Source organism: Panicum virgatum, chromosome 3K, assembly GCF_016808335.1.
Source record: "Panicum virgatum strain AP13 chromosome 3K, P.virgatum_v5, whole genome shotgun sequence".
Classification (NCBI taxonomy): Eukaryota; Viridiplantae; Streptophyta; class Magnoliopsida; order Poales; family Poaceae; genus Panicum; species Panicum virgatum.
The window spans coordinates 28,451,295-28,591,612 of NC_053138.1; the positions used below are offsets into that span (position 1 = coordinate 28,451,295).

General features: G+C 46.8%; 9 protein-coding genes, 1 long non-coding RNA gene, 1 other non-coding gene and 1 pseudogene across 20 annotated transcripts; 7 read left to right on the forward strand and 5 right to left on the reverse strand.

Moving 5' to 3' along the window:
• Nucleotides 1-4,059: 4,059 nt before the first annotated feature.
• Nucleotides 4,060-17,321, reverse strand: LOC120698827 (probable transmembrane GTPase FZO-like, chloroplastic). Of its 3 annotated transcripts, XM_039982574.1 has the most exons (11): nt 16,776-17,315; nt 15,609-16,168; nt 15,418-15,486; nt 14,706-14,903; nt 13,931-14,062; nt 13,423-13,509; nt 12,859-13,302; nt 9,830-9,997; nt 8,140-8,370; nt 4,655-4,770; nt 4,060-4,539 (listed from the first exon to the last, which is right to left on the reverse strand). In XM_039982574.1, the coding sequence occupies exons 1-11, from the start codon at nt 17,242-17,244 to the stop codon at nt 4,257-4,259; spliced, it is 2,757 nt and encodes a 918-aa protein (XP_039838508.1). In that variant the 5' UTR covers nt 17,245-17,315; the 3' UTR covers nt 4,060-4,256. The 3 variants fall into 3 exon arrangements, with proteins under 3 accessions (XP_039838508.1, XP_039838509.1, XP_039838510.1); XM_039982575.1 differs by lacking the exon at nt 8,140-8,370 and having other exon boundaries at nt 16,776-17,317; XM_039982576.1 differs by lacking the exons at nt 8,140-8,370; nt 9,830-9,997 and having other exon boundaries at nt 16,776-17,321.
• Nucleotides 17,322-42,167: 24,846 nt separating this feature from the next.
• On the reverse strand, nt 42,168-45,626 carry LOC120700800. Its single transcript, XM_039985023.1, has 3 exons — nt 45,245-45,626; nt 42,565-43,413; nt 42,168-42,451 (listed from the first exon to the last, which is right to left on the reverse strand). Exons 1-3 carry the CDS (start codon nt 45,267-45,269, stop codon nt 42,396-42,398), a joined length of 930 nt encoding a protein of 309 aa, XP_039840957.1. The 5' UTR covers nt 45,270-45,626; the 3' UTR covers nt 42,168-42,395.
• Nucleotides 45,627-49,212: 3,586 nt separating this feature from the next.
• Nucleotides 49,213-55,406, forward strand: LOC120698828 (phospholipase A1-Igamma1, chloroplastic-like). Of its 2 annotated transcripts, none has more exons than XM_039982578.1 (2): nt 49,213-50,715; nt 53,281-54,892. In XM_039982578.1, exons 1-2 carry the CDS (start codon nt 49,313-49,315, stop codon nt 53,309-53,311), a joined length of 1,434 nt encoding a protein of 477 aa, XP_039838512.1. In that variant the 5' UTR covers nt 49,213-49,312; the 3' UTR covers nt 53,312-54,892. The 2 variants fall into 2 exon arrangements, with proteins under 2 accessions (XP_039838512.1, XP_039838511.1); XM_039982577.1 differs by lacking the exon at nt 53,281-54,892 and adding an exon at nt 54,899-55,406 and having other exon boundaries at nt 49,235-50,715.
• An 8,362-nt stretch (nt 55,407-63,768) lies between these two features.
• Nucleotides 63,769-63,874, forward strand: LOC120701720. Its single transcript, XR_005686275.1, has one exon. It is a non-coding gene; the product is annotated as a small nucleolar RNA R71 (small nucleolar RNA).
• A 4,960-nt stretch (nt 63,875-68,834) lies between these two features.
• On the forward strand, nt 68,835-72,175 carry LOC120698830 (pre-mRNA-splicing factor ATP-dependent RNA helicase DEAH1-like). The gene has a single exon (XM_039982579.1). The coding sequence runs from the start codon at nt 68,835-68,837 to the stop codon at nt 72,066-72,068; it is 3,234 nt and encodes a 1,077-aa protein (XP_039838513.1). The 3' UTR covers nt 72,069-72,175.
• Nucleotides 72,176-72,228: 53 nt separating this feature from the next.
• On the reverse strand, nt 72,229-75,948 carry LOC120698831 (cyclin-dependent kinase C-2-like). Its single transcript, XM_039982580.1, has 12 exons — nt 75,680-75,948; nt 75,487-75,568; nt 75,308-75,398; nt 75,191-75,220; nt 74,997-75,109; nt 74,832-74,904; nt 74,618-74,738; nt 74,401-74,518; nt 73,440-73,579; nt 73,292-73,349; nt 73,086-73,156; nt 72,229-72,983 (listed from the first exon to the last, which is right to left on the reverse strand). Exons 1-12 carry the CDS (start codon nt 75,787-75,789, stop codon nt 72,452-72,454), a joined length of 1,539 nt encoding a protein of 512 aa, XP_039838514.1. The 5' UTR covers nt 75,790-75,948; the 3' UTR covers nt 72,229-72,451.
• Nucleotides 75,949-76,456: 508 nt separating this feature from the next.
• Nucleotides 76,457-81,010, reverse strand: LOC120698832 (E3 ubiquitin-protein ligase RLIM-like). 2 transcript variants are annotated; one of them, XM_039982581.1, is made up of 6 exons: nt 80,517-81,010; nt 79,081-79,938; nt 78,812-79,006; nt 78,570-78,727; nt 77,709-77,819; nt 76,457-76,845 (listed from the first exon to the last, which is right to left on the reverse strand). In XM_039982581.1, the coding sequence occupies exons 1-6, from the start codon at nt 80,727-80,729 to the stop codon at nt 76,779-76,781; spliced, it is 1,602 nt and encodes a 533-aa protein (XP_039838515.1). In that variant the 5' UTR covers nt 80,730-81,010; the 3' UTR covers nt 76,457-76,778. The 2 variants fall into 2 exon arrangements, 1 of the variants encoding a protein (XP_039838515.1); XR_005685031.1 differs by lacking the exons at nt 76,457-76,845; nt 77,709-77,819 and adding an exon at nt 77,851-78,275 and having other exon boundaries at nt 78,462-78,727; nt 80,517-80,980.
• Nucleotides 81,011-85,211: 4,201 nt separating this feature from the next.
• LOC120698835 (carbon catabolite repressor protein 4 homolog 4-like) lies at nt 85,212-90,182 on the forward strand. Of its 2 annotated transcripts, XM_039982588.1 has the most exons (11): nt 85,244-85,368; nt 85,436-85,447; nt 85,539-85,624; nt 85,740-85,789; nt 85,895-85,944; nt 86,675-86,744; nt 87,568-87,689; nt 88,215-88,321; nt 88,905-89,055; nt 89,204-89,351; nt 89,717-90,182. In XM_039982588.1, exons 3-11 carry the CDS (start codon nt 85,555-85,557, stop codon nt 90,005-90,007), a joined length of 1,059 nt encoding a protein of 352 aa, XP_039838522.1. In that variant the 5' UTR covers nt 85,244-85,368; nt 85,436-85,447; nt 85,539-85,554; the 3' UTR covers nt 90,008-90,182. The 2 variants fall into 2 exon arrangements, with proteins under 2 accessions (XP_039838521.1, XP_039838522.1); XM_039982587.1 differs by having other exon boundaries at nt 85,212-85,447.
• A 591-nt stretch (nt 90,183-90,773) lies between these two features.
• Nucleotides 90,774-94,394, reverse strand: LOC120698833 (probable folate-biopterin transporter 7). 5 transcript variants are annotated; one of them, XR_005685032.1, is made up of 3 exons: nt 93,813-94,394; nt 91,442-92,597; nt 90,774-91,061 (listed from the first exon to the last, which is right to left on the reverse strand). XR_005685032.1 is itself a non-coding variant. In XM_039982583.1 (3 exons), exons 1-3 carry the CDS (start codon nt 94,087-94,089, stop codon nt 91,175-91,177), a joined length of 1,320 nt encoding a protein of 439 aa, XP_039838517.1. In that variant the 5' UTR covers nt 94,090-94,394; the 3' UTR covers nt 90,774-91,174. The 5 variants fall into 5 exon arrangements, 4 of the variants coding, with proteins under 4 accessions (XP_039838517.1, XP_039838516.1, XP_039838518.1 ...); XM_039982583.1 differs by having other exon boundaries at nt 90,774-91,390; nt 91,771-92,597; XM_039982585.1 differs by lacking the exon at nt 90,774-91,061 and having other exon boundaries at nt 92,109-92,292; nt 92,427-92,597.
• Nucleotides 94,395-98,515: 4,121 nt separating this feature from the next.
• On the forward strand, nt 98,516-100,969 carry LOC120698836 (sm-like protein LSM5). The gene is made up of 4 exons (XM_039982589.1): nt 98,516-98,758; nt 98,918-99,041; nt 100,459-100,531; nt 100,626-100,969. The coding sequence occupies exons 1-4, from the start codon at nt 98,713-98,715 to the stop codon at nt 100,656-100,658; spliced, it is 276 nt and encodes a 91-aa protein (XP_039838523.1). The 5' UTR covers nt 98,516-98,712; the 3' UTR covers nt 100,659-100,969.
• A 543-nt stretch (nt 100,970-101,512) lies between these two features.
• Nucleotides 101,513-107,842, forward strand: LOC120701381 (annotated as a pseudogene).
• A 10,069-nt stretch (nt 107,843-117,911) lies between these two features.
• LOC120701382 lies at nt 117,912-119,019 on the forward strand. The gene is made up of 2 exons (XR_005686072.1): nt 117,912-118,045; nt 118,479-119,019. It is a non-coding gene; the product is annotated as an uncharacterized LOC120701382 (long non-coding RNA).
• The last annotated feature ends 21,299 nt before the right edge of the window (nt 119,020-140,318 follow it).

Sequence of the window (140,318 nt, forward strand, 5' to 3'; positions counted from 1 at the left end):
GTCATTGAGATACGACGGACCAAAGTTAAAGATACTGCAGAAACGATCCGCTCTTTATAAGTAGGTATATATAGAACAATCCTTATTTGTTGGGTGCTAATTTGCTAGAGTGATGCTACAATAATCATCTGCTAATTAATCTATAATTTGCTATAGTGATGCTACAGTAATCATCTGCTAATTATAAATTAATTATTCTCATTAGATTCGTGTCGCAGTTTAGCCTCAGGGTTCTGCAATTAGTTTTACAATAAATTTTTAATATAATTAAATAGCAAGATTCTCTTTTATGTGACAGGGACTAAAATTTAATCCGTGGAACCAAACACCACCGAAGTGGCTGCGTGCTGCGGCTGATTGGCTGCACGCAGTCCTCCCTGACGTGCAATTGGGCGGTGAAAGAGCCAGTCACTGACGATGACGACGATGAGCAGAGCAGAGCAGACTAGTGCTTAAGAATTCCGGTGCAAAAACGACCGTAGTTTGTTGAAGCTGTAAGCTAGTCAAAAACAATAAGCTATAAGCTAGTATGCTATATAGGCCAAGCTAATCTTTCTAGGCCAGGCTCACAGCCTCCGCACGAAACACCTGTGAGCTCTGAAGATCATGATGCGTCTGTTACGCTGTCGCTCCATCTACGACCACCGATCAGGCCATAATCAGAGGGTGCCATGCATGCTTAAAGTTGCGGCGTACAGGGCGCCAAACAGAGGCGGCGTTCGCTAGCTTGCAGCATCCGGATTCCGGCTGGACCGATCGATCGCCACGACAGATGCTGGAGATGGGGTCTTCTGACGGCGTTGCTAACGGCGTCGATGTTCAATTTGGATGAAGGATGTAACTGAAGCGGAGGAGAATCATAGTTTGAGGACTAAATTGGTTTGAATAAAAGTACATGGACGAATTTGACCCTTTATCAAGAGTTTAGGGACGATTTTACCTATTTTGCCATTTTAATATACTCACATTTCAACCGTTGCAACAACGTTCTATGCTAGTTTCTATCTCTATCTCTTCTCTACTACTAAAAAGAGGCTAAGGAGGACTCTTTTTTGGTTCGTCCTCCCCCTTTAAAATTTCTCATATAACTTAACTATACTATTCAAAACATTATTTCTATAATTGTGAATTTACTATGATACCCTTGATTGAAAAAAATAACTGCAAAACAGAAATTACCATGAATTTTTAATACTCTTATTTTTAGAGGTATTGGGAGGTGTTACGGCACATATGGGCCCATCGAACATAGACACATCTAACGTCTCCCGACACGTCCTCATTGATGACTCCCAACGCCTACCTTCATTTGGGCCCACAAATTATAGACACATGAAATACCTCCAACGCCTCCTCAAGCATTGTAAAATTTCTCATATAACTTAACTATACTATTCAAAACATTATTTTTATAATTGTGAATTTACTATGATACCCTTGATTGAAAAAAATAACTACGAAAAAGAAATTACCATGAATTTTTAATACTCTTAATTTTAGATGTATTGGGAGGTGTTACGGCACATATGGGTCTACCGACCATAGACACATCTAAAGTCTCCTCATTGATGTCTCCCAACGGCTACCCTCATTTAGACCCATAAATCATAGACACATGAAATGTCTCCCAATGCCTCCTCAAGCATTGTAAAATTTCTCATACTTTGAACTAATTAAAAGTCTCCGCTTGCTGGAAATGTCACAGCAAAAGGAGATGTCTTCACTGCTTGCACAAATGGTTCTATGCATTTATTTATTGATCCATGGTATTTGAAAATCTAGCATTGGCGAGTATGCGGAAATAAATTTTTGCTATGATATTTCATTGTTCATGGAATTTTTCAATGGTACTAGTTTCAATGCCTTGAAAAATCAACTGCTTGTTAAATTAGTGCTACAAAAAAATTAGATAAGAATAAGCTCAGTCTACTTATAAATAATTTTATTCATCATCTACGCACCATTCTACGATGGTATCTATCCATAAATCTACCTGTGACTTGGTAGTGAAAGGAAGAATAAACAGATTGTCAAAAGGCACTATACTATTATTATTGTAATCAGCTCCCCAATGAGAGGAGAGTTGCAAGAATTTGCAAGGTTTTGGCTATTGTATTTAAGTTCATGGAGATATTTTTTTATATGCTACTACAATGGTCCCAGATATCCCTTGCAAAACTAGTTCACCCTCCATTGTGCTGGGTGTCCTAAGCTCGACTTCTGTTTAGTGCTTTCATTAAAAGCAGAGTGATCCTTCCCTCAAAAGAAAGATTCCAGTCCCTTTTATGGGCCACTACTTTTGCTACCGGTGGCAATAATTATTTTATTTCACTCACGTATTTGCAAGCAATGGCATTTTACACGAAGTTATCGAAAAAATCAGTTATTCGTTTGTCCACCATACCGCATGTACTAATTTAATTTGTTAATCGCGCTGTGCTAGAAAAATCTGGATAGAGAAAAAGTTCAGTTTGACATCTGTTTCCCCATGAGGTCACTCTCATCCAACATACATGCCCAATTGTCCAGGTATCTATCTGAACATGTACGCAAGACATGGTAATGGAAGGAAGAATAATCATAGTGTCAAAGGGCACAACACTATTGTCATCAGGCCTCCAATGAGAGGGGAAGATTCCGAGAATTTGCAAGGATTTGACTATCCTACCTGCTTGTACTCGGCACTTCAGCAGCAATGCACTAACCGAAAGGCCAGATGCTCAGGTGCGACCGTGCAAGAAACTAATTAACTTACAGCAGAAGCAGCTTAGAACAAATAGTCCTACTCTTTATTTCGTACCCCTAAGAAATTTCTGCGCGCGAAAAGCTTGATTCGGAACGTCACCTGGACTTGAATGGATACATTTGGGGATATACAACTGGGAGAGAACCTTCTTCCTGTGCCCTCTTGTATGAAAAAAAATGATTATTAGCAAGATTTTGGTGATGCAGAATACCAAAATGTACATGAATGAATTCATTTGGGGACATACAACTGGAACAGAACCTTCCTCCGATGCCCCTCTTGCAGGAAAAATATGGATATTAGCAAAAGTGCGTAAGCAATCGTACAAAGGTCACCCCAAGAAAATTATGAAAAGCATTCATCAAATTGCATTTTAGTCTAATTGGTTAAGCACTATGATGCATTGTTTAATAGGAAGAAATCAACCTGAAATCAGCGTATCATGGTACTGAAAGTCCACGGTTGTTAAAGAAAGAATAGTTTAAATTGCACAAGTTTGCTTGGGACCTGCCCAGCTCAAGAGATACGAAAGGGGACTACTTTTACGAGGATGTCCTTTAAACATGGTGAGTGAATGTGTTTACCTTTGTTTTGTCTTCCAACATCTTATATGTACATCTGAATTCCTGAAACTTTGTGGCAGTCACACTTTGCTCTTGAGGAGCTCGAAGATGAACGTGATGGAAGTGTCAAAACATGTTTAGTAGTTATTAGCAGCATGGAAAATAATTTGCCTTGGGTCGGCTTGTTTGAAACTGATGATAAACATCGTCCAGAAGATGATGAATGAGCAGACCCTAATTGTGTTGAATGGTCTTTCTGGCGACGGGGGACAACCGCAGTTGGCCATTTTGGTTTCAGAAGCTTTTGAAGACTACGGCAGGTACAGATCACAGCAAAGATTTGCATGGAAACAATTGGTCGCATCTGTTGGACTGACTAGATTATTCAAAACCACAAGATGTTCAAGAACAATATTCCAATAACGCACTGGAAAAGCTACAAGATTGATGGCTATCCATAGAGCAAAAGAAAAATACAAACCAGACATACAAAACTGGTTAGATATTCTCCTCTTGCACATTTCTTCGTTCTTTGTTTTCCTGTAAATCTATAATTATGGACTCCTTTCGCACTTTACATTATGAATATATAACTGCAGGATCCTTTCCAGTTTCCACTGTTCCTGTCCCCGCTAAAAAATTGAAAATCTTTTTTTTTCTTTTCTACTTGGACCAGAAAAGGGAGTGTTTCATAAGTTCTAAAATTGTAGGAGTAGGGCCACTAATGAACATTTGCGATGGCCTTCTCAGTTCTCAGGGCGACTAGTTATCACTTCAGTTTGTTGCTTGTTCTGGATTTACAACATATACTACAGATCACCATATACCACATAGGCACTAGCTACTATGTTAACATCACAGTACAGTATGAATCAACAAAAAATTGATTAGTATATCCATCCAAAGAATTAATTGCAAATAAATAATGTAGAAACAAAAGTGAAACCTCATGATCCATGAAAATTTTGGATTTCAACTTTCAAAGTTTGGAGCTCACGCTCAACAGATGACAATTCACCCTGAACGCCCTGCAACCAATCTACTTTTTGCTGACATGCTTCCTGGTACGGTTTGCTGATAACCTCAACAAAGCGGACTAGGTTATTAGCACTCTGTGAGATATCCTTTTGGATAGCTTCATCAACTTTCCGAGACAGTTCATCAGCGGCCTTGTTAACCTTTTCTATTGCCTGCTTCCGTCGACCAGGGAAACTTGATAAAACAAAAAATCTGAAAAGGGTAATCAGTCCTTGGATCAATATCCATATGGTTACACATCATTCTTCCCATTTCATTTTCAATGAACTTATTAAAGAATAAATTCCAAACATCAATCAAGAATTACCCGCCAGCTGAGCAAAGTGCAAGAGCAAGAAGATCTTCAAGCGTATTTGACAAAACAGATGTCAAAAGAGAAGCTGACAATCCAGCAACGCCTAGCCCTCCAAATGTTCCAAAAGCCTGCATGTGCAATAGCTAAGCTCAGAAATAAACAAAATAATGACGAACGACAAATGGATAACGAAGTGACCTGAAGTCTTGCAATGCACTCAAATATAGACAAAGCTTATGAGTTGGTGGGTATCCAGTGAAACCTAAAATGCTTTTAAAAACCTGAATGCTGAACATATTCTTATGTATATTCTTTTTCAAATTTGTTGCAGAAAATAGGCATGATTGTACAATAGTTGTTTTTCATTCTTGGAACGTCTTTTAGAGTTCTTCACATCTGTTTGTGACAGCTCACTCAGAAAACTCTTATTCCATGTGAAAATTAAGTACAAAGGGACACTTTGCCATCTCTTCTTGATAATCCTTAAATTTATAATCTCCATAATCCGTGCACATAGTCAAAATAGGACATAGTTTAGAATGGGATGAACAGGAAGTAGCTTTTCATAAAATTAGATATATTCATATAGTTCCTAGCAAAAAAAATTTAATCATATAGTTCAGATTAGTTAAGAGCAAAGTACATTATGCTCGCAAACTATTACTTTGCAGGTGCAACCACTCTGGTAGGTGGTGGTAACACGACTCATGATTTTTTTTCCATTTTCCATGTGCAGATAATCTTTAAAGGGATGTTTGATCTTCAAAAATTTCAAACATAATTAATTCATTGCCCAAGCTGTACCAGCATGAAGTTTTTTCTCGTGAGAATCATGCTACCGACTGTCAGTTTTATTTTATTTTATTGGTTTTATATCTATGCTGAAACTAACTGCAGATTTCAGATTTCACTAGGGCTTTCCTGTGGTTTGGCATGCTTTCCTAGCATTTGCAATTTATGTTAGAGTATATTTGGTAGTTTAGATATTGTATCCGGACTGCCATACATATCCGGTGGGGTTGCCTTGCACCCCAAGGCCTCAATGCAATACAATCCATCAATTACACCAATTCTATCCTTCGTACATGGTATCACGAGATTAGGGCTTGAGATCCTAGGCTATCTTCCGCTGCCCTAACCCTAGCGCCGCCGGCGCCCCTCCTGCCTCCTAGCGCGCCCCCGGGGAGGTCCCTCATGACCTCCGCCGGGGGCAACGCCCTCCATCGCGGCGGATCGAGTTAATCCGCCGCCGTCCTCGCGTCTAGCAGCAGCAGATCGTGACGTACCTCGCCACCGCCGCCATGAAAGCTGTCGTCGACGACCCCGATCTGCGCTGCCGTGGTGGCAGCCGCAGTCTCCTCCGGCGTCCGTGCCCCACCCCGTGCTGCCGTGGTGGCAGCAGGGGCCCCGACACAGCGCGTCGACCTCGTCGCCGGCGGCATGCATGACGGCGCTGCCCCTTCACCGCCGCCTCTCCCCGCGCGGGCTCCAGCCACCGCAAGGGAGGGAGCCGCCTGGCTTCAACCGCCCTCCGCGGCCCATCCCAGTGGGGAGCCGCCAGGCGCAGGACCTCCGGCGCCGCCCCAGGGAGCCGCGGCCCCTCCCGGTGGGGAGCCGTCCGCGCAGGACCTCCGCCGCAGCCGCATGGAGCTCCGGCCCCTCCCGACAGGGAGCCGCCCGGCGCAGGAACCTCCAACGCCGCCGCAGGGAGCTAGCCGCCCGCCTCCCTCATCGCCGTCCCTCTCTCTCACTCTGTTTCTTCCGCTCCAGATGCGGTCGTTGACCGTGACGGGAGAGAAGGAAAAAGAGGAGATTGAGAGGATTGCGCCACGCGCACCCAGAGGTGCTACACGAGCTGCTGCTGATTTATTTTTTTGGCAATTTCTCTGTTTTTTACTTGAGCACTGCTCGAGATTGAGTCGCCCACCGCCCGTTGACCGCACACCTCTACTTCGACATCAGCATCGACTCCACCGGCCTCTTCTTCGTCTTCGACTGTGCGGCATAGCGACATGGACGGTGCCCTAGGGGACGCCCATCTGTGCCGCCCACCTCGTCGCCTCGTCCGCACGTCGATCTTCGCCGGCTCGTCGTCGCCTCCACCGATCGGGACGCCTCCACCGACTTCGCCCATCGTCGTCTCGCCTCACGCATACTCGGTCTGATCAGCCGACGTGCGCGATCCACCTGGCTCCCGTGACGTCCGTCAATGTATTGCGCGCCTCTTCCCCGAGTATGGAGGGTGGTCGCTGCTTCGCCTCTTCGGGCAACAGCGGTACCGTCCGTGGTGTTCCTCGTCGTTGCATCTTCACCGCCGCCGACTACGTCCTCGACTTCGTCCACGCCGGTTACTTTGACCGCATCTTCGACATCGTCTACGACTACGTCAGTGCGCGCCTTGCGCGCACATGGTCTTCACCGAGCTGTTCGAGTTCTTCGTCGCCTTCTTGGAGCTCCGCCGCCGCATCCTCCGGATCATCAGGCCTTGCGCCAGATCGTCCAGGGTTACCTCGTCGCTTCGTCCAGCACCACCTCGTCGCCATCGTCGCCGTCCACTTCTACCCCTTCGTCTACTCCAGCAACTGCGGGCTGCATCGGCATCTTCTTCCTCGCCGTTCTTCTGCGCCTGCGACCGTCGTGGAGGCCTTCTCTGCTGGTCCCTCAGACAACGGCGTCTTGGTGGTGCACTCTCCCTCGCACGTCTGGTCTTGGCAACACCGGTGCGTGCCATCGTCCCCGATGCATTCGCAGGTCTGGCAAACCCGGAGATGTGTCGCTCGATGGCGTGTCTGCGTCGACTGCGGCATCGACTCTCTCTTCGACTGCCTCGACGCGTCGCCGTCTTCGTCTCCGGCGTCGTCTCCATTACGCCTCCACCATGGCGCTTCCTCGTGCGCCCGCGGCTTCCTGTGCGGCTCCTTACCATCGGCGACCTCGACAGCTCACCATCGACCATGTACCCTACGCACGACTTCCTCGACCACAGCTACTCGCTCCAGTTCGGTTTCTTCGACATCGGCACAAAGAGCTACCATCCGCATGAGTTTCTCGCCGGTTCTCTCTAGTCACAGCATCCGCATTGCGCCGACGCTACAACTGCGGGGGGATGTCAGTCCGTCGGTTCCTACCTTTGGCTTCTCCTCCAGTCTCACCATCTGCAGTGCTCCCGCTGTGACTGCGGGGGGATGTTAGAGCATATTTGGTTGTTTAGATATTGTATCCGGACTGCCATACATATCCGGTGGGGTTGCCTTGCACCCCAAGTCTTGTACTCTTATATATACCGGCCGAGGCCTCAATGCAATACAATCCATCAATTACACCAATTCTATCCTTCGTACAATTTAGTATCTATGCTGAAACTTCAGTGTTTGTTCCCCATAAGTCTCAGAAGTGTGCTGCACTTCTTGTAATTAGAGCCAAACAATAGGGGAGCCAAAGCATATATTTCTGAGACATATAAATTGACATAAGGGGAAAGTCCATAATAGGCATACCACTTCTCGGATTTCTTCTTCAAAAATCTTAGCAGTAGAACTGGCGTTGAAGCCATCCAGTGCCTTTACAGTGAGTTTCTCCCCTTCATTAATAAGTCCATTTGGATCTAGCAGGACCCTTTCTTCCTGAGCAACCAATGCAGCCCATCTTTTGTGGAAACATTCCAAATACAAATTTGCTTCACGCGTATTGCTAGAACTGAGCCATGTCGAATATTCACCTAGTATATTCTAACAAAAGAAAAGGACTTTTGATGATAACATGAATATATATAAGCACAACAACGCAAATAATTCAAATATGAAGTGAATTTCAGATAACTAACAATTATGTGGTATAAATGCAAAATTACCCCCATTAGGACCCATTTTGGAAAACTTACATGTTTTGCCCAAATTATCACAAAACTACGCTTTTTTAGTTAAAGCTGTTAGCTTGGGCATCGATTGTCATCCTATGCCCAAATGCAAGACACCAGTTAGCTTCAATGATAAATGAGCTCTACGGGAGTACCAGCCTTAAGTGTAGGTCCATGATGTCAGTTAACATCAAACTAACGCCGTTATTGAAAAAGTATACCTTGTGATAATATAAACCATAAAAGCATAGTTCCACAATGGTAGCAGTTAACAAAAAAGAGGGCACTGTCATTTGACAAATAGTAAAATTGACAACGCTGTAAAATGTGTAAATTAAATTAAGCGAATTGGCCTTTCGACAAAAATTAAAAGAACTAGCACAACCTAGCATGATTTGCTTACACCGTTTAGGTTTGATGTGCGGTGCCTATGCGATTGATTATCATATACACAAAAATCCAGTTCTACTAAATGAACATTTAGAAGATGGAAATGGGTAATCCCTCCATTCCAAAACATAGGTCGTTTTAAGAACTTTGATAAAGTTTGTAGAAAAATACATTAAAAAACAACTCGACCGGTGGGGGAAAGACCACCCCCACTGCATTGCACTAAGAAGAAACCTCAACCAAGCCGACCTAGAAAACCCCCAAACCTCGGCTTCACCCTATAGGGCCGCACCGTAACCTAGGCCGAGTGGCCGACCATGACCCACTGGGTTAGCGACCCCTGCAACCACATGTGACACATGCCAATGCCCTGCCACTATTTTTCAGGTTGCCAGCAAGGTTTTTTTTTTTGCCACCAGGATTTGAACCCTGGTTGGTGTCTTCCTCAACTGGGAAGCTTACCACTACACTACAGGAATATTGGCGAAAAATACATTAACATCTACAATACCAAATAAATGCACTAATAAAGACATTTCGTGGTGGATTTAACAAGAATGATTAGATGCTGTAGATGTTGGTGCATTTTTTCTATAAAATTCATCAAAGTTAGAGAAGTTTGACTTAGGGAAAAACTAAAACGACCTACATTTTGGAAGGAAGGAGTAGTATGCAGACTGCCTGGACAATGATACTAGAACATTTGATGTTTCTGGAGGCAACCAGCAAATTGCAGAATTGGTCAAACAAGTCAGCGCGCAAATGTCTAGTTTTACAAGGTTTGATATTAATGCAGAAGTTAAAAATGCACAAATCAGTGTACGATGATTTCCATGTGTAGTTTTCAGCACATTTATGCATTCAAGCATGAATCATATGTTTCCAAGTATACGTTGATACGAATATGACAAGACTATGAGTCAGTATAACATTAAACATACCACGGCATCATCAAATGCTGGAGTCAGAATATCATTCTGAACAAATGACGTGGCTCTGGGGGAACTGCCTGTTTTTCCTTTAACCGTGTACGTAAAAATAAGGTCAATGTTTGACAATTGAAGGATAGATTCCATAAGTGTTACTGCTCGACCTTTTGCTCTCTCAATCTACACGAGAAAAAAAAATATAAGCATGCTAGCAATATCCAGGAATAAAGAAATGTTAAGCATACTGCACTCAAAGGTCTGACCAAATGTCAACTCTAGGCAAGCAGTAGATAAATTTACGATAAGTTAAAGTATATTTAACATCATGTGTGTTGGTGTACATGTGAGTCCATGTATAGAGGCTCATCTAGAGGCTCATGTATAGGATCTATATATCCCACCCTTCTAGGGTTTGGAGGAATACAAGTCATTATTATCTCTATCATGGTGGCGTCGTTCGGCGCCGACACCGGCGCCGCAGCAGTACGCTCAGCCAGTGCAGGTGTACCGACGTCGGTCGGCGCTGACACCAGCGCCGCCTCCTGCTCCGGATGCTCCTGCGACGCCTACACCGGAGCCGCCGCCGCCTCCTCCGGCTCCCTCTCGAGCCGAGCCGGAGGTGTATCACCCGCCAGTCATCCACCGGGATCCTCGGCATATCCATCCCACGGTGACTCGGCGGATGGCGTCTCAGGCCGCGACTCTCTCCGCCACCGAGGGAGAGCTGCAGGTCTCTCCGGTACCCTCCTCTGTCCGCGATGCCTTGGCGGATCCTCACTGGCGTCGCGCGATGGAAGAGGAGTACGCGGCTCTTCTTGCCAACCAGACGTGGGACCTCATGCCGCGTCCGTCTGGTTGCAATGTGGTGACTGGCAAGTGGATCTGGACGCATAAGCGTCGGGCTGATGGCACACTGGAGCGCTACAAGGCTCGCTGGGTTCTCCGGGGGTTCACTCAGCGGCCTGGTGTGGACTATGATGAGATCTTCAGTCCAGTCGTGAAGCCCGCTACGGTGCGCACGGTCCTCTCGCTTCGCTTGCGCTCTCGCGCTCTTGGCCTGTGCACCAGCTGGACGTGAAGAATGCGTTTCTTCACGGCACTCTGTCAGAGACTGTCTACTGCTCTCAGCCAGCGGGATTTGTGGACTCGAGTCGTCCGGATATGGTGTGCCGGCTCAACAAGTCTCTCTATGGTCTGAATCAGGCTCCTCGGACTTGGTACTCTCGATTTGTCACGTTCTTGCTGACATTGAGGTTCAGCGAGGCCAAGTCTGACACGTCTCTCTTCATCTACCGCCGTGGGGATGAGACTGCATATCTGCTGCTCTATGTCGATGACATTGTGCTCAGTTGCTCACAGCCTCCAGTCAGCAGTTGCTTCAAAGTGTCATCTCCTCTCTGAAGCAGGAGTTTGCTATGACGGATCTGGGTCAGCTCCACTTCTTGGGCGTCACTGTTGAGCCCCGCCCGTCTGGTCTTCTCCTTCACCAGCGGCAGTACGCACTCGATATTCTGGAGCGGGCTGGGATGACTGATTGCAAGCCCTGCTCCACTCCTGTCGACACTCAGGCGAAGTTGTCTGCTGATCTGGGTGATCCGGTGGCTGATCCGGTGGCTGATCCTACCGGAGTCTGGCTGGCGTCTTGCAGTACCTCACCATCACCAGGCTGGACCTCACCTATGCTATTCAGCAGGTCTGTCTCCATATGCATGATCCCCGGGAGTCACACCTTGCTGCGCTGAAGCGTCTCCTCCGCTACGTCCGTGGCACTGTGGACCTCGGCCTGGTGCTTCACCGCTCATCCTCTGCTGAGCTGGTGGTCTACACCGACGCTGACTGGGCCGGCTGCCCGGACACTCGTCGCTCCACTTCCGGCTACGCCGTCTTCCTGGGCGGCAACCTGGTCTCCTGGTCGTCCATGCGGCAGCCGGTTGTCTCCCGCTCCAGTGCTGAGGCGGAGTACCGGGCTGTCGCTAACGGCGTGGCGGAGGCGTCCTGGCTACGACAGCTCTTGGCGGAGCTCCACAGCCCGCTCGCCAAGAGCACGCTCGTCTACTGCCACAATGTCAGCGCCGTGTATCTCTTCACCAACCCCGTCCAGCATCAGCGGACGAAGCATGTGGAGATCAACCTACACTTCGTGCGCGACAGAGTCGCCATCGGCGATGTTCGGGTACTCCATGTCCCGACTACCTACCAATTTGCTGACATCTTCACCAAGGGATTGCCCTCCTCGACCTTTTCGGAGTTTCGCTCCAGCCTCAACGTAGCCGGTGGCTAGTTGTGGCTGCGGGGGGGGGGGGGGGGGTATTTGCACTTTGTACTCTATTTGTACTGTCTTCTTGTCCAGTCTTGAACACCGCTGCGCCGGTAGTTCAGACTGCGGGGGGTGTTGGCTTTCTTGTTGTCCAGTCTTGAACACTGCTGCGCCGGTAGTTCACACTGCGGGGGGGGGGGGGTGTTGGTGTATATGTGAGCCCATGTATAGAGGCCCATGTATAGGATCTATATATATCCCACCCTTCTAGGGTTTGGAGGAATACAAGCCATTATTCTCTCCATCAATGTGAACTAAGGAGGAAATGAGATGGAGAAAATGACTGAGTTATCCTCTTAAATGCACCTGAAATTGGACAGTGGGGGTCCTATCTGTGTTCATTATAAAAGGGAAAACACACCTGCAACCCTTTAAATTGTCCTGCCATGTCATCTAGATCCTTACACATGTGGCACTGTTCAGGGTGCCCTCGTGGCACTGTGTAAAGGATCTATATTTGCATTTTTAGAGTTCAAGTACCTGGATGATATTGTGGTACAAGTCAAGAGCCCTAGTGCATTTAACTCTACTTATGAATGATGTTGAGGCAAGGAAATATAAGTACAGACTACAGAGCAGGGAAATCATCATTAGGTTTCATTTGGCCAATATTTTTGCAGCAAAGGCAGGAGGAAACATGCCTTGTATTTCTGCAAATGAGGGAGTATATCAAACTGTAACTTAACTAAGATACAAAATAACTGGTAATCTTTGAAACACTTACAAGATATGAAATCTGCTTCTGCCAAGAATTGCTATCAGCCTCAAGCTTAGCAGCATAATTATTTGCACCAGAAACTAGATCCTTGATGGATGTTAAGTCATCAACAGCTTTTTCATATTCTAGTTTCACAAGTCTTTGACATGATATTAGCAAACGATCAGCAATGCCTATTGGTGTTTCAAGTTTCAACCGGACCCTTTCCTTTCCATTTTCTGTTGAACTATCTAAGAAGCTCAGTAAGTAATCCTCAAGTTCACAGAACTTGCTGCTTCTCCATATAGGATCACTAAACATAGCTTCCATCAAATGCTTGCCACCACTGTTTTTGGAATATGAAAGCTTGGCTTCCAGAGCGAAGCGTGAAGATACAGGGAACAGTGTTACATTCTCTGTGTTAAGCAATTTCTTCGCATTTTCCTTGACAAATGCAGTAGCTGCTTCAAGCTACAAATATCAGATCGAGAAGCAAAACAATAAATTAGAAACAAGCAAACAACCAATAGGAACGAAATTATCTTGCTGGGATTTTGAATGGTACAGAAATGGTATCATATCATACCATACCTCACTGTTGTTCCGATAGAGGTCCAATTTGTTTAGAACAAATACAACTTTCTTTTTCCACTGCTGAATATACTGAAGAAATCCAACCTAAAAGTTATGAGAAACCACATTTAGCCCTATTAGAAAACAGGAAAAACGATACACCCTCCAAAGACAAATCAAAAGTCTTCAAAACTCTAGACTCTAAAGGCTTGACATAAAATATGCTATTCAGCAAGGAATCCATGCCAAAAAGGCCTTTTGTTCATTTGTTTAATAGTTATACCAAAATCCACTCCTAAACTGCCCTTCAAACTGGCCCTGACTGGAAATCCAAAATTTTGAAATGTTCTTGCTTATCAATTGAAGTTCAAATTCAACAATGTCATGCATATGACAATCGTAACAATCCACTCTTTAGATGGAATCAATAGTTCAATACTGTATCATTTGTCTTTCATGTGCTGATAAAAACCACAATATTAAAGGGGTCAACATTTTCCATAATAAGATTAAAATAAAGGCTTACCTCACTTTCAGTTAATGGTCTATCCGAAGATAGTACAAAGAGTATTAAATCAGCTCGCGGCACATATTCTTCAGTAAGTCGTTGTTGCCTCTGAAGAATAACATTGGTCCCAGGCGTATCGACTAGATTCATCTATTAATTAGTAAATATGAAGCATCTTATGAGAAGTGAAATGAAGTGAACCAAGAAAATGCACTGCTGAGTTGCCCTGTTACTGAGACAATAATGATTGCAACTACAGAAAGTAAAAGAAATAAGGTGGAACAAGACTATCACTAATTTCATGGCACCTTCATTTTCATAAAATAAATGCTGACTAATGGGCTAATAGCCAAACAGTCAGGAAGCAAACAGACAGTGTCATAAAATGCTTTCATGGAATCAATACAAATTTGAGTTCTATTCAGAAAGCAGACTTAATGGGTGAAAACAGAAATTATACCCATCTACGTAGCATATTTAATTCAGTGCAATCAAGTGACGGAAAAAAAGGCATTCATCCCCGAGGAAAGGAAGGAAATCAACATGATATGAAGTAATGAAACTGAGGTAAGGCATTCATTATTCAATATGTTAAGTTCAACATATAGAATACTCATTTAACTTATCGTATTGAACAATGAAACTGAATACATACATCCCTGAGGTAAGGAAGGAATATCAACATGACAGTCTGTAACATTTAATACTTATTGAATAAATGAAACTGTATGCATACATCTCTTAGACTAGGAAAGAATATCAACATGACAGTCACCAATAATTCAATACTTACTTCCTTTAAAATAGGAACAGACAAATAGCACATGAATTGACCATCTGGGTGCCTTTCACATCTTTCAAAGCTGTCAGAATCAATCTCAGAATATGATAGTAGCATGATTTCATTTGTCGTAGGTACAACTCCTTCCTGTAGATACTGCCTTCCAAGTAGAGCATTTATAAAAGTAGATTTTCCTGAGTTAAATTCACCCTGAGACAAATCGCAGGAGGATCCACTCAGAATGAGTTCTAAAAGAGTTATTGAACAAATAAAATGAGTTGCAGAATGTGGAAAATATATGACATAATGAAGAAAAAGCAGTCAAATTATTTCCTGGTGACTAAGAAAATACTCTAGCTATCAGGTTTGTACCAAATAATTACGTGAGGAAAATGAATATGACCAAATGTTTGTACAACTGTAGAACAGAAACCGTGCTCCTACTACTGGTTAGCTTACAGTTTCATAGGGACCAAAGCCATAGTTTAACTTGGAAATTAACTAGCATTATGTTTGTTTATGCATATACATAACTTGAAAATTAACTAGCATTCAACATGTGGACACATATGCAGATAATATTTAAACTAAATGACGTGCAGAAGCATATTTTCTAGTAAAAGGGATGTATTAGAGCACAATAATACCAGAAATGAAGTTTCTCCACTCATAGAAAAGTGACTAGGGAAATAATAATTCAATACTTAATTAAACCCAAAATTACCACAATAACCAACAAAAATGGCTCACTCAGACGAGAAGTAGCATCAACTAGAAGGTCAACTTCCTCCATCTGCGACCAAATATCAGCAATTACATTCAAGTCAAAGATATGGTAGAGGTGTTGATATGAAGTACAGTTGATTTTATTACAGGGAATCTTCAACTACCAAATGTGTAACATTAGATGATCACCATTGGTGCTGCCTTGCGTATAACAGCAACAGCTTCACTCAAAATAGGCTTCTCCCTCTCTATCAACTGCATGACTTTTTCATCCAATTTTGTAAATCCAGCAACTTTGGTCTTCTCACGAGTTAGGACTGTTGCACTATTTGCATTTCCCAATGTGCTAGCAGAAGGGCTACTGGCTTGTGGGACTTCCTCAATGACATCCACTTTTGAGAAATCCCTTTCTATAAGATCATCAGTGAGGTGTTGGATACCAGCCAAGGATGTAACAACTCCAGATACACCAGATTGGATCAACCTGGACGTGATGTCAGAATAAGTTGATCCACTGTGCACATTTAACGTCAAGAAAATCGGAATCTTCACCTGTTGACCAACACCACCATTCATAACATCAGCAAAATCTTCACTGCCAGTATTTACAATCAGAAAATCAGCCCCTTCAGAACTTGAAGCGCTTATTGCAGAGTTTGCTGAGCTTATCGTTCTAGCAACGATAGGGAGATATATGGAGTCAGCATTTGATTTCATCATCATACTCCTTGCAACAATAGCAGGAATACCTGCATCGACATAAACAAAGGACCACGTTAAAAATACATAATCTACTCTCAATGTTACAAAATGTAAGACCAATCTTGTCCTAAGTCAAACTTTCCTAACGTTGACCAGTTTTATGGAAAAATATATTAATATCTTCAATACCAAATAAATACACTTTCAAGATATCTTTCATAGTGGTTTTAATTAGATTAATTTGATGATGTAGATATTGGTACATATTTCTACAAACTTAGTCCAAGTTAGAAAAGTTTGACTTAAGATAAAACTAAAACGTCTTGCATTTTGGAAGGTAGTGAGAATAGCAAGTTAGCATGATTTCCTGATAAACTAGAAAGTGAAGCACATATTACTAGTCTGCCACAGAGAACATATCTGATTTAGTATTTGTAGAAAGGACGAAAGGAACTCTAGCAAAGTTGGTAGCTGGTACAGCACACTACAGAAGTGATAGCCTGATAGGTGCCCAGGACCGATCAGCAATGAAGCATAAACCCGGTTGTTGCAAAATGTAAGTTCGAGGACAGTATACTCCGCATTCTCAGTAACCGCAACCTACCCAAACAAGCCAGTACAAACCGGAAGCTGAGGAGAATTTCAGTCACCAACCGTCGTCCGCGAGCACGACGCCGCTCGCCCCGACCGCGGAGGCGACGTCGACGCGCTCCGCGATCAGCAGGTACGCGCGGTCCCCGACGGCGGCCCTGAGCGCGACCGCGGCCTCGTACGCGCGCCCGCCGCCCTCCTCCCCGGCCTCGAGCACGATGATCCCCACGCCCCGGGCCACGGCGGCCGCCACCTCATCCCCGGACCGCAGCGCCTCCTCGGCGCCGACACGGAGGACGAGCGCGGGCACCTGGATCTCCGGCCGCTTGAAGCCGCCGGGGAACAGCGTCCGCGACGGCTCCTTCGCGCCGCCCCCGCCCCCGCCACTGCCGCCGGAGATGCCCCCGCCGCCGCCGCCTCCAGCGGCGACGGCGCTGGCGCGGACCGCGCGGCGGCGGGAGGGGAGGAAGGAGCGGAAGGGGGCGGCCGGGCGCGGGAGGAGGAGGCGGGTGGCGGTGGAAGCGGCGGACATGGGGAGAGCGAGAGCGAGGGAGCGCGCTCGCGTCGCGTGTGGACAGTGGAGCGCGCGGGGGGAGCGAAGCGAGGTGGTGGGGGTGGGAAGCGGGAGGCGGAGCCGTGGAGGTTCTCGCGGATTTGGTTGGACAGGGCGCCGCGACTGGGATTCGCTGTTTGCGGGCGTTTTCGTCCAGCTCGGCGTTTCTGATAATTTTCAACGAACGGTGTTTCTGATAATTCGCAGTAAAAGAAAATATAAAGTATATTCTGTTATCACATCAACAATATTTTTCTCTCACACCAAATAAACATAAGTGATCAACTATTAGCCAGGCAGCATTACTTTTCTCTTACGGCAAATCAGCACCAGCCTCCAGCCACAGCCCGTCGAACAGAGTGATAGTCATGTGTCCACTGCACTGCTAGGGTCTGGCTAAGCTGAAATTAGTTTTTTTTTGTTTTGCAAAATAACAGAAATTATTTGATTTAAATGAGCTAATTGGATAGTTAAAAATGATTTTTAATTCGACACTAGATGATTCTTTTGTATCCATCTAATTAAGGGGTGGTTTAATTTGAAGGACTAAATTTTAGTCTATGTCACATAAAAAAGAATTTTAATATTTAGAAATATTAAATAAAGATTAATTATAAAACTAACTGTAGAACTCTGGGGCTAAACTGCGAGACAAATCCAATGAGATATATTAATTCATGTTTAGCGAGCGGTTACTGTAGCATCAATGTATCAAATTATAGATTAATTAGGCTCATTCGATTCGTCTCGCGAATTAGCACTTAGCTGTCAAAAAAAATTATAAATAGATTTTATTTGATACTCCAAAATAGTAAAAAAAAATTGATGTGACAGAGACCCGAAGGTCTATGGAAACAAACAAGGCCTAAAATTAAACTATTAGCTAATTAATGATTAGCTGGTAGGTCCAAACATACTCTCACTTTTCAACAATATTTTAATCCATCTTCAAACACAACGCATTTAGCACGTTTTTACTGGTGGAGCCTAGTACGGTGGTGAGGGGCACCAACGAAGGGACGGAAGGTGACACTGCCACACTGGCACCGAATATTTTTATTGCAGTGCAGCCAAATAAATTTGACCTAGTCTGACCCTTACCGGAAAAAAAAAGCTTTAAGATGGTAACTGTTCACGAGTAGTATTAGTGAGTATGAAAAAACTAAAATGAACCAGTAAAAGATAATGATTAGCGATGTAAAAGTGCCGAATAGGACCATTGACATGTAGCAAATCCGATGTGAAAAATAATAAATAAAATGCTGGTACTAGAACCACTTTTCAGTTCGTTATGGTAAAGAGCATTTTTCTTTCGCCATTTATAAAACCTTAGGTAGAGTTTAGAAATTTACATTGGTTAAAACTCAAAAGTGGTAACAAGCCAAGCAAACTATTCTCGCACGTGTATAGTGGGAGAGCAAAAGATTACTCTTGGTTTGGGTCTATGCCAAGTCGAGAACAAGTGAGGTCGCGGAAAGTGCCAGTTCCGTGACGAAGACTCTAGCAAAAGCAATGAACCACCACTCAAGCACCCGGGTGTGCGTTGACCTCCGGTTGCTACCTCGCGGCCGGTCGTCACCAGGCACCAGCACAGCACAAAACTGGGTCTCGCGCGTTCAGGCTCGGCACTCCCCACCAGACGGCAGACGCCCTCCCTCAGCAGACCCGCGCCCGCCCGGCCGGCTCCCGATGGCGCCCCTCTCCTGCCGCGACCTCCCCGCTCGGCTCCCGACGCTCCCCCGCCGTGCCACCGCCCACGCACAGCTCTCCTTCCCGCGCGGCGCTCCGGCCCCTCGGCGGCCACTTCTCACCTCCACGGCAAGCACGAGCGCGAGCACGCCGCTGCATCTCATCCCTCTGGCGGCCACGAGGGACGAGGAGGACGCCTCCCTCGTCGGCCACCTCTTGACCTCAGCGCTCGCCACGGGCCGCCCCTGCGCCGGCCACCGGCGGCCCCAGTGTTGGGGACGTCACCTTCGGCCATCAACCGAAGGCCCGCGGACCGTCGGAGTCTGAGGACGTACTATTCACCAAGCGAAGGGTCGAAGTCGTCGGGTGAAGACATCCGGCGAAGCCAAACGAAGAGCCAAAACAGTCAGATGAAAGACATCTGGCGAAGCCAAGCGAAGAGCCAAAGTAGTCAGGCGAAGACATCTGGCGAAGCTAAGCGAAGAGCAGAAGGCGTCAGACGAAGATACCTGGGGAAGCCTTACGGAGAGGCGAAGCCCTCGGGTGGAGACCTGAGGGTTTCGATGACGGCAGCGCTTCCGAAGGCGGTGGAGACCGGGCTGGCGATTGGTGACGCACAAGGCTGGGCCCAGGAGACAGAGAGCCTAGCTGTGATCCACTATGTGATGTAAAAATACCATCTTGTCTCTAGAATATTCTGGGAATATAGTTGTTGGAGGGTATTACGGTATAAATTACGGGGACTGGTAGGTGAACCGCCATCTATAAATACTCGACCGCTGTACATTGATGGGATACATTAAATGGAGAGAGAGAATTATGCTTGATTGTGCGAAGCCTTTGTGTTTGTTTCTGAGTTGTTTCACTTCGTCCGGTGCGCATATTCCCTATTGTTGTGCTCGTCCATTCCGAAGGCACTCTCCACCAACAGTTTGGCGCCCACCTGTCGGTTCGATACACCACATGGCGGCGACGAAGAAGAAGGGAACCACCGGAACCACTTCGGAGGATACCACGACGACGACGACAACTTCGCAGGACGAAGCGGCGGCGATGCAGGCCAACGGGGCTAACAGCGACGGTGTCTCCGTCGACACCATTGCAGACGGCCAGCTTGAAGTCAACCTCCTCGACCTCGGTGTCTCAGTCGAAGACATGACGGCGATGCGACGTATCGACTCCCGCATCGAAGAGGCACGAAGGGCTCAACAGCAGGCCTTGGAAGCAGAGCCTTCGGAGCGACAGATGATAACAAGAGCGAAGGAGAAGGAAATCATGCTCACCGAAGCAGAACGTCAAGAGCAGTACAACAAACTGAGAGAGGAGGAACTTCGCTGCAAGGGACTGCAAGAGAAGCTACGTGCACAACAGCTGCTGCTTCAGAAAATGCAAGCACCACCACCACCACCAGCGAAGGAGACGACTGCAACCAACCCGCGGCAACATGAGCCACCAAGGGTTCGCCCAAGGATCATACCGATCGAAGAGATCTCTGATCGTTCCGACTTGAAAGGCGAAGAGCACTACCGAATAAGTTATCAGTGAAGAACACCATTATCCGAAGAATTAGAGGAAATACAATGGCCCCATCGCCTCAACCCGGCAGTGTTGCCCCAGTTCGACGGCGAATCGGACCCCGAAGAATTCCTCCTCAAGTACGAATCCACAATAGAAGCAGCAGGGGGAGGCACTGCGTGCAAGGTGAAGGCACTTGTCCTCGCGCTGCGAGGCTTGGCCCAGAGATGGTATGCAAACATACCCTCCGGAAGCATTCTATCATGGAATCAGCTTCGCTCTCAGTTGCTCCCAAGTTTTCTAGCCGTCAGGCCAGACGAAGTCACGTCCTTCGACTTCCACAACTTGAAACAAGAAAGCATGACCCTACAAGAGTACCTTTAGAGCCTGATAAAGCTTCGTACAAGAGGACCAGAAGTTGCTGATCAGAGCATCATTGACTCAGTGGTCAAAGGGATTAGTCTAGGCCCTTGTGGAGAATACTGATTCCGGTGGAGGCCGAAGATAGTCACCAAGCTGTTTGAAATAATGCAAAAATATTGCGTATCCGACCGCGCGAAGAGGCAAAGACTCAAAGAGATGAATGAGCAGAGGAAGTCACGAAATAGTGAAAGGTCGCACTCGAAGCCATGGCACTCCGATCAGTCGAGGCAGCAGAAAACTGTCAACAATGTCTCCGAAGAGGAGTCACGAGATTCCAGGAATCACAAGAGCAGGAGTGACAGAGATCATCGCGAAGACACGTCCAGTCGCGAAGACAGGTCTAGCGTGATGACTGGTCTATTCGCGAAGACAGATACAACAGCGAAGACCGTCACCACAAAGGCCGAAGAGAAAAAAAACACCATTCTGTTACTTCCATGGCAAAGATCAAGGCCATTGAACCAATGAATGCCCCATCGCCATCGAAAGGAAAGCGGAGCTCGAGCGCCAGAATGCCCTGACAGCAAAACCAGTCAACTACACCTCCCAACAACCGCAGCAAGTTTCACACCTACCTAACACCCTAGACCCCAACACCAAATTGGCCAGTATCGTACCCAGTCTACAACTACAACCCATCATACACACCTCCCATGCCACTGCCTTCGCAGCAATCCATGCCACCACCTTCGCACCAGCCGATGCCGATGCTACCCGCTCCGCAGTACGCCAACATATGGTCAAGAAGCTCCACGCCCTTACCACCACCACCAAAGCTAGAACCCGAACAGATACCAGAAAGAGCAAGTGACACACCCTCCGGCAACATGGTTAACATCATCAACGCCATCTCCGGAGGATCCAACGAATCAGTGCATGAGACGAAGAGGCAGCGCAAAGAATACTTTAGAACTGTCTCTCATGTGAGCGAAGGCAAATGCTTCCGTACCCCGTGGTCGCATGTCCCAATATCCTTCGCACAGGCAGATCTTCGGCTGCAACATTACCCTCACAATGACCCCGTCATCATCAGGGCAAACATTGGCAAAAATTCAGTACACTTCGCAGGAAATGATGTAGGGAGGATCTTAGTCGACAACGGTAGCTCCGCAGACATTTTGGTATGGCAGTGCTTCGTCAAGATGGAGTTCACAGAGAGAGCCTTGCAGAAATCACAGTATCCTCTTCTTGGCTTCAGAGGCAAGAGAATCGAAGCCCTAGGCAAGATAGAGCTCAATGTCACATTCGGCAAAGGGGCTACACAGAGAACAGAAGCAATAACCTTCGATGTGGTGGACATCAATTACCCCTACAAAGCCATCTTCGGCCGCAACACACTAGTGAAGTTCGTGGCAGTAATTCATGAACCATACTTGTGTATGAAGATGCCTTCGACAGGAGGAGTCGTCACTGTCTACGGCAATCAAGAAGAAACACGCAGATGCGAAGACAATGCGTACAGCGCAAACAAGATGGTGCATGCCATTGAAGCACCCGAAGAGGATGACGAAGCAGTTGCTACCGATGATGTGCAGAGAAACCAGAGAAATGAAGGGGTGTCGCCAGCGGAGCACACAAAGAAGGTACCGCTGTGCGAAGACGTGCCCGACCGTATGGTCGTTATCGGCAAGGAGCTTGAGGAGGCTGAAGAGGCAAGACTTGTACAGTTTTTGCAGAATAATCAAGATGTCTTCGCGTGGTCTTCGTCGGATTTGCGAGGAGTCAGTAGAGAAGTAATTGAACACACGCTCACAGTGAACCCGAAGGCAAGACCAATAAAACAGGGTCAGCGATCAATGTCCGAAGAAAGACAGAAAGCGGCGCTGGCCGAGGTCCAGAAACTGCTAGATGCGGGGGTCATTCGCGAAGTGCAATACCCAGAGTGGCTGGCAAATATTGTTATGGTACCAAAGAAGAATGAGAAGTGGCGAATGTGCATTGATTTTATGAACCTCAACAAGACTTGTCCGAAGGATGAACATCCTTTGCCTCGCATCGACACATTGGTTGACGCGGCGGCTGGCTCAGAAATGTTGAGCATGTTCGATTGTTTCTCCGGCTATCATCAGATTTTCATGAACAAGGTGGACGAAGAGAAAACCAGCTTCACCACTTGTTGGTGATATGCCCAAGAGGCAATCATAACAATATGGATTAAAGGCCCACATGGATATTGATCCATAAGTGATTAGGGTTACTAATGGGCCTACATGGTCGATGGCCCATTAGCGCGCTCTATATATATGAGGGAAGGGGGCTAGGGGCGATACACCCCTTTTGCTGCGCCCAAACCCTAGCCGCCCTCCCTCCTGGCCGCCGCTCTCCTCCAGCCTTGCGTGTGGTGCTAGCACATCGGCGCAAGGCGTTCCTTCTCCCGCACGTGTGGACTCCGTGGAGGCGTTGCGGCTGTTGCAGTGCTGATCGGCAAGGAGGAGACGATCCGTTCGTGACGTGATCGACTACTTCCTCTTCATAGACGTGCGCCTACGTTGGACAAGTCTACTCCAACGCATCTTTTGCTGCACTGCGCGTCGAGGGGTAACGCTCCATGATCATCTGCTTACATGAGATCCTTATCGCTAGCGTAGCGTTTCCTTACAGTGGTACCAGAGCGATCATGTTTAGCTTTTGGTCTGGATGTGCATATATAGATATGCTTGTTTAGGGTTTTGCAATCTGTTCATATGAGATGTATAGATTGATGCAGGGTGTGGGATTGGTACGAGTTGATTGCATCACGATGATTGTAGATTGGTTCGTGTTCTTTCTCTATTATGCGCACGAATTGCCCATACCGGCTGGAATCACCATCTAGGCTAACTGTGCAAACGAGAAGAGATTGAGCCGACATATCTGACTCGTGTGGTGCGGTCTTCTCCGATGTACCTATCGCGATAGTCAATGTGATTGACTAGTGAAAATAAGGGACATTGTGAATGGCCCAGATCGGTTTGATTGGATCAATCCGATGAGATTTTCATAGCGATTCTATAGATGTGATCTATGTTTTCCCGAAGAGCTTTCAGGGCACTGCCCTGAGACCCGCGGGGGGCGACCCCCCCCCCTCGACCCCCCGCCCGCCGTTGCAGTCTGTTGATAGCGGTTTATCATACCCCTACGGTAGAATATATACGTTCTACGCTTAACTTATTTTTCCAGGGTGTGATGTGAATGGTATGGCCTCAATATCATGTGATGATCTGTGTGTAATGATTTTTGTGACCTGCGTGTCACCGTTACAACAACCGGATTGAGGTTGTCCCGTCATTGTATAACGGCCTGCGTGTCGACATGTGATGCTTTATTCCCTCATGTAATTTATTTTACTAGTGCTATTAGATGTAATAGCTTAGTACTTATTCTTGGAGGCTTCAAGCATGAATGGCGATGACGATCACCACAAGACAGGATGGATGACAACAGAGGTCACCATAGAGATGGAGCCCATTGTGATGCAAAAGGCCATAATATTCATAATATAATATGATTATATACCTGTGATGTTTATTTTCTTGTCATACTGTTCTTTCATGTTTTTCATATGAGCGATATGTTTTTTATCATGATAGAATAGCTTCCCTCAGTAAAGTTGAGAACTTTCATATTCTTTTACCAATAGCTGCACCTATTAAAATTTTGATCGTTGTGTGGTAGGTTTACCAAAGTAGAGTACCTTCAACCATCATCATGAATAGGGTGAGTGTCGGACACTCACTAGCATAGTATTGATTTTCTCAATAAAGTTGTCAAAATAGTTTTTGGGCTTTAGGATATGGAGTTGGAGCCGGGGCATTGGATGCCACCCAACAAACAAGAGTCATATAGAGATATGATTAGCAAGGCGTTGTTTACCTATGTCACTAGTTTTCTAGCAGTGAAGCCAAAGCTCACTAGAATTTTAGTGAATATGGATCTTGGTCCCCTATATGTCATTCGAGGGAAGGCGATGTTGTAGTGGGAGTCTTTTATTTTTAATAGAAGAATTACATGAACTTAGTGCTTAAACCTTGCTTTACTTTAATGTTGTAGATCATGTCTGCCAGTAATAATTCTGCTTTCAATTTGCGATCTGTTCTTGAGAAAGAAAAGTTGAATGTAACCAACTTTATTGATTGGTACCGCAACCTGAGAATTGTTCTCAGGCAAAAGATAAAGGAGTATGTTCTTGAGCAGCCATACCCCAACGATCTCCCTGATAATGCCAGTAATGCTGATCGCACTGCTTATGAGAAGCATTGCGATGATTCAGTCAACGTGAACTGTCTCATGCTTGCTACCATGTCACCTGATCTGTAGAAGCAGTATGAGCATACGGATGGTTACAATATGATTGGAGAGTTGCGTGGAATGTTTGAGAACCAAGCTAGGGTTGAGAGGTACAACATCTCAAAATCCTTGTTCTCGTGCAAGCTAGCAGAAGGTAGCCCGGCCAGTCCTCATGTGATCAAAATGATTGGTTACATTGAGACTTTGGGCAGACTTGGCTCTGAGCTCTATGATGATCTTGCTGTTGACGTCATTCTCCAGTCGCTCCCGCCGAGCTACGAGCCCTTCATTATGAATTTTCAAATGAATGGTATGGAGAAATCGTTGTCTGAATTGCATGGCATGCTTAAAACCGCAGAAGAAAGCATCAAGAAAAGTACCAATCATGTGATGGTGGTACAAAAGGTGAACAAAAAGAGGAAGCGTTGGACGCCTCCCAAGGGCAAGGGCAAGGAAAAGGTTTCCAAAGATCCCCAGGGCTCTAAGACTAAGGCCAAATCTGGCCCTTCTCCTAATGATGAATGCTTCCACTGCAAGGGCAAGGGACACTGGTCAAGAAACTGCAAGAAATACTTGGAGGATCTGAAAAAAAGAGAAGGGAAGTGAGACTTCCGCTTCAGGTATGAATGTTATAAACATTACAGAAATTAATATTGCTATGTCTTCTAGTGAATCATGGGTATTTGATACTGGGTCGATGATTCACACTTGCAAATCGTTGCAGGGCCTTCAAAGGACTAGAAGATTTGCAAGAGGCGAGTTGGATGTTCGTGTCGGCAGTGGAGCAAAGGTTGCAGTCATGGCGGCAGGCACTTATCACTTGTCGTTACCCACAGGCTTAGTTTTGGAATTAAATAATTATTATTGCATTCCTGCTTTGAGTAAGAACATTATCTCTTCTTCATGTTTGGAGGAAGTGGATGGTTATGAGATTGTAATAAAGAACAAGCGTTGTTCCATTTACTTTAATAATATTCTTTATGCTCATTGTCCATTGATGAATGGATTGTATGTTCTTGATCTTGAGGATAAATCTGTTTATAGCATTAATGCAAAACGGCTTCGACCGAATGATTTGAATCCCACTTTTATTTGGCACTGTCGCTTAGGTCATATAAATGAGAAACGCATAGAAATACTCCATAAAGATGGTTTATTGAGCTCATTTGATTTTGAATCATTTGACACGTGCGAGTCTTGTTTACTTGGGAAAATGACTAAAGCGCCCTTTACTGGTCGAAGTGAGAGGGCAAGTGACTTGTTGGGACTTGTACATACCGATGTATGTGGACCAATGAGCTCAATGGCCAGAGGTGGTTTTCAGTACTTCATCACTTTTACTGATGACTTTAGTAGATATGGATATATCTATTTAATGAGGTACAAGTCTGAATCGTTTGAAAAGTTCAAAGAATTTCAGAATGAAGTACAAAATCAATTGGGCAAGACAATTAAATTTCTACGATCTGATCGTGGGGGTGAATATTTGAGCCATGAATTCGGTGATCATCTGAAACAATGTGGAATTATTCCACAATTGACTCCGCCTGGAACGCCTCAATGGAATGGGGTCTCCGAACGGAGGAACCGAACCTTGTTGGACATGGTTAGGTCGATGATGAGCCAAGCTGATCTTCCACTATCATTTTGGGGTTATGTTCTAGAAACTGCTACGTTTACACTAAATAGGATTCCAACTAAGTCTGTGGAAAAGACTCCATATGAGATATGGACTGGGAAACATCCTGGGTTATCTTTCCTCAAAGTTTGGGGATGTGAGGCTTATGTCAAACGTTTGATGTCAGATAAGCTCACCCCAAAATCAGACAAGTGTTTCTTTGTGGGGTATCCGAGGGAAACCAAAGGATATTATTTTTATAATCAAGCGGAAGGCAAAGTGTTTGTTGCCCGCAATGGTGTCTTCTTAGAGAAAGAGTTTCTCTCAAAAGAACTCAGTGGGAGCAAGGTGCAACTTGAAGAAATTCGGAAAGTGCCTGAAACAGTTTCAGCCCCTACTGAATCTTTACGGGATGATCAAGGAGTTATAGAACCCGATGTGGAAGAACCAGCCCCACGAAGGTCTGTAAGGGCACGTCGCGCACCTGAAAAGTTCACGCTCCTAACCACGGGGCAGCGCGATATATTGTTATTGGATAACGATGAGCCTAAGACCTATATGGAAGCAATAACGGGACCCGACTCTGAGAAATGGCTTGGAGCCATGAAATCCGAAATAGAATCCATGCACGGTAATCAAGTTTGGAACTTGGTTGATCCAATTGATGGTGTGAGACCTGTGAAGTGCAAGTGGATTTTTAAGAAAAAGATAGACATGGATGGAAATGTTCACATTCATAAAGCGCGTGTGGCGGCGAAAGGGTTTAAACAAATTCAAGGTGTTGACTATGATGAGACATTTTCGCCCGTCGCAATGCTAAAGTCAATTCGGATTCTTCTAGCTATTGCTGCATTTTATTACTATGAGATATGACAAATGGATGTCATAACGGCTTTTCTGAATGGAAACCTAAGTGAGGATGTGTATATGATACAGCCTGAATGTTTTGTCGATCCTAAAAATGTTAGAAAAATATGCAAGCTTCAAAAATCCATTTATGGGTTAAATCAAGCATCTCGGAGTTGGAATATTCATTTTGATGAAGTAGTCAAAGGGTTTGGTTTCATCAAGAATGAAGAAGAGACTTGTGTTGACAAGAGGGCTAGTGGGAGCGTAGTTGTATTTCTGGTCCTTTATGTGGATGACATGTTGTTGATCGGAAATGACTTTCCAATGTTAGAAGCCACTAAATCGTCACTGGGAAAAAGTTTCTCGATGAAGGATTTAGGTGAGGCTGCATATACTTTGGGCATTAAGATCTATAGAGATAGATCTAAGAGGCTAATTGGATTAAGCCAAGATACATATATTGACAAGGTATTGAAAAGGTTCAATATGCAGGATTCAAAGAAAGGTTTTCTGCCAATGTCACATGGTGTCAGTCTCTGCAAGAGTTAGTGTCCCTCGACACCTGATGAGCAAGAGAAGATGAGTGCGATTCCATATGCTTTGGCTATTGGATCCATCATGTACGCCATGCTTTGTACACGCCCTGATGTAGCCTATGCTCTAAGTATTGCAAGCAGATACCAGTCAAACCCAGGAGAGGGTCACTGGGTTGCAGCTAAGAATATCCTTAAATACTTTAGAAGAACTAAGGATAAGTTTCTTGTCTATGGAGGTGAGGAGGAGCTCGTTGTAAGTGGTTACACCGACGCTAGCTTCCAAACTGACAAGGATGACTTCAGATCGCAATCTGGATTTTTATTTTGCCTTAATGGTGGAGCGGTGAGCTGGAAAAGCTCCAAGCAAGAAACGGTGGCAGATTCTACGATAGAGGCCGAGTACATAGCAGCATCGGAAGCTGCAAAGGAGGTTGTTTGGATCAGAAAGTTTGTTTCTGAGTTGGGGGTTGTACCTAGTGCGTCTAGTCCAATGGACCTCTATTGTGATAATAGTGGTGCCATTGCACAAGCCAAGGAGCCTAGATCACACCAAAAATCCAAGCACATAATGCGGCATTATCACCTGATTCGAGAGATAATAGATAGAGGTGATGTGAAGATATGCAAGGTGCACACGGATCTAAACATTGCGGATCCGTTGACGAAGCCCCTCTCACAGCAAAAGTATGAGGCACATATGAATTCCATGGGTATTAGATACTTGCATGATTGACTCTAGAGTGAGTGAGAGATTATTGTAATCACGTCTAAGTTTGTGTTTTAATAAAATGTTATTTGTTCCTTGAGCAACTACTTTACATTGATTATCAAGTATGTGACTTGTCCGTGAAATTCTTTGTACATTGTGATGTTGTTCTAAATGGTCTCTAGTCTACATCATTACGTGGGATGATAATTATACAACGACTAGCACATGGATTAATTGATGATTACGTTTCACGAATCATGGATATAGAGATATCAAATTAATGATGTGGACACATGTTAGTGAACATGGTGTTAGACTGACTCACTCCGAGGCACTGCTGGGATTGTTATTTTATATGTGCCATCAGTTAGTCTCGAGCGATACACCTACTAGATCCTTAGATCTGAGATCGTCATTGTTTCTCACTGTGCGTAGTGGTGTGCTTTGGGGCTGCCAAACATTACTCCGTAACTGGGTAGTTATAAAAGCAGTTTTTGGGTGTATCATGAAACATGGAATGGGATGTGTGCGGATCAAGATGGAATTTTCCCCTCCTAATAACGGGAGAGATATCTCTGGGCCCCTCGAGATAGTTGGATTGGGAAGTGCATGGCCATGCCAATGTGATTAATGAGTTAATCACGGTGACTAAAAGTTAGTCATATTGAATCCACTATTTGATCGAGTGAATGGTTGAGCTATCACAAGGGTGGCACAAATCTCGCCTTGAGCTTGACTGATATCGTGTGGCAAAAGGACTAGTATATGTATGTATCTAGGTTCAGCCGATATAATCTTTATGTGCATTCGGGAGTCAGTATGCCCTGCTAGGTGCCGCTTTTGACTTGTGGTTTGGAAACGGTTTCCGCCCACAGCCGTCTAAACATGAACCTAACAGGTCACACACTTAAGGGGTTGGAATTTTGGAAAGCTTGGCTAGATGATTGTCTCTAGTGCAAGTGAGAGATTATTGGTGCTATGCCCAAGAGGCAATCATAATAATATGGATTAAAGGCCCACATAGATATTGATCCATGAGCGATTAGGGTTACTAATGGGCCTACATGGTCGATGGCTCATTAGCGCACTCTATATATATGAGGGAAGGGGGCTAGGGGCGATACACCCCTTTTGCTGCACCCAAACCCTAGCCGCCCTCCCTCCTGGCCGCCGCTCTCCTCCAGCCTTGCGTGCGGTGCTAGCACATCGGCGCACGGCGTTCCTTCTCCCGCACGTGTGGACTCCATGGAGGCGCTGCTGCTGTTGCGGTGCTGATCGGCAAGGAGGAGACGATCCGTTCGTGACGTGATCGACTACTTCCTCTTCATCGACGCGCACCTACGTTGGACAAGTCTACTCCAACACATCTTCCGTTGCACTGCGCGTCGAGGGGTAACGCTCCATGATCATCTGCTTACATGAGAACCGTATCGCTAGTGTAGCGTTTCCTTACACCACTCCCTTCGGGACTTACTGTTACGTGAGAATGCCAGAAGGCCTTCGCAACGCGGGGTGCACCTTCAACAGAATGATCAAGAAAGTGCTCGGAGACCAACTGGGCAGAAATGTCTCCGCATATGTGGATGACGTAGTCGTCCGAAGCAAGAGAAGGGAAGATCACATTCAAGATCTTTGCGAGACGCTCACCAACCTTCACCGACACGGGCTAAAGCTTAATCCTAAGAAGTGTCTTCGGTGTCCGAAGAGGCAAGTTATTAGGATGTATGATCACTGAGAGAGGCATAGAGGCAAATCCTGAGAAGATCGAGGCCATTAGGAGGATAAAGCCACCAACCACGAAGAAAGGGGTCCAAAAGCTGACAGGCCGACCGGCTTTGCTAAACAGATTCATTTCCAGATCAGCAGAAAAATGTCTTCCATTCTTCAAGGCCTTAAAGGGATCTGGCAACATGCAGTGGGGCGAAGAGTAGCCGAAGGCTTTCGAAGCCCTAAAGTCATACATAGAAAAACTGACCATCATGTCCAGCCCTTCGGAGAAGGCGAAGCTACTGCTGTAAATCGCCACATGGGGTGCAGTGGTCAGCGCAACTTTAGTGGAAGAACACACATTCGAAGGCGACCTCAAGCAGATCCCAATCTACTTTGTATCCGAAGCCCTGAATGGATCAAAACTCTTATATTCAGAAATGGAAAAAATAGCATATGCAGTTGTCATGGCTTTGCGAAAGCTCCGATATTACTTCCAAAGTCACAAGATAAAAGTCCCAACTTCGTTCCCTCTCCGGGATATGTTTTAGAACAAGGAGGCCTCCGGCAGAATTGGCAAGTGGGCCACAAAGCTAGCAGAGCACATAATTGACTTCGTCCCCCGAACAGCAATCAAATCCCAGGTCCTGGCTCAATTCATTGCAGATTGGACTCTGAGCATGCCTTCGCTCGAGCCACCGAAGTTTGAAACAATATGGCAGCTTGAATGTGATGGGCCATACCAGAGGGATAGAGCAGGGGCTTCGGCAATTCTAACGGCCCCTTCGGGCACGCAGTTGAAATATGTTGTGAGGCTAGACTTCAAAGGGTGTACTGACGATGTTGCTGAATATGAAGGCCTGCTCTTGGGTCTTCGGAAAGCAAGAGCGCTGGAAGTGCGAAGGCTATCCATCAGGTCCGACTCTGAGTTAATCACAAGACATATCAACAAGTCAAACAGAGCGCTGAAGCCAGAGTTGGCAAAGTACTTAGCAGCCGTGCGAAGCATGGAGAAGTTTTTCCTCGGCTTCAGCATATGAAGTTTCCCCAGGTCACAGAACAAGCAAGCCGATGTGTTGGCGAAGGTTGCGGCACAGTGTGATCCGCTGCCACCCGAAGTATTCTTCGAAACTCGAAACTCTGAAGCAAGGCTCCGTCAATTGCGCCGAAGAACCAGCAAAATTCATGAATGCCATAACCAGCGAAGATTGGAGGGCCACCATAATGGCCTATTTCTGTGGACACTTTGTCCCGGAGGATGACAAAGAAGAAAAGAGAATGGCACTTTGCGCCCGCAACTACAAAATCATCAATGTAGATCTGTATCGAGGGAGGTCTGCGCGCCCCTCTTAAAGTGTATCTCTCGCAAGGAAGGCAAACAGTTGCTTGAAGAGATTCATGCAGGCATGTGCTCTTCGCACATTGCAACAAGGGCATTGGTAGGCAAAGCTTTTCGCGAAGGCTTCTACTAGCCTTCGGCGGTTGCCGACACGCACGAGGTGGTCCGCACATGCCCAAATTGTCAAAGACATGCTCCATGCAGCAAGTTCCCACCATATGAAGTACAATTGTTTCCTCTGGTGTGGCCCCCCGCAAGATGGGGCATTGACATCGTCGGACCACTGCCCACAGTGCCAGGAAACTACAAGTACGTGGCAGTCGCAGTGGGGTATTTTTCGATGTGGGTCGAAGCCAAGGTGCTCAGGGACATCACCGCCGGAGTCTTGCAAAAGTTCTTCTGGCAGAACATTATATGTCGCGTCGGCGTCCCAAAGAAGGTCACCGTAGACAACGGCAAATAGTTTGACTAGGCCACGTTCAGAGACTTCACCACATAGTTGGGGACCAAGCTATGTTTCGCTTCAGTCTACCACCCGCAATCAAATAGCGCAGTGGAAAGGGCCAACGGCATCATCTTCGCAGGCATCAAGAAAAACATCACCGAGTCGCTGAAGGAAAAATGGGTCGATGAGTTGCGAAGAGTAATTTAGTCCCACAACATGATAAAATCGAGGGCCACAAAGTTTACCCCATTCAAGCCCCTGTACGGCGAAGAGGCTGTCACGCCAGAAGAAATCAAGCTCAAATCTTGGAGGACGATCGAGGCAGGCAAGATACAAGCGGCAATCAACCTTGGCAAGTACCAAGAAGTATCTTGAAGGTGGAAGAACAAGAAGGTGAAGCCCAGGGAGATTCAAGAAGGAGATCTTGTGCTTCGTAGAATCCCGAAGGCCAAATAGAAAGAAAAAATGCACAGTAAGTGGGAAGGACCATTCATTGTCACCTCCATGGTGAGACCAGAAGCATGCAGACTTCGCACGCTGGAGGGCGTCGAAGACCCATATTCATGGAACAAAGACATGCTACAAAAGTACTATGTATAGGAACTGTGTAAGAGCCGCTGGGGTGAAAATAATCGAAGGGGCTCATACTTTAGTTTTTCTTTGTGTAAATTTTTATTTCTATTTGCGAAGATTCGCATAATGTACCAAAGGGACCGTACTCACGGGGGAAGCCTTCGCACGTTCAACCTGGACGTCGAAGGTGTGAGGATTTTGACGAGGTTGAACCTTGTGTAACCCGTTGTGAAATATAAACAAGGTCCCCCGAAAAAAGAAATCTCATGGCCACAGGTATATTCCAAAGGCGCCGAAGCGTCTATCCCTCTTCGCCAAGCGAAGAGGGGAGTCATCGGCACACAAAACAAGTGATGGCGCTTGAAAGAAGTAAGCACGGGGCACGATGCCGAATGGGGGCCTCGCACCCCTTAGCTTTACTTTTGAAGACTTTAAATAAGAAACCCGTTTCGCGAAAAGTCCTTACGAGCGAAAAGCATAAGGCATAAAAGTCCTTATGTGCGAAGAGCCTAAGGCAGAAAAGTCCTTATGTGCGAAGAGCCTAAGGCAGAAAAGACCTTATGTGCGAAGAGCCCAAGGCAGAAAAGTCCTTACGAGCGAAAAGTCTAAGACAGAAAAGTCCTTATGTGCGAAGAACCTAAGGCAAAGAAGACCTTATGAGCGAAGAGCCTAAGGCAGGAAAGTCTCCAGCTAAAGATCCGAAGGTCCCCTAAACAAAGTCCTTATGTGCGAAAGCCTAAGGCAAAAGTCCTATCGGGAGAAGATCGAAGACACAAAGAAATTCATCACCCCCGCAAGGCGAGCGAAAGGGGGGTGGCGCTTCGCAAAACCGAGAAATGCTCGACAACAACGTCGATGAACAAGACAAAATACGTTCACCCTCGCCCGCGCAAAGGGGGGTGGCGCTTCGTAGCATATAAGTGTTGCACAATCGAAGGGTGAATGACGGAACAAGAATACTTTCATTGCATATAAACAGTTTGTGTTACAACACAAAACATACACTTCGCCCAAAGGCGAAGAAGAACATACATACATAGACCTCGCACGAAGGCGAAGAACATGCAGACATACACTGTCGAAGGGTAAACGAGGAAACAAGAATATATTTCATTACAAACACTTCGCAGGAAAGCGGAGAAGTTACAAACACACACTTCGCGCGAAGGCGAAGAAGACACAAAATCAAACTATGAAGTTACATCTGAAGTTTCTTCGTCGAAGATAATGCGGTCTAAGTCAGAAATGACTTCGCGGACCGCGGCATCTAATATTTCTTCGGCAGTCCGTCGAAGAAACGCTTCAAAGTCATCCCCTGTAAAGCGAGGGCAGTGCAACATTAAGAAGATCCTTCGTCAAAAAATCCCTTTCAACAATACATGAATTCATGCGGTGCCATCACTTCCTCCACGGGCTCCGGCGTTGGCTCTAGAAGGCCCATGAGAGCACTATACGACCTATCGGTGTCCAAAAGACGTTTTATTTCACAGCGAAGCCGATGCTCGGACAGAATCTTCGCGTGTTTTTTGGGATCGCGCTGGAACTCCGCGAAGAATCGCTTCGTATCGGTGTTTCGGTATTCGTATACGCAATTTTGATCAGACCAGAAGTCTTCAAATGAAAGCCAAGGACGGCGAGCATGGACTTTTTCCCAAGTTAAACCGGAAACATAAAAATTTCTGCGGTTCAGGCACCAAGGAACGATACCTTCGGTGATCCGCGCAGGGGCCAACATAGGGTCCTGCGCAGACACCAAAGGCGTTAGATACAATGATATTCTTTGTTTAAGTACAATATTCTAAGACAGCAAAATCGCGCGGCCTTCGCCCCTCACACCTCGCCAGTCTTCGGTGCGCCGTCCCTCTGATCTCCGGGAGCTTCGCCTTCGTCTTGGCCAGTGGCTCTGCCTTCACCTCTGCGCAAGTCGCAGGCATCAGCCTCGCCAAGAAAGCCTCGCGCGAAGATCTCAGCTTTTTTTTTGAATCTAGGACAATGCAAACTTGTCAGTTAGTGGAAGCAAAACAAAAATAATTCAACTCCGAAGAAAGCGAAGAGATACCTGTTCCTTCATGCGCTCCACCTCCAAGTCAACGAGTCCCCGCCCCTTTTTGTGGAAATACCTGGCGAAGTTCTTGGCAATATTCTTCGGCAAGGTAGGAACGGACTCGGGGTGCAAGGAGTCCAGCGAAGGCCACTCGAAGGACGCGTCCCGAAGAAGCCATAGTTGAGCCTTCACGATGCCCGTCGAACAGCTGCTGCTCTCTGCCGGAAGCAAATGGCAGACGGTAGCACTAAGCGTCCGCGCTGCAACCGTAGCAGATAGCTCGCACTTGAAGTCGGCTCCAGACCTTGCCATAGCCAAGGAGGCATGGATCCAGCGAAAAAGCTCCACCACTTCGATAGTCTCCTCCTACGACATCTCCGGGGGGTCGAGGGCAAACTACCCAACCAGCCCGTGCATATCAGCCTGCACCGAATCTGCAGCGGAGCTGATAGAGGTGCGCCATCGCAGGACAGTGTCTCTACCGCGGGCACGCACATCTTCGGCAACCTTCCGGGCCTCTTCGGCTTCCATTTTCGCCTTTTCAGCGCTGGCCTTGGTCTCCTCCGCTGCGAGTGCGTCCCGGCGAGCGGCTTCGGCTGCCTCAGCGTTGCTCTTTGCCTCTGCATGTGCGGCGGTGAGGGCCTCCTCAAGGGCAGCCTTCTCTTTCTCCAAGGCGGCCACACGCTCCTCCACTCCCGCCAACTACGAAGCCCATTCGTTGTCAATCCTCAGCTGGCGGGAGGCACAGCGAGAAGCGACGAAGGCCTTCAAGGAGAGGTCTTCGACGTCTTGTAGTATCTGGCTCACCCCGGATGCCATCAGGCACCTCTCCATGAGGGGGAAGCCGAAGGAGGAGCCGGCTTCGGTGAGGAACCTCCTCTCCCGCTCGCTGCTGGAAAATCGGAGGCTGCCCACGACATTGCCTCCGACCAGCTTTGCCTCCGGCATCCCGAGAGCAGCAGCCACCTCAACGGGGTTGGAGGTACTCACGTGATAGCTGCTGCTCTCTGTCGAGGTGGACGTTGCGGGTCTTCAGATGGGAGACCACGAGGAGGGAAGTTGACCGCCTTCGGTGGCGGCACCAATTGTTGTGCCTGCCCCTGAGGCTGTAGTCTGCTTCTGAGGATCAGACCCGCGCCCCTCGGCATCCTTGCCGCTCGATGAAGATGAGTCTGAAGAAGTATATGTGGCCGAAGAAGGGGCCACGGGCGTGGTGGTCACCGGGGGTTCGGTGGCCGTGAGGGCAGACTGGATTTCAAGTGCCAGCTCGTCGTCTCCGTCCGGCTCCATGGCGCTGTACTCCAAGGTCGGAGGGAACTTCGCCCCAGGAGCGACCGCCGAAAGAGGAGCAGCAGTGATAGGAGGTGAAGCAGCAGCGGCGGGGCTCCCGTTGCTCCCATTGTCCTCGGAGTCCCCGGCACTGCGAAGGGGTGACGAAGACAAAAAATCAAGAAGCTTCATACGCTTCGCTCCGCTAGGGCTAGGGCCCCCCTTCTTCCATTTTTTCTTCTCAAGTGTGGCTGTGGCACCACCGGGGCCTCCAGTCTTGCCCCCGGCTTTCTGAATGGCGAGCAGGACTTCGGCGGCGCGTTGTGGGGCTTCGATCCCGAAGAAGGAAAACACCCGATTGCCTTGCGCACCGACAAGCTTGGACTTCAGCAAGTCATACTCAGTCCCAGACACTTGACTGAGCATATCGTCAGCACGGGTTTCCACCTCTGCGGCATCAATCTCTGAAAGCCGAAGGCAAAAGTTCTTAAGGTCTTTGTTAAAAAAAACTTACGTTCTTTATGAAGTCCGAAGACTTCGCTGAAGTTGGGCATTGGAAGCCCGTAAACTTCCTTCTTCGGAGGAGCCCAGGAGAAAATGGTCCAGCCTTCTCTCAAGGGGAAGCACCCGCATGCGACGAATTCTTCCGTGATGTCACACAAGCTAAGCACTTTCGACACCCCGCGAAGGATGGTCATGTACGCTTCGTTGTCGCGGACGCGAGCCACATCCACCTTCGGGGTGTCGCCCAAGTTGCCAAGCTTTCGGGTGACCAGAGGGTGGCGCTTCATTTCGTCTCGGGGTCGAGGGGCACCTTGTGATAAAACCAAAAGGAAGACTAGTTCCTTGGCCACTTGTTCTTCGACGCCCCCACAGGGCTGGGAGTGGTTTGTTGGAAGGCGAAGGTGTAGCACCCGTACTGGGGCTCCGTCTCCGTTGACTTGCTGTCGGAGCCTCGCACGGAGATGCTCTTCGGCTGGTAGTGCACCCGCATCACCCGAACGAAGCCCTCCGGAGTCGGGGCGATACGGCAGGTCTTTGATAGCCACAAGAAGAGGCTGATGCGGGCAAAAGAGTTCGTGGCCATATGGTGAAGGAAGACGCCATACAGGGCGAAGATGTCGACGACAGCGGGGTCGAGGGGGAAGCTAAGCCCAGCGGGAAAGAAGTCCTTAAAGATGACCACTTCATCTTCTCGGGGCTTCGCGTAGATGTCTGTCTCCGGTGGAACCCGTCCGAGGCTAGGAGTCAGTACTCCTCGCTTCTCCATTTCTTCCAGCATGGCCTGGGTCATCTTCGTCTGGCCGAAGAAGGTGGTAGGCGGTAACTTGTTCTTCTTCGGAGCAATTACGGGATCAGGTGAGGTCGCCGTGGCGCTAGCGAAGGGAAAGAAACTGAAGTTGGGCTAGCTAATGGTGAAGAGACATAGAGGCAGAAGGAAGCGAGAGAATTCAGGAGCAGCGAGCAAAGGAAAGCATATCCCCCATTCCGCGTGCCCTCACTTATATAGGGGGGAGGATGTGCAAAGTCCGTTTTGCCCCTCAGGCCTTTCGCAGAGTGAGCGCGTGTGAAGGGGTAACATCGATAATCCGCAGCGGGTGCCTCATTCGACGCGCCGATGGAAAAAGTCAAACCTTTTTAATTATACATTAATACACTTATGACGCCTCGATGTCTGGTCCATTGTTCAACAGGCAATTCAAGGAGACTCAGGCCTCGCCGGACCACGAAGCGATCGATCGAGGCCCGAAGGGTGGCGCTTCGGGAGAAGAAGTCGAAGTCATCGCCCCTCCAAGGATGGACAACGACTTCGAGGGGCTACTGTTGGGGACGCCACCTTCGGCCATCAACCAAAGGCCCACGGACCGTCGGAGTCTGAGGATGGACCATTCGCCAAGCGAAGGGTCGAAGTCGTCAGGTGAAGACATCCAGCGAAGCCAAGCGAAGAGCCAAAACAGTCAAGCGAAGACATCTGACGAAGCCAAGCGAAGAGCCAAAGTAGTCAGGCGAAGACATCTGGCGAAGCTAAGTGAAGAGCAGAAGGCGTCAGGCGAAGATACCTGGGGAAACCTTGCGGAGAGGCGAAGCCCTCGGGTGGAGACCTGAGGGTTTCGATGACGACGGCGCTCCCGAAGGCGGTGGAGACCGGGCTGGCGATTGGTGACGCACAAGGCTGGGCCCAGGGGACAGTAGAGAGCCTAGCTGTGATCCACTATGTGATGTAAAAATACCATCTTGTCCCTAGAATATACTGAGAATATAGGTATTGGAGGGTATTACAGTGTAAATTACGGGTGTTAGAATTAGCCAGGCTTAAACATTAGAGGCTAATAACCCAAGATCTTAACATAACCTAGTTCATGACAAATCAATCTAATGCGGAATAAATTGGTAAACATTATACCAGCGTTAGCAGTTGCAACAGCCATTTACGCCTGATCCGTAGAGGAAGTAGGCGTTCTTGTCGGTGTAGGAGATGCAGCAACGAATCGGCGTCCTTCGGCGCCAAACGGGAGTGCTTGGCCTTCCAAACCCCTCCAGTGCCTTTAGCGATCAGACTAGCGGTGGCTAGGGTTTTAGAATGACGTGAATGAGTTATTAAGGTGCTAACCACGACCTTATATTTATAGGCACTGTGGGGCTGGGGGCCAGCCTCTGGAAACGGGCCTAATGGGCCTGCTGATCACAGCCCATTAGGGTTTTGTCATTAGATTTCCTTAATCGCGTTTAGATGGTTTAAATGCTTCCTTAATAGTGAAGATCACAATATATCTTAACTGAAATATTTATTTCCAACATTCTCCCACTTGATCGAACGGTTAAGGCTAATGTTCGTATCATACTAATGTTCACCCTTAGTAGTAACAGAAAGTACCGGACCAATGCGTCGTCAGTAGCTTGATTCACTACTGGGACCCCATTACCCACAGTCTCACTGAAACACCTCGGTAGAACGCTTATTCGTTAGTTGGGAGTCATAATGGCCCTAAACCAGGACCTAAAGACTATCCACCAAACCCATATTAGTAACGTGCTGCTTAAACACGTTCGGTGGTAAGCCTTTAGTGAGCGGATCCGCTAACATAGAATTAGTTCTTATGTGCTCAATCTTAATGGTTCGATCCTGGCATCTTTCTTTCACAACACGATACTTAAGGTCAATGTGTTTAGAAGCACCACTTGACTTGTTGTTACTTTATCGCAGTATAACGTTATAGGTTCCGTAATGCTGTCAATTACCTTGAGGCCCGGAATAAAATTCTTAAGCCAAACAGCCTGTCCAGTTGCTTCATAGCATGCCACAAACTCAGCTTGCATCGTCGACGCTGCAACTAAACTTTGCTTAGAGCTTTTCCATGATATAGCTCCACCAGCTAACGTGTAGATATATCCTGATGTAGATTTCCTACTATCTACACATCCAGCAAAGTCAGCATCAGTATAACCCACAACTTCAAGGTTATCTGATCTTCTGTATGTGAGCATGAAGTCTTTAGTGCCTTGGCAGTAACGTAATGCCTTTTTGACACCAACCCAGTGGACCTTTCCGGGATTTTTCTGATATCTTCCAAACATTCCGGTAGCAAATGCCAAGTCAGGACGCGTACAGACTTGTGCATACATCAGGCTTCCAACAGCTGAAGCATAAGGTATGTCCTTCATCTCATCTGATTCCAATTGGTTCTTAGGACATTGGGCTTCACTAAACTTATCGCCCTTCGCTAATGGAACAGGTGTGGCCTTACTCTTATCCATATTAAATCTCTTAAGCATTTTCTCAATATATGCTTTTTGAGACAATCCTAGTACTCCTTTGGTCCTATCTCGGTGTATCTCAATGCCCAGAACATAAGAGGCTTCACCAAGATCTTTCATATCAAAATTGGATGAAAGAAATCCCTTTGTCTCATACAGCATACGCTTATCGCTGCTCGCTAATAGGATATCATCCACATAAAGTACTAGAATTATAAATTTACCAGTCTTTATTTTAGTGTAGATACAATTATCCACATCATTCTCCTTAAATCCAAATTTCTTAATCACTTGATCGAATTTAAGGTTCCACTGTCTTGACGCTTGCTTAAGCCCGTAAATGGATTTCTTAAGTCTGCATCCTAAATGTTCCTTGCCCTTCACAACAAAACCTTCCGGTTGTGCCATGAAGATGGTCTCATCCAAGTCACCATTAAGGAACGCAGTTTTGACATCCATCTGATGTAGCTCTAAGTCATAATGAGCCACTAGCGCCATAACGATTCTGAATGAATCTTTCTTAGACACAGGGGAGAAGGTTTCATTATAATCAATCCCTTCCTTTTGCGTAAAACCTTTGGCTACAAGCCTTGCTTTGAATCGTTCGACATTCCCTTTAGAATCACGTTTAGTCTTGTAGACCCATTTACAGCCTACTGGTTTGACTCCATTAGGAATATCTACCAGATCCCAAACATCATTGGAACTCATGGACTTAAGCTCTTCTTCCATGGCCTCAACCCATTTGGCAGAGTTCTCACATGATACTGCCTCTCTAAACGAGTTAGGATCATCAGCTTTCCCAATATCATACATGTCTTCACTTAAGTATGTTTCACAATCAGGGAAAACTGTCTGTTTCCTAGCCCGCTGTGATCTTCTTAATGGTTCAACAGGCTGAGGTGCTGGTTGAGGTGCAGTCTGAGGCACCTCGACAGGGTTTTCAACTTCAGCATTAGGTGCCATTTGCTCAGCTTGTTGTTCGCTCGCAGGCTCAGGAGCTACTTCAACAGGTGGAGCAGCGCTAGTACTCTGAACAGGAGGCGTAATCTGAACAGATGGTGTACTCTGAACGGAAGGAACGAACAGCGGCACTAACTGAGGTGTTACTGTTTCTTGAATCACCGGGATGGGAAGCTCAGCCCGTATTTCTTCAAGATTAATTTCCCTCCTCGGAAAACTCCCACTGATTCCTGCATCCTCTAGGAATACAGCCTGCCTGGTCTCAACGAACTTAGTGAAACGATCATGACAGTAGAATCGGTATCCCTTAGACTTATCAGGGTATCCGATGAAATAGCAGCTCACCGTCTTATCATCTAATTTCTTTTGCTGTGGATTAAATAACTTAGCTTCGGCTGGACAGCCCCACACACGCAAATAATTAAGCGATGGTTTCTTCCCAAACCACAACTCATAAGGTGTTTTTGGCACGGATTTGGAAGGAACACGATTAAGTATGTGTGCAGTTGTTTTTAATGCTTCCATCCACAGCTCCACAGACAAAGTAGAATAACTAAGCATGCTACGTACCATGTCCATTAGTGTACGGTTACGACGCTCAGCAACTCCGTTTTGCTGTGGTTCGCCCGGCATACTGTACTGGGCCTTTATACCATTCTCTTCAAGATACTTAGCGAATGGTCCAGGTACTTGGCCGAATGGAGCATGTCTCCCATAATATTCACCACCTCGATCCGATCTCACTAATTTAATAGTGACATTATGCTGATTTTCCACTTCAGCCTTGAATATTTTGAATTTATCTAATGACTCGGATCGATCACGAATGGGGTAAATATAACCATAACGAGAGAAGTCATCTGTGAAAGTAATGAACGAGTCAAAACCATCAACAGACTTTACTGGGAACGGGCCACAAATATCAGTATGAATTATTTCTAATAGGCCCGAACTCCGAGTAGCTCCTTTCTTAATTGTCTTAGCGAATTTCCCCTTAATACAATCAACGCATTGTTGATCTAATTCTGAGAGATCTAATGAATGGAGTATCTCTTCTCTTATGAGACGCTCAATTCTCCCCCTCGAAATGTGGCCCAAACGACAATGCCACAATTTCGAAGAAGTCTCATCATCACGCTTACGCTTATGCGATACATCATCCACATTCATTGCAGAATAAACTTTATCAAGAGAGAGCAAATAAAGATCGCCTTGCAAATGACCAAGGCCCACACTTAAATTATGAAATTTAATGTTGCACACTGAGTTGCCAAACTCACAAATATGTCCCGACTTATCTAAACGTGAAACAGAAATAAGGTTTCTCTTCAAACTGGGAACATAAAGAACATCATGCAAACTAAGGTTGAAGCCGCCTGGTAACTCCAAATTGAAGCTCCCAATGCCTTCAACCTTCACTTCATTGCCATCAGCCACTCTTAGACTTCGCTCCCCCTCTCTTATAGTTCGGATCGAACTGAATACCTGCAGTGAATTGGAAATGTGCACAGTGGCACCTGAGTCAATCCACCAAGTATTGGGAGAAAAATTCACTAAGAATGATTCATCAATAAAAGATACATAATCAGTAATTGTACCTTTGTTCTTAAGCCACTCCTTAAATCCATGGCAATCCTTCTGCTCATGTTTAGGTGACTTGCAGAACTTGCACATCCTCTCATTAGAGGTCTTCTTATGTGACACGGCCTTGCTCTTATGGCCCTTAAACTTTCTCTTATGCTGCCTGCTGCTGCCAGACTCAGCCTGATGCTTAGGAGTGTTGCTCATGCTAACACGCCCAAAGCGCTCGCTGACCATGTTGACAGCATCCTTCATCCTCTCAGCTTTCTGCCTTTCTTCTTCCTCAACACAGTAGCTAATGAGCTCAGCCATGCTCCAAGTCGCCTTCTGAGTGTTGTAGCTTATTTTGAAGGGACTGTACTGTGCTGGTAGAGAAGTCATGATGAAGTGCACCAGAAAACCATCAGAGATAGCCATATCCAGTGTCTTCAGCTTATTTGCCATGTCACACATGCTCATAATGTGCTCCCTGATTCCACTTTGCCCATCATACTGTGAAGTCAGCATCTTCATGATCAGGGTGCTAGCATAAGTCTTGGAAGAACTCTTAAAGTTCTCCTCCACCTTGGCAAGGTATGCCTTGGCGCTCAGCTCATTATCATTCTGGTCCTTATCAGGAATAGCACCACAGATGGCCGGTGTGATCGTGTTCTTAATGATCATGTTGGCCATCCTGTCTGATCTCTCCCACTTCTCAATGGCAGTAAGATCACCATTGGGATCAGTGGGCTCTGCTGGCTTGTCTTGACGTAAGGCGAGATCATACTCGCACACAGCAATGGCCACCTGAACATCTTTATACCAGCTGGGGTAGTTGGTGCCATTCAGGGGCTCAATGGACTTCAGGTAGCCCGTCACAGTGTTCACTGAAAATCATGAGAATAATAACTTAATTAAACTCACAATTAAGATGCGCATAAGAAGTATGAAATTAACCCTACGATGGTCTGATTAAAATCATACATAAATTTCAATTTGCATCACCGATGGGGAAAACAAACGAAATTTATCATTAAAACTCGTAATTAAATCAACGATGGTCAGAATTAATTACAAGTGCTCTAAATAAACTTCCCGATGGTTTCATTTAAATAGAGTGCATCTTAATTGCTTATGGTGGATGAACATAATTTTCAGTGAATAAATGCAATTAAAATATAATTAAAAGCATTTACATAACTCATGGAAAAATAAACATAATGCTGGTAATTAAGTGCAACAGAAATAATTAAAGCCTTTAACATAATAGCAATTAAATTGAGCTTAAAACATAAGAAACAGTAAAAGAAAAGGCTTTAAACATTAAATTGGGCTAAAACTCATGAAACAAGCCCAAAAACATCCCCTTGTGCGCGGGCCCAATCTGCGCATTTGGCCCATTTGGCCCATCCCACGAAACCCTAATGCGGAACAATCTCAGCCGTTCATTACGATCGGATGGCTGATAACTGATCTAGCATCATATATAACGGGAGGAGGCTGGTCTGAGAACCCTACTCAAGTCACACTCCCTTTCTTTCTCAGACATCAGCCGCCGCTCGCCTCCAGTCCAGCGCCGCGCGCCAGCGGCAGTGCGCCGCGCACGCCTGCGTGGGAGCACGCCGAATCCAGCCGCCTTGCCTGCGCCGTGCGCTTTGCCAGGCCGCCGACCGACCGCCTCCTCATGCGGGCGGGCTCCGCAGGCAGGCCACGTGCCGCGAGGCACGGGCTCGCGGCCGCCGCTCGGTTCGCCGCCCAGGGCCGAGTGCCACGCGCCGGTGGGGCGGACTCGTCCCCGCGACCCCGTGCGGATGCCGCCTCATGCGCCTGTGCCGCGCGCCAGCGGGCCCCACGGTGCGGCTGCAGCAGAGGGCTGCGCCTGCCGCGGTGCGGCTCGGGCCGGCCGGTCGGCCGCCTCGCGGGCCCAGCAGCCGCACGCACGCGGGCGTCGGAGGCCGCCGCCGCCTCATGGGCGATGGCCACGCGCGGGTCTGCGCGTGCCACACGCGCCGGCTGCTCTGGTCCCGCCTCATGCACAGCCCGTGGCCTCCAGCGCGGTGAGCGGTGTAGCGCTGTCGCTCCTCATGCGCCACCGCGGGCCTTCCCGCCGGCGCCGCGTGCGCTCAAGCCACGCGCGGCTCCGTCGGGGAGGCCCTGCCGTGGTGCCCAGTGGGCATACTCATGGCCACACACAGGTAAGTGCTCCTTCAATCTTAGGGTTAGGGTTAGGGTTAGTGTTAGGGTTCATCACGGGATTTGGGGATTTCTTAATGCGATCTGAAAATTGCTTTTCCCCTCCTTCTTAATGCTCACTGATGCATCAATCTCATGAGTTTGACTTTAATTTCGCGGAAATTAACTTGAACAGAGATCTAATTTGGGGAACAGATTAAGATTAATCTTAAACTTGACATAAACCGAAATAGATTAGATCTAATCTCGTGATCAGAAACTTAATTAACCATGATTTAGATCTAATCACGCATAATTAACACGTAAAAACCATTATGCAGGATCTAATTGCATCTTAAACCGACGAAAATCAGAGGCATAAACATAGCTCAAAATTGAACGTGCATGACTAGGTTAAGATGGCTCATGATACCGATTGTTAGAATTAGCCAGGCTTAAACATTAGAGGCTAATAACCCAAGATCTTAACATAACCTAGTTCATGACAAATCAATCTAATGCGGAATAAATTGGTAAACATTATACCAGCGTTAGCAGTTGCAGCAGCCATTTACGCCTGATCCGTAGAGGAAGTAGGCGTTCTTGTCGGTGTAGGAGATGCAGCAACGAATCGGCGTCCTTCGGCGCCAAACGGGAGTGCTTGGCCTTCCAAACCCCTCCAGTGCCTTTAGCGATCAGACTAGCGGTGGCTAGGGTTTTAGAATGACGTGAATGAGTTATTAAGGTGCTAACCACGACCTTATATTTATAGGCACTGTGGGGCTGGGGGCCAGCCTCTGGAAACGGGCCTAATGGGCCTGCTGATCACAGCCCATTAGGGTTTTGTCATTAGATTTCCTTAATCGCGTTTAGATGGTTTAAACGCTTCCTTAATAGTGAAGATCACAATATATCTTAACTGAAATATTTATTTCCAACAACGGGGACTGGTAGGTGAACCGTCACCTATAAATACCCAACCGCTGTACATTAATAAGACATATTAAATAAAGAGAGAGAATTTCGCTTGATTGTGCGAAGCCTTTGTGTTTGTTTCTGAGTTGTTTCACTTCGTCCGGTGCGCATATTCCCTACGGTTGTTGTGCTCGTCCATTTAGGAGGCGCTCTACACCAACACCCTGCATCAGCGCTCGCCGACGCCGCTCGCAGTCCGCCAACGCGACAGCCTCAACGCCCGCCACCAGTCCCGCCATCCGCAGTCTGCCTCCTTGCCCGCCAGCCTCGCCGTCCGCCGCCTCAGCCGTGCTGGCCTCCAAGTCTGTCGCCCCGAGCTCACCTTCCATCTACCTTCCTGCTTGCTCGCGAGGATAAGGATGCAAAACAGCGGGGAGGAGCCGCGTGGCTGGTTGTACCTGGGTCACGAGCAGATCCATTCAGTCACGAGCAGGAGTATATTAATTAATGGCGGCAAGTATGCGAGCGATGCCGAGATCCGGCTCCCTAATTCCTCCCATCAGCATGGCCTGGAAGTCCTATCGGATGCAGCGGCGGCACAACGCGCCGGCGCCGAGCTGGTCTCCCTCCGCCGGCGTGAGCCGCTACCTGGTCGAGTACCGCGGGAACCTGCTGATGGTCGTGCAGATACTGCCCATGGGTGGAGATCGACGGCGGCTTGGACGGACGCGTGCTCTTCCTCGCGTGAGGCTGCTGGCGTTCGAGGCATCCCAGTTCGGCGTGTGCTCTTCCTCGCGCGAGGCTCGCTCATTGCGGCTGAGGCGGGCATACGGGCGGGAGGCGCCGACGAGGTTGGAAGGCGAAAGTTTCGCCTAATCCCTCGCCTATCGGAGAGAGGGGAGTGGTTGTTAGGTGGGATCGATTGACCGGCAGCTTAGCACTTGCTGCTGCGCTGCCTCAGGTCGTCCCCCAAGTTTTGCAACAGGGAGAGGAGAGTGGCGGCGCCGACGAGGTGGACCGTGGAAGGCGAGAGAGTGGGGATGTTGGAACTTGGAAGCCGAGGAACAAGCTGACGTGCAGGGCCCACCTATAAGAACGGCAAAAGGGACATTTTCAACTTTTGTTACCTGCTGTGGGCCCAAAAGCTAACAGTGGTGGCGCAGGAGTCTAAACAAAATGGGTAATTTTGCTGTTGGACACTCTTCAATGTTAATATTTGCTGATGAACACTACTAAATTATGTATTTGCCAGTGGACACTCTTCAAATTTGGATATTTGCTACAAAACATTACAAGAATTTTAATATTCATCTTCTAATTAAAAAATAATAAAATTAAAATAAAGACCAAACTACCCTTCCACCTGTCCCCAGCGGCCCAGCCCACCCACCGTGCAGACTCCTGCGGCGGCTGTAGGCTGTTGCCGCTGCTGCCCGTTGTGCGGCGCTGGGCCAGAGTCGCAGGGGCGCTTCGCGGCGGACGACGTCGCCGACTGCTCATCCGTCCAGGCGCCGGACGAGCCGCCCATCAGGTACGCCGGCATGCCGCTGTAGCCACGCGTCGTTCTCGGACGACCACGCCGCACGCGACCCGCGTGCGGTGGACGTCGCGGAGCGCGGAGGTGTCTGGCGGCGGCGGCGGCGGCGGCGGCGCGCACCACTACAAGCATCGCCGTTGACTCGTTGCTCCGCAACAGCATCCGCGCCGACCTGCTCCACTTCGTGCGCCGGCGGGAGCACTACGCGCGCGCCGGCCGCGCGTGATGCGCGGGTACCCGCTCCACGGCCACCCGGGCACCTGCAAGACCAGCCTCATCGCGGCCATTTCCAACCTCCTCTAGTTCAACATCAACGACCTCAAGCTCACCACAGTGGGATCCAACTCCAACCTCCAGAGGCTGCTCGTCTCGACGCGCCCCAAGTCACTCATCATCGCTGAGGATATCAAGGGCTCCCTCGACCTCTTCGACCGGACGAGAACGTCGTCGGCGAGCCAAGACGACGAGTTCGACGACCTTGAAATGCCACGTTCCCCCCACATGTCGCCGTACCCGCCGCGCCGCCGGGAGAGGATAAGCCTGTCCGGCGTGCTCAACTTCATCGATGGGCTCTGCCGCTCTGGTCGTCCAGCGATGTGGCAAGTGCGGGCGTATAGGGGTACTTGGTCATTTCACATGTTTTCTCTCTCCTCTAAGTTAGGAAATTATTATTTTAATATAGAAGATGTCTTGTAGCAAATATGCAAATTTGAAGAGTGTCCATTGGCAAATGCATGATTTAGTAGTGTTCACCAGCTAAATACAACATTGAAGAGTGTCCATTAGCAAATTTACCCAAACAAAATTTGGTTGATGGCTGGTTGGGAAGGAGAAAAATTTTAATGGTATGAAGAGAATTGGGATTTTTTTTAATGGTCTGTAGGGAATTGCCTCTATGATAATTCGTAGTAGAAGAAAACATAGCCATGTGTACTGCTAGGGTCTGGTTAGCTGAAACTAGTTTTTTTCTTTTGCGAAATAGCGGAAATTAGTTGAATTAAATGAGCTAATTGGATAGTCAAAAATGATTTTTAATTGGACATTAGATGATCCATTTGTATCCATCTAACTAAAGTTAAACTATTAGCTAATTAATAATTAGCTGGTAGATCCAAAGACACTCTCACTCTTCAACTATACTTTAATCCATCTTCTCCATTTGAACAATTCAAACACAACGCATTTAGCACGTTTTTACTGGTGGAGCCTAGTACGGTGGTGCGTGGCACCAATGAAGACGAAGGGACGGAAGGTGACACTGCCACACTGGCACCGAAAATTTCTATTGCAGTGCAGCCAAATAAATTTGACCTGGTCTGACCTTTACCAAAAAAAGAGCTTAAGATAGTAACTGTTCACGATTAGTATAAGTGATTATAAAAACCTAAAATGAACCAGTAAAAGATAATGATTAGCGATGTAAAAGTGTCGAATAGGATAATAGAAAGTTGCCCAGTGACATGTAGCGAATCCGATGTGAAATTAATAAATAAAATGCATGGTAGAACCATTTTTCAGTTCCTTATGCTAACGGGCATTTTGTTTCGCCATTTATAAAAGGACCTTAGGTAGAGTTTAGAAATTTACATTGGTCAAAACTCAAAAGTGATATAACAAGCCAAGCAAACTATTCTCGCACGTGTATAGTAGGTGAGCAAAAGAATACTCTTGGTCTGGGTCTTCGCGTGACAAGTTGAGAACTTTAACCGAGGTCGCGGAAAGTGCCAGTTCCGTGACAAAGACTCAACTGGCAAATGTGATGGCGATTTGGGATGCAAGTTATATTTATTTTGGATTATTAGATCAATCTAAAATTTTAATAAAATAAACTAGGATGACATTATGTGTAATTAATTTAGAAGGAGAAATGAACTAAAATGATATGTCATCTTAACTATTTAGTTGATCCATAAAACACCATTGGATACTCATTTGCATCCCTGACGGCGATCAATACAAAAGGTATGCACCACCACTCAAGCACCCGGGGCTGTGCGTTGACCCGGCTGTGCGTTGACCTCCGGTTCCTGCCTGGCTGCCTCGCGGCCGGTCGTCACTCAGGCACCAGCACAGCACAAAACTGGGTCTTGCGCGTTCAGGCTCGGCACTCTCCCACCAGACGCCCTCCCTCAGCAGACCCGCGCCCGCCCGGCCGGCTCCCGATGGCGCCCCTCCCCTGCCGCGACCTCCACGCTCGGCTGCCGACGCTCCCCCGCCGCGCCACCGCCCACGCACAGGTCTCCTTCCCGAGCGGCGCTCCGGCCCCTCGCCGGCCACTTCTCACCTCCACCGCAAGCACGAGCGCGAGCACGCCGCTGCGGCTCATCCCTCTGGCGGCCACGAGGGACGAGGAGGAGGTCGCCTCCCTCGTCGGCCACCTCGAGCCGCACGGCGTCGCGCACGGCGGCCATCAGCAGCAGCACCGCGACGACGTCCCGCAGGAAGAGGAGGAGGACGACGACGCTCGGCGGCGCGGCGCGCGGAAGCACCGGGAGGAGCTGCCGGCGCGGTGGCGCGAGATCCACGGGCGCGACGACTGGGCGGGCCTCCTGGACCCGATGGACCCGCTGCTGCGGTCGGAGCTGATCCGGTACGGCGAGCTGGCGCAGGCCTGCTACGACGCGTTCGACTACGACCCCTACTCCCGCTACTGCGGCAGCTGCAAGTACCCGCGGCGGGAGCTGTTCGAGCGGCTGGGCATGGCGGGCGGCGCGGCGCGCGGGTACGCCGTGACCCGGTACCTGTACGCGACGTCCAACTTCCGGTTGTTCCCGGCTTTCTTCCCGCAGTCCCGCGCGGGCGCCAAGATCTGGAGCCAGAGCGCCAACTGGATCGGGTACGTGGCCGTGTCGACGGACGAGGAGAGCGCGCGGCTGGGGCGGCGCGACGTCGCCATCGCGTGGCGCGGCACGGTGACGCGCCTCGAGTGGGTGTCGGACCTCATGGACTTCCTGCGGCCCGTGGCGGAGGAGGGCATCCCGTGCCCGGACCCGGACGTGAAGGTGCTGGCCGGGTTCGCGGACCTGTACACGGACCGGGACCCCGGCTGCCGCTTCTGCAAGTACTCGGCGCGGGAGCAGGTGCTGACGGAGGTGCGGCGGCTGGTGGGGCGGTACGCGGCGCGGGGCGAGGAGGTGAGCATCACGGTGACGGGGCACAGCCTGGGCAGCGCCCTGGCGATGCTGAGCGCCTACGACATCGCCGAGTCCGGCGCGAACGTGGCCGTGGCCGGGCGGGCGGCGGCGCCGGTGTGCGTGTACTCGTTCGCGGGGCCGCGGGTGGGGAACGCGGCGTTCCGGCGGCGGTTCGAGTCGGAGCTCGGGGTGAAGGCGCTGCGGGTGGGGAACGTGCACGACAACGTGACGCGGATGCCGGGGATCCTGGTGAACGAGGGCGCGCCCGAGGCGGTGCGGCGCGTGGCGGAGCGGCTGCTGCGGGTGCCCTGGTGCTACTCCCACGTCGGCGTGGAGCTGGCGCTCGACCACAAGCGCTCGCCCTTCCTCAAGGACACGCTGGACCCGGCGTGCTACCACGACCTCGAGGCGCACCTCCACCTCATCGACGGGTACGTACTCGCTCTATACGTGTGCTTACTACTACCTGCTGCTTCTGCTTCGTCCCTAACTGCCCTAGTGAAAAGATGAGAGTGCTTTGCGTGGCTACGGATTCGAGAGAAAACGGGAGGAGTGTAGATGAGAGCAGGGTTTGAAATTTCGGCGAAATTTCGCCGAAATTCGGCGAAAAATTTCGTTTTCGCTAGTTACCGGGAAAAAAAATTTCGGTATTTTTCGGAAAATTTCGTTTGAAAATTCAAAATTTAAAAAAATTCGGCCAAAATTCACCGAAATTTACCGAAATTTCGGAACGAAATTTCGTTTCCGCTAAACACCCGGATTTGCAACGAAAACGAAATAGTTAACCCTGGATGAGAGCATGAGCAACTCAACGTTGTGCGGGGCCCATGAAATTAACTCGTGATTAGACCGGGCTAAAGCCGCCCTAGTGACAGGTCACCTAGCTAGCAACTGGTCTGAAGCCTTTTTTTGCTTCCCTTGTGCGCGAGCCGCGAGAGACCCAGACTGTTTCGTGATAGAAACGTGCGCCTTTGATCTCTGCATTTGTTGCAAACACTAGTAGTTAAAAAAAATAAAGTCGCTTTAGGCCTGATCATATGAGGAGACAAATTAAATAGGGAAATTAGTTTGTGGCACATCCCAAATGGTGATTTTGTGCACAGCACACTCCACTCTTTGAAATTGTGCACAACACACTTCATTCTTTGATTTTTGTCTCCAACACACCGTAGCACATAAAAAGTCTTCTTTGCCCTTGCAAAAATCGGGCCCACCCGTCAGCTCTCTCCCTCTCCCCCGTCAGCAAGGCCAGCGCGCGCTCAAGGCCGGCAGTGGCGCCTCCAAGGCCGATGTGGCTGCAGCAGGCCGTCGGGACAGGCACGGGCGGCATGGCTGCACGGGCGCCTGAGCTCTGGCGTCACGGTCCGGCGCGTGCTCCAGCGAGCCGCAGGGCCGCGCCGCCCTTCCTCTGCTCCCTCTCCCAACGAGGAGCGCCAGCCTTGGAGCTCGCCGGGGTAGCGGGTGGGGCGGGGGCAGCAGATGGACGGACGGCGCCCCCCTCCATCCTCTCCCTCGCCAGCGCGCCGCCACCGGGCCGGTCCGGACACCGCCGTGTGGGAGGGACGCTAGGGCGAACTGCCGCCGGGATCTGACGCCGCGCCGCCTGCCGTGGACCGCCGAGCGCGCGCCGCCGAGGGAGCAAAGGAGGGGCGGTGTCGTCGTCGCGCGCCTGCCGTGGCTCCCGCGCCGGCCAGCCGAGCGCGCGCCGCCGAGGCAGCAGGGGAGGACCGGTGCCGCTGCCGTCCCGAGCGGGTCCCCGCGACGGCGAGGCCCGAGAGCAGGCGCCCTCGCACGGGTCGTTGGCCGCGGCGGCGAGGTGGCGTGCCTGGGCGTGGAGGAAGGGGCGGCGCGCGCAGAAGATAGGGAGGGTGCCGCCGCGAGGCCCGCCGCCGGCCCGAGATGGAGGAGGGCGGGCGGCGGCGAGCGTGAGCACAAGGGGAGGGAGGAGCAGAGGGCGGCGCGAGCTGGAGGAGGGAGGGCGGCCGCCGCGACCGCTCGACCGCCGCGAGCTCGCAGGCCCGGCCCCGCCGCCGCGTCGGGCTCACGTAGGCCACCGCGCGCCGGCGCTCGCGCAGGCCGCCGAGCCGCGAGGAGGGGCGCGCCGGTGCAGCTTCAACCTTCAAGTGCCACAGCCATGGAAGAAGGAGTGAGGAACGAGGAGGGGAAGGGGAAAGAGAATGGGAGGGAGGGGTCGTCGCCTAGTCACAGGATTCGGGGTGGATGCCCGATGGCGCGGGCAGCAGCAGCTGCGCCCTGCCGGTGGCTCCTTCGGCGCCGAGCTCGGCGCGGATCCGCCCCGGGCTCGAGCTCCCCGCCGACGCGTCGCGGCTCGGATCCGGTGGCCAGAGATCAGGGAGTGTGCTGGCGGGGGAGAGGGAGAGAGCTGACGGCTGGGCCCGGTTTTTGCAAGGGCAAAGAAGACCTTTTATGTGCTGCGGTGTGTTGGAGACAAAAATCAAAGAATGGAGTGTGCTGTGCATAATTTCAAAGAGTGGAGTGTGCTGTGCACAAAATCACCATTTTGGAATGTTCCACGGACTAATTTCCCAATTAAATATCTGCCCGATCGATGATGCAGCCACTCGTGCCATGGGGGAACCCACCATCGAGATTCGAGAAATCATGGGGGCGCAACAGAACAGATACGGGAGCCTAGTCATCGTCAGATCAGCCTGGATACAGGTGCAAATTGGTGAACTTTAAATGCACTCCGACGTTCTTCAAAATGATATCTTAATTTAAAATTTTAATATAAATATAAATATATTAAAAATTAATATAGTCGTATAGTCGTGTGTCGAGGCCGATCATGACCCTGGATCGGGGGAAGATGCTTCCTACTGGTTCAGCAACGCGACAAATCTGGGCGCAGAATTTTTAAATGGGAGAAGCCAGGCTGTGACATGAGCGTAGTCGTATCGGTATATCGATCAATAGGACCGACCATATGCGTGATTCTTCTTGACTCGGGGCTCGTATTCAAATCCCTCGTGCAGTGCACTGTCGACCTCGTCACGGCGCCCATAAACAACACACCTCGTGGATCCGGCGGCGCAGGGCCATAGCTAGCTGGTGGTACCGTGCCAGGCTGACCGGATCGAAGCAAGAAGACCCACCCGGGCTCATTGAACGTGCTCTCTCTCGGTCTCACTGCAACAACCACGGAGCCCCATCAGCGTCCGTGGATGGCTGGAGATCGGAGTGTTGGACACGTCTGACGCCGCAGTTAATGTGATAATAAAAAGGCTGTCCCTTAATTGCCCAGCTACCAACCGGTTTAGTACATGCACGTCGCTTGCACGTGCTTCACCACCTCCGGTCCGTGGCGGCTGGTCAGACCAAATACTCCCTCCGTATCCTAAATAGACGACGTCCTGGAGGCCAAGGCCAGTTGCGTCAAAAAATGATGTTCTGGAGGACGATCCAAACTTTGGACGTGATTGCCCCTAGCTAGGCACGCGCGCCGGCCGTTCGCATGCTGGTTTCCTCGTCATTAATCGCGCACGCGGACTACTTCATCTCCCTCACACGGAGTACTACTTCGTTTCGTCGCTATGGACACCAGCAGCGCTCGGATGCTGGTCGCCGCGGACGGTGTCAGGGCGGAGTCGGAGGCACTCGCCGCGGAGGACATCGGGCCAGAGTCGGAGGAGGTCGCCGCAGACGACGTCGTCGACCCGCTGCTGTCCGTGGACGACTCCGACCCGCTGCTCTCCGTCGCGCAGGATTCATAGGATCCGAACGAGGTCATTGTGGTGCTCGCCGCGGACGGCATGGTGCCGGATTCGCAGGAGGTGGCCGCGGACGGTGTGGCGCTGGTCTCGCAGGAGCCGGACGAGGGCATCACGCCGGAGTTGCTGGAGCTCCCGCCGGACTCCATGGAGGTGGTGCCGGATTCCTTGCCGCCAGGGGCGTTTGTATGCGGTCGCTGTGGTCTCGTTCATGAGGATCGCGAAGCATGGAACCGTGCACACTCGCGGTTCTATCCATGCCGCACCAACGCAGTGGCAAAAATGTGCACGAAACTAACAAAAAGGAATGAGCGAACGCGCGCGGCAGGCAGCGAGCAAAACCAAAATAAATCTCGAATCGGCGACCCCGCGCCTCGGGACCAGCTTCCGTGACCGATTGAGCAGCATTTGTTTTATGCTCAGGGTGCGCCCGACACCATATTTAATAAAAGAAAACATGGAAAAGTTACCTAATCACTCCTTGGTATGCTAACTCATGTCATAAACGTTGTCTTTTTAGGATACGGTGGGAGTACTATAATCGTCGCCATCCACAGTGACTCTGCTGCAGTAGATTTAGGCCCCGTTTAGTTCAAAAAAAATTTCTACAGTACTCATCACATCGAATTTTTATACATATGCTTGGAGCATTAAATATAATTAAAAAAATAAATAATTACATAGTCTAACTGATTAGCATGAGACGAATCTTTTAAGCATAGTTAGTTTATAATTAGACATTAATTACTAAATAACAATGAAAGTGCTACAATGTCAAAACCCAAATATTTTCGCGAACTAACTTTTAATAAGCCGTGTCTTCTCCTGCAACCTCTCTTGATAATGTGTTGTCTTGCGTGTGTGCTTGCTTGTGCGCGTGCAGGTACCACGGGCGCGGGGAGCGGTTCGTGCTGGCGAGCGGGCGCGACCCGGCGCTGGTGAACAAGGCGTGCGATTTCCTCAAGGACCACCACGGCGTGCCCCCCTGCTGGCGCCAGGACGAGAACAAGGGCATGGTCCGCTGCCGCGACGGCCGCTGGGTGCAGCCCGACCGCCACGGCTGGCACCTGGACGACCACGACCACGACCATGACGACGACCCGCACCACCACCACCACCACGGCCACCACCACCGCAGCCATCGAAGCGAAGGCCACGGTGGTGGCGCGGACGGCGCCCGGCGGTAACCACCGCGATGATCAGGTCTCACCGGTTTGTCCGTGTGTGCACTGTGTGATACTGGGGCTAGAGAGCTAGCGAGTGGCCGAGTAGCACTGTAGCAGAGAGAGGGAATGGACGGGCATCTGTGTTGAGAGGTTGTGTAGAGATAATCCACCGTGCATGCGTCATGCGTGGACACATGAATATAATAGAAAATATATGTGTGTCAATGTCAGCTGTGGACAACTTGTATGTGTGTGGATGTGGACTGTTCGGCTGGTGTCGCCGAGCTCCGGCCTCCCACGCCGCCACCGCCGAGCTTCGGCCTCCCTGCCGCCCTGTCCTCTGCCGCGCCCGACCGGTCATTCCGCTCGGGGCTGCCGGTCGCCGTCGGTCGGTGGCGCTGCGCCAACTGGCGGGCGGCCTCGATCCAGCGCCGCGTGATCTGGCGCGCGCCGCCGACGCCGCTCGCGCGGGGAGGCCCGGATCTTGAGGCGCCGCCGGTCGCTGCCCCGTGAGGCTCCCGGAGAGCGGTGCGCTTAAGGCCGCCGACTGCGCGCGGCGAGCGGGAGATCTGGCCGACGGCGCGGACCTGCAGATCCCCTGCCTGTGCGGGCACCGGTCGCTGCTGTTGTGGAGCTTCTTGGTTCTTGCTGCAGGCGGCGGCATTCCACGTCACCGGCCAGCCATCCATCACGCCGCGCCCTCCGGCTGGTCTGCCCTTCGCCGCTCGCGATGCCATGTGTTCAAACAAGTTGTACAAAATTGGTGGAGTGGAGCTAGATTTGGGAAGTGGAGCTGTATTTTTGGGAGTGGAGTGCTCCCAAACAAATTCTAAAGCTAAGGTGCGGCACAGCCGAGTCAGACATAACACTGAACTTGTTTCATAGCCAAAGAGTGGAACAAAAATGCTGAAGAAAGCCAGCATATGGACGAGGACGAGATACTCCTGGTCCTGGCAAAGAAAAAAGTACGGTGGCGGCTATACCTTGCTATACAGGGAGCTCCCCCACTATTTAGAAACCAAGATATATAGGAATCAGTACTAAAATAGAATTTATGGTAAACCTTTACTTTCCTTGAGCACGCGCTAGAGGACCCGGTTCCATTTAGAGAAGGAAGAGATGCCCAACGTCATGAACCTAAATATTCCTTTAGCCGACTATTTCCTTATAGAAGTGTTGTTGTCAACTAGCATAAATATAATCAAGGGTATCCGTCGTGGCTCATTGAGATAATAAGAAAAATTACTATTACTAATAAGTTCAGTGATGCCGTCCTACCTGATGCGGAAACTAAGAAACTATAACTGTTTCCACACCGGTAGGTGAGAGAACTGCAGCACCTGTTGCACATCACGATGTCGAAGTTGAAGAGACGTTGCAGTTAAAGATGGTCATGTACACCTTGATTGCATAGATGATTATGCAGCGCAATCCATCTTCATCCGATCCTCTTGGATTACTAGCGATGTATGGCAGACTCCACAATTCCAAATGAGACAAGCGATCGCAACAAGGACTCAAGGAGTTGAGTGGAAATGGGCCAGGCTTTCGACGGAGGACGCGCACGGTGTTCTTGTAGTTCAGGTGGAAGGTGAGGGTGACGGTCTGGAGCGCGATGTCAGGGTAGATTAAGGAACAGAATACGTGCGCGTATAGATGTTCAGAAAGCACGATAGCCCGATAGCCTTCGAGAGTAATACCCCTCAATCTAGAGCACTAACTTGAGATACTCTAGTCCGGGTGAGAAAACTCGTAAGATAAATTCCCGACTAGCAGAGAGATAACTTAGCCTAAGCTAAAGGATACAACTTCCGCGCTCGAGCTGAACACTCAGACTCGAGAAGATAAAGGAAGCGGAAAGTAAAGCTAACTCAGAAAAATAGAAAAGATAACTTATATTGATAACTTCGAAAGAAAAATACAAAAGCTTTACCAGACTTCCGAAGACTCTGGAATCCCGAGCAAGCTCGACTCGACTCTAACTCCCAAACTACTAATCCTACTCTAGAAAGTGAAGAGAGAAATGAGCTCCAAGGTGTGTGTTTCAAGTGATGGATGGGGGTTCTATTTATAGCCTTCCAAGATCGGTTCTGAGCAGGAGAATCACGTGGCGTCGGTTGGAGGCAGTTGTGGCCGTTGTGCTTAGCTTCCACGCGAAGTCGGAGCCTGAGTGGCTGCAAGGTGGGGCCGGCCGGCCTAGGCGTGTGGCCATCTGGCCACCGCCTTTGCGTGAACGTCTGTGATTTCCTCTTGGAGTCGGTGTAGCTTGCGTTGCCCGAACGCAGACAAGGCCAGGCCGGCCGGCCTCTCTCTGGCTTGTGCTGGCCCTCCATTCCACCGACGTTGTGTCTTGATGCTTGTGATTACTCCAGGGTGTGGATTGCTGACTTGGACATGGCTTTGCACTGAGTTGTGGGTCCTTTGATCCTTGTGCAAGCCTTTCGGTCCATACGATCAAACCAACGTCCAATCCTCGGCTCAGATACATTTGGGTGCCTGACATTGCCCCTGGATCAAAGTCGTGACTCGGTGTGTAGGGGTGCCAGGCCGGTCGGCCTAGGATAGGCCGGTCGACCTGGGTTTTCACCCAAATTCGTCCTCTTTTGGCATGTGTTCTCCTGAAATCAAAACTCATCTAAAACTTGTGGAACTTATTAGAATTAAATAAAATATAAATGAAACATAGTGTAAAGCTCGATTTATTTCCAAGAAGTTGACTGCCAGAATGTGAAATAATGGAAGTCAACACCCCCCAAGCTTAAATTTTTGCTCGTCCTCGAGCAAAGCTCAAACTGAGGCTCAGTGGATCAGGAGTTGCATCAATGTTCACACCCTGCAGGTACTATGTGCACAGCATATTACTCGTCCCGTATGTACTGAGAGTAAGTTGGCTCATACCTAAGATTCTGGAGGATGGGGCGTACTCATTTTTATCCCCTGGTCTTGAGCGGTTAAAGGACTGAACAACCTTCACCGGAATGTTTTCTGCTGCTCGTTCAGGTTCCTAGCTCCGATTTTTGCAAGATTTTTCAAAAGAAGTTTAGGTTTCCCAATGGTACTCTAGAGTCACTCAAGGTGTATGATCCTCACATGGGGTTGGAGTTTTGACTCTCTTTCCGTACTCCTAAGGCTGATATGTGGAGTTTATAGGTAGGGAGAGTGCTGCATACCTTGGTTACCTGTATTGCCGAGTCGAATAGTGATCCGGGAAGGATTGGAACTTAACCAAATTCCGATCTTGTGGAATGTCAAGTGGATGGAGAGAGATGTACTCAGGTTTAGGAAGGGAATTTGGTCTTTTATTTGAACTCCTTGTTTGCAACTCTTTGGGAGAGTGGGATTTTCTTCTCTCATTTTCAACTCTTTTTTTTAGAGAATAATCCCCCCTCTTCTTTTGCTGAATTGGTTCTAATATTTTTTTGGAGTTCATGATGAGAAGACCTTATATGGGATGATTGGGTATATGGTGGAGACTTTGGGTGTATGACTGCGGGGGAAAAGATGTCTGGCGGTGGATGTCAATTCCGGAATGGGTGGTTGACAGACTAGACATTTGAGGCTAGCAAACGATGAGTGTATGAAGGAAATCGATCGACAGATGGCAAGTTCCATTTCCTTGACGGACACACCGTTCGGCAAAGCTCATGATAACACAAGATAGCTCATTTCGGTTTATAACATGAGAGGCTCTGGATGGGTCATTATAACCATGTGGGAAACCTTCACCATAATTGTAAGTTTCAAAAAATTCTGAGAGGTTCCCTACTAGAGCAAGCAGTTCTAAATACGGTTTGGGCTATCTCAAATCCCGCAACAACTTAGACTTCGGAAATTAAACTCATGCCTCCACTCAACCATTTTTTTGGTGGAACTAAAATCTGCCAACTAGCTCATGTACTAGGAGAGTAAAAAGCTGTAAATGAGGCACATACGAGGCATGAACAGAGCAACTATTCATCATTTCCAAAGTAAGAGCTTACATGGATTTCCACTCATATGAGATTATTATTATTATTATTATTATTATTATTATTATTATTATTACTACTACTACTACTACTACTACTACTACTACTTTTTTATATGCGAAATTATTATGGCATGGCTACTGAAAACGGTCAGGATGTGGTGACTTACCTGGCGGTATGACTCCCCCAAGCTTCGAAGAAGCTCAGTCCTCCTCATCGGAGTCCTGATCCTCCTCGTCGGGGTCCTCCTCTTCTTCTTCCTCGTTCTCGTTGTCATTGTGCTCTTGTTCAGGTTGTTGGTACTGCTGGTGCTGATAGTACGGCTGGGATGGTTGATGATCCAGCCCCAAATGGATGAACAAGTTGGAGACGTCGTAATGCATGGCCGATGTCAGCCCCCAGCTCTGCTGAGTCAGCTCGATGTTGTGTGCTATGGTCTCCTGCATTTGCTGCTGCAGTGTGCCAAGGGTGGTGATCTAGGTCGAGAAGTCGGCGATGCTCCGCATGATCGGGTCCTCATAATTGAAGCGTGCTGATGCCGAAGGACCCACCTATGGACCATAAGATGGATGCATACCTGCGGGGTAGCAGGGTCCCTGATCACCGGCATACCCACTGCTGCCGGCCTGGAACGAGCTTGGGTCGCCATGGTCATAGTACCCATAGGCTTCCTCGAAGCTCATGTTCCGAGCAGAAGGTCCGGGCTGCGCAGTAGTGGGGGCCGGGGGTGCTCGACGTGATGGTCCTGCTCCGGCTTGCTGGTCCAGCCGGGTTCTGCTTCTTGTCTGTGGACCTGCAACACTCCGCCGTGCGGGCTCCTTCTTCTCCATCTGCAAGGTTAGGCTTTTCACCGTGTAGAGAGAGAGTCTCGGGCATGGAAGCTTGATCTCTCTATCGTACCCAGGGTAACACATAAAGATGGAGTTTTCGGGCCCTTCGCGCATCATGTGTCCCTGCACGAAGTGCCCGAGGCCAACCTCGTACCTAAATGCCTCGGACTCTGGCATGAAGATGACCTCGACATTGTCCATCACACCGACATACCTCGCAATGCGAGTGACCAGGGAGGTCATATCGATGGGGCTTTTGCCGGAGATCATCTTCTGCCAGTGAGCGAGCATAGCTCTGACTGGAGAGCAACGGATTTGCTTTGCCATGGCGAACAGGTATTGCAACCGGGCAAGCTGCAGAGGCGAAGGTCTGCATGAGGGTGCACGACCATGGCGAGCCACTTGGCTAGGAACCTCGGGGTAGGATTATGGATGGAGACTATGCTGTTTTTGCTACTCATAGGTTCATTTGATATTGCACTCCAACATGAGTTTCGATCATAACGATGTTTCTTAGCAATATCGTTGGGGTCAAGAATGCATCTTTTATGAAAACCCAACGCGATGCTAAAGTCTTTTAGTTTCATTACGAATTGCTCATTGAAGAGGTAGAAATGAACTTTAGTTTCAGCTCCGGTTTCTTCAATGGCAAGAGAAATTAGAAACTCCATGGTTAAAAGCTGCGAACCTGGCTCAACAATGTCGGCGAAGTTCTCCCATCCGACGGCAGTGAGGCCATTGTTCATGTCCTGCTTGAGTCCTGTTTTCATGAGGAAGCGAGATTCGAACCTCTTGGCATGGCAGAAGTTCTGCCTCTTCAGTAGCTCCAGGGCCTCCCGTTTGTAGTCGTTCTTGACGGCGATCTGTTTGACCATCGTCAGAATCCTGATGCGAAGATGGGTCTTCGGGATTACTGGAGGTTCCTCTTCCTCCCGGGACACATTTGTATGGCAACCGGAGTCGACCGACATATTATCCCGTGAGGAGGATGAACTCCGTGAACTCCTCGAGCTCTTCGAGAACGTCCTCTTGATCTTTTCCTGCAAAATGTTAGCACACAATACCCAAAGGATATGACAATTAAGAGGAAGGTTAGTCGTTCTTGCGGGGTGTTAAACCACCACAAACGTTCGGCGTTCAGTTTCCATGATTTTATTCAAGGGAAATATTTTTGGTATTTTCTAGTTTATGAACTTCACTAAACACTACTGAGATTTTATTTGTTTTTTGGTTGAGCTAGCACTTTGAGTTCTCCACTTGATTAGCTCAAAAGAGCTTGATCAAACAAAGGAACTCAGGAAGGGAGATGAGATGGACGAGCTCGGGCTGGAACACGCAAACCTGAGCTGCTGGTGCACTGAGGGACGTCGCCATCGTTGGATTTTATAGCGTCGCGCAGAGGCTAGGTCGGCCGGCCTAGGTGAGGCCGGCCGGCCTCTCACAGTGGCGAACGTGCCACGGCGAAGGTCTACGGCGTAGCTCTGCAGGCTCTGGTTCTCTCTTTCGGTGGTGACGGGACATGAACGGGGGAGAAGAGCCGGGCGGCCTGGATGGGGCCGGCCGGCCTGCACCTGCATGTTCAGTGCCCGCGCTTTGTCCCTTGCTCCATGTGCAAGCAATTCTTCCCATTCCCTGCTGCTCCTGGCCGACACGAGAAAAAGTGGGGCCGGCCGGCCTAGGTGGGGCCGACCGGCCTAGCATGTGGCCGAAATTTTTTGAAATTTTTTTGTGAAGTTCTTTTAAATGCAGATTTTCAAAAAATCAAACATGCTTTGGTTGAAAATCAAATATGCTTATGCAGAGATGAAGCAAAGTGTATGCAAGAAAAATTAATCTATCCTATATGCAATGCAATGATGGATACGTACCATGAACCTCATGGCGCGGGCTCGGGTTTTGAGTCCGGAGCTGGACTCTCCTTCTCTTTGGTTCGTTTGTCATCGCTGGGTGGAGTTCCTGATGACGATCATTTCTTCCGCCACACCTTCTTGGGTGTGGGTTTTGATTCGACCTCTTTCTTTTTCGATTCTAGAAATTTCTTATGTTGGATCCTTTGTCTCGCATTTCTGTAGTTGTGAAGCTTAATTTGCTTCGCCTCCTCTTGAATCCGTAGACTTTCTATGTACTCAATGAGGGCTTCAATAGGTGGGATGGACGGCTTCTCCGGCTCTTTCTCGGTTTTTCTTTTCCGGTTGATTGCCTTGACTTGAGAGCATTGTTCGACCTTCGGTTTGAAGGCGAACATCTCCTTCTGACCATTGATGTTGAGCTGAATTTCTCCAGCTCCCACATCAATACTTGCATTTGCGGTACTCAAGAACAGTCTCCCAAGAATGAGAGGTGTCTTGGTGTCAACTTCCATGTCGAGGACGACGAAGTCTATGGGGATAAGGAAATTCCGGATTTTCACCGGAATGTTCTCCACTACTCCCGCGGGGTAGCGAACCGATTGGTCCGCTAGCTGCAAACACATGGCAGTAGGGGCAAGCGCATGATGATTAAGGCGGTCATATACTACCTTGGGCATGACGCTGACACTTACTCCCAAGTCGCATAGAGCGTTTGAGAAATGTTGGGTCCCAATTGAACATGTGATGGTTGGGCAGCCTGGGTCCTTCTTCTTCACTAGGAGAGGATTGAGTATAGCGGCGCTACACTCTTCTGTTAACTGCACAACCTCGGTGGTGGGCAGCGCTCTCTTGTTTCCAAGAATATCTTTGATATACTTGGCGTACGTAGGCACCTGCATAGCATCAAGAAGCGGTATGTTGACATTTAGCTTCTTTATTACCTCGATGAACTTGCCGAATTGTTCGTCGGCCACCGGCTTCCTTATCCGTTCCGGAAATGGTAAGGCAGTTATATCGTGCTAATCCCGTGAAGTTCTAGGGGGTTCCACGGGGTCTTCCTGGGCTGCAATTGTGATGGAGTCGACAGCCTCCTCCTGCTCTTCTTCTTCAGCATCGGCATGGCTGGCGGATACGGCTTTCCGCCGGGTTCCTGCATCCTGTGGGAAAGGTGGCTCCTATGTGGACTTACCACCACGCGTAGTCACCGCATTAACGTTCTCCTTCGAGAGAACTTCCGGTTGCCCGGGCAGTTTCCCCGTGTTAGCGTTAGGACAGGATGAGGCTAGTTGAGCTACCTGAGTTTCTATCATCTTGTTAAAGCTCAACTGGTTCTTGATGACAGAACTAAAGCCCTCTAGTTGTGAGGCCAAGGATTCCAGAACTTTATCATTAGCAAGAAATTTCTTACTAATATTGTCATTTATTTGCTTCTGGCCATAAACTAGGTCTTTTAATGAAGGCTGAAAGCTATTAAAGTTCATACCTTGCTGATTTCCGAAGGGGAGGTTGGGCTTTGAGTTCCAACCTTGCTGAGGATGGAATCCCGAGTTGGGATTGTTGTTGTTGGTGCCAACGAAGTTCACGTCCTCTTAAGTTAGGGGGCACGACGTGCCCGAGTGCCCAGTCTCGCCACATGTTTTACATGTCATCCGAGACTCCGAAACCTGGTTAGCCTCCATGTGCGGAGACTCCAGTTTTTTTCATGAGAAGATCCATCTTGGCAGCCAGCATATCGACGCTGTCGATCTGGTGCACGCCCCTTGGACGGGCTGGCTGCTTGTCACCTCTTCAACTCTGATTGGAGACTATCTTGTCAATAAGCGTCTTCGCTCTCGCAACATCAAGAGAGAAGAAGGAATCACCTGCTGCTGCATCTACGTGGTCCTTGGCTTGCTGATTCAGGCCATGAAAGAAGTTCTGGATGATCAGCCATTCCTCCATGTCGTGGTGTGGGCATGCTTGAATGTATTCCTTTAGACGCTCCCAGGCCTCTAGGATGGTCTCATCCGGTAATTGCTGGATACCGGAGATTCTATTCCGAAGGGCATTGGTCTTGCCCACTGGGAAGTACTTGGCCAGGAATGCATTTGAACAAGCTTCCCATGTGTTGAAAGCCTCTTTGTTGGAGTAAAACCACATCTTGGCCTTCCCGAGCAGTGAGAACGGGAATAGCCGAAGGCAGACAACATCCATCGTAGTACCCTTGGGGATGATGGTGTTACTCACCTCCAAAAAATTCTGGAGATGGGCATTGGCATCCTCGGATGCCTTTCCATAGAATGGACTTGCTTGGACCATGTTCACCAGTCCAGTCTTCAACTCAAAGCCATCATTGCCGGCTTGTTCTTGGTTCAATCCAGCGGGCATGTGGCTACTGGACGGGACTGGTGATGCGGCTGAAGTGGAAGGCAAATTGATAGGCCAAGTAAGTCTTTTTTGAGGTGGGACGACGCGGCGTCTCACAATTCTCCCAATTCTTTCTGGATTCGGATTGAAGTTACTTGGTAGGTCGAAATCGATCATGCACTGCTCTACAACAATTAGAAAGATAGAGAGAGCAATGGTAAGCCCGTTAAAATTAGCTATGACAAACTAGTAGGGTCTATCAGAGTATTTACGATATCTTTAGCCAATTGCTTCTCCGGCAACGGCGCCAGAAATACTTGTTGGCATTTCTTATGCCCCAATAGAATGTTAATTCCGCAAGCGCACAGAATCACCCCTGTAGCACTTCACCATGGAGTATTCCAGGGTATCATATTTTTCCTCAGGGAAGCACTATGGTAAAGAGTATCGTAAATCGAATGATAATCGTACCAGCTTAATCAACTGACTAACTAGACGGGAGTAAGCCAGATACAAGATAAGATTAGATAAGTGGCCAGTCTATGACCGAATGGCACACGGAGACTCAAATCCTTAGAGAAGTAGTAGCTGGGAGGACAACGAGCCAGATAAGATACCTGATACACTTCTGAACTATCGAGCTAGCCTCTCTAGATCAGACTAACTATCTAACTAATCTTCGGGAAGGTAGAGCTTACTTCGGCGGCCTCAAGGAAGGACTCAGAATGGGATGAGAAGGGAGTCCAACGGCAGTCGGCACTACTGCTATGAAAACTCCCGAACGTGGTGGACTAAGAGGGACGGACAGGCTTGGGTTTTCACCCAAATTCGTCCTTTTTTGGCATGTGTTCTCCTAAAATCAAAACTCATTTAAAACTTGTGGAACTTATTAGAATTAAATAAAATATGAATGGAACATAGTGTAAAGCTCGATTTATTTCCGAGAAATTGACGGCCAGAATGTGAAATAATGGCCGTCAACACTGGCACGACGGGCAGCACGGCACGGCCCGTTAGTCTGGTCATGCCAGACCTGGCCCAATCAGTTCAGGCTCGGGCCAACTTGGGCCCAGGTCGGGTGGCCCGAATGGACATCTATAGCGGCTGCGGCATCGATTGGGAGTAATTCAATTTGTATTTAAGTAGGCAGCCCAACAACAAAGATCATGCTTACGATGGACTGCCTGCTGATTGAAAATTGGAAGTAGCAATATATGTTCTATTTGTATAAGATAAGAGGGGGCATGGGGCCTCTTCATCCATGCTACAGTGTGGGTTGTACTGCTTTGTTTACGTAAGTCTGTATTATTTCTATATTATTGCTAATAAAATATATAAATAGATATGGGCATTCTCATTTATTTCATCCTCAATTGATGATGATTTTATTTCCCTGAAAAAATATTGAAGATTTTGTTCATATACATGATGAGTAGATGTACCTAACTCAATAGCGCATCATAGTTTCTTCATCAATTCTAGCAATACAACACGGCATGTCATGGTGCCATGATGATTCGAGTGCCGGAGCCAATGATAAAATCTTTAAGTATTGTTAGCAATCCCCTTCCTAATCTAGCATAACAGTACAGCTGTGGCGTCTGCTACAGTACTTAGATGATTAGGGATACAAATATGAGGGAGAAATGCTCTCTGGACTATGCACTGAGATATAGAAATGTTGTGGAGAGTACAAAGATATATAAAATAAGTTTTACTCGAATGACTCTCTAAGTGATGATTTATAGAGTAGATTTTAGAAAGGCTCTCAGCTCTCGCCTTTTTTATATCTTGTGTGCACTCTAAAAGCGGAATAGAGAAGCTGTTGGAGGATATTGTTCCACCAAAATTCATATTCCTAACAATGAAAAAAAATAGAGAGTCACTTGGAGTTTCTCTCGATTCCTCCCCAGCCGCATGCCCCCACCCGTGTTCTCCGTGACGTGCCATCACTCGCAGCCACTCCTACACTCACTTCCTGCTGGCGACTCAATGAGCTCTCGTTCCCGATGAACGGCAGCGCCCTCTGCCCTTTCCCTGGCCCAGCCCAACAAGGCATCGGGTATTTTGAAAGATGTGGATGAAGATGATGCAGTCAAGACTTTCATGGCCATTAGAAAAAGTAGCCTAAAAAATAGTGTTGTAATCCTATTTGTTATTTAAGCTTGCGTCATTTGTATTCCAAACTATTAGGGTGCTGGTTTAAACTATCTAAATTTAATTTAAGACTTACTATGCTATGTATTACTAGTGTACCAAACTGTTGGTTAATTTTTTATTAAATTTTACCGAATTGCTAAATGAATTTTACCGATTTGCATATGAACATTTTTGTTTGACATACCCCATACAGAAATTCTAGCCGGGAATTCCTCCCAGCGGTTTTTTTATTTTTTTATTTTTTATTTTAGTTTTTTACAAAAATATATTTTCGATTTGGAAATTTACAAAAATATACCCCGGCCGCCCCGCTGCCGGGCGGCCGGGACCTGGCCGCCCGGCAGCAGGGCGGCAGGGGCATTTCCGAAAAAAATTCGCAGAGAAAATTGCGCGCAGGTCCCTGGGGACCGGTCCCCCGGCAGCGGGGCGGCCGGCCCCCCAGGTCGCCTGGCAGCGGGGCGACCGGCCGTAATTTTTGCAATTTAGCTCTTTTCGCGAAAGAATTTCATATATGTGCCTTTTTTGTAACTTTTTGTAGAAATAGACCCTGCGGGTCGGCGCCGTAATATGTGGCGCCGAGATAACACGTTTTGGCGCCACAGATCACGGCGCCGAGGTGCCACGCACGCACAAACAATCTAGTGAATCTTCGAACTTGCCTTTAATATTTTCGGACCTTTTCAGGAGACTAGAATACTATGAACCACACATCAAATATAACGGTAAGAATTAAGAACTAAAAACTGCATTACACAATGTAAACCATAGGAATTACATCATAATACAACGTTAATGAAACACACATCAGACATGCAGTGGCATGACAGAACCCGTTGCAACTACGGTAAACAGATTCTGAACTAAGCTAACATAACTTAGGTAATTTAAAAAAACACAACAAACACAATGATGCAGCATGTCACTAGCACTAGGTAGTCCTAATAGCCGTACCCCCACGTAACAAACTGCGTTGAGCCTTCTCCGCAGTATCCACCCATTGCAGGTGGTGCAGGCGGTGGTGCCGGAGGGGCAGGGTCCTTCTCCTTATGACAAGGGCAGTTGAAGTAAGGAATAGTGCATGGTTCATCATGTGAAGCGGCAGCATTGCTGGTATCATCATATTAGTCGTCTTTGTTATCCTCGCTCACTTCCTCGTAATGGTTCACCTTGCATTTCAGATCAAAAATCTTTATCTGGAGGTACTCGATAAACTCCTGAACTGAATCAATTGGTGCAGGATCGACCCACCTGGTAAAACCACAGTTTTCTGGAGCATCTGAAGACTGCAAAATAAATTTCATGTAAGTTATCTCAATGAAGATAAAGAAATAAAACACCCGAGTATTACCCATGCGTGTGGGCATTTGAAGAAACGCCGATCGCCATCCATCCCGTCGGTGCACATCTGCACTAAGCAGTCCTCACCATGTCTGCATTTTGGCCACGGTTCTCTACGGTTATCGTATTGTCGAAGAGGAGTTTCATGGGTAAATTCACTCTTGTGCTGTGGCGGAAACTCAAACACTGGTTTCGGAAAGAAATCAGGGTCTATTTCTGCAAAAAGTAAAAAAACACACATATGTGAAATTCTTTCGTGAAAATGGCTAAATTGCAAAAATTACGGCCGGTCGCCCCGCAGCCGGGCGGCCGGGGCCGGTCGCCCCACTGCCGGGCGACCGGCCCCAGGGACCTGCGTGCAATTTTTTCTGCGAAATTTTTTTCAGAAATGCCCTACCGCCCGGCAGCGGGGCGGCCGGGGTATATTCCTGTAAATTTCCAAATCGAAAATATATTTTTGTAAAAAACGAAAATAAAAAAACCGCTTCCTCCCCACCCGCTACCACAGGCTTGGCAATCCAGACCCAGCGCAATGTGGGCTCAGGTCTCCAGGAATGGGCGAAGAGATCTCCTATTCTGCGTCCAAAAGCCAGCCCAACACTGTATCCACCCAGCCCAATAATGTTTGAGCTCGGTTCGTCTCCTGCACCGAACTGCCCCCTTTCTTAGTATTTTTTTAATTGGATGAATCTTATTACAAACCATAACACAATGTTTTTTGGGGACAATTTGATTATTAAAACAATACTTAGTTTAGGATAGAGGGAGTAGATAATTCATAATCGTAATAAATAATATTTAGTTTAGGACAGAGGGAGTAGATAATTCATAATCGTAACCGTGGTCCGAGCATTTGAGAGGTCGTTTAAATTTAGCACGTGCACGGTGCACCTCTCTTCATCCAGAGCTGGGGCCGGGCTCACCGGATCGGATTTCCGGGCGGCTGACGAGGTGACTTGGGGGTCACGCCGCGTGGGCCGAACCGACATGCCCAAACCGCCTCGGAAACTTCTGACTCGGTCAAACGGAACGTTGCCGCCTTTCGGGATCGCGTCGGCCCGGCCGTCTGCGAATAAACCGGCGGGCCCCCCACGCCACGCACCAAAATCCCCCTACGCGAATCTCTCCGCCCAACCCCTCGTCGCCCCAGGACCCACGGCCATGGCCGCGGAGGGCGGCGCCGAGGGGCAGCTCAACACGTGGGTCTCGGACCGCCTGATGGCGCTGCTGGGTTACTCCCAGGGCATCGTGGTGCGGCTCGTGCTCCGTCTCGCTCGGGAGTGCGCCTCCGCGGGGGACCTCGCGGCGCGGCTGGTCGACCTCGCCGGGTTCCCGTCCTCCCCCGACACCGCCGCCTTCGCGGCGGACGTCTTCGGCAGGCTGCCGCCGCGCCGCGGGCAGGGCGCGGGGGCCGGCGACAGCGAGTACCGGAGGCAGGTGCGGGACGCGGCGGCGCTGGCGAGGAGGCAGGGCGAATTCAAGCTGCTCGACGACGTGGAGGAGGAGGAGGAGGGTGGCGTCGACGCGACGTCCTGTGCCAGCGGCAGCGGGAAGCGTTTCAGGAAGAAGGGCGTGGCCCATCCCCGCGGGGACGATGAGGAGGCCGCCGCACTGCCCGATCCGGGACGGAACGTCCGGCGGCGGTGCCCGGAGTCGGACGAGGACGCCGACGAGCCTGATGAGGAGGAGGAGATGAGGCGCGATCAGGCTGGCAGGGCCCAGCTCGAACGGAACATCCGGGCGCGCGACGAGGCGAGCACGAGGAGACTGATGGATCGGAAGCCGTCCAGGCGCGAGCTGGACGAGCGCGCTCGCCGATCCGAGGCGATGGGCAGGGGCGACACCTCGGAGCTCAGGCGGGCCTCCCGTGGCGCGTACCTGGTGATGCGCGCAAAGAAGAAGGTTGAGGAGCTGGGGGACGAGATCATCGACGAGGAGGTCATGTTCGGCGGCGCCCGGCGGACGGACGCCGAGGAGAGGGAGCTCAAGCGCAAGAAGGAAATCTACGGCCTTGTCCACGGCAGCGCCGGTGAAGACGACGGCGCCGGCGGCCACTACTACAGGATGCCCGCGGCCTACGACGACGCCGCGAACGTGGACCAGGGGAAGAGGTTCTCGGTGGCGAGACAGCGGCACGACGACGGTGGCGAAGCGAGAGGCGGCGGCAAGGGGAGAGCTTTCTCGGAGCAGGAGTCCTGGGAAGAGCAGCAGATCAGGAAGTCTCAGCTGCAGTTTGGAGCCAAGGATCGCGGCCACGCCGGTGATGAATATGAGCTGGTGTTCGATGACGCCGTCGAGTTCGTCAAGGCCACCGCGATGTCTGGGACCGAGCCGGAAGACGAGGAGGACGAACTGGGCGACGAAATTGATGCCAAGGCAATGTTGCAGAGGGAGCTCCAGGACCAGAGGAAGACGCTCCCGGTGTACAAGTTCAGGGACGAGCTCCTCAAGGCCATTGCCGAGCATCAGATCATCATTGTGGTCGGAGAGACCGGGTCCGGGAAGACGACGCAGATACCGCAGTATCTTCACGAGGCCGGGTACACCGCCAACGGGCGCAGGATCGCGTGCACCCAGCCGCGCCGCGTGGCCGCGATGAGCGTGGCGGCGAGGGTCGCACAGGAGATGGGCGTCAAGCTCGGCCACGAGGTGGGCTACTCCATCCGGTTCGAGGACTGCACGTCGGAGAAGACGGCGGTCAAGTACATGACCGACGGGATGCTCCTCCGCGAGTTCCTCGGCGAGCCGGACCTCGCCAGCTACGGCGTCGTGATCGTGGACGAGGCGCACGAGCGCTCCGTCTCCACCGACATCCTCCTCGGCCTCGTCAAGGACGTGGCCCGCTTCCGGCCGGACCTGAAGCTGCTCATCTCCAGCGCGACGCTCAACGCGGACAAGCTCAGCGACTTCTTCGACATGGCGCCGGTGTTCAAGATCCCCGGGAGGCGGTACAAGGTGGACATCCACTACACGGCGGCGCCGGAGGCCGACTACGTCGACGCGGCCGTGGCCACGGTGCTGCAGCTGCACGTCACGCAGCCCCCCGGCGGCGACATCCTGCTGTTCCTCACGGGGCAGGAGGAGATCGAGACGGTGGAGGAGATCCTCCGGCGCCGGACCAGGGGGCTGGGCACCAGGATCGCGGAGCTGGTGATCTGCCCCATCTACGCGAACCTGCCCACCGAGCTCCAGGCCAAGATCTTCGAGCCGGCGCCGCCGGGCGCGCGCAAGGTGGTGCTCGCCACCAACATCGCCGAGACGTCGCTGACCATCGACGGGATCAGCTACGTGGTCGACACGGGGTTCTGCAAGGTGAAGTCGTACAGCCCGCGCACGGGCGCCGAGTCGCTGCTCGTGCAGCCCATCTCCAAGGCGTCGGCCGCCCAGCGCGCCGGCCGGTCGGGGCGCACCGGCCCGGGCAAGTGCTTCCGCCTCTTCACGGAGCACAGCTACAGGGAGGACATGGCGGACGAGACGGTCCCCGAGATCCAGCGGAGCAACCTGGCCAGCGTGGTGCTCTCGCTCAAGGCGCTGGGGGTCAACGACCTGGTCGGCTTCGACTTCGTGGACCCGCCGGCGTCGGAGGCGCTGCTCCGGGCGCTCGAGGACCTGTTCGCGCTCGGCGCGCTCAACAGCCGCGGCGAGCTGACCAAGACCGGGCGGCGGATGGCGGAGCTCCCGCTCGACCCCATGCTGGCCAAGGCGGTCGTGGCGTCGGAGCGGTACGGGTGCTCGGAGGAGGTGCTCACCGTCGCGTCCATGCTGTCGGCCGGGAACGCCGTCTTCTACCGGCCTAGGGACAGGGCGCTGCTCGCCGACGCCGCGCGGCAGCGCTTCAGCGCGGGCGGCGACCACGTCGCGCTGCTCAACGTGTACACCGAGTGGGAGCAGTCGGGGCACTCGGCGCAGTGGTGCGCCGACCACTTCGTGCAGCCGCGCACCATGCGGCGCGCGCGGGACGTGCGGGAGCAGCTGGCGGCGCTGATGGAGCGGGTGGAGATCGAGCGCCGATCCTGCTCCAGCGGCGACCTCGACGCGGTCAGGAAGGCCATCACGGCGGGCTTCTTCCGCAACACTGCGCAGCGGAGGAGGGACGGCCTGTACCGGACCATCAAGACCTGGCGGACGGTGCTCGTGCACCCGAGCTCCGGGATGGCGCGGCTGGACCCGCCGCCGCGTTGGGTGGTGTACCACGAGCTGGTGGAGACGTCCAACGAGTACATGCGGCAGGTGACGGAGATCAAGCCGGAGTGGCAGCTGGAGGTTGCGCCACACTATTACCAGGAAAACAACCTCGACGCGCCTGAGCCGAAGAAGGCCAAAGCGCACGGGCAGGGTGCCGCAGTAGCCGTGGAGAAACAAAGCCCGAGCCTGAACGGCTTTTTCAACGTGTAGTGATCGCTTGCATTACAAATACAATAGGGCATCAAACATGTACTACAAAGTTGAAAGCCGAAGGGCCAACATATTTGCTTAGGTCTGATACCAGATCAATCAATGTTTGCCTAGACTCAACATTGGTGCATTAGCAAAAAAAAAAAAGTTGCAGATATGGTGACCAAAGTGTAATTCAATGATTGCAAAAACAATATTTTTCTCCATACTCATCAAATCAGCACCAATGCATCATATAGCGATACGTACAAATTGTGAACTTATCCAGATTCCTAAAAACAGAGCCGGAGAATTCTTAGATGGGGTTATGATCAAATCTCACAAAACTACAACACCCGGCTCCAACCCAAAATGCAGCAAGGTTTCTCTGAGATGGCACTATACTATTGCTGCCAGCTTCCGTACTGCTGCGGGTTGCGAGAACCACCCTGTTGATAGTTACTAGGCCCTCTGCCTGCACCAGATGCACTATAAGGGCCAGCCTGCTGATAACTTGGTCCGCCAACACCGCTTCCACCCCTAGGGCCACCCGTTCCGCCCATCCCACCACCATATGGAGGTGGCCCTCGACCTTGTTGAGGATATGGGCCACCGCCGTAGCCACCGCCTTGCCCTCCACGATTTGGGTATCCTCCACCTTGACTTCCACCCAGTGGGTACCTGTTTGGCCCTCCTGGCCCTCGGGGCTTTGCATAGTGATGGCTTGGCCCAGGTGCCATTGAAGGATGGGGGTTGTTCATAGGTTGGCCCGTCCTGATTTGTGAATATGGTTGGCCTGATTGTTGAATCGGTGGCAAACGAGTGTGCGGTTGAGGATGCTGTATTTTTTGCCGCTTTGATGCTTCCTCAGCTTGCCGTTGCTGTTGACGCTTTTTCTTAGTTTGGAATTCATGTGATGATTCGTACTTTGGCAAGCTGCATATGCAAACATGAAATAAATATAATTAATTCAAGAACAGTCAAACGCAAGATTTGACTTACTTAATACAAAAAAGCAGTAAAAGTAATAAACCATACGTGTGAGGCTCAGCTGGTCGGGGATCAGTCCAAAAGTACTCTGCATCAAGCGCATCTTTTGCCGATATCCTCTAAAAAGTGCACAGGAATACCATATTCAGGGTTCAAGTTAAAACAATGCATGGAGTTAACATGTGGATTTTTGTCATTTCATATATTTCAAAAACATATTGATGCTACGTAACAGCAAAAAGAAGAAACTGCACCTGCGATGGATCCAGCGTTAACATTCTCTCTAGCAGATCCAGAGCATTCCGGTCAAAACTGGAGTCACAAACAGGTAAGGAAATACATTTCAAAGGGGTAGCAAGGCAAGCTTCAAACAATATCGTGAAACAGAAGTGCAATACTTACTGCTTAAAAACCTCCTTAACACGTCTCTTAATTGGGCGAGAAGGCTTGAAATTATTATACCATACCATTTTTGTGACACCCGGCCAGTTCAACTCATCAGGCGTGCCACAAAGTTCAAATATTTTGGTCAGCTGCTCCGGCTGCATCAGAAAACAGAAAACGACAAGGTCCATATCTATCAGCAAGTTTGGGAGTTGAAAGAGTATACTTACAATGGAAAATAATAGAAGAGACTGATTGGGCATGAATACTATAGGACAGAGTTGCTAAAGTAAGCAGAGTAATAATATTGTATATCTAATCGTAAGAAAATTGGTATGATCCTGAAAAGGATTTAGGATAAGAATTTGATAGACAATGTTTCTACTGGCAAGCACAAAACGTTCATTTTCATTAATCAGTTTAGCAAACATAACCAAATGTGATTGCAGATAATTCCTCACATGACTGCACAAGTCATGACTGTGCTACATGATTATGCTTTTCTTCCCATGATCAAGTTCACATGACTGTACAGCATGAAATTCCTCCTTTTCTGTTACTAATACGCTTGGCGTATAAAATATATTATTTCACATAGCCTATATGCCCTTGCTTCTCATATAGTCTTATTTACCATCAAAACACATCCGTAAGTTAAGTACAAAAGAGAAAATAAGCAGAGAATAGAACATGCCATTAACAGCATCAAATACTTGTTAAGAATTGTGACAAGAAAGTTTCAAAATTTCCTGATGTCAATAAGAGGCAGGCTCATAGGTTTTCTAGGATGGCTTAGCAAAATAATAACTTGGCTTCTATCGGAAAGTAATGCCAAACTAACTTAAAAGTAGAATCAAGGAAGATATCAGAAGATTTCTAGGCTTGCTCACTTTATGGCAGACACCCAGACTAGCAGCAAACTTATGAGGAATTGCTAACATTACTAAGTTGGTGGTTCACAGATTCTAAGAAACCATACCTCGTTCTTGCCAGGCAATATAGGCTTTCCATAAAGAAGCTCTGCAAAAATACAACCCACAGACCACATGTCAACTGCCGGCCCATATTTTGTGCTTCCTAACAACAACTCTGGAGGCCTGCAAATCATTAACCCAACAAAAAGTTAAGCAGGATACAGCACCGCAATATATATAGCTTGCATAACAATACTGATAGTCTGCGAACAGAATCCCTACCTATACCACAAGGTGATAACACGGTTAGTGAGGTGCGCAGTGTGATCATATGAATATGATCTTGCCAGGCCAAAATCAGCAAGCTTTAAGATACCGTGATTGTCTATCAAGAGATTAGATCCTGCAAGTGATATATGTTTAATGCAATGTCCATGAAAAAGACAACCAAGTCATAACATAAACCCTAGAAAAGAAACTAGTGTCTGCAATATACCTTTAATATCTCGATGCAGAACTTGATTGATGTGACAGTAGTGAAGACCCAAAAGGAGTTGCTTCATGTAGCACTGGTACAGGACATACCAGACACTATCATTACTTGATGAACAACACCTTCTGGCAACCAAGAACCATCACACACATATATGATGGTTTTTACCTTAATCTGTGGTATGGTGAACCGCATTCCAGGCCTGTCCGACAGCCCTGTCAAGTCATGATCCATGTACTCGAAGACCATGTAAATGCTCCCCTTGTACTTATTTCCCTCAACTACCCAACATCACAACATATAGCACATCAGGATTAGCAGTAAAGCAAAACTCTCAATAATGTTTTTGCTCAGAATCATACTTGGCTTCCCCTGCTCATCTCTCTCTGGCCCTGAAACAATTAACACAAGTCTTAATCTTCTCTGCACAAAGGCAGTTTGCCAGAACAATGCTCTAATTCACGTTATATTTGTCAGACCTGGTGAGGTGACGATCTCTTTGAGATTGATGACGTTCTGGTGGTGCAGCTTCTTGAGGATTTTAATCTCGCGGATGGCCGTGATAGGGAACTGGCGCCGAATTCAAAAGAGGTGAGAGCCGCGAACCAGTACGTATTTCAGAACGCGAGCCATGGAAGAGTGAAGGGGGAATACTTACGCCCTCTCGCTCGTTGTCCATGCGGATCTTCTTGAGCGCCACGATTTCCTTCGTCTCCATCTCCTTCGCCATGAATACTTGCCTGGCAGCAATCAAAACAAAAAACGAATCAGTGGGGGGCGCCCAGCTGGACCGATGCGCAGGCGTCGTCTCGCGGGATTGGGGAATCGGGGGAGTTTCGAGCGATGCGTACCCGTAGGTGCCCTCCCCGATCTGCTCGAGCTTCTCGAAGCAGTCGACGCTGCGGGACCCGAACGACGGCGACTCGTCGAGGTTGAGCTGTCCCGGCAACGCCGCCGCCATGACCTCCGGCCTTTGCGTTGCGCTTGGCGATGCGCTAGGGTTTGGTTGGGGACGCCGCGAGGATTGGGTTTGGGGGCGGCCGCGTAGGAAGCGGGAAGGAAGAGAAGGGGCGAAACGAAGATGCGTGCAGCCGAGTCGGAACTCGCAATACTTATTTGCTAAACATTTTTTTGGCCCGTTGGATTCGCGGCATTCGCCGATTCGATGACGCCGTGTGCTAAGATTTGAAATTTCTGTATGCTATGTTTAAACCTATATTCCCTCCGTTCCAAATTATAAATCATTTTAACAATTTTGAAGAGTCAAACCATCTCAAAAGTTTGACCAAAATTATAGAAAAAAATATAAAAAATTATAACATCAAATAAGTGCACTATAAAAATATAACTAAAAAATCTAATAATACTTAATTAATATCATAAATGTTATTATCTTGTAATATAAATTTGATCAAATTTGAAAAACTTTGACTCTCCAAATTTTTTGAAATGACTTATAATTTAAAACGAATGGAGTATTATTTTACAAATTTGTGATATCTCATTTTTTTTAAGTTACATAGTATTCGTTCCATTACTTTACACGTCGTATTAGGTTTGTTCTAAATCAAATTTTATCAAATTTGATCAACTTTAACTGAATTTATAGAAAACGGAATGCCCGCACCTGACATGAATCGCCTTTGTTCAAACATCATCACATCGTCAAGAAAAACGGAAGCCGACAATCCAAATATCAACAAACATCCCCCCACCATACAAGAATGCCAAAATTCACATGCCATGTCATCTGTTTCATAATGGGATGACTGCGATGCGAATTTGCCATAGAATACAGGAGCGTCCTGAGCTGTTCTGACCATAAGAGGAAAAAAAATGAAAACAACGCCTGCAAGAGACTTTTTGCAGGTTCTGTCGGGATTGGATCAAAGAACCATGCCAGGAGCTCCAGTTTTTCTCCGGATGAAGCTGAATTCTTAAGAGAAAGAATTAGCCGACTTTTCCGATGTTGGACACGTCGGATCTACAGACATCACCACGACAAAGTGGACAGACCCTAGAAAGACAAGACAGATTCGTATCAGCATTAAGCAAAGTTTGAAATCCTGAGTAACAAAAATCTGAATGAAATTTATGGCCAGTTCATTCGAACAAGATGTCCCAATGAAGACATCAATATCTAAACATTAATGTCAGCTAATGTTCCTTAAATTTGAGGTCCAATGAAGATCAAGATAATTTTTAAAATGAAAGCACGAGCCTTCAATAAATGAGATCAAGTGTGGATTTAAACAGCACAGATACAAATGTCTAAGCATCTTATTCACGTTTTCTGCTCAAATGAAATACAAACCCCTATAAGTCCACCAGTTGCTTGTGGTCCAAACATCAAGGGACCATTAAATAACAGAATGTCTGAGGGGAAGACATGGTTAACATAAACCACTATGAAAGAAGACATCAATGGCTTGCTGCCTTATAATGCCGACCATATCTATCAGTCTAGTCTGGAAGCAGCAAATCATGATACTCAGAACTAATGCATCTTAGCTAATGTGTGATGCTGAAAGTAAATGACAGTACTTTTGGGGGTGTCGACAAAATATAGGATAATGATTTAATTTTACAATAACTGTAGTCCAGATATGTTGCAAGAAACTCAAAAGTTACAATTACAAAGCATGTGTGTTTTTTGTTAAAGAGTGTCAATTGTCTCGTAATGTCACATGGAGCGTCAAGGATAGCTACAGAACGCAGAGTGGTCAAGTTAAGGAGATATATATAATCATAGCATGTTGATTCTGCAATGATGAGACAATTGAAGAGATTTGCAGAGTTGTCACGTGGATTGGAAATAAAATCCACTTTTAAAAATAGATAAAGAAATTTCATTGCTGAAGAAGTGGACGAGAAGCATACCTGTGAATCTCTTTTAGCCATTTATCTACACATGTTAGATGAAATTCATGATTACATGGAAGTACACGGACACAATCTCCCTCCTCGTATTCAACAAGGCAAATATAGCATCTGCGTTGAGGGGGGGAATGAGATTTTGCACAATAACTCATGGTTGCAAGGTTAAAGAATAAGTACCAAGACAAATAATGTATGTCCCACTCTCATAAACGTACATGTGCTAGACAGCTGGAAATGAACTACCAACTTAAATGGCAACTGTACAGACCATATGTGCATAGAAACCTTTTCAGCCATGTCTTTTCCACATACAAACAATATATTTTTTTGTTGGCGGCATGAATGGTAGATTGAAATATTTTTCCTAGAATCGTTCATTTTACTGCAAATTAACTGCTTATGTACGAGTGCTGCATAATCATGCTTGGTATGCTAGCCTGTGTCTAATTGCAGACCTTAAAATTGAGCTTAGATACTGGAGTTTGTGGCCAAATAACAGTAGCTTTATGTATTAACTTTCCATCATGTGCAAGGATGTTAAGTTGTTAAGTAGAGACAAAAGTACAACTAGTCATAAAAGGGCGTACCCAGTGCCGTAGGCTTCCCGCACTGTGCGGGGTCTGGGGAAGGGTTGCTTTTAAGCCCCAAGCCTTACCCACACAAATGTGCAGAGGCTGGGGCTCGAACCCGGGACCTTCCGGTTACAGACGGTAGGCTCTACCGCTGCACCAGGCCCGCCCTTCTAAAGTACAACTAGTCATGCTTATGAAAAAGTGAAACACATGGCTCAAGCTGTTTAGAATCCATATATTTGAAGTAAAAGATTTCAAAAGTTATTCTAAACAAGCCATAATGTCTTACTGTGCAGCCTCCTCAGTTCGATGTTTCAATGGCTTCCTATAAACCTTTACAGGAAGACACTCAACGATCTCCCTTGGAGCAGGAACAGATCCAATTGAAGAAAATGATGGTCTTGATGATGATAATGCAGCAGACTGCTGGTGGATTTCATCCAGAACCTGAAAGTCATAACAGTATCTATGCACATTAGCACCTTTCTCCAGTCAAGAACATAACTAATTAGAAATACATGCACAACATACCTCAAAGAGTGCTTCTGCTAACATAACAATTCTTGATATGCTAGCCCTCGTGCTAGTTTCTTCATCAGGATTACCTGTTCGACCGCTTGTTCTGCAGTTGCAATTTCCAGTTCTATGTTGACCAGATAGTATGCAGGACCTCTCATGACCAGATAAATTTTCAAACCTGCTGCCCAATCTTTGGAGAGCTCTGACCTGTTAAGATAACAAAAGTTATGTAAGCCACTGAAGTTATAAGCAAGGTCAAAAATAGCTGAACTCCAGATCACCTGAGATCGTATCCTTCTCCTCCTTTCAAGAAAAGCTGATCTGCGCTCCAGTAGATCCCGATTACTTGCCTCTCTCAAGGTCTCAGAGCTAGAATTGTAGTTGGCTGAAGGATCAGAGCGCAATTCTGAACTTCTATCGGAATTAGTCCTCTGCATCGTTGCTAAATCCTGCCTAGCACTACCATTTCCTGACGGCCACACAGCCCTATCATAAAGAAGTGAAGGGGTGAATAGCCCATCTGAGAACGGAGTCCTCCTGAGAACTCTGTCTCGAAGCCGCCCAACACTCAACGTTCGGCTAAATCGAACACTGCCTTCGAAAGGCTCGGATCCAATCCTTCTATTGGAGTTCCTAAAGCTAGCATCTTCAGATTCTAGCTGATTTCTCCTAGCCTGACGAGCTGCTCTAGCTTGTGCTGTGACACTATCTCTAAGCATATCCAGAGTAGAATCGATCCCAGCAGTCAGGGCACCGCCTTGTTGGGAGATAACTGCATCAGAAGAACTGGTCACCTCTCCGTGGCTTTCACCTGGATTGGCTGAAGCAGATAGGCCAGATGACAGAATGGAGCAAGCTACAGATGATCCCAAGCTGACAGCCCTACTCAACCCGAAGTTGGCACCAAAGCGTGGCCTTGGCCTGTCAGAAGGATTTGGCAATTGATTGGCCGCAGCTTCAGATGTGCTAGTGGCAGCAGGATTCTGTAGCGCATCATCATCTTGGTCTCTCTCATTATCTGATGAAGGCGCTACTGTCTCTTCACCTGGGCGAGATTTAGGCACCGTGAGAGCATCTTCGTCAGACTTTGCAGAGTGAACCAGCGAAGGCAGGCTTGTGGTCTCCCCTCCCTTGTTAGCCTGGAAACATGCAAATTCATCGTTTAACTACAACAGACCCCCCCCCCCCCAAACCAGGAACTACAATAGATGGAGTGGACAATTCCAAACGAAGGAACCTATCGTTCATTCATAAACGATAGTGCATTTTAGTGAATCACATACACGAAGTTTGAATTCATATACTCCCATGTTGCCTCCAATATATGACATAATCCAAACCAAACAGTCTATCGAAGAGAAGACAGTAGTTGACGGAGAGGAACTTTTGCGACACATCCTAATCAGAATTGACTTTTCAAAAAAAAAAAAACGGGGGTTCAGAATTCAGTTTTTGAAGTTGAAACCAAAGTACGAAGCCATTGGACAAACCCAATCCCACAGAAATGCTCGCGCACAAACCGAGACTCCGTGCTCGATTCGCGAAGCAATAAATTCGCGACGACGAGATCTACCACATATCCGCATTCCACTTATGGCAACGCCCTTCCCTCACCCCGATTCACGACGCCTCTACCAGCCGCGCGGACTCGCGCAGCGTTCCACCATCAACGCAGACGAAACGAAAGGGAGATGCCGGGACCCGCGAGCGCCCTCACCTCGCCCGCCGGCGGCGTTCGGGCAGCGGAAGAAGCGCCGCCTTCTGCCGGCGCCGCGGAGCCGCGGAAGCAGGCGGAGCTCGGCAGCGGCAGCAGGCTCCTCGCCCGCCGCCCCTTGCCGGTCCCATTCCCCCGCTTCACCTCGCCGCCCGCCTCCGATGCCGATGAGGACGACGAGGAGGCGGCGGCGGCCTTGCTGCTCCCAGATCCCATCACGCGCCAGCCAGCACGCGCCGCGCCTCACAGATCCGCGGATCGGCCCGGACCGCACGCCATTGCTCCGCCTCCACGCCCCCACTCCCACGAGGCGGCGCCTGGGTGCGGGTGACCGCGTGCGCGACGCCTCGGTGGGCGCGAAACGGGGGGGGGGGGGGGACCTCGGCCGCTGCACCTCCTCCTCCCACCGCTCCAGACGCTAGCGTCGCCTGGCTTTGGCTACAGGCTAGGGAGATGACAGGTGAGAGGAGAGAGGGAGGGAGGGTTCGGTAAAAATTTCGATTCGATTTGGAGTGGAGCTTGATTGGATGGTCAATGATGGCCACCCTTGGGGAGTTGAGCCTACGATGAGTGTGCAATAATGCTCTGGCCTCGTTCGCCGCTACAGGACCCTTCGCTCCTTGCATTAAAGAATTGTCTTTTCCATTTTTATAGTCACGTTTGGTTTCCACCGCGAAATTTTTTTCAAAAAAATAAATGAAATGAAATTTATTTACGAAAATTTTTCACGGATGGACGTAACTTTTCGAGACGAATCTAATGAGTCAAGTTCCACCATGGTTGGCTACAGTGATGCTACAGTAACAGTCTCTAATAATCTTTTAATCATGCGGTCAAATGCCTTATTAGCTACATCACAAGCTACAGTACCATAGCTACATCAAAAAGACAAAAAAAATTATGAAAAGTTTTTCAACCTCTAATCAAACAAGGCCTATGATTGTTTCTTCTGGTATTAAGTGCGGGGTGTGCCGCTCAAAAAAAAAGTGCGGGGTGTGGATGCAGTGGAGTGACAGGGTGTTGCGAGCGGAGAATTCGTAAAGATTGGGAGCAGGCAATTTTTTTTAAAAAAAATAGAGTCGTCAGCAATTCCTAGGGACGCAGGAGGAGATTAGGTTTTTTTCTTCTTCTTTTTTTCTCTCGTTAATTGGCAAGCTGGGGCCGGTGCCCATAGCCAAGCGTGCAAAGATTTCAACAGGCACGTGCTGACTATATTTTTTTTTCGAAATCTACTTCAATAATATGTGGCTTATTTCTCTCACGACGGTGCCTCTTTTCATTGAACCATCGCTGTTTTCACTATCATCCTCACAACTGTCGTCGCTCACTCCGCCCCCCACCCCGATCTTTCACAGTTTCAGGTTGCAATTTTGCCATCAATTCTTCGCCTCGCGCACGCTAAAAACTAAAAGGCCTTTCTGCGCATGTTATTTTAGTAGTTAAGGACATTATCCATGACGATTTGGTAGAGGCGTCTATTAATGTCGAGGAACCGAAGACTCTGGTCTACGACAGGGACCGTCCAGCGACAAGATTGCAAACAGCAGACAAAAATGTTGCGACATCTTTAAATTAATAGCCGGGGTGATTTAAAACACTTTCTATACGCTACGCTCAGTACCAAAAACCGCGAGAGCAAGCACAAGGCTGCAATTGTAGTACTGCCACAAGCCGTAGAAGAAGCAGTAGAGCAGTGCTGTAGCCGATGCGAGTCAACAGTCAAAGACTCGGGGGCCGAGCAGTGGATAAACCGAATGCTGCAAGCCTGCAGTGCAGGGACAGAACCGCCGAGCGGGCCCCGCGCTGCACGCAGGATCCAGCGCGGCGGTCACCCACCGGGCAAAGGCGCCCTGTAGCGGCGTCCCGGCCAAGAGCCCGCAGCAGCAGCTTGTCCGCATGTGGCGCCACGAGGCCACGAGGGAAGAGAACGGCGAGGCCCGAGGGCGAGGCCCAGAGACCCAGACCGAGACCACACAGTGAAGCGGAGGCCCCGCCGCAACCGCCGACCCAGGCAGCCAGGCCAAGGCATCCTGCCGCGTTCCCGGTCCCTGCCGCCCACGCACCACGGCAGCAGGCCGCGCGCCCCGCGCCCGCCATGGCCCTTGGCTGGTGTGCGTACTCCGGAGGCGTGGCGGCGTCTTCGGCAGCCGCGCGAGGGCCGCGTGTTCGGCGCCGCGCGGCGGATGGATGGATCCGGTAGTCCAAGTCCGGGGCCACGGGCGAGCGAGCGCGCACCGGCGGCTTTCGGATTTGAAATTTTCTCGTGGCCGGTTGGCCCCCCGTGTTCATCCCGGCTCGCCTGTAGCCATGTCGTACGGCCTCTGCTGGATTTGCCTGGGCTCTGGATCGCGCTACGGTCGCTTAGCGCATATTTTCCGAGAAATTTTTTTTGCATGTATGGAGTGTTAAATGAATTCTATTTGTAAATTTTTTTAGGGATGATATAATTTTTCGCGACGAATCTAATGACGGTAATTAATTGATTATTGGCTACAGTGATACTACATTAATCATTCTCTAATCATGTGGTCAAAGACCTAAATAGATTCTCCAGAGTTACTAGCGCAGGGTTCTAAAATTGATTTTGTAAACTGACTTTATTTAACATCATAATTAGCGATTAAAGTTTGCTAGCACTCACTAGCACACACAACCAAACAGGCCCTGGTTTTTTAACTGCCCCGTGCAGGCTGATAACAGAACGGCTAGTTCGTTGGACGAGTCCCCGGTGAAACTGAACCGGCAGACTTCAAAATTGCTTGGTGGAGTAGTATGTCGCTGTGAACTGTGATTAGCTTGCTAGCCTCTCACGCAGGCAACGGCGTCTGCGAGCCCGCGAGTTTGATTCTATAATGGTCCTGTTTGGTTCTGTGTAGGAGTACTAAGAAACTTTGACCGCTAATTACGATGTTAAATAAAGTCAGTTTACAAAACCAACTCCAGATCCCTGCGCTAGGAACCCTGAAAAATCTAATAAGGTCTTTGACCGAGTGATTAGAGTATAATTACCGAAGCATCACTGTAGCCAAATCATCAATTAATTATCGTCATTAAATTCGTCGCGAAAAGTTATACTCATCTCTAAAATAGTTTTACAAATATACTTCATTTAGTACTTCATGCGTGCGAGATTTTTTTCTCGGCTTGCGTGCACTAGAAAATGTGTTGATGTGATTTTCGCCTTTTCGGCAAAGTGGTCGGGTACTCTCTTGTTAAAAAAAATGCATACAGCTTTTATTACCCTAAATCAAAATTTAATTTCTATAAAGTTTATAGAAAATATATTGACATCAATAATATTAAAGAAATATACTATCAAGATGGTGCATAAGTCCCATCAAATTTTCATTGCATAGGTACGAACCATCTTTTTTATAATGATGATCATTTTATAGTGGAAAATGCAGAGAGTAGCAGCTACTTGCATTCATAAAAAACGGTTGATGGCCTATCATGATGGATCCACATGCAAACGTGACATTCCTCGGCACATAATCCCTATATTTTTAGCATCGGAACCCTACTTCTTTCTCTTTTAGCAAAAAAGTGGCATGAGATACAAATTATATACATGGAGTAAAACGATTTTTCCTTTTTAACTTATGATGCTCTAGTTTCACACGTTCAACATCTATGTGTGTTGTCTTGACATCCGATGAAATCTCATTCACTTTTGTCATAAACACACAAGTAAAACTGCCCATAAAGCAGCTCAGAACTTGGCAAAACTTGAGATACTTAAAATTATAGGAAGAAACATGGTTCTAGCAACACAACTCCAAAGAATTCTAAAGTTTGAATGGCTTAAACTTGAAAACTATCGAAATAAGGAATACAGGTTGAAACACATAGAAACATCCTACAAACGAAAGAAAAAGGTAACTCTAGCGAGTCTTCAAACTTGTTTTTTTGTTTCCGTTCCCAAAACTAAGAATGAAATTTGTTGTACCTTTTTAATGAGAAAAAATATATAGTGCAAACCATTTTCTCGGTGGAAACAGTGGTCTTCTCTAGTTTTATAGGATTTGAACACCAGATTCAATTGTTTAGATTATAACTTTTTTCTCGAGTATTTTGAGTGCCAGGAAGATAAATTCCCAAGTAAATTACCTGAAAAAGGACATTCACATAAAACTCCATGCACGCTTAAAATACAGTTCAAACTTGTCCAGTTTTCTCCTACTGGACCGAGTTGAAATTTATATTCAGCATTTATTCAAGTAGCGTCCAAATCCGCATAAATAAAAAAATACTATAAATCGAATTTAAAGGGATCCATTCTTGCACGCGGTTTCAAACCGTTTTCATCCGTAATCCCTTCCTTCAAGTGAGTGATGACATTGACATATGATTCAACCTCAAAATCTAAAAAGCGAGTAGACTTTAGGTCTCGTTTAGTTTTTTAAGTTGCTGTCACATCGAATATTCAGACGTCAATTCGAATATTCATATGCCAATTTAATATAAAACTAATTGCATAAGTTGCAATTAGGACTCTAAATGAATCTGTTATGTATAATTAATACACGATTAGACTTAATAGATTCATCTTATAATTAAGTCACGACTTATGAAATTAGTTTTGTAATAAGTATATGTTTACTACTTCTAATTAGTGTGTAAATATGTGATGTATTGGAATTTACAATTTAAACTGAAAAAATCAAACAAGGCCTTAGCCTTACTGACAGGTGGGACCACGTACCAGATCAGATTCAAACATCGCCAGTCATCATCGTCACAGGCGGAGCCATCTCATCGGCGGCGGCGGATAGCCGGAAACCAGCCGGAACCTACCGAACAGGGGCACCACCGATGCTAAAACCCCAGACGGCGTGGACGGCTTCCCTCCCTCTCTTCCTCTTCCGTCGCTGCTCGAGATCCGCGCCCAACCCCTTCCCTCCCGCCGGCGGCCGCCGGCTTCCCTGTCTCCCGTGAGGGCCCTCCGCATCCCTAACCCCAGCTCCTTCCTTCCTCTGTTGCCTCCTCCGCTCTAACGATTCAGCGGATCCGCGATCGAATCAGGGTTTGCAAGCGGCGGATGAGCACGCAGGCGCACCCCAGGTTCGCCCCCCTCCCCACGGAGCAATCTGAATCCCAAACCGATGCCGGTCAGTACCCGTCAGCCTGAAATCCTAAACGAATCTAATCAGTATTCAGTAATGCTTGCAACAGTGGAACTCCGGTGCAATTGATGTTAACATCCGTTTCGGGTTTTGGTTCCAGGGGCTTCAGGGTACCAGTTCCGGCTGGTCTCCTACAACATTTTGGCCCAGGTATGGCCGTGCTACACTGCTACTAGCTGATGTTGCTTAGCTTTTGGGCTTAGACTGGTGCTGGTGCGTTGCCATCCGCGCCTAATAATTTGCTCTGCTTTGCAGGTTTATGTTAAGAGCGCATTTTTCCCGCATTCTCCATCTGCATGCCTCAAGTAAGCTCTTGATTGACTAGCTGTTTGTACTGTTCCGTTGGATTTTTCCATACATTCATGGTACATAAGATTCCAATATAATGCTGTATAGTCATGGTATCTGACAAAGGAAGGAATGGAGATTTTTTTCAGGTCTAACCATTCCATATGTCTTACTTGAAATATCCTTCATAAGTGGAACAAAATGATACTGAAATTTGGTGCCATAAATGATGCTCCCAGCAAAACTTGATCAAACTGGACAGAGTGTGTGCTAAGCTATACAGCATTTAGATTTTGCTCGCAGACTTATAGTATTGAATTATTGCAACAGATATAGATAATACGGGACATATCTGCCTGCCCATGGGTAGCTATCTGTCCCTTCATAATTTTCACTGTTTAGTCGCAAGTTCACTTGGGGGAATTACAAAATTATAGCATTTATGTAGTTATTTGAATCATATATTTTAGTCTGTTCTCATTCAGCAAACTTTCTGGAGATGCCATCAATGGTTTCACTAACAAGCTTTACACTATGATGCCCTTACATCTGTATTGACATAAAAACTATTCTTAAATTTATGTTAATGATGTTACTACAGTCAAGCTTGCTTTTAACTTCTGTAAATATTCTGCCTATCTTGGTGGGTGTGGGCTTGGGTTGGGGGGAGGGGATACACCTGAGCGTCACAATCATGTTCTTATTCCTGCCCCTGACTTATGTTTCTCTTTCATGTTTGCAAAATAGGTGGAAATCTCGATCCAAAGCTGTTCTAACAGAACTCAAGAGTTTTGATGCTGACCTCATGTGTATACAGGTGGGTCCTCATTGTGAACTTTCAACTAATAATTACACTCAATTATTTTTTGTCATTGTGTGCCTGTGTGGTCATATAAAGTACTATTTAGTGTTTACAGTCACTTTGCAGAATATGTTGGCTTTTCAGGCTCAAATTTTTTTTAATAAGTACTCCTATATAGGGTTTTATAGCGCCCTAAATTTTTGTAGAGAATGAGTAGGAAGAAAACCAAAAAATTGTGCTGAAAAAATTGGCGTAGCTGACCAAATTTAGATGCTACCTTGTGCGTGCCATCTTGTGCCCCCCACCTTCTTTTCCTGTCCTCCTCTGAATCCTCTCTGCACTCCTTGATTTCCTGTCTTTATCCTCTGTCCACAGCTTCTCCTTCTGTTCCTTGGCACCCAGGGGCGATAACAGGTAGCACAATTTACTTCACATTTGCTTATTGCATGATACGATACATGTGCTTATACTGGTAACGAGGTAAGGGGTTGCAAGATATAGTAATGGGGGTGATTTCTTTCTTTTTTAAAAAAATCTTTTGAAGCAATTCCATCCCCTCACTAGATGACATGCACTACATAGCCCGGTAGGGGTTTGTGATGTAATGTTAGGTTGGTATTTCTTGATTTAACAAACTGGACCCTGGTTTTGTCCAATTAGATTCCAAGTTTCCAACTCTATTGCTTGTAGCCCAAAATTATTCTTTTCCTATTTTTTGCACAAGACTTTATGGGATGCTGGTATAGCTACTGTTCATGATTGTTCTCTATTGTGTGGAACGATTCTCTTCTTATTCATGCTTGTAAATAAAGCAATAAATAATTCATGTGACTCACAGGAGTTGGATGAGTACGATACCTTCTACAAGAAAAACATGGAAAATTCTGGATATTCAAGTATTTACATTCAGCGATCTGGAGATAAACGGGATGGCTGTGGTATATTCTATAAACCCAAAAGGTACTGATATTCCCTTGATTTGTATATACTCCCTCCGTCCCATGAAAAGTGCAATCCTGAGTTTGAAAAAAAATCTCACAAAGAGTGCAATTCTAGAGATTGGATCTCAATTACCTGCCTAATTAAGTGGTCAGATTTAAATTGCATGCCAAAACTAACCATATGTGGCAAACAATTGAGGGCATGAGAGTCTTTTCACATCATCACTAATCTGTCTGAAAAAACCCATAATTGCACTCTTCATGGGACGGAGGGAGTATGTCACAACAGTTAGTGATCTCAGGAAGAAGTAATGCTAAACTTCACCCATCAAAATACGAGTTCTCTTGCATCCAATTTATTACAGTTGGTTTCACATGAAAACTGATCATCATTAGCTCTGGTCTTCAATTTGAGAACAAATATCTTGTGAATAAATGACTAATGATCTTGAAAGTCTGATATGGGAAATGTTGGGTTTTCTAGTATATTTGCGAATTTCGTGTACATGGAGAAGTATTTTTTTTGACTCTGTTACCTTTGCAGTGCGGAACTGGTGCAGAAAGAAGGAATACATTACAATGATTTAGTGGAAAAATATGTTCATAGTGATCATGTACATAGTGCCCCGCCAAATAATTCTTCACCAGAAGGTAATAGGAGCTGTATCTGAGTATAATATTATCCTGTGACTTATAGTGCGGTTCTCTGTCAGTGGGATATAAATCTTCAAAGTTGTAAAATAGGCTTAACATGTTACTTGCAAGTTACTCCCTCCGTCCTGAAATCTAAAACATTTTGGTCTGTCCTAAGTCAAAGTAGTCTAAGTTTGACCAAATTTATAGAGAAGAATGTTAACATCTAGCACATCAAATAAATAAATTATGAATAATATATATATCATAATGAATCTAATTATTCTTATCTGACATTGAAAATATTATTATTCTTTTCTATAAATTTGATCAAACTTAGAACAATTTGACTTAGGACAAACCAAAATGCCTTTTATTTCAGGATGGAGGGAGTATATGTTAGAAGGAGTTGTTCTTCATTTTGTTCATAGCTCTTAATAAATATATCGTTGGAGATGCATTGCATATCAGTTTCTAGCAAGTAGACAGACTAAACCCAATCTCAGGCTGTAACTTTTTTCCTGTATGTAGACTTTATTATCTCTTACCTGGTTTGATGCTTGACGTTAATACTCCATGCTGTTTTTTTCCTCTTTGTCAGACACGACTGCAAAGCCAGATAATAGCAAGCGTGGAGATCCAAATGATCCATGTGTAAGATTGAAGCGTGACTGTGTTGGTTTACTCGCAGCTTTCAAGCTCAGTGATCCTTGTGATCACATTTTAATCGTGGCGAATACACATATTTATTGGCAAGTGAAACAACCAGAAATATCCACTCTCTTTGGAAGATGCTTTCATAATTCGCTGTATCTTTTTGTTATGTTTGATCTTAGCTGTATTCATTGCCAGCAGTTTCCAGCAAATGTGTAAATTTCTGGTTGATGCATAATTCTGTAGGGACCCAGAATGGATTGATGTAAAGTTGGCTCAGGCAAAATATCTTCTTTCGAGAGTCTCTCAGTTCGAGCAACTCATCTCAAATAAATTTAATTGTAAACCTTCAGTGATCATTACTGGCGACTTCAATTCAACCCCAGGTGACAAGGTATGCCTTGCATTTATTTCATTGCCTTTTGAAGCTGACTTACTTAAAAGAGCATCATGTTTCTTGTTATCTAGTGTAATACAAAGTGTAGTAGAACCATCTTATTATAGAGGTGATTCTGTCTTTTTTTTTCAATACTATTGAGTGTATTACATTTTCTTGAGACATGTATGGACCACATGGCATGTAAAATATCTTATAATGAATGGACATAGCTGCAGATCCATGCTCCACTGAACGATATCAGAAACTTTGTATAGCAGCTCATATTTAATCCAGTCATGTGTGTGGCATATTGGTTTTACGATGAACATAATCTGTCCAACAGTCCCAGCTCATTTGATTAAGTATACTACAATTTTCAGGTATACAATTATCTTCTATCAGCCAACTTAGAATCTACAGATGAAGCTCCGATCAAATTATGCAGCCTTTATGCTGCGAATGGAGGGGAGCCAGAGTTCACAAACTACACTCCTGGTTTTACTGGAACACTGGACTACATATTCTTGTCAAACAGTAGTTCAATAAAACCTACTAGCCTACTTTGTTTGCCACGAGGGGATTCTGCGGATGTTCAAGGAGGCCTGCCCAACTTTCAACATCCTAGTGATCATTTACCAATTGGTGCTGATTTTCTTGTAGTTAGTAGATAGTACACAGGCTTGTTGCTTTTCCAACTGCAATAGAAAGTGGCTTTGAATATTTGATTTGTTTGCACAGTTCAGGCTTCAGATTTAATGTGTAATATCTCAAGGCGCATTTCCTTTTTCTTCCTTGTGGAACCAATAACAATTAATACCAATTATTATTTTGTTATTTATAGTTTAATATGCGTGCTATACATACAACCATATGTTGAATCACAAGGATTCAAATAACCTGTCTGTAACAGAACTGCAGGTTAGTATATGTTTAGTAGATTCCGTTAGTATGGTAATGGCACAGCTTGGAACCATCATGAATCCGAAAGAGCCAATTTTCAGTCAAGTTTTTTAAGATGAAAGTCGGTGCTATTATTTTCAGAACAGGATTCTCATCTTGTTGAGTTGAATTCCATGTACCTCTGGTGTAGTTGCGCGCTGAGCATGGCAGTTAGACCTTTATTATTTCAGTGAAACAGCAAGCAGCCATGTTGCATTGTGAACTCCTTACAACCTTTGACTACCGAATTAACTTTAGCAAGAATAGTTTCATGTGTTTCTTGAAATCTTATCAGATCATGCTTACGAAAGAGCAGGGATGACTGATTCTGGAACTACCAAAATTTCACAAGCCGTCAAAAGAATCTGCAATGGCTACAGCAGAACTACCGAGTTTTCCCCTTTTCAAGAGACAACACAGCAGGCCGATAAGATCATTGCAGCATCTTGCCTGTTTTCTTCTCTGTGATGCTTTCTTCAGGACGCCACATCTTACACATAACAATGAACATAAGTACATAACCAATCGTCAAACAGTATGGCCACTAGATTACATGTGGGAGAGGCGCACAAACATTGGTAGTGACGGAACATATGCAAATCGAACTGTCCATGTAGAACACATGTAACAAGCAAACCAATGTACATTAAATAACGTATGAAAACTAGTTACATAGAAATAATACTTGATCTGTAGAAGAATGGCAGCAAACTTGTATGTACATATATGCTCTTTGCTAGACGTTCTGATGAAGCTTTAGAGGATTTAGCACCTGAAGAATCTAATCTTCTATTTTGTTTCTTCCAGAGGTGATAGCTTTATAGAATTGAACAGGCAAAAAGGTTAGGGTAAAGCCTGACAGTCACCATCACACCATCTCCAGATGATATATATGTAGTCTATTCCTCTTTTTTCTCCTTTTCTCTTCTCTCTTTGATCAATGACGAGCAACACAATGGTAGCATTGTGCATGCAGCCTCAATCAGCAGGCAAGCAGGCAGTGCTGAAAAATCATCTCCAGTTACTCCCACGAAGGCAGCAAGAGCAACTCCAAGATAGCCACTGACGATAGTGGCAAGGGCAAGTGCAGACATAACAAAGGCCATTACTGATCCCTCACAGCCAGCAGGACAAAGTTTTGCAATATGGACACTGAAGAATCTAATCTTCTATTTTGTTTCTTCCAGAGGTGATAGCTTTATAGAATTGAACAGGCAAAAAGGTTAGGGTAAAGCCTGACAGTCACCATCACACCATCTCCAGATGATATATATGTAGTCTATTCTTCTTTTTTCTCCTTTTCTCTTCTCTCTTTGATCAATGACGAGCAACACAATGGTAGCATTGTGCATGCAGCCTCAATCAGCAGGCAAGCAGGCAGTGCTGAAAAATCATCTCCAGTTACTCCCACGAAGGCAGCAAGAGCAACTCCAAGATAGCCACTGACGATAGTGGCAAGGGCAAGTGCAGACATAACAAAGGCCATTACTGATCCCTCACAGCCAGCAGGACAAAGTTTTGCAATATGGACACTGAAGGGCAGCACCTTGAAAAACATAAGACCCTCGAACAACCCAGAGAAGACAATTGTGTATATGGAGTCTGGTATTCCAATCTTCCTGTATATTCCCTGAACGAATAACACATCCGACAACATTATGAGCGCTATGGCAAACTGCAGAACTGACAGGACCTTGCGGGCAGACATTGTTTTGAAGTATTTATTGTATGACATGCTCCAGACCAAGAGAGCCACTTGCCCAAACACCTTTGATAAGCCGATAACTGATGAGTCTAGTCTTAACATTTCAGTCTGATAGAAGAACATGGTCCCAAGTAGAAAAGGTATGACAGTGTACGATAATGTAAACCATATGATTGACCAAAACATTTCAGGCATACACAGGGCACATGACAGCTCTTTGACTTGCTTGCGGATGCTGGTGAGTGCCGATAGATTGGTAGCTGCCTTTGGGAGTCTGAGGGAGCTCTCAGGTATAGCCACAGTTGTGAAGAACTGGATCACGAGAAGGATTGCAAAAAACAGAAACATGATTTTGGGAGAAAAATAACTGAGAGCAACGCCACCAAGGAGATTTCCCAAAGCACCAGCAGAGGAGCCAAACATCCAAGCAAAGGATTGAAGCTGACCTGACCCTGAGGAAGAGGTCACTTGCTTCCCAGCCTCTGCTACTATGGCATCATTGGCAACCTCACAAATGGAAGCACCAAAGTTGCTCGAGAGGAGAAAAATGGTAAGAACCGGAAGGGAAATAGCTGGCCAGAGGGCAATGGCCAACCATGAAATTGCCTGCAAGAGAGCTGCAACCAAAACAACAAAAGGCAGGTTAGCATGATGATTTCACTCCAGATTCATAAACAGTAACAGTGCAATACAATATAAGCATTTCTGGAGAATGGAGTCATTGGTATTGATAATTATGTTTTTTAAAGTTACAGAAATGTCCTTCGATGCCAGGTAGCGAGCGCCAGCTGTGCCTATTAGTTTCCAATTTTTGGCCTGACAAGACCCTCTTTGGCCTCATACCAGTTGATTGAACTAATGAATGCCCATTAATTCATCAAGTGATTTAATAAGACATAAATGATAAAATATTCCAAAAATCTCTTGGTATGCAGCTTCACTCAAGTGATGTTACCTAGTTGTTAGGACTTAGGATGGTGTTTGTAAGTTGAAACCAGGACTAAAATTATGATCTGTGCATCTACAGCTTTATGTTTTGGGTCCATTGGAACAAGATGCTTCACCATCGTTGAGGAATTTCATCATGACACTTACCGTGTGCAAGAAGACAATTTGAGGTGGACAACAAGGACTGCATCAAAAGTTGACAGCACAATCATGCACTCATTGGTTGAGAACTTTCTTGCTTTGATTTGTGAATGTGTAACACTAACAAGAGAGCAAATTTGGCGGGACACCGTGTAAAAGTTGTTGCTTTTGCAAGGCAAATCGGAAAAGAAGGAAAAGGCGAATGGTAATTAGAAGAAAAAAGAAAAGGTGAAAGAGAATAAAAGGAGCGGTTAAGAAGAATCAAGAGGACAGGGCGGTGCGCGAGCATATTCTTTACGGTGGTGTCATTTACCATGGGACACACATGTACGAACAACTGGAGAGAAAAGAATGTGAAAGATCCAAGGGTGACAGCGCGAAAGGAAAGAGATGCTATTGTATATTCGAATTCCTCATTGATTACTAGCATACACTTTTGACAAAGTTGCACATGCACTCGCTTGAGTGAAGAGATATATAATATATTCATGTTATACAGAAAAATAAGTAAAATTCCATCTTAGTGAGTGGGATTGTGACCAAGAAAAATAAACAAGATACATACAATTCGAAAATTCCGAAACAAGGATCCGGGGGGCAATTTGCCTATTACATAAGTTCTGTAAAGTTACGAGGAGAATGATATGACGACGACGTGAATTGGCAACGGCAGAGGTGGGTTTGGGATCTGGGCAGGAAATGCAGGAGCAGATTAGTAAAGGGGAATGGAGGAGTGGGCGTACCGCCGATGGCGACGTAGGGCAGGCGCCGGTGCCCGCGTATGGGGACGGCGTCGGAGAGGAGGCCGAGGAGCGGCTTGGCGACCATGGGCAGGTTGGCGGAGGCCTGGAGGATCTGCAGCGAGGAGGCGGCGACGCCCATGCCGTCCTTGAGGAAGAAGTTGACGCCCAGCCACGGGAACAGCCGGAACCCCTGCACCCAGAATCCGACCCCGATCACCAGCCGCCGCCTGGCCTCCGCCGCGGCGGCCTCCGCCGCCACCTTCTCCTCCTTCTCCATGGCGGCCCTCCTCTTCCTCCCCCAACCGTCGGAATTCAAATCCAAATCTCGCGTCGGCTCCGGATCCTCCCGAGTCCCGATCCAAGAGGAGGGGAAGGCACTGTGAGCTGGTGGGTTCTCGCACCCACACGCGTACGAGGACACGTAGAAAGGGAAAGGGTGTGGGGGAGGGATTTGATTAGTCTCGCCGGAGTTTATTATTGGCGCAGCAGATCCACGGTGCGAGGGGAAGGTGAGCACACGGCGGGAGTTCTAGAGCACACACCACTGGAGGTCTGGAGCTCCGCCTCCGCGGCGGCATAACCGAACGCCACGGATGGTGGGCTCCGCGTGTAGCCACGTTGGGCTTTTCAAGGGCCCGCAATCATGTTGGTGGGCCACCGCCAATAATCTCTTGATTGGTTCGTAAAAACTCTTCTACTGGTTGTTCACATGGGCTCTGTTTGAAACATTAGCTCATGCCTAATTTTAAGAGCTAATATTTAGCCTTAAATTAGTAGGCTAATAATTAGCCCAAGATAGGTTGTTTGAATCCATAAGCTAATGCTCACCTTGTCTCTCTCATTCTCATGTCTAGATGTGTGTGCATACTCATATTGTTGTGGAGACTATACAAAATTAGCTCCATTATCACCCCTTGGAGGGGTTCATGATTTTGGGAAGGATAATTCACTTTAGCCCAAAATTATCCCACATATTTGAATGCATGAGGGATAATTTGGAGCTAAAAGGTAAGGGATAACCATTATCTCTATGTATCCAAACATGCCCATAGTCACATTCATGCAGGACAATGCTGATTGTGCTTTGTGTAGCAAAAAGAGGAAACAGTTCATCGGCCCTATTTGAATACTCTAACTGAGCTAGAGATTAGAGTTAGTTTCTAGATTATGACTAGAACTAACTCTAACCAAAGAGGTGTTTAGATGTCAGGTTAAACTGATAATAAATGTATTTTTCTAATTATTTGGCTTCTTTAAACGCTTTTTGCAGCCGAATCTGTTGTGGCCAGCTTTTGTGTGACCTCCTCCCACTCACAAATGACACAAACAAATTATCTCCACAAATAAAGTAAGGAAAGTATGATAAAAATTAATTTGTCCATACAAATAACATGTGTCTCTCAAACATACAAGTCCTCAATGAAGATAAACAAAAAAAGTTTACACTCCATAAAACAAGAGAACATATCATGTGCAAACCAACCTCTTCGTGCAAACAATGAAAACTTAAATCTGGGCCATCAAATCAACATCCAAGGGGAGGGGCGCAGGGGGGTGGGAGGGAGATTTGCAAAAGTGTGATTAGCCAATCCAAGGGCCGGTCCAGATTATAAAATTACCCAATTCCACTGGATGTTGATCCGATGACCCAGATTTAAGTTTATATAGTTTGTACGGAGAGGTTGGTTTGCACTTCATACATTCCCATAAAACAAAGCATGAACTAACTCATCACAGAAGGCATTCATGTTGGTATTTTCAACAAGAGGTTCATCTTCTGGCCATCCGGATGCAGAAGAACTAGGCATTGAGTCCGCATCACAGGCATTAAATTCTCTATCTGCAATTCTGCTCTCTCGTATGAAGCTATAAACAGCCATAAAAGGCAACAATAATTCTAGCTTATAGCTTGCTTGTCCTCTGGAAATCTTGGAATGTTCAACAACATTCTAAATTTCATCTTCAACAATCCAAAAGATCGCTTTATCACATTCCTAATTTTGGCATGTGCACGATTGAAGGTCTCTTTCATACCTTGTGGCGGCGGACCATTATGCCATTGCTCGACATGGTACCTTGTACATCTATATTGTAGCACAAACGGTTTGGATACCCCGCATCAACCACATAATACTTCTCTACATATTGTGAAAGGAAGACACACAATGAGACTTAGATGAACAAGTGCAATTGAATAAAATTGCTGCAAGATAGTTTAAGTAGCAAATCTAGTGGTGGATGTGGAAATTTGTGATGATTAAGTAGTCACTTCATATTTGAATATACTCTCATGTCATGTGCTGAACCAGGCCATCCCGACAGCACAAAGGTAAATCTCATGTCGAAATCACAAATAGCAAGCACATTGGTTTCATTGTGCCTTTTCAAGTACGGAACCCTCTTACTCATAGGCACCATAAGCTTCACATGTGTCCCATCTATAGCTCCTACGCAGTCGTTGAAGTGTAGCCATAATGCTGGATTTTCTAAATTGGGGTACACCTTTGAAAATGTTGGGTCTTTAGGTACAATTATGTCATGTGCTAACCTAAGAAGACATGTCAAAACTCTGTTAAATGTCTGGCTTACTGTCTCCATAGACCTTCGAAAACGGTTGCCACCCCGTCTAACTGATTGTGGTGAACCAATAATGCATAAAAAACATAGCAAGAGCATCCACAGTTGTCATTCTTGTAGTGGCCTTCAACCCATTTGACCGAACCAAAATATTATGTAACCTTTTAAATAAAGATCTCTCAACCCTAAACATGTTGTAGCATTGGGTATCTCGAGCTAGTTGCCCATCACCCTTTCCAAGCCAGATTCTCCATTGACCCTCCTAGGTAGTTTCACAAAGTAGTTATCAGAGTACATATCTAAGAGTATCTCCAAGAGCTCTTGTATATATGAATAGCTAAAATCTTGATATAGCTATTATGTAAAACAAAATAGCTAGTGAAAAAGGGATAAAATCCAACAACTTCTCCAAAATCTAAAAAAGGATAGCTAGCGCTTAGCGCTGGGCAAAGATGCCCAGCGGCATCCCCTGGATAGAAAACGAGGATACAAGATAGGGTAGATAGAGTTTTTGTTGGATGTGAACTTTTTATCTTCCTTTTCTTTTTTTAGAAAACTCACATAAAATACAAGAGCTCTTGGAGATGCTCTAAGGTAGGAACCAGTTGCAAGATCACCTTGTGGGCAGGGGCAGGCCAAGGATTTAGAATTTGGGTATTCAACATTTTTAAAGGGTAAAAAAATTTTGGGCGCCAATGTGCGTTGCGCAGTTTCCAAAGCCGCAGGCCGCTCGCGTCTCATCGCAGGCAGTCGTCGCCTGCCGTACCGTTAGAGTGCTGCCACTGATCGGAAGCGGAAAAAACGCGGCTACGCGGGAAGGATAATTGGAATCGGGATGGATAGAGAGCTGGGGACTTGTAGTCGGCGCCAGTTAGGAGTCGCGATTGGACTTAAAGGAGGGGAAGTAGGCCATTTGAGCCCAAGAGGCAACATGAGATTCGAAAATTTATTTTGTGATGTTAGATCATCTCTAAGATACATCCTAAAGACTATTCTAATTACGAATTTAGTATGTTTAGTGGAAAATCTCTCTCCAAAAGTTCTCTAAAACCAATCCCTCAAGGTAGCAACATCTGTCCTAAATCATCTTTCTCCATTCTCAGATCTGAAAATAAAAATCCCCACCCTATCTCAAATACTTGCCATTTTAAAACCGGATCTTATACATTCATCCTTCAAACTCGTGAGTCACGTTTTCTAATATGTCGAAGTTCAAACAATAGGATATCTGGTATATGGAAACTGCCGTGGGTACACAATAATATATACATGGCGAAGTAATATTTATGATGACCCTCTACGTAAGAATATATAGAGAGTTAGAGACTAGGATATAAAAATACGTAGCAAAGTTAGGGACTAGGATTTAAGAATTCTTTTAGAGATACTCTTATTTTCTATTTTTTTATACATATACATGTTGTATACTGTGTACATATATTTTTTGTTCACAAAATTTTGGGTATTCAACTGTATACCCAAGCATCAATAGCAGGCCCGCCCCTGCTTGTGGGTCTGCACCAAATTGTTGGTGCACATGGATATGATCTCATCCTCACTACTGCTGCCTCCATCATCTTCTTCTTCCTCAATCATGTGGCCATGATCTTTTTCCTTCAACACATGTAACAAATTGTCAACACCTACACAAAACTTGAAGCAGTATAAGCAAATAAAATTAATTCAGCCAACAGATAAATTTAAACAGGTTCAACACATAGCATAAAAAGGTTCATGACATCACACATATAATAGTTGAACACCTCACACATCACGCGCACAGACAATAGTTCATCATCCTAAGACACACACGTGAGAGGAACACAAGACAGCACACAGACAATAGTTCACGCCAAAATCCAGCACGGACTCTGGCCAAGCCCGTGACTTGATTTTCAGGGTGGAATGGACTCCGGCCCAAACCATCTATTGGGCTCCAAATGAACTACTACTCCGCTTCTCGGCTCGGTCCAGCTCAGATCCCGGTTTTTCTCAAAAAAAAAAAACTCAGATCCCGGTGCCCAACGCGGCGAAATACGCGCCGTCCCCTGATCGATCGGACGACAGGGAATACACGCGCGGCTCCTCTGTGCGGCTGTGCCCCCACCTCGGGCAGGAATCGACTAGGGCGTCACGGGCCGTAGGAGTAGTAGTAGGGCCCACCCAACGCAGAAGCAAAGCACCCCCAATCTCTGCGCCGCCGCCGTTCCCGTCCTCCTCCGCCAGTCCGCGCTCCTCCGCCGTCGCGGTCGCGGTCGCGCCCTCGCCGTCGCCTGCCGACCGCGAGCTTCCTCGCCACTACCGGTCCACCGGGGGCGGCGCCATGTCCCAGTCCCAGAACAACAACCCCTCCCAGCTCCTCCCCTCAGGTGCGCGACGGAAGAGCAAGAGCCTCGCTTTTCATCGAGCGCGGTGGCTCGCGATTCGCTTTGTTTATTACGCATTATGCCTTTTTTTTTCGGGTTCCGAGTTGCTGAATCCGCAGTTTGCTTTGGCATGGCTGCGCGGCTGATCGGTGCGGTGAGCAGAGCTGATCGACCGGTGCATCGGGTCCAAGATCTGGGTGATCATGAAGGGGGACAAGGAGCTCGTCGGCACCCTCTGCGGCTTCGATGTCTACGTCAACATGGTGCTGGAGGACGTCACCGAGTAGTATGTTGAAAATCGCAACAAACCCCTGAACCCTAGTCTCTGCTTGCTCTTTTACGCTGTTCTGAGGGCTACTCTTGTTTGGTTAGGTTTATTTTCAGTTTATTAGTTCAGACCACTTTCTCACACTGTTGTGACTAAATTTTTCGTCAAAAATGTCTCTTGTGCTCATTGCATCAAAGTGGGGGAGCTCAGATGATTTCGTAGATTATAGCTAATATTGTGTAAATGTTTAGTGCAAAAATGTTGCTTGTGCTCATTGCATCAAATTGGTAGAGATTGTACAATTTCAATTGTGCTTCGAGATCTTTGTCATAGAGGGTAGTTCAGAACAACGCATCACTGGGTTTGTATATGGCTTAATTTTAATAAAAAAGGTCATCACAAAAAAGGTCATCACCGAGTAGTTCGTCAAAAATCACTCCAAACCCCTAAACCCCAGTCTCTGCTCGTTTATGTTGTTTCATGTTCTCTTGTTTTGTTAGGTTTATTTTCAGTTTAGTTCAGACCACTTTCTCACCTGGCTGTGATTAAATTTTTAGTGCAAAAATGTCCTGTGCTCATTGCGTCATAGTGGTGGAGCTTGGACAATTTCACAGATATAGCTAATCCTGTGAATTGTGCTTTGAGATTTTTGTTATAGAGGGTAGTTCAGACTAATCATCACCAGGTTTGGATATTACTTATTAATTTTAATGAAGTTATGTTGAAGGGCTGAGCTTGAACAATGTCTACTACTGGTGCTTGAGAGCTTTGTTACAGGGCTCTCTACTCTACTTCCCAGTTAGTATCTACTTGATGAGAGAAGTCCATAGAATTCAGGACCTTTAATTAGAAAGGGGAGGCCATTAGCCATCTTATCCAAGAAAGCTCCACCAGTAACAATGCTCCAAGCTTATTAGTGAAAGCCAACAGAGATGAAGCCAGTAGTAGCTTATACTTGCAGTCAGATCTATTGTCAAAAGATCCCTTTAGAGGCTTGATAAACTCCCAGTTAAGAGATTTGAAACTTCAGAATTACAGAAACCAACTCCTCTACATCAAACTCCTTCCTACCAGCAAAAGACATAATTTGTTTACTTTGCCAATTCTGTTCATAAGCTGCAACACACCTTCAGAAGAGCATCCTTTTAGAGTCTTACTAGCTTGTGCATTGTCCAGTTTCCCCAAGCCCATGCATTGCCACTCATCATAGTAAAATTGTATATAATTTTTTGGAAGTACTGGAGGAGTTTGTGTTTATGCTATTCAAAATGTTGATATTGTTTGTTCTCTGTTTTCCAATGGAACTTGAATTTTCTACACTCAGCTATAGTAGAAACAATTGTTAGAAGTTTACTTAGATCTGATTTGTTCACCTGCCCTATTAATGATTTAGTGCAATTGCTGTTTTGAACGAGTTTATTGTCTTGTTCTGCAGTGAATACACAGCTGAAGGGCGTCGCATTACAAAACTTGACCAGATACTGCTGAACGGCAACAACATAGCCATCGTAAGGATCTCGATTAGATATTGCTTATGTTAAGTTCTTTTCAGTGCTGTCTAATGCCAATTGCCATGTCTAACACAATTGTGTCCTGTCACAGTTGGTTCCTGGTGGTTCACCACCCGATGTGTAACGAGCTTGTGCTTCCAGAGTAACGATTTGAGGCGAAGGCAGCTTGGTGAACTCTGCACCTTGTGTTGGTCAGAAGCATCGGATGTTTTCTCAGCTCAAATGTGTTTCTCCTGTTCGTGATTGTACCGAAGTTTATTAGCAAGTCTGTCAACATGGAAGCTCTCTCCTGTAATGAACTTACTGATCTCAGTAGAGGACTTGCGCATGCTTATACGATTGGCTATGCTAATTCCGATGCTCATCATCGTCGTGCTGCAATGTGAATCCGAGTAATGGATTAAATGCAATGTGCTGAGTTTTATATCGGCAATAGTTTACATTTGTCTGCAGCATATATTCCTGGAAGCTATCGCAGACCAGGGTTTATGGATTTTGAGTCACGGTGCCTCTAGGACACGAATGATGTGCTGTAAGCTCAGATACTTCGTCACTTCGTCCGCTCCCCTGTCGTCACTTCGCCAGCCCCCGAATCACCGGCCGCCGCACCCTCTTCTCTGCCGGCGGCCGGCGCGTCGTTTACGAGTAGGAAGGAGGCTCGGCCGCCGGCCGCCCCTGGGCCACTGCCCTGCCCTCAATGCTTGAACAACGCACGTGGTAGAGGAGTCGAAGCCGATGCCGCGCACCGGAGGGAGGTGGAGGCCGCCCCTGGGCCACTGCCCTGCCCTCAATGCTTGAACAACGCACGTGGTAGAGGAGTCGAAGCCGATGCCGCGCACCGGAGGGAGGTGGAGGAGGCCGCTGCCCGTATATCTCGCTATCCTAAACCCAAGCTGTATCCAAAGTCCAAACGTCTAAACCCTGACGAGCTGCCGGCTTCTTCTTCCTCCGCAAGCCACTTCGCCGCCCCCTTGGGCCATGATGTGGGGCAGGGTGGCCGCGGCGCTGCTCCGGCGTGGTAGGGACCAGGCATTGACTCTGATGATCCCCCACCTGATCCCAAGGAGCGCACCTGCTCCGGCTGTTCCGAGGGTTGGACCCGGCTCTGGCTCCGGCAGCAGCGGCGGATGCCTCCTCCCACCGCGGCAGGGGTCGACGGGCGCCTTCTCCTCTGCTTCCCGATTCGCCTCCTTCAACGCCATCCGCTCCCTCACTCCCAAGGTGAGCGGGCCTCTCTGCTGTCCTCCCAGGCTTCTACCTCCTTCTGTGGTTCGCTTTCCCGTGTTGATCCCGTCATTTCCTAGGAAATGCCGACCCTTCTTGTGACACCCCGGCCCAGGACTTAATAGGATTAATAGGATACTCATACCAATAAGTTGCAACTTCTTTTCCGGAAGCCGATCTTCGAAGAACTCCGAGGTTAAGTGTGATTAGCTCGGAGAAATTTGGGGATGAGTGATCGACCGGGAAGTTTTTCCCGGGTGCGCACGAGTGAGGACAAAGTGTGCAGAAAAGACCGGTGTTGGTCTGTGAGGGCAGTATATGTTTTAGAAAGCAGCCAGATGTAAGCGGGTTTGGCCTCGGGGGCACGGCCTCGGGGAGGCGGGACGTTACAGAATGGTATCAGAGCCGACTCTTGCGGTTTCACGGTCACGTACGGGCGTAAGTGCGCGGGCATGAGCACGGGCGCGTGGGGACGCAGATGCCACCGGCATGTGGACGGGCGCGTGGCGGGTCAGTGCGCGGGCATCTGGGATGCGCCGTTGGCAGTGGACGCACGAATGTGACACATGAGCTGTTGGCACTAGACATACGGAACGTGACAAAGAGAGGACGTTCCTGGCTTGGGATTGACCGACGGGGACGTCGGTCTCTTAAGGGGCTGAGTATGTGACACCACGGTCCAATGCTTAATAGGATTAATAGGATACTCATACCAATAAGTTGCAACTTCTTTTCCGGAAGCCGATCTCCGAAGAACTCCGAGGTTAAGCGTGCTTGGCCCGGAGAAATTTAGGGATGAGTGACCGACCGGGAAGTTCTTCCCGGGTGCGCACGAGTGAGAACAAAGTCCGTCGGTCTCTTAAGTTTTTCGGAAGCCGATCTCCGAAGAACTCCGAGGTTAAACGTGCTTGGCCCGGAGAAATTTGGTGATGGGTGACCGATCGGGAAGTTTTCCCCGAGTGCGTCGGTCTCTTAAGGGGGTGAGTATGTGACACCCCGACTCAGAGCTTAATAGGATTAATAGGATATTTATACTAACAAGTTGCAACTTCTTTTCCGGAAGCCGATCTCCGAAGAACTCCGAGGTTAAGCGTGCTTGGCTCGGAGAAATTTGGGGATGAGTGACTGACCGGGAAGTTCTTCTCGGGTGCGCACGAGTGAGGACAAAGTGTGCAGAAAAGACTGGTGTTGGTCTGTGAGGGCAGTCTATGTCCTAGAAAGCAGCTAGATATAAGCGGGCCCGACGTTACACTTCTGTGATCGGAGCAATTATGTTTCGGGAGCGGCCACTTTGAGGAATCATCTTAATGGGTCAAATACTTATTATGTACCGACATATGATAATTTTGGGGCAATAGGTTCATCTCATTCCTTATTCCTGTCTTCAAAGTTCTAGATGTTTATCTGATTTGCTAGTGAATTAGCATGACTCCTAGAGGTTTATATGATTGATCATAGTGCTCTAGCTGTAATGACGCTTGCCCATGTAGAATTTGAGATCGGAAGGCATGTGATTAACCTCTGCACAAGAAATTCACACTTCATTGCAAACCGTTTCTTCAACTTTTAAGGAATATATGGTATGTAGTGCAATATAAAATTCATCAGCTTACCTATGGTAAAATGAATTCTCAGAATTTACTGCTGATTCTAGTGTTCCATTCTAGACCTTGTTGGGCCAATGCACAAGGAAAATGTCAACTACTGCGGCTGCACTGAATTCAACTGTGGCCAAAGGAACAGCAAATCAAGGATTGAAGTTGCTTGTTACAAAAGGGCCTCAAGCACAGATGGTAGTCGGGATATGACTTTTTGGGTGTGCTGCCTGGGTGTTCAGCTTGGTCGTACTCGGAGGAATAACTCGGCTCACATGTTCTGGGCTGTCAATGACCGACTGGAAGTTCACTGGCGAAATACCACCAATGTCAGACGAGGCATGGCTTGTGGAATTGGAGAAATACAAGCAGTCGCCTGAATACAAGAAGTAAGGATGCAGTTGCTGCCATTTTATTTCTATATTGCCTTACTTTTGTCTGCTATTGTTGATGTCCACTGGTGAAACTAGGTAACAAAGGCTTATTTTTCTTGCATATTCAATTTTGTGATGGTCTCAGATGATTTTTTTCATGTTAATGAAACACGTACTATTCTTGCGTGCTATACTCAGCTTGTGTTGCACTTTGCTTCAGTGTAAAATTGTTAATAACTAATACCCCCTGCTGATTGAAGAATCTGTGTAAAAGTATTTATTACATAAAACACTACAAAAATGCATGATAAATTTGATGGGTCACTTGAAATGGATGAAAGACGCAGCCTTACTAGCGAGCGCTTTTCGAGGACTGTTTAACTGTCAGAACTTATATATCGGGAAAGGTTTGACTAAGCTTTGCAATCCAATCCAGTTAGCCCCCCTCCATTTTGACTTAATGTTATAGTTGTGACATCGGCGGCCATTACTGAATTGGCTGCCCGTGTTTGTCCACTTTGGCTCAAAAAAAGGTGAACTAGAGAGCCAAAGAGAATGGATCTTTACCAAAGTGTTGTCATCAAAACAAATAACGTTTTAACCTGTTCAAGTTGGCAAACATCGGGTGCATCAAACAGAAAATCTTCATGGTTTTCATGTGTCTGTTCTCTAATGATAACAGTGTTAAACATATGCTCAATTTGGAAAGCATAGAACATCCTCCTCTTCAGCCAATAACATCAAAGGGAAAAAAAAGTATGGAGTACTTTGTAGTAATTGGTATGACCTTGGTAGCTATGTAGGAAAAGTAATTTCACATGGACTATCAGCAATCTTTATTTATTTTCCTGTAAACAACTATAACTATCCCCGGACGTGTTTCCTTCATTTGCTCCTTGTATGCTCCCTCTCATTGAGAGAGGCTGTGCACATCATATTTCTGTCTAATGCAATAGCTGCATTCTATTAACATATCTAGGGTGAACAAAGGAATGAGCCTTGAAGATTTCAAATTTATATACTGGATGGAGTATGCACACAGAATGTGGGGAAGAGCTTTGGGCTTTGTATTTGCGGGTCCCTTTGCATACTTCATTGCAAAAGGGTATGTTACACGCCAACTTGGACTCAGGCTGTCAGCTCTTTTTGCACTTGGTTGTTCACAAGGACTGATTGGCTGGTGGATGGTGAAAAGCGGTCTTGAGGTATCTATACAATGTCTTTCATGTTTTGCTACTTTGTGGTTTGGAGTTTGACTATTTTTCTATTCACCTCAGGAGCCAACATCTGAGTATGTTCAACCAAGGGTTAGCCCTTATAGATTGGCAACTCATCTGACATCTGCATTTGTTATATACTGTGGTATATTGTGGACTGCTTTGTCAGTAGTGATGCCAGATCCTCCAACTGGATCAATGAGTTGGGTAAATGGTGCATCAAAAATTAGGAAGTTGGCTATTCCTGTCAGTGCTGTGGTAGGCATTACTGCTATATCTGGAGCATTTGTTGCTGGCAATGATGCAGTACGTCTTACATTCTTTCCGTGTGTTGTAGTTTCTAACTTGAAAATGAAACTAGGTGTACTTTTTATTTTATTTGTCTAATTATTTATGATTGTTATGAGTAGGGGAATGCATATAATTCATTCCCAAAGATGGGTGACACTTGGATTCCTCAAGATGTATTTTGTATGGAGCCTTTCATACCCAATTTTTTTGAGAATACTGCCACTGCGCAGGTTACCTTTTTTCCCAATGATAAGTTGACAGATCTGTTCATGTTTGCATGAAAAAGAAGCTCAGCTCCAAAAGATCGTGTCGTCCTGAATATTTTTTCCTAAGGGTTTTTCAGAGTCACTCTTTGTTTCTTAATGTTTAAGTAGTTCATTGTGGGAGTCTTTTACGTGTATGCCCTTATGAAAGTTGGTGCCGATCTCTATGCCCCTAAAAAATTTGGTCGCACCTATATGCTCTCGCGTTTTTTTTTCATGTGACCTGTATGCCCTTTTGGATGGAATAGAGGCTAACGCCGGCTGACGGAGGTGGAAAAAGACATCTTTACCCTTCTGTTGGGGAGACGCTGAAAAATGTCTCGTTTACCTGCATGTTCTTATGAAAGTTGCTGCTGGCCTTTATACCCCTACAAAGTTTTGGTCGCACATGTGTGCCCTCACTCCACAAATTGATTTTCTTTTTTTATAAAAAAATTCAGATGTTATGAAAGATAAGAAACAATGCAAATAATAAAAAAGTGATTATAGGGCATGATAAGGAGTCGTCCGCGAGAATGGTGAGTTCCTCCTATAATGCTATTTAAACTGTACAAGTTAATTTTTTGTTCCAAATTTAAACTGCACAAGCACAAAGAGAATTCTGCTTATTCCATGTGTTTGAAGTTTGAGAAGACCTCCGTTTTGGACAGAAAATTGAGTGCTTTACACACCACACCGAGCAGTTCTTTTAAACCAACTTGCAGTTTGCATTGGTTAAAACTGTTTCCGGCCCGTTGGATTGCTATTTTCGTTACAGCATGCATATCACCAGCCAGATAATGATAGCCATTAGCCAAACTCGCTCATGATTAAGCTAGCTACTATACCAGCTGACAATTTCTTTTTCCATTTCAACAGAAGAGGAAGCTGCTGATCGATCGATAATGAGTTGGGACTAAGTCCTTGTGGCGCTTGCTAGAGACGAGGTAGCCGCCAGAGCTCCTCCGCCGCACGGCCAGCGCCACGCACGGCGCGTTCTCGATGCAGTGCTCCACCATCCCACGCGCGGCAGGCGGGCACCCCGCGCAGATCCGGGCAGGGACGGGGCCGGGCGGCGCCCTCCACGCGCGGCAGGCAGGGCCGGGCGTGGCCAGGTGCCCCCTCGCGCAGATCCGGGCGGTGGCGCCGGTCTCGCCGCCAGACCGGGATGGGGAGGCGGCGGGGGCTGCTGGGCGGCCCCCCGCGCAGATCTGGGCGGCGGCACTGGTCTCGCCGCCGGATGGGGATGGGGAGGCGGCAGGGGCTGCTGGGCGGTGGCACAGGGGATGGGGAGGCGGCGGGGATGGGGGCAACAGGCTGGAAAAAGGATAAAGGGCCACTCCCATTCACAAGGGCAATATCATCTTTTCTCTTGCTCAGTCTCACCTACCAGATTTTTTTACTGTTAACTTCTAACATATGAGCACACGGGTCACACGAAAAAAACTCGAGGGCATACAGGTGCGACCAAAATTTTTAGGGGCACAAAAGTCGGCATCAACTTTCATAAGGGCATACACATAAAAGACTCATTGTGGCTAGAACCACAAGAACCGCCCTAGAAGTATTTCTTGTGAACAATCAAGAATGTTTACAATGGAGTGCATGATCACAAAAATTGTCAGTCAAGATTAACAAGCTCTTCCCGTTCTTGTAGCTTAATCACCGAATTCTTGCAACAACCACGTTGTTGTCTGTGTGTGGATTATGGCTTGCTGCCAGGAAAATTGACATGCATCCAGCAGTCAAATCTCTGATTGGAAGCGCACTTGGAATGGCTGCTCTTCAGGTAATAAATCCAGCTCCTTGAGTTTACAAGATGTCGATATGTCAGTAGTTTCTGCAACTTAACTGATGTAACCGTTGATGCTCGTGTGTAATCCAATCTGTATGTCAGATGAAGTTATTGCATTGCACAAGAGTGCATTTTTTGAGGCACTTGAAAGAGTATAATCAACATCTAATGAACTACTCAATGGATTGACCTGTAACTAGTGCATACTGCATAGTACATCTAAGAATGTTACACATTCTATTTCAGGTTACATTGGGCATATCTACACTCTTGATGTATGTTCCCTCTTTGGGCTCAGCACACCAAGCTGGAGCATTGACTTTATTGTCACCAATGATACTCCTCACTCACACTTTAAGAAGGCCATCACCAGCTCTTCTTAAATCACTTGTAACTGCTGTGAAATCAACCTGATACCATGTCTCGAAAATTTCATCCGACAATATTTTTAACTGATGTGTGGGCCTGATCGCATTGTGGCCCACATGTCAGTCGGACGAGTCCCTTTGCAATACTACGGAGGAGGCTCGTCCACAATTTCCCCCTACTAACATGCATCAGTGCCCTTGTTTCTTCGCACCCCTGACTACTGAAGCTTTTTACCAGAGAAAAATATATCTTTGAATAAAGTGCTCTCGATTTTAAGAGTTCCAAGTATTAGAATTATTTGATTCTTTTTTCACATTTCAACATTGTGAACTCTGTATTCTTGTACCCATGGAAGCGGATGGATCTACACCCTGAAACACAGCCTCTCCCTTTATTATACTACTAGCATAGTGCTCGTGTGTTGCTATGGTAATATAAATTTTACTCATACCTACACGAGACCACTAATTTTTTTGATGGAAACTTCATATATAACATGTGCCATGACCGCACGAGGTATTAATTGTCTGGTTTTCGATAGGGAGATTTGTATTGATTTGTTCGAGTTCCGATTAGGATTTTGATTGATTTATCTGGATTCTGATTAGAATTCCGATTGACAGACTGTAGAATTATCGCTTACTTTACAAATAGAAGTAAAGATTATGTATCAGACCAGAGCTCATCACCCCCATTTGAGAGAATATGCGATCTGAGCACATTTTCATGCAGCTCAGATCAAGCTGATCCACTGACACGGATATGCCAATCACCTTCGTACTGTATCATGGTGCTATTCAATTCACTGTCTCGAGGCAGACTTGGTTTCAAATCTTCAGGTGGGTTGCGCTCCAAGTTCTTAATGAGTATTCTCGGAGATGACGGAGATTGAACCCTGACACTGTTAAGGGATGGACCTCTCTTGTTCTGCTCACTCTGGATGGGAAGCTCATAAATGTATCTGCTAGATTAGATGTCTGGTTGTAGTAAAGCATTTATGGTTAAATTATCTTGTATGGAAAGCTCATAAATGTATTGCATGGTGAAATGCATGTAAGCACTTGAGTTGTTCTTATCGAATTACCCTCATAATTCATTCCAAGACGTCGGTGATTGGTAACAAGACGAAATAAAGTTGTTCTCGCCCTATTTCTAACATTACTTTTATTTTCCTCATCAAAGAAAAAACCATTACCAAATAAAAATGTTGTGGCAAGAATATAAAGCACTGTGGTTTGCAACCATCTGACAAGTTAAAACATGACTTCGTTCAGCAGTGAATCTATATAACCTATATAGATGCACCCCACTAAGAGTCATTAACTCTATTTCTCTCAACATCCAAGCTATCCACATCATATAGGAATCCACTACATCAGACATCACGTCACCATCCACTAAGACTATCTATTTATTTCTTACATCGATATTCTGCGACTAATAGCATCCATGCATGCAACTTAATAGTCTTTGCGAGTACCACGCTATAAAATTTCTACACGGAGAATCAATCATTTAAGAGCCGTTCTCAACAAAATGAACATGTTTTCATATATAATATCATTAGCAAAAGAATGTTGCCATACAATCCACCTTAGTATTTCTATTTTCAATTTTCAAATTCTGTTTAGAAAGTTTCCGCAGCAACGCGCAAGGTATCACCTAGTTTAAATGGAAAAACGAAACCTGTGCTTTGCAAACAAAAATCTAGATCAGCTGCATTGTGCCAGAAAAGACGATGGAACCTTGGCATGGAACATCGACGAGTTCCAGGCAGCCAACCGGAAGCAAAGACTCCAAACAAAGGAAAATGCATTCAAACTGCCCTCTTTTAATTTAAATAGAAGTACTAGAAACTGTAGAAGAATGGGACCCACCAAGGAGGAACAAGTTTTCGTGGCACGATTCTTTGAAAGATAATGTCTTCTTTCGGCTTCGCACATTAGCTGTTTTAGACTCCATCTTCTATATGCTGCAAGGAGCAATAAAGTTAGAACCTCCATTTTCTATACGCAGCAAGGAGCAACAAAATTGGAACCTCCAACTTGAATGTTGCTTCCTCCACCGAATATTCTTGACACACCCTGATAGGTTATTGTTGCGGCAACTTGGTATTTTGATGCTGCCAAAATGTGGATGGTAAGTGCAGCGTTATATTATATATATGCTCGTTTCGTTACAAGTGGATCAACATGTATAAAATTAGTGTACCTATGTGTGCTTACTTGGTAAATTGGCATTGATGCCTAATGATGCTTCCTACGTAAATTGGTACTGGATAAATGTCGACCGTTGTTTCAGTACAAATTTATACATATATGCGTTGGACTGGATCTAAGAGGAATAATTTCCTCCAGGGACGATCACATCGACATGTCCCTGAACCATTGTAGAAATGCAGTTTATGAATGGAACAATTCAGCTTTTGAATTTTGTTGGCCGAGGAGATGGAGGACAATCGATGGGCAGGGTTTAGGAAAAGCTGGTGGTAGCGTGAGGCGGTAGCGGGGGAGTGGCATCGGGGTGGTTATTATGAGTGGGGTAGTATTGGTACCAGATCATTGCTCTAGTGATCTCTTTATAATTCAACACGACCCTTATATATTTTTTGGATCTGGCTCTTAGATTATCTAGACTAAATTTGAGACCTTTTATCACTCCTAGGTAGCAACCTGCCGAAGTACCATATGTTGGCATCGCATTTCAACGAGACCTATGTGCCGCAGCACGACGCGGTGGCTTGTCTGGACGGTAGAGGCGAGGTGATGCAGCTCGGGGAAGAAGAAGAAGGGGACACCAGGGATGGATATCGAAAAAGAGATTTCAGGACAGTTCGATCAAAATCGGGGGGCCATGAAAATCGAGTGCCGATGATTCGAGAAAAATTGGCTCATGTTTTACCCAGCATGTATATTGACATCCTACTCATCAAAAAGTTTTGTTCTGAGAAAATTGTTGACAACCAAAATTGGCAGCAGACTAGGCCAATCGGTTTGACCGGTCTGACCAAGCGGTCTGACCGGTCTAGATGCTGTAGCTGGTCTGGCACGACCGACCGTTCTGACCGGTGGGTCTGACCGGTCCAAGTGGAATCTGAGTACAACTAGAGTTTTAATAGATTTAGATCTTGTAATAGAATTTCTTGAGGGGCAAGTCCACCCACCCTATAAATATAAAGGGTCACGGCCGATTGAGGCATCCAATCGATCAAATACAAAATATTTTTATCTTTTTACTTTTTCTTGCCATAGCTTTTCCAATCTACTATTTGCTGTTCCTCCTTCGTCTCTACGTCGATTGAGGGCATTCTAGGTGGCCTGCCGACCCTAGAGCAACCCTGCGTGCGCCTGCCCCGACGGGTCCTTCCCGGACAACATTCGTTGGTTCCGCCGCCGGTCTACCCGGCGAAACCAGTCTGATCGGTCTGAGCATCGGCGCTGCATCGTGCCGTCGCTCGCTGCGCGTTCTAGTGCTTTGGTGTGTTGGCTCTAGTTCTGCGTCAACATACTTTTTGGCGACTCTACTGGGGAACAGAAAAAATAAATCGGTTGCCATGACCGGTATTCCTAAACCTGGTGAAGTTGATGCTGCCAACATCAAGAGGCCGATCCTTCAACAACTTTCGGCCGAACATCAGAAGGTTTTTTGATGGCATCCAAAAAAAGATCAGAGAGGAGAAGAAAAAGGAGATCCAGAGGCTGGAAGAAGAAGCCATGAACCAGTACATCTCGCACTTCTCCATCGACCGACAAGGGAAGGTCACGATGGATGCCGCCTTCGATGCTTCACAGTTTGAGGTAAAATTCGATGAGAACAAGCAACCTGCCCTTAATTCTGAAATAGCTAATGCTATAGATGATGCTGTTTCTTTTCATGTGAATAATAAGTTGAAATTTATGGATCAAAATATGCATGATATGTTTGATAATCGTTTTAGCCGAATTGAGATACATCTCGGTATGAAGTCTGTCGGTAATGATGTGTCTACATCTAATACCGATAAGACAACGAGTGGTTCAGCTATTCCAACTAATAATGCTATTGTGACTAATTCAACTAATCAGCGTAGCCGAATTAATTATAATGCATCACCTAATGCCAATGTGTTATATGGGGGCAGCAAGTTCGTTGCGACAATCTACACCGCCAAACTTTACTCAACCTAATAATACACCGATCACAAATCGGCCTAATGTCGATGATGTTGGATCAGGTAGTATTAAAGAGGAGATGATGAAGATATTTCGGCAAACCTTTGGTATAGAACCTAAAGCCAAATGCCGAACTTATCAAAGACCATACCATGAGAATTACGATTATATTGCATATCCTTAAGGGTTTAAAATTCCTGAATTTGTTAAATTCACTGGTGATGATAGTAGAACTACATTGAAGCATATTGGTCTATTTATTATACAATGTGGTGAAGCTAGCACAAATGACATTTATAAATTGAGGTTATTTCCTTTATCTCTATCGGGTCCTGCATTTACTTGGTTTATTTCATTGCCACCCAATTCAGTTTTCACTTTTGCTGATTTAGAGCAGAAGTTCCATGATTATTTCTTTACTGGTGAAACTAAATTGAGATTGTCACATCTTTTATCGGTTAAACAAAAAATACATGAAAGTGTTTCTGAGTATATTAGAAGATTTAGAGATACTAGAAACCGATGCTATAGTTTGACAATTTCTGATAGAGATTTGGCTGATCTAGCTTTTGCTGGTTTACTTGATTTTCATAAAGCAAAGCTAGAGGGACAAGAATTTATAGATGTTAGTCAAGTTCTACAAAAAGCTCTGGCTAATGAAAGCCGAGCTAAAGAAGCCAGAGATTCTCAAAAGTCCAATGAAAAACCTAATCGTCCTGTTTATGTTCTTGGGTGTGATTCCAATTGTTCGGACGATGAAGGTAAAGATGTTTATACCGCTGAATTTGTTTGGCCCTCCAACGATAAACCTTGCGTTTGCGATTCTCTTAAGCTGATTCATAAAGATCGGCAGGAAAGATTTACTTTTAATGTATCCAAATGTGAGAGAATATTTGATGAATTATATAAGAATGGATACATCAAGATGTCGCATGTCATACCGCCGCTTGAAGAATTAAAGTGGCGAGCTTATTGCAAATTTAATAATACTTTCTCTTATGCGACTAATGATTGCAATGTGCTTCGAAGACAAATTCAATTGGCTGTTAATGAAGGCCGAATAATTATTCCACAAATGAATGTGGATCAAAATTCTTTACCAGCACATACACATATGCTTGAATTGAGTAATCCTAAAGTGTTAATTCGGCCAAATCAAGCAGAATTAACAAAAGGGAAAAATATAATTATTGGTGAAGAGAGATCTGAGCCTTCGAAATCTCACTAGGAAGTTCCAGCAAAGAAGGTTTATGAAGATTCATTGAAGAATTCAGCACTCGGGGGTCAAGAACAGAAGAAGGACGTCAGGTCTGCTAAGACCGGTCTGACCGGTCTGGAAACAGGTCTGATCGGTCAATCTGGGAATTCTGAAAAAAATTCCAGAAATAAAAAAAGAGAAAGAAATGCCGAGTTTTAAAGAACTCTTAGCCAAATATGAGAAGAAAGGAGTCACCCAGAAGCAGAAGGGACGGCCAGATAAGGTTAAGGATACGAAGCCATAATCGTCTCAAGAGCAATCGAGTTTGAGCCAAGGTAATTTATTTAATGGGCCGATTGCTCCCTGGTATTATTGTTATCCTTATTATATGCCTTTGGATTATAGTAGGATGCACATGCAGTCATATTATATTAATTATCCTCCTATATATCCAAGTTATGCTTCATAAAGACCGATTAATGATAATCTGGTCAAGAAAGACATTAATTGCAGCAAAGAATATGAGATGGATATGAAACAAGATTCAAAATATTTAAAGCCGAGGTGGTGCCCTTCAGGCTTGTCTCATACTCAAAAAAGAAGATTACAACGTTTGCGCAACAAGGAGTCCATGGAACAGCAAGCGGAGGTTGTAGCAGCAAGGTCGGCGACCATGAAGCAGGTATGGAGGCCTAAACAAGTTGTTTCGTCATCAGCTTGAAGAAGAAGCAAGATACAGCCGATAAATTGTTATCTCCCTTAGCACAAAAAATGACCGATGTATTCATCGCCCTTAGGCAATTTTGGTACAAAAGAGTGTTCTTTGGCACGCAAACTTTGCCAAAGAATAGGGGCAGAAATGTTTTGATTTGTAATTTGGACTTATTTCGTTTTGGATTGCTAGTTCTATTGGTTGAGATGTACTGGCAAAACAAATGAAAGCAGAAAATGATCATGCAAAGCATCAACCTGGTACCAATGAGGCTGTCAGTAGGTTCACCACCCATGCGAGACTTGCACATTCTCATCGCACGATTTTTTTCATTACAAATACTACCGATACAGTATCTTTTCAGTTAGGTGAAGCTTAGATCTTTTTCCTAAAAGAAAACAGGGTCTTTTGTCTCGGGAAGTCAGGATTGGTAAAAAAATGTTAAGATAATGAGATGCATCTCCTAATCCTAAATTCCTGATGTGCTAAACAATTTGCGGGCGACTTGTGGTCGGTCCCCCACTAACCAAGTCCCATAAAAAAAGGATCATCTTTTGAACTGCGTCAGTGGTAATCTGCCTATATAAAGAAGGAACCTGGCTCAAGCGGTGAACCATCTTAGCCGTGAGTACGTAGCTTGCATTGGCTCCTGAGCTCTATCATCCTCCTCTTCCAATTCCAAACCAGCTACCATTGGGATCAACTAACTTTCTATACAGCTTGTGAACTCCATGGCCATTTCATCCAAAACCGCTGCTGTTGTGTTCATGCTGCTGCTCAGCACCACCTGCTTCGTGCAGCTCCCTGTGCCGGCTCGCGCAAGGAAGCTGGAAGCTAGGGCACCTAGCAGCAGCACGCGCCATCATTATCCATGCTCTGGAAGGAGTGTTCTACAGGTACCTGCAGCTAATAAGGAGACCGATTCGGCGACCACCAGTCCAGGCCATAGCCCCAGCGGCGGCCATGGCAATAATCCTCCGGGCTTATGAAATGGTCTCCTACCTACCTGCTCGTCGTTGCTGCATCTTTCACGGTCCTTATTACCGCAAGCTCATTTGCACCTGAGCATCCAAAACCCTATGTTGTGTTGTTTTTGTGTGTTTTTACTTTGCTAAAATTTGAAATACGTATATGGCATCGTCTAGCGTTGTTTGTACCACTCGTGGTTGTAAAACTCATGTTCCCTTCTACTAATAAAATGCAGATCTCGGCTCATGCAGCATTTTGAGAAAGGAAAAGGCCTACTAACAGAAAAACACTTGTAGGTCGACATAGAAAGCCATAGGCTATAAGAAATGAGAGTGTAAGCAGTTATAGTTTCGTGAAACTATTTAGAAAAGTTGTAGCTTTGCGTGGGCTTTTAATTTCAGATTTACTCTTAATCTCATTATATATCTGATAGATGATAATAAATTTAAGATGATCGATATATTTATTAAGAAGCTTAAAGTTATCTGGTCAACAGACACGCGCTAGTTGAGCAGCAATACATGAATTAATATGCTGCTGGGGGAGGAATAATTTATATACAATAAAACATATACAAAGAGGGATCACAAAACATATTAAACAATTTCTCACCATAATAGTCTATATATATGCACCAGTTATAGTACTTTTCTCTGCTGGCCACCTGCCAGCCAACAATATTGCTGGCCAAATCAGCACCAGCCACCTGCCAGCCAACAATATTTTTCTCTCACAACAAATTAGCACCAGCCACTAGCCACATCCAACCGAACAGAGCGTAATGGTGTGAGAGCGCTCGTCTATTTTTAGAGAAAATCGCAACGTGATAGCGTACTGGTATGGACATACAATCAATATAATCTCCTTTTCTCTACATAACTCATGTTGGGCCAGCCCACTGGACTTCGGTCTTCTTCTCTTTCCCCTTCATTGCGACATCGAGTCGAACATTAGCACTAGATAGGTAGGACGCCATGCACCTTGTCTTACCTTATTAGTGGGTCCACTACTACCTGAACAAGATCTTTTTAGATAGCTAGCGGAATATAAATTTATTCCAGACTCTACGTTAAGCAGTATCGGTTGGAGAGAGATCTTATATATCACATTAACTACATTCCTCTAACATCACGCCTTTCTCGCGCGGAAGCGCACTACTTTACTTATGTTCAATTCAAACCGCAATTCGTTTTCGAAGCATATAATCAAAGCCACCAAATGTGTTCTTCCAATGCCACACCTTATCAGTCCACCCATATGAACAAAATCACATAATTAGGTAGGCTCATAATTAAACTAGTGATTGCATTATAACCGTATTGTGGTTTGTTCCGATCCAGTTTATTTAGGCCGCCGGCCGCGTGCAAAACGCTCCAGCCCAGCACTCCATCGCGTGCATATATACACACACACACATCCACACAGCCCCTTGGACACAGCACATACACCAATCACCACCGCCTCCTCCCTCTGCAAGAAGACGTCCGCCTCCGCCCAACCATCGTCCTTGCTCCGATCAGGTGGGTCATCATCGAATGCCTGTGCTCCTGTGTGATGTTCTTGCGTCCATGCGTGCGAGGATCGAAAGGCTTGGCCACGACGATTCTTGAAGCTAAAAGCCTGAAATGTTGGTGCATGTGTTGCTGCTAGCGCGCCGCATGGATCGGCGGGGGGACAGGAAGCGCGCGTGGGAAGGGGAGGAGCAGGAGGCGCCGGCGGCGGCGCTGAAGATGGCGGCGGACGGCGGGGAGGGCGCGTGGCGGCGCCCCGCGGGGGTGTTCGACCTCCCGTGGCAGAAGTGCCGCGGCGGGCTCGGCGTCGCGGGCGATGGCGGCGTCGGGTGGGAGCTCCACGACGTGTTCTTCTGCTCGCTCGTTGACGGCCGCGCGGCGGCGATCGGGGTGCCCGGCGACCGCCAGTCCCCGCCGCCCAGCAGTCGTTCGCTCTTCGACGACGTGGACGCGTGGCTCGCCGCGGCCGGCGACGGCGAGGTGGACCCGTTCTGGCGCTCCGTGCTCGAGGGGCCCAGGCCCGCCGCATGACGCCAACGTGCCGAGAGTTGCCCAGGTGCCCCCGGCCCCACCTGGCGGTCGCACAGGGCTCCGCCGCGTCAGCATCGCGGCGCTGGCGCGGTTGCCTGGGGCCTGAAGAAGGATGGCGGTGGATGCATTTGAACCAGAGGCAATAGTTTTAGCTTTGTGAACAACTTAAAATTTAGAATTGTAGTTTTCTAGGGGGTTGGGTTTTATTTCCAGCCCCAGAGTCCCTGATAGCGAAAAAAACTAAGCAGGTTTGTGGCTGCTAATTTCATGTCAAGAAACTTTAGGCCCGTTAGGAACCTTGGAATTAAATTCCATTCTAATAATCAGAATTTAGACACAAATCTATATGTGCTATATTTCTACTTTAGAGGAGTGAGCTAAAGAAATGTGCTATAACTATAAGTTACACAATAGAAACATAGCTTCATAATGTATAGAATCAATTTCCATCTTCCACTATATATATGAATTTTGGATAGGCTAATATATCTAAACTTTGGAAAGCGGTGAGATGTTAAATTCTAAGCCAAATAACATAATTTATTAAGTAGATTTTAATTCCTCCAAAATGAGAGGATCCAAACACCCTCTTAGGGAAATCAAAGAATATACAGTTTGCACTCTACGTATTTCAATTTCATTACGCGTGTCACAAACTGATACTACCTGTTTTTCAGAAAATAAAATGTTAAGTTTTTTTCTAACTCAATATTTTCTAATTTTAATCAATTTTTTTAGAAAAATACATCAACATCTACAACATCTTTAGTTTCTTCTAAATCTATATTAAATATGCATTGCTATTTGGTAGTGCATTTATTTGGCATCATATATATGTGTATATAATACACAACTTGGCAATACATTTAGCAAGCCATTGCCACATTCCTTTTCCTACTGCTCGTGCTCGTCTTTGATAACTTCCCCTCCTAGTTTGAGTGTAAGCAGCAGATTGCGGACTCAGGGGTGAGATTCCTCTGACATAGTGCTTGGTTACTAAGGGCTTGTTTGGTTTTTTAAGTTGTCACATCGAATTTTCGGATGTCAATTCGAATATTCAAATGACAGAGTTCTGCTCCGGTGGTCTCTTCATAAAATTGCACGAATCTTAAAGTAACAGAAAATGAATTTTATTTTTTCCGTATGGGTCTTATTTGGTCCCGACCCTACCCATATCCATTCCGAACCGTGCCCCGACCCAAGATCAAGTGACGCTGCCCTGCCACCCACGTCGGCGCTAACTCAGGAGTTCCCCTCGTGATTCATGTGATGCGACGGACAGACGGACGGATGGGACGACGGCGGCGGCTCTCCCTGATCTAGTCTCGTCAGGTGCGTCAAAGGCTTCCTCTCTCCCTCGCGGTTCCATTCCAGCGCAATTTTCCTCTGCCTCTCTCCCTCAAGGTTTGATTCAAGGCAGACAGAGCGGCGGCGACTTCCTCTCCCTCTCGCGGTCCAGCCCCTTTCTGATCCCTCCTCCTGTCCTCCATCTGTGCTCCGGCAATCATGGCGAGAGGGGCAGCCTCTCGGCACCCTAGCCACCTGTTTGTTCGCTCAGTCTACCGCATCCAGCGCGTCGGCGCACCCCTGTTCTGATTTCCTCGGTAGCTGTGAGCCTGTGAGGACCGGCATCCATTGCGACCTCGACAGCAAGGATGACGGCCTCGACACGGTGGCCGCTTCTTGCCTCGCACCCCTGACCACGACCTTTAATTTGCAGGATCACTTAGCCTCATTCCCAATCCATGACTTCTTGGTCTTGCAGGTACCGGGGGCAACCTGAACATGCAGTTCGCCAGTTTTGCAATGAAGCTAGCTGGTTCATCATCAAAACTAAGTGCGTGAGCACGACAACTTAGAGGTGTATTTTATTTTGTAATAGATAGAAACTTGTTGGGGGGCGTGAGAGAAGATTTACCAAGGTACCAATGCAAAAGGATTTTGAGATGAGCTCTGATTGGCACTCCCCTTGCTAGTTGCTCATGTCAGATTGATGTTCTTTATTTTCCCCAGTGATTTTAGGCTACAAGTTGCAAACTGGGTGTTGAATGCTAATGCTTTTGAAGTTGCAGCATCAACTGAAGCCTGCACCTATACGGCTGTACCAATCAGAAAGGTCCAGAAAGTGGTGGTTGAAGGAGGAAGATGTTCAGTTCTGAAGTGTACATTGTGATGATCATTGATGTTCTTTTGTAGGTTGTGGCTCTATTTCAATCAGCTCCTTTTCTTCTTTTGATCTGCTTAAGATAGTATAACTTGTACCGTTACCGAATGTTGATTTGATATAGCAAATTGATGTGAATTCAGACTGTGGCTCAATATGGATTAAGATGGATTAAACGTACTCGAAATCGGTTAATTTGACCTCTGAGAAACACTCAAATTTGTTTCCTGCGTATGGTGCATTCCGGCCAATCAGAACACTCGAGTGTTGAGCCCTTGCATAATGTTACAGTTGAAATAGCAAGCAATAATTTTTTGGTGCATCAATCGGAGTTCTGATCGGAACACGGACAAATCAATGATGGAAATCTTAATTAGAACCGGACAAATCAACTGTAATATCTCGCGTAATCACAGCACAAAGTTGTTGGTCTCATATATTTGGTCAAACTTTATATTTCCGGTGGCAATGCATGAACATCTTGCTAGTAAATCTGATAATATAATGCAATCTTCGTTAGCCACTTAACCGTAAGGAATAAAGGGTTAATGATATGGAAATAACTGAAGAGGTAGAATGTCTCCTGTATGGGTACGACGCATGCCGTCGGTGAAGTCGTAGCCCCCGCGCCGAGGTTGTCGTTTCGGTGGAACGTCCGGGCTCCGCACGGCGGTGGCGGCCGGCCAGACCAAGTTTTCTACGTGCTCGTAGTAGACTCTTGGATTCAGCTATTCCAATCGGCTCGTGTTTGGATTTGGTCCGGGCCGACTTGCTGCTTCTCAGTGTCCTCGGCCATGGTCTCCACGTGAGACTCTGGGTACTGCTCACGTCATGCCGAGGCACGTTGGGCTTGGGCCTGTCCATCTACATTGTTGGCACCTCAATACGGATATAGGGCACCGACCAATGGTTAGAATAATTAATGGACACTACTACAATAAAGATTTGTAGGGGCGGATAAAACGCTACTTTTAGGGGCGGGTAGAAAATCCGTGGCTAGTTCTCGCTGCTAAAAATACCTCTTTTTCAGGGGCGGGCAACGAACCCGCCCCTAAAAATCCATTTCCAGGTGCGGCCATCCCCTCAACCGCCCCTAAAAATGCATTTGTAGGGGCGGTCCACAAGCCCACCCGCCCCTAAAAATCCATTTGTAGGGGCGGGTGGGCTTGTGGACCGCCCCTACAAATGTTTTTCCCGCCAATAATAATGGGGACGTGGGTTCCCGATCTTCCGTCAGGTTCTGGATAACTCTCGTTGTAGGCGGAGCGAGACACACCGATCCGGCTTCAGATCCTAAAACCCGAATCCAGCAATCTTAGCACCACAACTCCTCTGGTTATCAACCGTGTCACAACCCGGTTGACCTCGCCAAGAAGGCTAATCCCTGCAAGCGCAACGAAGAACACAAGCAAGAACTCGAAAGAAACGCAGCTCAAATAAAGTGACTCTGCAGATGATTGATTAATCTCACAAGTTGGGGTTTCACAAACCGATGAACGGCGACAACTGTTCTTGACAGAATGAATCTAATCAAAACCCAAGTAACCTAATGGCGGCTGCTGTGTATATATAAGAGAGAGGCTAGGGGGGCGGCCAAGGGGGTGGCCGGGCAACCCTAGGGAGTACAAGGCCTTCGGGCCCAAAAACTGGCGTCGCTGCATCCAGGCAGATTCTGGTCGTCATGTTGTTTCGACGATTCCCGTCGACTCCGAGCATATTTTGATATGGGATCAGTTGGGTTGGAAAGATTATCTCTTTAGCTTTCCAACGATATGTAGAACGCCCAAAACGGAGCCCGTATGTGGCCTGGGCGTCCGTTTTCGTGAGGCCTGCTCCTGCAGTCCGAACCGGACTCGCGAATAAATCGGACTTCAATGTGGAGTGGGCTTTGAACTCTATCTTCGCTTGGGCCTTGGTCATATGCGTATTGGTCATGTCCTCATCAAATAATTTTTCGAATTTGAAAGTTTCAATTATGTTTTCCACAATTTTTTGCAATTTGCCGCCAATTTGCATTCAAGCCAATTCAATTCATTGAATCTAGTAGGCGATCGAAACATAGAATATATTCAGTAAATAAAAATTCTTACGCATACAAAATTAAACTATATGAAAACTAAACATCATTAGAGTACAAATCAGTAAAGTGTATATTGAATACATGTTTTTCTCCTAATCCTCCCTAGGACCCCTACTAGTGGCGGCACGGTGCTGTTGGTTCTCCCATTCACGAAGCCCAATGTATTTATCTTCCGTTGCCAAATCTTGTACTTCATGAAAAAATTTGCCCCTCACATTGACCACTTCATGCATAATGAAACGAATCAAATTGTTGACCACATTTATAAGTTGTTGCTCATTGAGCTGTGTATCGTGTTCTTCAAGATGAATCTGCAATTATGGAATTCATGGTAAAATTAAACAAGTGCTAGTTACAGTTAAAAAATAGTGTAGACATGCATATAACCCTAATAAAGAGTAGCCCCTTACACGTTCTGGATCAGTAGTATACCTCCCTTGCTGCCTCATATTCTCGCACATGTAGTACCCACAGTACACGGAACCCGCGGGTTACTTGTGGCACGAGAATCTTGTCCGCGGAGTCATTTCACTAGGTTTGTCGGCAGGATGAGATCCTCCTTTACGAATGTAGAACTTGTAAGCCCTGTTTTAAAATGAATGAAAGTTAATTTATACATGTATATTCTCTATAGAAATAAACATGATGTGTATGGAAAAGATAATAAGAAATTCACTCACAATTGTATAATTTTTAAGAATTCTTCGTAACGCTTGGTTTCCCAATCCAAGGAGTCGAAAACGAGAATTTTTCCGAGCTTTGGTTGTATAAGGAAAGCAATCCAGTGATTTCTGAGAAAAAACAAATATTATGTACGTTTTGTAGGCATGGATCCGAGCAATGGTTTATTATGAAATGGTCGATATTAGACTTACTGGATGTGGTATGGAGCATATATGACATCCATATCTTCCCATCGTGTCATCATAAGCGTTATGTAGGCCGCAATGTTTGAGATGGTCTCGTCATGAAATTTTTTTCGTGCCTTTTGTTTTTCCTTCTTGGTTGGAAATGGCTTTAGGTAGTCATCAGTGTCCGGCATCCATTTTGGCGAGGCGTGCGCAGCCTCGCAAATCGCAGCAGGGTCAAGGTATCAGACCTTTTTCTTTAAAATAATGGCATCATATGTTTGCATTCTGTAGATATTACAAAATCAATTAGTATCATGAATTAGTATCATGAGCACTTACAATTACATATTTATGCACATAACATAGTTCTTTATGCCGTAATACAAAATGAATTAGTATCACGAGCACTTACATGCACCAGAGTCGAACCATTTCAATACCAAGTTGTTGGAGACGAAACATGTGTTGTATGTCTGCAAAATCAAACATGATATCAAAGATTCCGTGCCCCTTAGGTCCGAAAACATCCGGATGGTGTGGAGCGTATATGGTTTTAAGGCCAAGTATACATTTCCTCTTGTACCAATGATGAAGCCTCCGCATAAAAGGAGGACAATCCCTTAGTGCCCAGTCAAGTAGCAAGTCTTTTCCGTACACAAACTTTAAAGGAGCATCGTCCAAGTATGGAATTTCATCAACCCCAACTGTCAATTTGAAATCCGTGTCAGTGTGGGGCGTAGTAAAGCCTGACCATTTGCTGCCACTAGAACTTGCTAGATTATCCTTGGACTTAGCCTTCTTAGACATTGCATCAGTCTTTATATTTGCGGCGTGCCATCTATTAACAATTTATGACCCTTCTTTGTCCTTTTGGTATGGCCGCAGCATTCAAGGCAGTAAGGATCGGGCCATCGAAGTCGGGTCTGGTGGACTATGCTCTCGTGATCGAGTCCATGGTGCATGTGGTGATGCCTCTCGTGCTGTTGGTGATACTCTGGCCTGTGGGGATGGCTCTTGTGGTGGTGGTGATACGGGGGCTTGTGGGGATGGCTCTAGTGGTGGTGGTGATACGACGGTCTGTGGGGATGGCTCTCGTTGTGGTGGTGATACGGGGGCTTGTGGGGATGGATCTCGTGGTGGTGGTGATACGGGAGCTTGTGGGGACGGTTGTCGTAGTGGCGGTGATGGCGGAGGTAGCTTTCGTGGTGATGAGTGTTGGGAATTTTGAGCCGCTGGTGATGGATGAGCATGAGGTGTTGGCTCTCGTGAAAATGGAGCAGCTGGTGATGCCTGAGTAGCCAAAGGTACCTGATCAACCAGTAAGATATCTCGTTTATGCCATAGAATGGTGGTACTAACACATTCTCCAAGACAACTCTTTCCATCTGCAATGGGGAAATCTATCTCGTTATCCTCATAGCTTAATTTTAAGAGTTGCTCTACTTGTACGCATGCATATCCGATTGGGATCGGTTTTTCCTCAAATAAAGCCCTAGCCGGATGCATCTGGGCCTTGGCTACTTCCTTTGTCTTTCCAGCTCTGCCGACCGGATATAGCAACAAGCAGGGAGTATTAGTCATTATGGTATCCACCGGGTATTGCTGAGCTGTGGTCGAGGCGACACTACTTTGTGCACATGCCGAACTCGCTTGGCCAAGTACTGGTGGGGGCATGACCACCATCTGTTGCTGCCCCACCTCTTGCGAGAAAGGAATCATAAGTCAGCCCGACTGCTGCTGCTCTGCGAGAGTTGCAAAAAATAAATCCTTGAACCTTGCTTCCATTGCACTCTTTGCTGCTGCCACGATTTCTTGTTTATAGCGGTCATGGCTCCTGTACCTAGCCTGGTCCTTCTCGAACCCATCTCTAATGCTCAACTTAGAGGACATACCTCTAACACGGCCTCCATACTCTTTAGACCCAATGGCTGTACTGAGCACATTCACCTCCCTGTTGGGTTTGAACTCACCTTTTTTCTGTAATTCCGCAAGTTTTAACATTTTTTCAGCCACCGCTTCCGTCCCGGGTTGATCAAATTTTGGTTTGCCTTCTACTATCTTTGACTTTCTTGCTTCAAGCCACTGCCATCCACGGTCGTCCAATCCTTCATAAGGGTCGAGTTGGCCGGCAGCTATTGCCGCCTCTCTTTCACGCCTCCATTGGTCAATCTTCCTTTGGTACCCACCTGGCCCAAGGCGGACTTTATGTATGTTGCTCTTTGCCAATTCAGCCTGCTTCTAGCTTAGAGCTATAGCTTCTTCAGTGGTCTTCTGCTGAACAAACTCTTCCCATTGGGCACGAGTGATGTCCCCGTTATCTGCGAATGGCATTCGTCCCTTCTGGACATACCGTGTGTTCAGTTCGCTCTTCCAACGGCGGAATGTTTCATCCAGCATCTTCAGAGCATAACGCCTAACTTGTTCTCTAGTTCCTCTGGGCAGAATATAAGTTCTGCTTAGCAATTGCCACATCGCTTCTTTTCTCCCCTCAGGAACCAGGGGCCAACTTGGGATCGTTGGATCCAATACCATCTTTGTCCTTATTATAGCACCGATAACATTCCAAAACTTTGCTACAATCTGAGGAGGTTCTACGGGCTCTCCTGCTGCGCTAATTACATTAACAGTAAATTGCCCTTCGGGGTACTGGTTTCTTCCTCGCTAACCCCGTTTCCTTTTGTTTTTTACGTCAGAGGATGTACTTGCAGGTTCGGGGCCCGAGCTTTCATTGTCTTCCTCTGTGGGGCTAGGGGCTTGGCGTCGGCGCTTACCCCTTCTTGTCGGCGCCTGCATGGATCACCATTCATCAAGTCCTAATGCGTAATCTATGAAAACGAAGGGAATGCTTCATTGTAATTTGTCGTGTTTTTATTACCTGTTGTTCCGGTTCCTAATCCGGATCAAGCGCATCCATTGAAAGACGTTCTCTTTGCGGAACTGGGTGTGGATCAAGCGGATCTACCCACCTACCGTTTACCCAAGCCCCTTGTCCAACCCTAGGGCCATCATCATCCCCACTCTCAGACTCGTCCGTAGCGGATTGGACATCGACGTCGGCTTGTGTCTCCAACTCCATTTGGGATGCAATTTCTGGAAGCTCGTCTTGCAGTTCTGCATCATCCCTTCGTGGGGAGGATGACGACGGAGGATCCATCTATGACTTCTACACGAATCACAAACATTTGACATTCAATATACAATTACTTGAATAGAAATGCTACAATTAAACCATAAGTACAATATGATTCAATATTACTACAAAAAAATTAAGAAATATACATTCAAAATATGAATTATACATTCAAAATACAATTAAACCATAAATGAGAAATGCTACAAAATATATATGAACCATAAGTACAATTAAACCATACGTACAATATGATTCAATATTACTAATCTAAATTGCTTATTACAAATACAATTGCTAATTTTAGTTACTAACTCAATTACTAATACAATTGCTAATTCAACTACTAATTTGATTGCTAATTACAAATACAATTGCTAATTTTAGTCACTAACTCAATTACTAATACAATTGCTAATTCAACTACTAATTCGATTGCTAATTACAAATACAATTGCTAATTTTAGTCACTAACTCAATTACTAATTCAATTTCTAATTCAACTACTAATTCAATTGCAATTATAATTACTAAAAAATTCAATTACTAATTCAATTGCTAATTACAAATACAATTGCTAATTTTAGTCACTAACTCAATTACTAATTCAACTACTAATTCAATTGCAATTATAATTACTAAAAAATTCAATTACTAATTCAATTGCTAATTACAACAATTAATTAAATTGCTAATTACAATTACAAAAAATGAAGAACACCAGGTGGCGCCGGCGCGGGTGGAGGCGACGCCGGCAGCCGGAGGTGGCGCCGCAGGAGGCGCCGGTGGCCGGAGGAGGGCCTGCTCGGCGGTGGTAGGGGATGGGGAAGGTGAGGGGGAGGAGGAAGGAGCTCACCGAGCCGGATCTGGCCGGGGGCGCCGGTGGCGGGCCAGATGGAGGCCGCGGGCGGCGGTCCGGGGTGGAGGAAGGCGAGGAGGAGGGGCAGCGGGTTGAGGAGGCATCGCCGGAGCAGAGGACACGGCGCCGGGTCTCAGCAGAGGAGGCGCGGCCGGAGCGGACTTGGCGGCGGGTCGGGGCGCTGGGGGAGTGGACACGGCGGCGCCGGGGCTGCGGGCGGGCCGGCGGCGAAGGAGGTGGCGGCGGCAGCGCAGGAGGTGACGGCGGGGACGGGCGGCGCCGGCGCGCGGGCATGAGGCTGCGGCGGATCTCGCGGCATGCGCCGCCGACGTGAGTAGGGGGTGGCGTCGCAGGCAGGAGGCGGCGGGAGAGGAGGCTAGGCGGCGGCGGGGACGGGCGCCGGCGCGTGCAGGAGGCGGCGGCGGCGGGGGAGGCGCGGGAAGGAGGCGGCGAAAAAATTTGGCAGCCTAACGGCGTCCGCGCGCTCGAGCTCCGAAAATTTTCCAAGTCTTCGGAGCCTAGGGTATATATAGAAACCGATTTTTAGGGGCGGGTCGGGGCATCACCCGCCCCAACAAATCGATTTATAGGGGCGGGTGACGCCCCGGCCCGCACATAGAAATCGATTTGTAGGGACGGGTGAGGCCCCAGCCTGCTCCTAACAATAGATTTTCAAACTATCATTTAAATCAAAAAATAGTTCAACACATCAAAAAATTCTAAAATTTTGAACATAACCATATTGTCATATGTACAATATAAAAAAAATATTTCCACTTGTATAATACAATAAATTGTTGAAACCCCAACATGGAACTAAGTCACACTATCATCACATATTACTTAAGGCTAACCTTGTGTTTTGAATAATCTTTAATACTAAACATATTGAATTGTATTATTCATATTTTTCGCATGTTGTTCATCTCATTGAATGCTTGTGGTAAAAATGTCTCAATTTTTTGAACTGTTTTGCAGGTCTATTTCAATTAAATAATTTTTTAGAATAATTTTGAAAATGATTATTAGGGGCGGACCATAAGCCCACCCGCCCCTACAAAAGCATTTGTAGGGGCGGGTGGGGGCACAGCCCGCCCCTACAAATCTTTTTCAAAATTATTCTGAAAATTGTTTTAATTCAAATGAAATAGTAAAACACATGATAAAAGTGTCAAATTTTTTTCATAGCCATATTGTGACATGTGTGACACGAGAAAAATATCAGAGTCACACTAGAGTGTATTTAACGAATTAAGGTGTTAAAATAACAATATAGGCATGTGTCATACTACTATCTCATATCACTTAAGGCTAACTTTGTGTTTTGAACACTCTTAATCACTAAACATCTTGAACTGTGTTGTTCATATTTTTCATGTGTTTTACACCTCATTGAATGCTTGTGGTAAAAATTTCTCAATTTTTTGAACTGTTTTGCAGATCTATTTCAATTAAATGAATTTCTGGAATAATTTTGAAAATGATTTTTAGGGGCGGGCCAGGTCCCCACCCACCCCTACAAATACATTAGTAGGGGCGGCCCATGAGCCCACCCGCCCCTAAATTTTTTTTTCAAAATTATTCCGAAATTTGTTTTTTGTTCAAAATAAAATAGTAAAACACATGATAAAATATTGAAATTTTAACCATAGTCATATTGTCACATGTGTGACACGTGAAAAATATCAAAATCTCATCAAAAATATCAAAATGTAATATAAAATGAGGCTAATGTTTTGAATTGTATTATTATAAACATATTACAATCACTTTCGAACATTAACGGACCTCATATTTATAATTGATTCAGAATACATGAATGCACGATATATTTAAGCGGTAATAATTCTCGATTCACCATCTTTGCGCACCCAAGGCTTCTCATCTTTTCTGATGCCCGCTTCTATAATTTTAATTTTCTGTGGAAGGTCTGTGAAGAGGTTCATTTGATCATACTGATTATATTCTTCCGCATCATCGATTCCCTCAACTCCTATGATATCTTGTTTTCCAGGGACGACAACGTGTTTTGTCTTCTTTGCAGCATCAGCGACGAAGAGTACATGTGCGACTTGTGACGCAAGTACTTATTGGTCGTCTTTATAGCCAATATTGTTGAGGTCTACAATCGTGACTCCATATCCATCCACCTCAACACCTTTCGGATGTTTGACCCAACGACACTGAAAGACCGGGATTTGTATATTGGAACTATAGTGCACTTCCCATATATCTTCTATGACACCAAAATATGTTGTATTTTGTCCTGTTCTCTCGTCTAAGGCTGCAATACGAACACCACTGTTCTGGGACACGGTCTTCTTGTCCTTGGCGACAGTATAGAATAGATATCCGTTAATATCGTACCCTTGCCATGATGTGACCTGGCTAGATGGACCCGCTGCCAATCTTTTGATTGTTTGTTCCTCCACGGATTCCCTATCTGGTAGATGCAGGTCCTTCAACCATGCAGTCAGTCGACGCTTGTGTTCTCTCATGATCCAATCAGCCGAGCGACCATTACTTTCTGCACGAATCATGCTCAAGTGTTGATTGACTAAAGGTGTCATTATCGTGAGGTGCTGCAAGATGTTATAATGTGCTTGTTGTACACCTTTGAAATCTTTGTCGATGAAGATTTTTCTCCCAACCGTGCCCCCACCTTCCAACCTCCCCAAAAAACATGGAATTGGCAAACTAATGGACACGTTATCCTTTAGGTAACCTAGGCAAGACTCGATGACTTCTTCGGTATTGTATCCCTCTATCATGGACCCCTCAGGATGAGCACGTTTCAGTACGTATCGATTGAGGATGGACATAAAACACTCATACGTCCACATTTCATGAAGGTAAAGTGGACCAAGTGCCCGTATCTGGTCGACCATGTGAATCATTAGGTGTTCGATTATGTCAAAAAACCCCGGAGAGAAGCACATCTCGAGCTGCACCATAGTTTCCGCAATGAATTCTTTGAGATCCTGCAACTCGTCTTCATCTATCACCTTTTGTGAAATCCTATTGAAGAAGCAACACAACCGAGTGATTACCATCCTTACATATACTGGCTTGATTGCTCTTATTGCAATCGAGAGGAACAACGTCATCAACACATAACAATCATGACAGTTATAGCCGCATAGTGACAAATCTTTCATTGACACTAGTTTTCTTATGTTGGACGTGAAACGACTCGGGACTCTGACCCTCTTAAGCTCTCGTACATTGCCTTCTTCTCATCACGTGTCAAGTTGTAGCTAGCCGGGGGAAGTTCATATCTACCATTCCCTTTCTCAATAGGGTGAAGATCTTTTCTTATCTTCATGGCAACCAAGTCCTGTCGTGACTTGTATGTATCCTTTGTTTTGACAGATGTTTCCAGGAGGAGCCCAATTGTGTTACCAAACACATTCTTCTTGAGGTGCATACCATCGATTGCATGGCGGACCTCAAGATCTGCCCAATATGGCAAGTACTTGTAAAAGATGGACTGTTTCTTGAATGGTACGCCTTCGATAGGTGCCTTATCTCTCTTTCTCTTCTTCCCATATTCCTTCTTTTTCCCATAAATGACCTGGACCTTTCGGACCATATTGAAAACATAATGCCCGTCTCGTCATTCTGGAGTAGAACGGAATTCAGGGTTGCCATCAAAATGATTATAGAACTTCTTACTTTGGTACCTATGCCCTTCAACCAAGAAACATCTGTATTCAAGGTAAACTACCTTCCGAGAACCCTCAAGGAAAGACGATACAGTGTCATCCACATACACCGTGCATCCCGTCCTACCTTTGATCTGTCCTGACAGGACAAACAATGCCTGATAATCATGGATAGTGATGAATATAATAGCTCTAAGATTAAAGGGCTGCCGTGCAAAACCATCATATATATGGATACCCTCCTTCCATAAAGTCTCCATCTCTTGCATCAGAGGCTCAAGAAAAACGTCTATATCGATGCCAGGATGCTTGGGGCCTGTATAAGCACGGATAGCAAAAGATACTTCCTCTTCTGGCACATCCATGTAGGCAGGATGTACATTGTCAGTATCACTGGCCATGTGCTGTGCGTGCTACTTCTTTCACCAAACGGATTCATTCCATCCGTACTCAGCACGAACCGAACATTTCTTGGGTCATTCCCAAATTCCAAATAGTACTTGTCATCGAATTCCTTCCACTGCCGAGCATCAGCTGGATGTCGAAGTTTTTCGTCACCCTTTTTGCGCTTATCTAAAATCCACCATCGCATCAGCTCAGCATCCTTTGGGTTCTAGAAGAAACGCCTAAGGCGATCGGAAACTGGGAGGTACCACATAACCATGGTGGGAATTCTACTCTGCTTCTCAGAAGTGCCTAAAGTGGCGTCATCTGGCTCAACGGAGGCAACACTATTATTCTTCGCTACGTTCCCCTTCCCCTTATTCATATTGGTTGGATCTTGATTGTCATCACCACAGTATCCAGCATTATTTTTGTATCGACTTGCAGAACATACAGGGTATTTCTTCAAGTCTTTAAAAGTGTTCCCACGATATAATATATAATGATTAGGACACGCATGGATTCTTTCCACACCCATGGTGAACGGGCTGACAAGCTTCTTTGCTCTGTATGTGTTGGCTGTCACTTTATTTGGCTTTGGAAGCAACCAAGCTAAAATACGCAGTAGATCATTGAAACTACCATCTGACCAACTATACTTAGCCTTCAGAGTCAACAGCTCAAGTATGAAACGAAGCACGGTCCAGTGTTTCGGGCATCCCATTGAGTGGTCATAAATAAGTTCCTCAGCTGATTTTTTCACCGTCTTGAAGTTTGCTAACCCCCGGGCACTAGCAACAAATACCTCCGCTTTGGTGTGGCGCAACAACTGGCCGAGAAAATCACCGTCCTCAAGTTCATCATCACTACTATCACCATCCATGGGACAGTCAACGTCATCACCATGGGATCCACCAATACCACCACCGTCATCATCAGCATTATCATCATTGTCGTTGACACCGTCATCATCTCCGCCGACGTGAAAATAAGAATGAACCAATCTGTTAAAATCCTCATCTTGTACGATTTCATCAAGTGGATTATCTGCCTGAGGTGGAGCATTCGTCTCGCCATGTTTCTTCCAGACTGTGTAGTCCTTGACAAAACCTCTCACAATCACATGCGATCTGATTGTAGTTGGGTCACTGAATACTCTCAAATTCTTGCAGTCATTGCATGGGCAATGCATCAGCTGTGTCTTCTCATTTCTTGCATGGTTCCCAGCAACTTGAATGAATTTGTTAAGCTCTCCACGAAAATAGGCGTCTGTCCTTTTTGCATGGTACATCCACGTCATGTCCATCTTTGAACAGTAACAAATAATTAAATGGATTAAAACAAGCTACTATTCACAAAAATAATTAGGAAAAACATAAATTCTTTCCTCCAAGTATAGTAATCATAAATGACATTGAAGATATATTAATCTGTAAGCATATATATTGAAAGAAAGTAATTTAAATAGTACTAAATAAGAAAGTAAAAACCAAACCTATTATTGTAGCATAATATCTTGCGGAAAAAAAAATTATTATACATGTGTATAAAAATGGTGGAAAAAACAAATCTTCTTCTCTCTCCTCCATAAATCTAGTGACTAATTTACTAAGGAATGAGGCTAAAACATGTAGATCCAATCCAAATGATTAGATAATCTTGTTCTCCATCTAAAATAGCACAACTTCATCCAAAAGTTTGAGGAAAATAGTGTCTCAAAAGTCTAAACCACACCATGGAGATCGAGAGCTAGTAAGAGAGAAAGAGAGCTCCATTTGAGCCACAAATCCAACAAAAGAGCATAGGAATGACAAGGAATTGGCGTCAACTTACCTCCCAAAGCCTCAAATTTCAAGGAAATCAAGTTGAAAACCTCCCCCCCCTCTTTTCTCTTTTTTTGGATCTTGGGGAGCTCCTCTCCCGACCAAACAATGGGGGGGTCGAGAGCAGGAAGACGCCCAAATTTTTATAGCCATTTTCGGGGGGGGGGGGGGGGGGGGGGGGGGGCTCAGTTGCTACAGTGCGCACGACCATTTATATGAACAGGTGACTTTTTGGTCCACTTCTAAAACAATTTCGAGGTGTTGCAAATCATTTTTGTAGTAGTGGGAAACCAATCATGAGCCAATTGATAGGTGAAACAAATCTGTATTCGACTCCAGGCTTGGTCGGTGCTGCTGCAATCTGGAGTTGTTGACGATGCGCAATGTTCCAGAGTTGCAGTCTTGCAGATGCCGTCAAGGTGGAAACAGACTAGCTCGCATCGGCAGTGTTGACGTTGCCGCTGGTGAAGCTGCAGCCCCCGTGCCGAGGTCGTCACTGTGCCGACGGGACATCCGCGGCAAACTGTACGCGCCCTTGTTTATGGCGAAGATCCTGAAACAACGAGAAGAAAAACTGCCCCTACCTGATGCGCCAAATGTCGATGATCATAAATCTAGTCAGACAGGGGTAGGTCGCCGACCAGTGATCGGAATCAACATCGGGATCATCGCAAGAACACACAAGAGCACACACGATTTTTATACAGGTTCAGGTCTCCTCTGCACCGGAGTAGCCCTACGTCCTATTTGGTGGATTGATTTATTGAGGATGAAGCACAAGGGTGCTCGTAGGAGCCCCTAGGCTACTGCTAAACCCTAGATGAATCTCTCCCCTTTACTTAAGGGTGGTGCTGAGGGTATTTATAGATGCATACCCTTGGAGTACAAGTCGGTTTAGGGTTTCCTACTCTAAGGCCGCCGGGCGGTTTTCTTCCCAAGTTGGTTAAGATATGCGTAGATCTTCCGCACGGTGGTTGTCGGAAAGCTTCCTTTCTTATCGGCAGTCGGTATCCAGTGTGGCCCCACTTTGGGCGTGGACCCATATCCACTGGAGGTCGGGAGCCGTAGTGCATCCCTTGACAGACGCCATCCAGGATCATCCTATCATTATCATTTGGTTCACACAACAAAACATCATATGGTTCACCACTCTTAGCAGAAAATTAATTTAGGTGGGATGGCTTCATCCTAGATGAGTTGATATTATTCACCCATCCAAACATCAATCTTGGATTTCTACCATTCATGAACCAAATGGTACATGTAACCAAACATAACTTAAGATACCCCCATCCATCCAGATGTAAATTGACAAAACCAAACGTGGAGGAGGGACTGCCATACAGCTGCTGCACACTGTCGAATACAGCATGTGCAACTTCATACAGACGCAACAACACATGCTTCAAATGTCGTATTATTGACAAAACCAACACATGGTTGCGTGAAGATGTTGCTGCATCCTCTAAGGGAGAGGAACTTGAGCCGAGGCAGAAGCTTGAACATCCTCCCGAGGTCACTAGAAGCTACGCCTAACGCACCCTACAGGGGGGTGTTTGGATGGGAGTTAAAAAGTTTTGGAGGTGTCACATCAAATGTTTAACCACTATTTAGGAGTATTAAATATAGACTAATGATAAAACTAACTGCAGAGCCCTGTGTAAAATAGCGAGACAAATTTAATGAGGTATATTAATTCATGATTAGCGGATGATTACTGTAGTGCCAGTAGCCAATCATGGATTAATTAGACTCATTAGATTCGTCTCGAAAAATTACTTCCATTTGTGAAAAGATTTTGCAAATAGACTTTATTTAATACTCTTAAATAGTGATCAAACGTTTGATGTGATGGGTCCAAAAGTTTTGAAGGGGCATCCAAACACCCCCAGATCCAGCACCCGGAGCACCCTCATCTTGTTGGAGATGAAGAATGGTTCCCATTTACCAAACACCGTCAGAGACCGCAACCGGGAGAAGTCCAGGTTGCTGTACACAAACTCGGCCCGCTCCCAGCTGCTGCCAATGGTTAGGTGTTGCCCGATGTTTTCTGTGATCAAGTGGCGCCTCCCTTCCAGTACAGAGACTTCCAGTGGAAGGATGGTTTTCTCTCCAGCTTGCCCTGAGATGATGTACTATTCCAGGAACAAAGAGTTGACTTGGCAGGAGCTCATTCTCACGGCACCGGACACATTAATTTTTTGCTGCGGCGGCATGATCCACAGGTCGACAAACTTGTCTATGAGATTCTCCGCTTCGTCCTCCAAGCTACTGCTATTAGTGTCCTTTGAATAATAACCCTCCGCGATCCACCGCCTCACCAAACGCTTCCGACAAATAGTGCTGTCCCGAGGAAAAACTGACAGGTAGAAGATGCATTTCTTGAGGAGCTGTGGGGAAGGACGGAAGTTGGAACGCAGCCAGCCGAATAGATCCTGTAAGCAATCAAACTCTGGGTTGTTCTTCAACTGATGCACAGAAGCCTTATCTCCGAGTCTCGTCGTTCAATTTCTTTTTGCTTGGCCAAGTGGTCAGCTAAAGTAACAATAAATTTCGGAAGGCCTGTGCACTTGGATATGATATCTGAGACGTATTTTCCTTCATCCTTCTTAAATGCTGCCTATTGGAGAACAGATTTACTCCTTGTCAATCAGTTGAGATCTCGTTTATATTAATCGATTGTAGCCTACCAAACATGCAAACACGGATGCAGTAATTTGTTTGTGTCTGTACGCATAGCCTACGAGATGGAATAAATGTGGCAGCCTCGCTGAGTACATCACCGGCCACACATCCGCCAGGAGACCTGGGTACTCCGACGACCTTGCTCGGCGGCATGCCGCCTCGCGCCGAGCTCCACCACGAGGAGGCCTCACGCACCGCGCTGATCGACGACGGTCCGAGGCGGACCCATGACCAACTACAGCCCCATGCAGATCGAAGTAGCCGCAAGCCAGCATCGCCAAACTTCAGTACTCAGTCTGGCCTTAGACGGCAACGGCTGGGCCTAGCATGCATAAACAGGAAGTTTTTTTATTATTTTCCTACTTTGTCTATTCTTGACATGTATTTTTTTTTTTGCGAAAGGATGACATGTATTGTTGCATACATGCGATGGGCATGGACAGGTCTTGCCCTCCACAACAAACTAGAGACTCGTGCTCGGGTATGCCATGGCAATGTACGTGACGACCAAGACGTCCTGCCGACTCAACGGCCACTCGGCCAGCCGCAACCACATCACCATCCTCCGCATATTGGCCGATCAGATCGGATCGGCGCTGACGGATCCCGAGAGCAAAAATGTTCGCGCTCGCCGACGACGAGCTGCCACTACCAGAGAACTCCACACTAGAACCGGCACATCAACACCTAAAAAGTGTAACCGGTTGCAAAGCAAAGCAGTAGAAACGGTTGTTGTTCTCCGGCAGTGTACAATCGGTCTGTTAGACAGCATAACTAGTTCCAGAAGCCAATCATTTCTAGTGGAACACACCAGAACTGGTTGTTACGCAATAACCTTCCGGTGTTGAGGGCCACACTAGAACCGGTCATTAAGTAACAACCACTTCTACAAAGCACCCCAACAGAACCTCATCAACAACCGTTCCTAGTAGCCTTCCAGTAGAACCTAAATGGACAACCGGTTCCAATGGGCCAAGCATCCGGATACCCTCTCCCCTTGTCACACTGCGCAGTCCTCCTCTTCTACCCTATCTTGTCAAGAACCCAAATTTGGGCAGCGGACGGTCCGCTGTTGCTTTGCCTCGGCGAGCAGGGCACGCATCGCGGCGTGCCGCGTGTCGGCTTCGCCGGCGTCCATCCTTGGAACACGCGTCGGCTATCCTCGTTCCGCGCGCACACGTCCCTATCTGCAGCCACCGTCGCCGGCCTTATCCTTCCCCGCTGCCGTGTTCCCCTTTCCACCTCTTCTTCCTCGCGCACGAGCCGAGAAGAGCTGCCCCGTCGCCGCGCCGACAATCCCCGCAGCACCTCGCCCCGATTCCGCGCGCCAGAGCCTGCCCCGCCTCGTCCTCCACCTCCCCTGATCCTCATCGAGCTCGATTGAGCCCAACCCCGGCCGGAATCGCCCCCGTACCCGCCGGCCGCCATTGACGCCGCTGCCTGGAGCTCCGTTGCCGGCCGCGATTCGTCGCCTCCGGTGAACCCCTCCTCGATTCCTCGCATGGGGAGCATCATCCCCTTCTCCTCGACACATTCCCCTCCTCACCCGGCTCCCTCCCCTCCCGCAGGGCCTCCCCGACGAGCGCCGTCGCCCGCCGCCGCCTCCCTCCGCCGGGACGCCGCCTCGTCGCCGTTCTCCGCCTGTGCTGCCATTGGTGAGCTTCGCCATCACCTGGGGCATGCCGTTCGCCCTCGCCCCGAGCCCCTCCGGCCTCGCCTCGCTGTGCCGCCGTCCGCCGGCGCTGCCGCGTCACGCACGCCGCGACTCGTGCGCGTGCCTCGCTCGTGGGCGTGCCCAGGTGCTAGGTCAAGGTAGGCCTTGGCCTTGACCCAGCCTGGTGGTGCCGCCCGGCCCCCTGGGCCCACCTGTCGGTGGCCGGGGTGGCTGCCCTCGGGTGCGCCTAGCATTTTGCTAGGGTTTTGTAACGTTTTATTTATCTGCAAAATTAAAAAATGCGTCGAAATTTGTGTATAGCTCTGAAAAATACGAAACTTGTTTTGTTGGGTCCGTATCGCTGAGATCTACTTAGGAAAAATGTTATTTTGTATGTTTCACTGCTGTTTGTTAGGGTTTTAGTGTGTTTCCGTTTATTCTGTCCGAAAATGGTTTAATGCAGGACTTTTGGCTGGAAAGTGATAAAATGGTGAAACCAATTTTGTCAGCTTTGTGTTCATGCCTAGTATCTATGATAATTTTCTTGGATGTGTTTGGGTATGTTTGCATGCCTTTTATGATTTACCTTGTTTCGAGTAGTTGAAAATTTATCTATTTATGATTAGTTATAGGAAAATGCTTTTCCTGCAAATCCAATTTTCATGAGTTTCTTGTAATGACTTTTGCATTCTCAAATTATTCCATGATTTATGCTTGTTGTGTAAGTTCATTTCTTAATTCTTGCATCACATTCATGCATTATAGTGACCGATCTTTCGGAGGTCAAACCCGTGGATCCCACCAAGTCCGTTGAGCCTGAGCCCGGAGTCCCGTTCACGGTCGAGTCCGAAGTTAACCAAGGCAAGCAGCTAAGCATGATTCCTTACTCCTATTTAATCTGAGTTAGTTAGTTATCTCACCGGGTAATGTTGGGTTATATAGTATATATATATTTCATTCTTGTACCTATCTGCGTGCATTATCCTTCCTTGATTTGTCATCCTTGTTCTTGGCACTAGTTAGTTAGTTAATTACTTAACCTGACTAGATGCTTAGCCCTGCTTAGAGTACTTCTTTTGCTCGCTATACATGAATAATTTGGAGGATCACATTTACCGGTTACCCTTGATCGCACTGGTCTGGCTTGGTTGTATGGTCTGGTAGTATCGAGGTTCGAGCGGAATGGTAGGGCCTAGAGAATGAAGTCACATGGGCATAGTCCGCTTAGATCGATTAAGGACCGAGTGGATGCCATCGGCCTTGAGCACCTTTCCGTGCTACCACATATCCAATATAATGGTACGGATGAGCCAATTACCTTCTTTGACTTGATCATTGATGTGCAGTCCTAGATACGTGGCTACGGGCTATGCAGAGAGGCTTAGTGTGTCCCAGGTGGACCTATGTGTAGAAAAGTTTAGAGATGTCCCTGGTGGAACTAAGTCTCTACTCGTAAGCTAGGTGTGAGGTTCAATGATCGAGGCTTGTTGGGAGCGGTTGACGTGAGTACCCCCTTGCCCGGCGTGATCGGTTGCGTGAGTCGCATGGTCCTCGCGTCGTGTGGGTCAAGTAGTACACCCTTGCAAGGTTATAATCAATTCGAATTGCCACGCTCTCGGATATGAGCAAGCTCTTGGTTCGTCAAATTCTTCATAGAGAGTTTCGGTGTTGTTGACTTTGTATTCATGTCATAGTGATGATCTTATGATTATTATGTTACTCTCTTAATCAACTAAAATATTCTGGGGGTTAGGCAAGATTGATTAAGTTTGCTAGGTGATAGTCTAGACAGCTCCTGCTTATGCAATAATTACTTAACCCCAAAGCCTTTGCATGATCCTTGTTTATTTAATTGCGTAAGTCTTGCGGAGTACCTTTGTACTCAGGTTGCTTCTAAACTTAGTTGCAGGTGAACCAGAAGTGGTGTTCGGCCACTTCTACCCCGCCGATCCAGGTGCGGGGGAGGAGTAGGTCGTTGACGCTGTGATGATGTTCTTGAGCAAGACACCATTATCATTTAGTTTTTCTCGCAGCAGAACTCCGTGAGAGCATGTAAATATAATAATCTGTAAGTTTCTGTATAATATGGCTTTCGTGAGCCCAAGGCTTGTAATAGAGATTAGTTTGAACCTTCCTATGTTGAACTTGTAATATTAAGTTTTGAACTCTGGTAATGTAAAACTGCTCTTTGTGGTTCATTGGCGATGTATTCGATTGTAAACGGTTTGTGTATATGCTGATTCTGGGCGTATGTTGGAGCACATACTGGGACTACCGGATTTAATATTATTTTAGACGAATGACGTGTCGGTTATTCGTGTCTCTAGATGTGGGGTAAGACGTGGCACGCTCTCTGGCAAGCACGTGTTAACTCTCATCTGGAAGATAATGACTGGCGGTTCAATTAAAATAGTATTAAATTGGGTGGTTCTCACAACTGGTATTAGAGCTAAGGTTCCATGAAGTGAATCTAACAATTTGTTTAGTGGGTTGAGAGTAAAATAAAATTTGATTACTTCCATTAAGATTTATTTTTGTTAAGACTTTGAACTCAAGGTAAAATGCTACCTTTCTTCATTCGTCTTAGAGCTAATTCTTCCTTATTGCTTCACTTGTTTAATTAAGATATGCTTAACTCCTCTTGCTTTCATGAGTAGCGGGAGCGTAGAAAAACCCCTTTACCTGCTGGAAACCTTTTGAGCCGTTTACCGGGGTTGAGAGGGTGAGAATCACCCATTGTCCTAAGCGCTAGTAGGAGGGTTGTAGCGCTACTGGGCAATGCGGTTGTCTCGGATCATGAGTGTGTGCTACAACGTTAAGGTGTGCTCATGATGTGAGGAGACGACATGTTGCATTCATACCTTGCATGCATGCATACTATTTCCTATGGTTTCTAAATTTGTACTTGATCAATCTAGTGTGCTGCTGTCAAGATATTGCCTAGTTGCTTCTGGTTAATCTTACTGGACCAAATCTACTCTATCTCTTAGAGTTACTACTCTTGTGTTGATTGTGTGTTAGATTTTTATCTACACATTGTCTTTCCACCCTTCCTTTGATCATTCTCTATCCTTCATTCCCGATCGCTAACTATTTTGTTTATTAACAGGATGGTGTTGCGTTCGGGAACAGATAGGGATGGTGCTAGTGGATCGGGTGGCAACAACAACAACAACAACAACAACGATGCCCCCCCTTCCCAACCCTCCCATTCACCCAACCCTTGCGGACATCCTGACTCGACAAACTGAACTTATGCGACCATAGTTAATCAAATGGGCAATGCCGGTAACCATGGCCCAAGGGCTGAGCCTCAGGTGAACAGGTTTGGGGATTTCTTCCGCACCTACCCGCCTGTCACAGAACAGTCCAAATAATACCGATCAAGTGCACTAATTAACCTTTTAACTTAAACCTCCGCTACTGCACTTCACCAGTACACCCAGACTGCCTGCTTTAACCAGGATCGATTGCACAGGAACTCTCGCCAAAAGACGAGCACAGGTGATTACAAGCAACCAAGGTTTTCAAACTTAGCTTACAACCAGAGTTAAACAAAAGTCTTCACATTAACTTACAATAAAGTTTTACAAGCCAAAGTTACACTTCGAAAACAGAGTTTAAACGCAGCGGAAAATACAAACAGTTTGAAACAAGCTTCAAAATACCGCACGGTAGATAACGTCGATGACAAAAGACGAGCTTCACATCTTGCCCACTGATGTGAGGCTCACCTGCCTGCACTTCACGGAGAAGGCGGAACCCACTCGACCGCCCAACCTGGAGGAAGAGGCTGACCACTCCAGGACGCACTGATTTCCTCGCAGTCTTCCGGAACACAGCCTGCTCAGAAGGGTTACAACCAAACCCTGAGTATTCTAATACTCAGCAAGGCTTACCCGTCTATGGGTATACTTAGCCCATTATCTAGACATGCACAGCTCTTTGGCTCTGGAGTTATTTTGCTAAAAGCTACTAAAACTGGATCCTTACTTTCAATATTTTAGCTCAAATTGTGTTGATAGCTAGAAACTAGGTTTGCTTAATTCTCTAGAGCACACATGGTTAAACATATTATCTTTTCAAGAACAACAACACAAATTAATCTTTTCTCTTTCTGCCTTTCAATCCTTACTACGATGCGACGCATTGACCAAGGCTCTCATATCCGCGAGTCACGACGAATCGATCCGATTTAACCTTGCAAGGTGGACCTAACTCACATGACACGCGTAAACCCCGTCGGGCCACACACGTCAACTGTTCCCATAATTACCCCGAAGTCTGAATCAAGCCCGCAAGCACCCGGA

What these genes read in the sequence shown, in the direction of transcription:
- LOC120698835 (XM_039982587.1), top strand. Translation starts at nt 85,329, where the DNA reads ATGCTAAAACCCCAGACGGCGTGGACGGCTTCCCTCCCTCTCTTCCTC. An exon ending in ATATTCTATAAACCCAAAAG is followed by an intron (nt 87,690 to 88,214) that starts GTACTGATATTC and finishes TTACCTTTGCAG; the next exon opens with TGCGGAACTGGTGCAGAAAG. An exon ending in AAATAATTCTTCACCAGAAG is followed by an intron (nt 88,322 to 88,904) that starts GTAATAGGAGCT and finishes CCTCTTTGTCAG; the next exon opens with ACACGACTGCAAAGCCAGAT.
- LOC120698832 (XM_039982581.1), bottom strand. Translation starts at nt 80,729, where the DNA reads ATGGGATCTGGGAGCAGCAAGGCCGCCGCCGCCTCCTCGTCGTCCTCA. An exon ending in GAACGCCGCCGGCGGGCGAG is followed by an intron (nt 79,939 to 80,516) that starts GTGAGGGCGCTC and finishes GCATGTTTCCAG; the next exon opens with GCTAACAAGGGAGGGGAGAC. An exon ending in TGGCTAAAAGAGATTCACAG is followed by an intron (nt 76,846 to 77,708) that starts GTATGCTTCTCG and finishes TTGTCTTTCTAG; the next exon opens with GGTCTGTCCACTTTGTCGTG.
- LOC120700800 (XM_039985023.1), bottom strand. Translation starts at nt 45,269, where the DNA reads ATGGCTGCTGCAACTGCTAACGCTG. An exon ending in TGCTGCAACTGCTAACGCTG is followed by an intron (nt 43,414 to 45,244) that starts GTATAATGTTTA and finishes CATGATTTTCAG; the next exon opens with TGAACACTGTGACGGGCTAC. An exon ending in GGAGTGGCTTAAGAACAAAG is followed by an intron (nt 42,452 to 42,564) that starts GTACAATTACTG and finishes AATTCACTGCAG; the next exon opens with GTATTCAGTTCGATCCGAAC.
- LOC120698831 (XM_039982580.1), bottom strand. Translation starts at nt 75,789, where the DNA reads ATGGCGGCGGCGTTGCCGGGACAGCTCAACCTCGACGAGTCGCCGTCG. An exon ending in ATCGGGGAGGGCACCTACGG is followed by an intron (nt 75,569 to 75,679) that starts GTACGCATCGCT and finishes GATTGCTGCCAG; the next exon opens with GCAAGTATTCATGGCGAAGG. An exon ending in TGGACAACGAGCGAGAGGGC is followed by an intron (nt 75,399 to 75,486) that starts GTAAGTATTCCC and finishes ATTCGGCGCCAG; the next exon opens with TTCCCTATCACGGCCATCCG.
- LOC120698836 (XM_039982589.1), top strand. Translation starts at nt 98,713, where the DNA reads ATGTCCCAGTCCCAGAACAACAACCCCTCCCAGCTCCTCCCCTCAG. An exon ending in CTGGAGGACGTCACCGAGTA is followed by an intron (nt 99,042 to 100,458) that starts GTATGTTGAAAA and finishes CTTGTTCTGCAG; the next exon opens with TGAATACACAGCTGAAGGGC. An exon ending in ACGGCAACAACATAGCCATC is followed by an intron (nt 100,532 to 100,625) that starts GTAAGGATCTCG and finishes GTCCTGTCACAG; the next exon opens with TTGGTTCCTGGTGGTTCACC.
- LOC120698830 (XM_039982579.1), top strand. Translation starts at nt 68,835, where the DNA reads ATGGCCGCGGAGGGCGGCGCCGAGGGGCAGCTCAACACGTGGGTCTCG.
- LOC120698828 (XM_039982577.1), top strand. Translation starts at nt 49,313, where the DNA reads ATGGCGCCCCTCCCCTGCCGCGACCTCCACGCTCGGCTGCCGACGCTC. An exon ending in CACCTCCACCTCATCGACGG is followed by an intron (nt 50,716 to 54,898) that starts GTACGTACTCGC and finishes GTGCGCGTGCAG; the next exon opens with GTACCACGGGCGCGGGGAGC.
- LOC120698833 (XM_039982583.1), bottom strand. Translation starts at nt 94,089, where the DNA reads ATGGAGAAGGAGGAGAAGGTGGCGGCGGAGGCCGCCGCGGCGGAGGCC. An exon ending in GCCCTACGTCGCCATCGGCG is followed by an intron (nt 92,598 to 93,812) that starts GTACGCCCACTC and finishes TTTTGGTTGCAG; the next exon opens with CTCTCTTGCAGGCAATTTCA. An exon ending in TTTGTCCTGCTGGCTGTGAG is followed by an intron (nt 91,391 to 91,770) that starts GGATCAGTAATG and finishes GCTGGCTGTGAG; the next exon opens with GGATCAGTAATGGCCTTTGT.
- LOC120698827 (XM_039982574.1), bottom strand. Translation starts at nt 17,244, where the DNA reads ATGTCCGCCGCTTCCACCGCCACCCGCCTCCTCCTCCCGCGCCCGGCC. An exon ending in TACGCAAGGCAGCACCAATG is followed by an intron (nt 15,487 to 15,608) that starts GTGATCATCTAA and finishes ATTTGGTCGCAG; the next exon opens with ATGGAGGAAGTTGACCTTCT. An exon ending in CTGTTCCTATTTTAAAGGAA is followed by an intron (nt 14,063 to 14,705) that starts GTAAGTATTGAA and finishes ACTAATTAATAG; the next exon opens with ATGAATCTAGTCGATACGCC.